Source organism: Hemitrygon akajei, unplaced genomic scaffold (genome assembly GCF_048418815.1).
Source record: "Hemitrygon akajei unplaced genomic scaffold, sHemAka1.3 Scf000047, whole genome shotgun sequence".
NCBI classification, from domain to species: domain Eukaryota; kingdom Metazoa; phylum Chordata; class Chondrichthyes; order Myliobatiformes; family Dasyatidae; genus Hemitrygon; species Hemitrygon akajei.
The window spans coordinates 3,220,892-3,344,146 of record NW_027331933.1 but is presented as its reverse complement, the minus strand read 5'-3'; the positions used below and the strand labels follow the sequence as shown (position 1 = coordinate 3,344,146).

The 123,255-nt window shown below is 49.1% G+C and overlaps 1 protein-coding gene and 1 non-coding gene across 2 annotated transcripts; both read left to right on the top strand.

Annotated features, from left to right (window-relative positions):
• Nucleotides 1–7,826: 7,826 nt before the first annotated feature.
• Nucleotides 7,827–81,694, top strand: LOC140720814 (NACHT, LRR and PYD domains-containing protein 3-like). The gene is made up of 15 exons (XM_073035656.1): nucleotides 7,827–8,064; nucleotides 18,197–18,289; nucleotides 22,399–22,491; nucleotides 26,608–26,700; nucleotides 32,079–32,242; nucleotides 34,146–34,317; nucleotides 35,860–36,026; nucleotides 37,559–37,730; nucleotides 37,829–37,894; nucleotides 54,955–56,692; nucleotides 75,281–75,367; nucleotides 80,011–80,181; nucleotides 80,337–80,507; nucleotides 80,663–80,830; nucleotides 80,995–81,694. Exons 1-15 carry the CDS (start codon nucleotides 7,827–7,829, stop codon nucleotides 81,080–81,082), a joined length of 3,681 nt encoding a protein of 1,226 aa, XP_072891757.1. The 3' UTR covers nucleotides 81,083–81,694.
• A 22,518-nt stretch (nucleotides 81,695–104,212) lies between these two features.
• trnaa-agc (transfer RNA alanine (anticodon AGC)) lies at nucleotides 104,213–104,285 on the top strand. Its single transcript has one exon. It is a non-coding gene; the product is annotated as a tRNA-Ala (tRNA).
• The last annotated feature ends 18,970 nt before the right edge of the window (nucleotides 104,286–123,255 follow it).

Genomic DNA, 123,255 nt, shown 5'->3' with positions numbered 1-123,255 from the left:
ACCGACCTGATTGGCTGCTTCCCTTTGGATCAACTTGTGTGGGGAAACCAGCAGCAATGAATATTGGGGAATTTCGTTGTGTCTTTGAGGTAGATAGTCGGATTTACTTATTTAGCAATCTGTACTGCACTTGCCCTATAAATACAACACAACATTGTTTTATTTTTTCCGGATACAGCACCTTGATATACTTATGTATTGAATTGTCTGAACTGAATGGCACGCAAGAAAAGCATTTCACTGTGTCTAGATTGACGTCGCAGTAGGTTGTCAGTTCTGGGATGTAACTAATCAATTTGTCAAATGGATATTGAAGGGCAGACAGGGATCAATATTAAGGTACGGGCTGATTACCATATATGGGTGAGTAGGGCTGATATATTCGCAATGAGTGTCGGGGTTCTCGAGAGAGTTGATGTAGAGGAAAACAAGGAGATGGAAATTCAAACACCTGTTACGAACCCCGTAACAGGGTGTCTTACCAGCAAAGATAGGAGTATCCGTTGGAGTCTGGTGATACTATTTTAAACAGTATTTATTATTAAAAATACGCAAAAATAATATCAGTGCAAATGTACAGATAATATACGTCGTCAATCCTAAACCTAAAAGTGCGGGTATAATAATAATCAATAAGAGATAAGCTCTATCGTTGTCTAGGGGATAATGAATTGTCCGATGGAAATATAATGTTCAGTTCAGTTCATGCAGGCTGCGGTCGTTGTTGGTCGCTGTGTTGCAATTGTTGGAGAGAGAGAGAGAGAGAGAGAGAGAGAGAGAGAGAGAGAGAGAGAGAGAGAGAGAGAGAGAGAGAGAGAGAGAGAGAGAGAGAGAGAGAGAGAGAGAGAGAAGTAACAGCTATTGACTTGCCGACTTTGCTTTATGATCTTGATCCATCGATGCGTTGTTGTTGTGGCCATTCACGTATGACCCCTCCGTCCTTTAGTTAGACCGTTCCGTGGTGGACTCGTCACCCAGGCAAGAGTGGACCCATACACAAGCCCCCACCAGTCTCGTAGCGTCTCTTCTGGTGCGGCTGAGGGGTGTTGCCCCAGACCTTACTTTTATCCCCACTCACTGGGTCTAAGGTGTCAATCAGGTTGGGATGATGCAACCCATCAAACCCGCCCCCTCTGATTGCCCCCTGAGTTGTTTCAATGAATAGAACAGTACTCAATACGCAATCCTTCTCCAAGAGACAATAGCAGTAATCAGTGGTCCCTTCCGCTTTTGTTAGGAGGAGACATTCCACTTTGTGTATCTCTGCGTTGTCTCTCTCTCATTAACTGACATGAGCTGTTTATCAATAACAACTGCCTTTGCTGTTATCTCTCTCATTTCCTTGGTATCAGACCCGAAATAGTAGCGATTTTGCGATTCTCAAAAAAAGGGATGGGGCAACTTTGCACCCTTCTGCCCATCAGAGTTGCTCCTCATTCGTAACACACCAGTGAAGGTATACAAGCAGATTGATAACCTGTTGTTCGATACGTTCCGAATACCTCCCTTCACTGACGGGAAAGGTCATGATGCAATTGTATATAGCATTGGCCTGATTAGAGTATCATGCTGTTCCTGCTCCCCGTAAAATATGTATGTAATCTCAGTGGAGCCTATGGCCAGGGGTTTCACCAGTCAGTTGCCGAACGTGGGGCATTTCAGGTTATCAGCGGATAATCTGCCGAAAGCCTCCTTCAAGCAGAGGAGTGGGAGTTATTTCATTCAAACGTTATTAGAGACATACTTGTTTTCAGTAGTGGGAACCTATTCTCCATATCAGATGCATCTATAGCGAAAGGCAAAGGCAAAGGTTGAGTGGAAGTTCAGTTTTAGTGTAAGTTGGTGACTTTCCTCGTTTCAGTTTGATGTAAGGGATCGACCCAGCGATTTAGTTGCATAATTGTTGACCAAGACTACTGCAGCTTCAGTGTTCACAACGATGTCTCCACTACATTAGATAGAGAGAGAATAAAACAGCAGCAACCGTGTTTAGTTGCTCAGACTACGGGATACATCCTCACGGTCACGTGGTTGATTTGAGCTCCCTGTTTCATCGCATTGTCATGCTTACGGCACTGATATTCAGGCCGGTTTTCTCTGTCTGGGGCTTTCCCCGCTGCCATCGGGAGGTAGAACACAGAAGAGAGGAGCAACATCTGTTTTTCCAGTTGGACACCTTACAGCAATAGGGAATGAACTGTGATTTAATGTTTTCCAACACCGGCCATCTGTCCCTCATTGTTTTTATGGTGATGCCCATGTCCCTTTCTTGCCCCGGTACGATAAAAATCTAAAGAGTGGTCGATATGTCCCGCTACAGAGAGATAGAATAAAGCCCCATGTTCGAATTTATCTTTCACTGCCCCGCATCTCAGTGTTGGAAATTGGCAATATTTTATTTGTTTATTTCCACTGTGCTTGCCTGGTTCCAGTTTAATGACTTTTAGATTACAGTTCTTTTTGGGCAACATAACGATCTCCCTACCTCTCTTGGTGTCGATCCATCTATCTATCTGGCCATCCATCTGTCTATCTATCTGCCAATTAGACTTTCTGTCTGACTGTCCTCTACCTGCAGCGTTCCCTGCTTCTCTGTCAAACTATACATCTGCGGCCGTGCCAGATATTGCAAAATTGTTTGAACGGATGTCACAAGTTTGACAATAAGAAATTGTTTCAGTCGTGGAAATGCCTCTTTTCTCAGTTTCACTGAAGAGTGGGAAGGGGGCGGCGAACATCAGAGGAAGACGATGTTCGAGAGAAGAAAATGGGAGTCGGGCTGGTAAAGGAAAATGGTGGAGGGGTGTAATTATTGGAAGTTCGCGAAGGCGCTCTCTATTTATCTCCAAACCTGCACATCACCTCCCTCTGGTGCCTCTTCTTCCCTTTCTTCCAAGGCGTTCTGTCAGAATCCTATCAGATTCTCCCTTCTCCAGTCCTTTAACCAACCGCCCTCCAGCTCTTTGCTTCACCACTCCCCCCCTCCTGATTTCACCTGATTAATTCCATTTACCTCTTCCTCTCCTCCACCATTTCTAACGCTGACTTTTAATGTCTTCCAGTCCAGAAGACGGGTCTCGGCTCGAAACGTCGCCTATACTCAGGCAGTAGTGATAGGAGACTTTATAGTAGGGGTCAGACAGGTGATTCGGTGGACGCAGGAAGGAAACTCGGATGGTAGTTTGCCTCCCAGGTGCCAGGGTCCGGGATGTTTCAGATCGCGTCCAAGATATCCTGCCGTGGGAGGGAGGACAGCTAGAGGTCGTGGTACATATTGGCACCAATGACATAGGTGGGAAAAGGGAAAATGTCCTGAAAAAAGACTATAGGGAGTTGGGAAGCAAATTGAGAAGAAGGACACCAAAGGTATAATCTCGGGATTACTGTCTGTGCCACGTGACAGTGAGAATAGGAATAGAAAGAGGTGAAGGATAAATGCGTGGCTGAGGCATTGAAACAGGGGGCAGGGATTCAGATTTCTGGATCATTCGGACCTCTTTTGGGGCAGGTGTGACCTGTACAAAAAGGATGGGCGGCACTTGAATCCCAGGGGGACCAATATCCTGGCGGGGAGGTTTGCAAAGGCTACTGGGGAGAGTGTAAACTAGAATTGCTGGGGGTGGGAACGGAACTGAAGAGACTGGGGAAGAGGAGGTTGGCTCACAAATAGAGAAAGCTTGTAGATTGTGCGAGAGAGAGGATAGGCAGGTGATAGAGAAGGGACGCGCTAAGACCGACGCTTTGTGATGTGTCTATTTTAATGCAAGGAGTGTTGTGAACAAAGCGGATGAGCTTAGAGCGTGGATCAGTACCTGGAGATATGATGTGGTGGCCATTACAGACACTTGGCTGGCTCAGGCACAGGAATGGTTACTTCAAGTGCCAGGCTTTAGAAGTTTCAGAAAGGACAGGGAGGGAGGCAAAAGAGGTGGGGACGTGGCACTGTTGATCAGAGATAGTGTCACGGCTGCAGAAAAAGTGGACGCCATGGAGGGGTTGTCTACGGTGTCTCTGTGGATGGAAGTTAGGAACAGCAAGGGGTCAATAACTTTACTGGGTGTTTTTATAGGCCGCCCAATAGTAACAGGTATATGGAGGAGCAGTTAGGGAAACAGATCCTGGAAAGGTGTAATGATAACAGAAGCACGAGGAAATCGGCAGACGCTGCAAATTTAAGCAGGAGAAGGGGGTCGTCGTTGGGGGTGGGAGCAGCCTCCAACTGCGACTCCACACATGCTTCGATTGTGACTCCCGTCTCCCCTTCCACCACCAGCACTCTACAATCACCTCTCCCTCAGATCCCACCGTTAACCGCTGGAACCTCAGAGGCTCCGTCTTCCTCTCACCCCAACCCTTCCCTCTCCAATGACTCAACCAGCCTCCCTCCCCCCCTTTGATCCCGGCTCTCATCCGTGCCGGGTCTTTGCTATCCCCTCTGACATTCCACTCTCTGAGGCAGAACGAGCTGTCCTCAGTAAGGGCCTCACCTTTGTTCCCCTTCACCCACCCACCCACAAGTTCCGCGTACGCCATGACGCTGACCACTTCTTCCGCCGGCTCTGTCTCCAAGCTCACATTTTGGCAAGGTCTCTCCCACCCCCACCGATGCCCCTTTCTCCCGTCTTCAACCCCCCTCCTCTTCATAGACACCCCACTCTGGTCTTCTGCCTGCAATGGATCTCTTTATTGCTAACTGCTGACGGAACATCAACCGTCTCGACTTCACCACTTCACTACACCTTGTTCTAATTTCAACCTCACTCATTCCGAACACTCTGCTCTCCACTCCCTCCTCACCAATCCCAACCTCACTCTAAAACCCGCTGATAAGCGGGGCGCTGTTGTAGTCTGGTGTATTGACCTCTACCTGGCCGAGGCACAGCGGTAACTCGCTGATACCTCCTCTTATTTACCCCTCGGTCATGGCCCCACTAAGGAGCACAAGGCCACAGTCTCCCACACCATTACCAAACTTATCAGCTCTGGGGATCTCCCATCTACTGCCACCAACCTTATATGCCCCGCACTTCCCGTTTCTACCTCCTACCCAAGATCCACAAACCTGCCTGTCCAGGTAGACCTATTGTCTCAGCTTGCTCCTGCCCCACGGAACTCATTTCTGCGTACCTTAACACTGTCTTATCCCCCCTTGTTCAATCTCTTCCCACCTATGTTCGTGACACTTCTCACGCTTTGAATTTTTTCAATGATTTTAAGTTCCCTGGCCCCCACCGCCTTATTTTCACCATGTGCGTCCAGTCCATATATAACTCCATCCCTCACCCGGACGGTCTCGAAGCTCTTCGCTTCTTTTTGGATTCCAGACCTAACCAATTCCCCTCTACCACCACTCTCCTCTGTCTAATGGAACTAGGTCTTATTCTCAATAATTTCTCCTTTGGCTCCTCCCACTTCATCCAAACCAAGGGTGTAGCCATGGGCACCCGTATGGGTCCCAGTTATGCCACCCTTTTTGTTGGCTTTGTGGAACAGTCCATGTTCCAAGTCTATACGGGTTTCCGTGTCCCTCTTTTCCTTTGCCACATCGACGACTGCATTGGCTCTGCCTCCTGCACGCATGCTGAGCTCGTTGACTTCATTAACTTTGCCTCCAACTTTCACCCTGCCCTCAAATTTACCCGGTCCATTTCCCACACCTCGCTCCCCTTTTCTTGACCTCTCTGTCTCTATCTCTGGAGACAGATTGTGAATCTACTTCTATTATAAACCTCCTGATTCTCATGATAATCTCGACCATACCTCTTCCCAACCTATCATCTTTAAGATACTCTTCACTCTTCTCAGTTTTCTTGCATCTGCTGAACTTGATCCCATTATGGATGCTGTCCTCACCCGCATCACCCCTATTTCTAGTACGTCCGTGTACACCCCTTCCCACCGCCCTTCTAGTGATGGAGTTCCTCTTGTCCTTGTCTACCACGCCTTCAGCCCCTGCAACTTCCACCATCTCCAAGGAGATCTTACAACTAAACACCACCCCACTCTGTTCTTTCAACAGGGATCACTCCCTCCACAATTCCCTTGTTCATTCATCCCTCATCACTAATCTCCCTCCAGCCACTTAGCCCTGCAAGCGGACTAAGCGCTACACCTACCCGTACACCTCCTCCCTCACCTCCATTCAGACACAAAACTGTCCTTCCAGGAGAGCCAACACTTCACCTGCGTACCTGCTGGGGTCGTCTATTGTGTCCGGTGCTCCCGATGCGGCCTCCTTTACATTGGTGAGACCCGCCATAAATTGGGAGACCGTTTTGTCGTGCATCTCTGTATCATCTGCCACAAGGGGGACTCCGCAGTGGTCAGACATTTTAATTCGGATTCCCATTCAGAGGACTCGACCGATGGCCTTCTCTTGTGCCAGAATGAGACCACCCAGAGGGTGGAGGAGCAGCATATATTCCATCTGGGTACCCTCCAACCTGATTATATGAATATTGAATTCTCCTTCCAGTAAACAAATTCCGCCCCCCACCCACTTCTCTATTCCCCACTCTGAACTTTCATTTCCGCTCACCAGCTCTTTCCTTCCCCCGGGTCCCCTCCTTCCCTTTCTCCTATTGACAATGCTCCAATTCTTTATTTTCCAGCCCTTGACCCACCCAACACTTGACTTCACCTCCCAGCTTGCCTCTGTCTCTTCCCCGTGGGTCCCCTCCTTCCCTTTCTCCTATTGACAATGCTCCAATTCTATATTCTCCAGCCCTTGACCTGCCCAGCACTTGACTTCACCTATCACCTTCCAGCTCGCCTCTGTCTCTTCCCCGATCTTTTTATTCAGATCACTTCCCCGCCTCCTCGGGAATGAAAAAAGGCTGGTGGTCCAAAATGTCGACTGTTTACTCTTGTCCAAAGATACAGCCTGTTCTACTGAATTCCCCCAGCATTTTGTGTCTGTTGCTTTGGATTTCCAGCATCTGCAGGCTTTTTCATGTTTGAAGTAATTATTTGGGCTTTGTTGAGATTGTACCTGGAATATGGTGTAAAATCCTGCTCCCCATACTAACACGGGTTAGACAGACCAAAGAACAAACTGCCGGAGGATCTCAGTGGGTCGGGCAGCATCTGTGGAGGGAAATGGACCGTCAGCATTTCGGGCCGAGACCCTCCCTCTGGACTGAGAGTGGACGGGAAATAGTCAGAGGAAAGAGGTGAAGGGTGGGCATGGGCAAGAGCTGGGGAGTGAGAGGTGGATCCAGGTGAGGGGGGGGGGGAGGTGGGACGATGGAAATAGTGACAGGGGTGGGGGATGAGTGGTTGGGGTAACACGGGCTGCAGAAGATATTTAATTCCATGGAGGATTATCGAAGAGGTTAGAGAGTATTTGTTATAGAGATTGGCCAGACTGATTCCTGGAGGACGATGAAGTCTCAGGGATGGTCTTCACATAAATCAGAGGCCAGCGATGTGTGGAGATCGAAGGGATCGAGGAAATGAGGATCATGGAGAAACATGTGGCTGAGATGGGAAAGCAGCCGCCATCTCGTTGATGGTTTGAGGAGCTGAATGGCCTCCTCCTGCTGTTTCTTAATTGATGTTTCATTGTTCCTGTCCAGTGAGGCTCAGGAGGAATGTGAATAGAAATTAGTGTTTAGAAACATGGAAGTCGTTTCAATGAATCCTGCACATTTCCTCTTCGGGTGGGAATTGTGGATCGGACCGGGATGGGAATTGAACCCGTAACTCTGAGAACCAGGAGGTGGAGAGATGGGGACGGGGAAGATACAGAGGGAAAAATTAACAATGTAGCTGGTGTAAATATGAAATAATGTGTAAAATGCGGCAGGTAGGTCGGGCAGTGTGAGATGGGCGAGGAGCGGAGTCAGCGGTTCAGACGGGAGACCCTCCACCCATTGCCTGATCCACTTCTCCTTCCCATTTCAAACGCAGATCTGCAGCATCTGCGCTTTTCGCTTCCGAGGCCCCGCCCCCGCTCTCACAGTGGGCGGTGGTTTTCGTTCCGTTCTCTGTTGAAGCGGATCGTCGGCGGGGAGCCGGTGGACCGATCGCTGTCTGAAGGACAATTTGATCAAGTTCCCATCGGTGAGTATTGAGGCCGATCCCGGGGGAGGGAAACCTGATGTTGGGCTGAGAGTCCCATTAACTTCCTCGAACTGGCGGCCCCGTCCCGCTTCCTGGACACAACCTGTCATGGTCGGTCCGGGTTATGGAACCTTCACACCGAAACGACTGAGATGAGCCGCCGCTCAGCCCCTGGTGTTCTGGTCCCAGGAGCGGGAGGAGGTGGTGATGCCGAGACTGAACCCATCCATTAAGATGTACCTGGTGAACTTTACCTCCATCACCCGGCCCGGTATCGGATCCGAACTTCACCTGGATTGACGCCTGGGGTCGATAATTGTTTTACATATTTCCAGCACACTGGAAGCGGCCGTTCGGCCCGTTGTGTTCTTGCATACTGGAGGGTTAAACAGAGTAATCGCACCCTCGGAGACTCCTCCACGTGTATGAGTAGTTTCATCTTTCCCCGGTCAGACAGGACAGTGAGATCCAGATCTCTCATGTCCTCTCGGGGGACTGGGAAGGTTATTTCCATCTTCTTTCCATTGCTACGACTCACCGAAATGCTGACAGTATTTCCCGATATCTGGCCCTATTCATACGAGAGTTACAGTCTTGTTCATTTATCTGGGTTTCTCTGAATTTCTCGCTCCAGAATTTTCAAAGGAGCAACCCAGGCTGTCTAATATTTCCACGCAATTGGAACGGGGAATCTTTATTTTGTTTTCCATGTACAGAGGTTGAGTGAAAATCGTGTCTCCGGTATTCTCCACACAAATCAATACATTGCAGCAGTACATTGAGGTAAAACAAATCATTCTGGTTACAGAGAAAGTGCAGTGCAGGTAGATATGTGGTGCAAGGTCACATCGATTTAGACTGTGAGGTCAGGAGTCCACTCATCACGCTGTTCGCTTACAACAGCAGAATGGACACCGTCCTTGAGCCCGGTGGCATGTTTCTGTTCTATTTTAACTTCGCCCCTATGGAGCATTAGAAGTGAGAATGTTCAGGGTTGTGGGGATCTTTCATTATGTTGGCTGTTTTACTGAGGCAGTGGGAAGTGTAGACAGAGTCCATGGAGGGGAGGTTGGTTTCTATGATGTACTCAGTTGTGTCCACAGTTCTCTGCTATTTTATTCAATTAAAGGAAGAGCAGTAGCTATATGAAGATGTGAAGTATCGGGATGGGATACTTTGTGCGGTGAATTGATAGTGTGTCGAGTAGAAAATGACATATACCAAAATTCTTATTGTTTGTTCTGGTTTTGTTATATGGGAATCTGTTATCTACTCGTGCGTACTATTATTTCAGGGTCTGTGTATTGCGGGAGGAACATCAGAGATCGCCCTTCATCCCATTCTCCCATCTGGCTCCATCTGCTCATCCCTGCCGATCTGGTTCAACCTCTGTCCAGCCTCTGTCCCACCAACTCAGTGATATATATCAACCATCTTATCCAATCTCTGTCCAGCCTGTATCTCATCACCTCAGTGATATATATCAACCATCTTGTTCAACCTCTGTCCAGCCTGTATCTCATCACCTCAATTATGTATATGAAACATCTTGTTCAACCTTTGTCCAGTCTGTATCCCACCATCTCAATGATATATATCAACCATCTTGTTCAACCTCTGCCCAGACTGTTCCCATTGCTGCAATTATATATTTCAGCAATCTGTCTTTTAAACTTTGTCTTCATTGTGAAGTTTTGCCTTGCATCTTTTCCAGAATTGTTTTTTTTTTGACAGTTAGGACTGCCAGAGGTTTAATTGAACACAGCACGTGGCAGGGTAAAAGCAGCCATTTCAATTTTAGTTTCACCGTTACAAAATGGTTGCAGAGTTAACCTTTGCCAGAATGGAACCCATAGCATCTGAAGTTGAATTTGTTATTTAATTTTTTGTTTATTTTCGGTGAGCCATTTCCTCTGTTTCCAGGGTAACAGCCTGTCAGAGCTGCAGCAAGTGTTGCACTTTTTATCGCTCTGTGGTCACCGCCTCTTAGTGTAGAGACAGTGGCCTCAGGAGCAAATGTAACAGAGTGATAGTGGGAGGAAAGGATGCTGTGAGCATTGGCTGTATGGGGTGTGTTGCACCAGGGTCTGAATGAACACGGAACTAACAAATTAGTTGGGGTGGGTGTGGCATTTACAGTTTAGGGTGGCAATCAGTTACTATCTGTGCATTAAAATGAAGAGGGAGAAAATACAGTTGCAGGACATTTAAAGTAAGGAGGTGAAAATACTGGAAACGCTCAGCAGATCAGCAGCATCTTGGACATTCTCAGTTCTGGAACTGGGTCTTCCACCATTTCTCCTTTCAGAGATGTAGTCTGATGTACTGAGTTCCCGGCATTTTCTACTTTATAATTTTACATTTTGTTCCTGCTGCACTGCAGGAAACATGGCAGCCAGCTGTGCTGGGCAAGATCCCACACAGCAGGAAGATTGTGATCAAATGTGCTCGCTTTAGCTGCTGGGATCAGGCTGAAGTGTATCCGCATCCTCTATACAGACCGGGGAACCAGCCTGAGCACCGGCCCCGGCAGAGGGTCATTAGCTTCCAATTCCACTTTAGTTTGTGAATCGGAAATGGCAGGAACACCTCGGCAAATTGCCGGCACCAAAGCGTCTTTGTATGTGTGATGATATTGGGCTGGTGACTCTGAGGATATGGAACTGGCAGTATACGGGCTTCAGTCCAGGTCAGTAATTCGACAGCTGGGATCGAAATTTTCTCAGTCTGCAGTGAAGCTGAAGTCTCGGGATGTTGGACATTGGTTATGGGGAAATCACCGTCTACACTGCCCAATAGGACATCATATCAGTCAAGTATTTTGGAGATTATTTCAGAGTTAACCAGAGAGTTGGGTGAAAGTTGGGCAGTGATGTTGCATCTGAACTATGGTAAAGTCTGTAACAAGATCCCGTATGGCAGCTGATCGGGAAGGTTCGGTCACGTGGGATTCACGGGGAGCTGGCGAAGTGGATTCACACCGGGCTCGACAACAAGAAGCAGAGGGTGTTGACTGAAGATGAATTTAGCGAATGGAGGCCTGTGACAAGTGGGACGTGCGTATCAGTGTCGAGACCTCGTTAATTTGTTATTCGTGCCATTGATTTGTATATGAATGTACATGGCACGGTATCAAGTTTGATACTAAATTCGGGAGTCTGGTTGATATTGCAACAGGTTACAATATATTTCAAAGACATCTTGATTAGTTATGGAGATGGTCTGAGAAATGGCGAATGGTTTTCAACTCGAACAAGTGAGGGTTGGATCATTTGGACAGTCACCACGGTGGGACTGGTATAGTGAATGGGAGGGCACGGAGAGTTGTGGAACAGATTGAGCAACAAAAAAATCATTAATATGTAACACAGACTACAATGCAGATAGAGAACAATACCTGACTCCTACACAGAACTCAGCTCTGATACCGGGTCCTCCACCTGAAATAGTAACATACTCTCTGTCTTAGATAGATAGATAGATAGATAGATAGATAGATAGATAGATAGATAGATAGATAGATAGATAGATAAATAGATAGATACTTTATTCATCCCCATGGGGAAATTCAACATTTTTTCCAATGTCCCATACACTTGTTGTAGCAAAACTAATTACATACAATACTTAACTCAGTAAAAATATGATATGCATCTAAATCACTATCTCAAAAAGCATTAATAATAGCTTTTAAAAGTTCTTAAGTCCTGGCGGTTGAATTGTAAAGCCTAATGGCATTGGGGAGTATTGACCTCTTCATCCTGTCTGAGGAGCATTGCATCGATAGTAACCTGTCGCTGAAACTGCTTCTCTGTCTCTGGATGGTGCTATGTAGAGGATGTTCAGAGTTTTCCATAATTGACCGTAGCCTACTCAGCGCCCTTCGCTCAGCTACCGATGTTAAACTCTCCAGTCTTGTTGAATAACTCCAGCATTTTTGTTTATTAATGTTAAAGATGTTTGCCAACTTGCTGCTTTGTATGTATGGCATGTCTACATTGTGTTTAACAAAGGTGCGATGTTACAAGCTGCTAATAGCCAGGTAAACACACAGGAACAGGTACAAACAGGCCGGATGAACTCAGCGGCTCGAGCAGCCTCCGGTGAAAGGAACAGTCAACGTTTCGGGCCGAGACCCTTCGTCAGGACTGAAGAGGGAAGGGGCAGGGGCCCCATAAAGAAGGTGGGCGGAGGGTGGGAAGGAGAAGACTGATAGGTGCCAGGTGAAAAACCAATCGGGGGAAAGATCAAGGGGTTGGGGAGGGGAAGCAGGGAGGGGATAGGCAGGAAAGGTGAAGAAGGAATGTAAAGGGAAAGCACTATGGGTAGTGGAAGAAGGCAGAATCATGAGAGAGGTATATGAGGTGTATGGGATCCTGTTGAAGGTGGCGGAAGTTGCGGAGGGTAATATACTGGATCCGGAGGCTGACGGGGTCGTAGGTGAGGACAAGGGGAACACGGTCCCTGTTGTGGTGATGGGAGGATGGGGTGAGGACCGAAGTGCGGGAAATGGAGGAGATGCGGGTGAGGGCATCACCCCACCACTAAGGACATTTTTCCCTCTCTACCCTCTCTACGAAAATCTCTGCTTTTCGCAGGGATCATTCCCTCCATAATTGCCTGGTCCAAACGTCCCTCCCCACAGATCTCCCACCGGGTACTTATCCCTGCAAGCGTAAGTGCTACACCTGTCCCTACACCTCCTCTCTTACCACCATTCAGGGCCCCAAACAGTCCTTCCAGGTGAGGCAACACTGCACTTCTGAGTCTGTTGGGGTAATCTATTGCATCCGGTGCTCCCGGTGCGGCCTCCCCTACATCGGTGAGACCAGACGCAGATTGGGAGGACCGCTTCGTCGAGCACCACCGCTCCGTCTGCCACAACAGACAGGATCTCCCGGTTGCCACCCACTTCAACTCTCCTTCACACTCCCATTTGGATATGTCCATATATGGCCTCCTCTACTGCCATGATGAAGCCAAACTCAGGTTGGAGGAGCAACACCTCATATACCGTCTGGGTAGTCTCCAGCCCCTTGGTATGAACATCGGATTCACCTCTCTCATGATTCTGCCTTCTTCTGCTACCCATAGTGCTTTCCCCTTACATTCCTTCTTCACCTTTCCTGCCTATCACCTTCCTGCTTCCCCTCCCCCACCTCTTGATCTTTCCTCTAATTGGCTTTTCACCTGCACCTTCCCCCTCCCCCCACCTTCTTTATAGGACCCCTGCCCCCTCCTTCCTCAGTCCTGACGAAGGGTCTCGGCCCGAAATGTTGACTGCTCATTTCAACAGATGCTTCCCGACCTGCTGAGATCATCCAGCTTGTTTGTACGTGTTGATTTCACCACAGCATCTGCAGTGTATTTGTCTTTAAATACTCAATAACATGTTGACCGGAGTTTAGGAGATAATAATGATCTTACAATCCTTCCGGACAAAATGTAGTGGTTCTGGACAAGATGTCACAATGGTATGGGTGATTTGGCATTGTTTGAGATGTCTGAGTGATTCTACATAGACTCAAACCATATATTGCCATAGGTGTCAATGCAAGGGGATGTCAAAATGAAAGGAGACAGTGAGAATCAGGTCTGACTGAGAAGTCTGTATAATCCAGTGAAGAGAGGAACAGAAGTCTCATCGTCAGCAGCAATATTTCAACCCACACTGCTGTTAACTGTCATCCATTACTCACCAGAGCGCCACTGGTGGTAGGAGGACCAAAGCAGTGGGAGCTGTCTGCTCAGCCTGCTTTGTCTTTACATTGATACATCACTCCCGGTCCAGGGTACAAGATTGGTTCCTAAAAGGGAATTGCCTGCGATATAGGAAGTAGATACCCTAGAGAATCCTGGCCCAGTGCACAATACATGGAGAGCGGAAATGGGCATTGTGTAACTGTGGGTGGATGGGTGCAGGTGGATCCGGCCATGTCACGTGTTCAGTGGATAGGCCCAAGATGTTTGGAAGTGTTTGTCTCCGTTAACAAACAAAACCGAGTTTTTCAATTAATGTTTGACCCTCCGGTTATTTTTTTTTTGTTACCTCTGCTGATTCTATGTCTGGGTTTAATTCAACATCAGCAATTCACAAAATGATTGTGAAAACTGACCAGAGCGATTAGAGAGAGAGTTGACATCTCTGGGGAAACACAGTCACACGTGGAAGGGGTACATTTACCGTCTGCTCCTGCTCCTCTAACAGATTATGATGCACATTAAAATAACGAGTTACTCCAGAAGACAAGACATTCTCCGGATGATGAAAGTTTTAAGCAACACAAAGACACACAAAATATTAGCTGAACTCAGCAGGTCAGGCAGCATCCATGGAGAGGAATAAACATATGATGTTTTGGATCAGGACGACGGGGAACAGAAAGTAATGTAACAATATCTAGAATTTCTGTCCCCTCATTTCCAGTCCAATGAAGGGCCTTGGCCCAAAACATTGATTGTTTATTCTCCTCCATAGATGCTGCCTGACATGCTGAGTACCTCCAGCATTTTGTGAGAAATCCCAGAGATTTGCTGAGGAAGGGGTTGACCAGGCAGGCAGACAGTAACCCAGAGCAAAGCGGTGGTGATGGGCAGTACCAGGAGAGTGATGGTGATGGTTACTATTTTCCCAGGAATTAGCAAAGTCTTTTGCAAACAGAGAAGTATATTCATGGGGACAAGAAAGAGCAGCCTTCAACAGACGGTTGAGCTTTACCGGCTAAGGTAACAATTCCCTGAATCACCCACCCCACCCCACAGTCTACAGAGGAGTTACACTCTTCCCATTGGTGCAAAGCGATGTCAGTCACTGGTTACACCCAATAGCAGAGATGGGCCAGCCGAGAGGGCATTACCCCCGCTGAGGACATCTCACACTCATGCCACGTCAAAGCGGAACAAATCCCAAAGTAAATGCCCCGCTTTTTGAATTATTTCAATATCCCTCCGAGGGAAGCTGGGGGTGTTTAAGAAGCTTCTCCTTCGGTCGGTGTCTGATGAATTGCTGAGAGGTAGGAGGAGACCACTCGGCCCACTGGATTGCTGCCATCTCCCTGGGGAGGGAGGGAACCCAGCAGGAGGAGGAGGGAGGGTGAATTAATTGAGTGGATAAATATGGTGTGAGGGGTTGAATCGGATAGGGTCTGCGAAGTTGTTTGCCCCGGTGGGGAATCCAGGAGCAGGATTGGGGAAGGAGCCCATTGACAGCGGGAAAAAGAAATGAGGGGCTCGTCTATGGAAACGTCTGAGTCCACAGTGGTGGTGAGCAGAGATATTCACCTCTTCGGTGGGCAAACAGTGGGAGACTGTATGCTCATATTGTTAGTGACACAGAATCGTATAATTACTGTTCCGTGTGTTATCTGAATGTACTTGCCTGTGATGCTGCCACAAGTCAGTGTTTCTCTGTCCCTGTACCTTCCCGTACTTGTGAACTTGGCAATAAATTCAACAGGACCTGAGAAATCTCAGTGAGATTTGATTAGTGATGATCAGTTTGGCACCTCGGTAGGTAAAATGTAAAGAAGATAGAACATAGAAATCTAAATCACATTACAGGCCATTCATCTCACAATATTGTGTCAATCGAGTAACCTACTCCAGAGGTTGACTACAATTTCCTTGCAGAATAGACCTTTATTTTTATAAGCTCCATGTACCAATCTAAGAGTCTCTTAAAAGCCCGCAATGGATCCACCTCTACCACCATTGCTGCCAGTGCATTCCACTCATCCACCCCTCTCTGTGAGAAAAATGTAACCCTGTCATCCCCCTTGTACCTACTTCCAAGCACCTGAATACTATGCTCCCACTTCTTAGTCAGTTCAATCCTGAGAAAAAGCCTCTGGCTATCGACACAAGCAAAGCCTCTCATCTTATACACCTCTGTCATGTCACATCTCATCCGCCATTGCTTCAAGGAGAAAAGGCCAAGTTTACTCAACTTATTCTCATCAGGCATGCTCCCCAATCCAGGCAACATCCTTGTAAATCTCCTGTGTACTCTCTCTATAGCATCCATATCGATTCCTGTAGTGAGGTGACCAGAACTGAACACAGTGCTCCCAAGCAGAGTCTGATCAAGGTCTTAGAACAGATCCCAACGGAACAATATTAGTCACGATCATCCATGCAGAATACGAACCATCTACAATCGACCTTTGCTTTCTGTGGGCATGCCAGTTCTGGATTCACAAAGAAATGTCTCCTTGGATCCCGTACCTCATTATTTTTTGAATGAGCTTTCCATGGAGAACCTTAGCAAACCTCTTACTGAAATCCATATACAGTACTTCCACTGCTCTACCTTCATCAATGTGTTTTGTTACATCCTCAAAGAATTCAATCAGGTTCATAAGGCGTGACCTGCCCTCGGCAAAGCCATGCTGACTATCCCTAATCAGACCATGTCTCTCCAAATGCTCATAAACCCTGCCTCTCAGGATCTTCTCCAAAAGTTGCCCACAACTGAAGTAACACTAACTGGTCTGTAATTTCCTGAGTTATCTCTACTCCATTTCTTGAACAAGAGAGCAACATTTGCAACCTTCCAATCCTCTGGTACTTCTCCTCACCTAATTGATGATGCAACGATCATCGTCAGAGGCTTAGCAATCTCCTCCCTCGATTCCAACAGTAGCATGGGGTATATCTCGTTCAGTCCCAGTGACTTATCTAACTGAATACCTCTCAAAAGATCCAGCACATGCTCTTTCTTATAGTTCATACACTCATGTGTTTCAGTCTGCGGTAAGTCATCCCCACAATTGCCAAGGTCCTTTTCACTGTGAATACTGAAGCAAAATACTCAGTATCTCAGAATATTCAAATCATCGGCAGGTTGAGAAACATTTGTTGAGAATCTAGCATTGAGATTTAACCAAGCTAATTTGCCATTGCTGGCGACTCCCCGTGGATTTGCTGTACTTGCATGATGCACCCTCAACTCCAATAATGATTGTTACAAAAGTCGGTGATATGTATTCCATCTTTTATTAGCAATCAGTAAACATACAATCTTGAAGTGATAAAACTGATCTGTACCCAAACATAAATTCATCGTATTTGACTTAATAATAACAAAATATATGACATCGGTCAGTCCCCAGCTGTGTACTGCATGGAACAAAGCAAACTATGTAACTGATCCCCTTTGCATTTACCACACCCCCACTGATGCGACTTATTACCACAAAAAAGCATCATAAATACACAACGCAGAATACAATGCTGATAGAGAACAGATACGTGGCTCCTGCACACAGGCTCAGCTCTGATACAGGGTCCTCCACCTGAAATATTAACATATTCTCTGTCTTGTTGAATAACTCCATCATTCTGCTTTAATTATATTGACAATTTTTCCGAACTGACTGTTTTGGATGTATGGCGTGTCGACATTGTGTTTAACAAGGTGTCATATAACTAACTATCTGATAATAGCCAGGTGATGTGCTCAAAGGAATCTTAACCAAGTTTTCGTGCTAATAATAGTTTTAAAGTCCTGCTGGAAAAACTATAGTGTTTCAGGACATGATGTCATGGTGCTATGTGTGAGATTGCATTGTTCAGGTTGTCAGAGTGTTTCTGTATAGACACAAATCATATATTGCCATTGGTGTCAATGACAGGCGATGTTCACCTGAAAGGAGACGGTGAGAATCAGGTGTGACTGAGAAATCTGTAAAATCCAGTGACGAGAGGAAAAGAAGTCTCATCGTCAGGAGAAATGTTTCACCCCACAATGCTGTAACACTTGTCCATTACTCACCACAGCGCCACCAGTGGTAGGAGGACCAAAGCAGTGGGCTCTATCTGCTCAACCTGGCTTGCATTCCGTAGACTATCACTCCCGGTCCAAGACACAAGATTGGTTCCTAAAAGGGAATTGCCTGCAAATCAGCGAGTAGATACCCTGGAGAATCCTGGCCCAGTGTACAATGCATGGAGAGCGGAAATGGACATTGTGTGACTGTGGGTGGATGGGTGCAGGTGGATCCGGCCATGTCACGTGTTCAGTGGATCGGCCCAAGATGTTTGGAAGTGTTCACCTCAGTTTAAAAACAAAACAGTGTTCTGCTTTAAACCCCAATTAATGTTTGACCCTCCTGTTAATTTTTTTTTGTTACAGAGCAGCAAAAACTGAAAACTCCTGTCCACAAAATGCGTCAAGGTTGGAGCAGAGGAGGAGCTCCAGTGACGTCAACATCGAGTAAGGACATGGGTATGTTGGCGAAGTATTTTAATTTATAAATACTCTGCTGATTCTCCGTTTGGGTTTAATTCAATAATGGCAATTCACAAAATGTGAAAACTGAGCAGAGAGATGAGAGAGTTAACATTTCAGGGGGAAACACAGTCACACGTGGAAGGAGTACAGTTACCGTCTGCTCCTGCTCCTCTAACAGATTGTGATGCACATTAAAATAGGGAGTTACTCCAGAAGACAAGACATTCTGCAGATGCTGAAAGTTTTCGGCAACACAAAGACACACAAAATATTGACTGAACTCAGCAGGTCAGGCAGCATCCATGGAGAAGAATAAACATATGATGTTTTGGATCAGGACCATGGGGAACAAAAAGTAATGTAACAATATCTAGAATTTCTGTCCCCTCATTTCCAGTCCGATGAAGGGCCTTGGCCTGAAACACTGATTGTTTATTCTCCTCCATAGATGCTGCCTGACATGCTGAGTACCTCCAGCATTTTGTGAGAAATCCCAGAGATTTGCTGAGGAAGGGGTTGACCAGCCAGGCAGACAGTAACCCAGAGCAAAGCGGTGGTGATGGGCAGTACCAGGAGAGTGATGGTGATGGTTACTATATTCCCAGGAATTAGCAAAGTCTTTTGCAAACAGAGAGGTATATTCATGTGGACAAGAAAGAGCAGCCTTCAACAGACAGTTGAGCTTTACCGGCTAAGGTAACAATTCACTGAATCACCCACCCCACCCCACAGTCTACAGAGGAGTTACACTCTTCCCATTGGTGCAAAGCGATGTCAGTCACTGGTTACACCCAATAGCAGAGATGGGCCAGCTGAGAGGGCATTACCCCCGCTGAGGACATCTCACACTCCCGCCACGTCAAAGCGGAATAAATCCCAAAGTAAATGCCCCACTTTTTGAACTATTTCAATATCCCTCCGAGGGAAGCTGGGGGTGTTTAAGAAGCTTCTCCTGCGGTCGGTGTCTGATGTATCGCTGAGAGGTAGGTGGAGACCACTCGGCCCACTGGGTTGATGCCATCTCCCTGGGGAGGGAGAGAACCCAGCAGGAGGAGGAAGGAGGGTGAATTAATTGAGAGGATAAATATGGTGTGAGGGGTTGAATAGGATAGGGTCTGCGAAGTTGTTTGCCCCGGTGGGGGATCCAGGAGCAGGATTGGGGAAGGAGCCCATTGACAGCGGGAAAAAGAAATGAGGGGCTCGTCTATGGAAACATTTGAGCCCACAGTGGTGCTGAGCAGAGATATTCACCTCTTCGGTGGGCAAACAGTGGGAGACTGTATGCTCATATTGTTAGTGACACAGAATCGTATAATTTGTGTTCCGTGTGTTAACTGAATGTACTTGCCTGTGATGCTGCCACAAGTCAGTGTTTCTCTGTCCCTGTACTTTCCCGTACTTGTGCACTTGGCAATAAATTCAACAGGACCTGAGAAATCTCAGTGAGATTTGATTAGTGATGATCAGTTTGGCACCTCGGTAGGTAAAATGTAAAGAAGATAGAACATAGAAATCTAAATCACATTACAGGCCATTCATCTCACAATATTGTGTCAATCGAGTAACCTACTCCAGAGGTTGACTACAATTTCCTTGCAGCATAGACCTTTATTTTTATAAGCTCCATGTACCAATCTAAGAGTCTCTTAAAAGACCGCAATGGATCCACCTCTACCACCATTGCTGCCAGTGCATTCCACATACCCACTCCTCTCTGTGAGAAAAATGTAACCTTGACATCCCCCTTGTACCTACTTCCAAGCACCTGAATACTATGCTCCCTATTCTTAGTCAGTTCAATCCTGAGAAAAAGCCTCTGGCTATCGACACAAGCAAAGCCTCTCATCTTATACACCTCTGTCAGGTCACATCTCATCCTCCATTGCTTCAAGGAGAAAAGGCCAAGTTTACTCAACTTATTCTCATCAGGCATGCTCCCCAATCCAGCCAACATCCTTGTAAATCTCCTGTGCACTCTCTCTATAGCATCCATATCGATTCCTGTAGTGAGTTGACCAGAACTGAACACAGTGCTCCCAAGTGGGGTCTGATCAAGGTCTTAGAACAGATCCCAACGGAACAATATTAGTCACGATCATCCATGCAGAATACGAACCATCTACAATCGACCTTTGCCTTCTGTGGGCATGCCAGTTCGGGACTCACAAAGAAATGTCTCCTTGGATCCCATACCTCATTATTTTTTGAATGAGCTTTCCATGGAGAACCTTAGCAAACCTCTTACTGAAATCCAAACACAGTACTTCCACTGCTCTACCCTCATCAATGTGTTTTGTTACATCCTCAAAGAATTCAATCAGGTTCATAAGGCGTGACCTGCCCTCAGCAAAGCCATGCTGACTATCCCTAATCAGACCACGTCTCTCCAAATGCTCATAAACCCTGCCTCTCAGGATCTTCTCCAAAACTTGCCCATCACTGAATTAAGACTCACTGGTCTGTAATTTCCTGAGTTACCTCTACTCCCTTTCTCGAACAAAAGAGCAACATTTGCAACCTTCCAATCCTCTGGTACTTCTCCTCACCTCATTGATGATGCAACGATCATCGTCAGAGGCTTAGCAATCTCCTCCCTCGATTCCAACAGTAGCATGGGGTATATCTCGTTCAGTCCCAGTGACTTATCTAACTGAATACCTCTCAAAAGATCCAGCACATGCTCTTTCTTATAGTTCATACACTCATGTGTTTCAGTCTGCGGTAAGTCATCCCCACAATTGCCAAGGTCCTTTTCACTGTGAATACTGAAGCAAAATACTCAGTATCTCAGAATATTCAAATCATCGGCAGGTTGAGAAACATTTGTTGAGAATCTAGCATTGAGATTTAACCAAGCTAATTTGCCATTGCTGGCGACTCCCCGTGGATTTGCTGTACTTGCATGATGCACCCTCAACTCCAATAATGATTGTTACAAAAGTCGGTGATATGTATTCCATCTTTTATTAGCAATCAGTAAACATACAATCTTGAAGTGATAAAACTGATCTGTACCCAAACATAAATTCATCGTATTTGACTTAATAATAACAAAATATATGACATCGGTCAGTCCCCAGCTGTGTACTGCATGGAACAAAGCAAACTATGTAACTGATCCCCTTTGCATTTACCACACCCCCACTGATGCGACTTATTACCACAAAAAAGCATCATAAATACACATCGCAGAAATACAATGCTGATAGAGAACAGATACGTGGCTCCTGCACACAGGCTCAGCTCTGATACAGGGTCCTCCACCTGAAATATTAACATATTCTCTGTCTTGTTGAATAACTCCATCATTCTGCTTTAATTATATTGACAATTTTTCCGAACTGACTGTTTTGGATGTATGGCGTGTCGACATTGTGTTTAACAAGGTGTCATATAAGTAACTATCTGATAATAGCCAGGTGATGTGCTCAAAGGAATCTTAACCAAGTTTTGGTGCTAATAATAGTTTTAAAGTCCTGCTGGAAAAACTATAGTGTTTCAGGACATGATGTCATGGTGCTATGTGTGAGATTGCATTGTTCAGGTTGTCAGAGTGTTTCTGTATAGACACAAATCATATATTGCCATTGGTGTCAATGACAGGCGATGTTCACCTGAAAGGAGACGGTGAGAATCAGGTGTGACTGAGAAATCTGTATAATCCAGTGACGAGAGGAAAAGAAGTCTCATCGTCAGGAGAAATGTTTCACCCCACAATGCTGTAACACTTGTCCATTACTCACCACAGCGCCACCAGTGGTAGGAGGACCAAAGCAGTGGGCTCTATCTGCTCAACCTGGCTTGCATTCCGTAGACTATCACTCCCGGTCCAAGACACAAGATTGGTTCCTAAAAGGGAATTGCCTGCAAATCAGCGAGTAGATACCCTGGAGAATCCTGGCCCAGTGTACAATGCATGGAGAGCGGAAATGGACATTGTGTGACTGTGGGTGGATGGGTGCAGGTGGATCCGGCCATGTCACGTGTTCAGTGGATCGGCCCAAGATGTTTGGAAGTGTTCACCTCAGTTTAAAAACAAAACAGTGTTCTGCTTTAAACCCCAATTAATGTTTGACCCTCCTGTTAATTTTTTTTTGTTACAGAGCAGCAAAAACTGAAAACTCCTGTCCACAAAATGCGTCAAGGTTGGAGCAGAGGAGGAGCTCCAGTGACGTCAACATCGAGTAAGGACATGGGTATGTTGGCGAAGTATTTTAATTTATAAATACTCTGCTGATTCTCCGTTTGGGTTTAATTCAATAATGGCAATTCACAAAATGTGAAAACTGAGCAGAGAGATGAGAGAGTTAACATTTCAGGGGGAAACACAGTCACACGTGGAAGGAGTACAGTTACCGTCTGCTCCTGCTCCTCTAACAGATTGTGATGCACATTAAAATAGGGAGTTACTCCAGAAGACAAGACATTCTGCAGATGCTGAAAGTTTTCGGCAACACAAAGACACACAAAATATTGACTGAACTCAGCAGGTCAGGCAGCATCCATGGAGAAGAATAAACATATGATGTTTTGGATCAGGACCATGGGGAACAAAAAGTAATGTAACAATATCTAGAATTTCTGTCCCCTCATTTCCAGTCCGATGAAGGGCCTTGGCCTGAAACACTGATTGTTTATTCTCCTCCATAGATGCTGCCTGGCATGCTGAGTACCTCCAGCATTTTGTGAGAAATCCCAGAGATTTGCTGAGGAAGGGGTTGACCAGCCAGGCAGACAGTAACCCAGAGCAAAGCGGTGGTGATGGGCAGTACCAGGAGAGTGATGGTGATGGTTACTATATTCCCAGGAATTAGCAAAGTCTTTTGCAAACAGAGAGGTATATTCATGTGGACAAGAAAGAGCAGCCTTCAACAGACAGTTGAGCTTTACCGGCTAAGGTAACAATTCACTGAATCACCCACCCCACCCCACAGTCTACAGAGGAGTTACACTCTTCCCATTGGTGCAAAGCGATGTCAGTCACTGGTTACACCCAATAGCAGAGATGGGCCAGCCGAGAGGGCATTACCCCCGCTGAGGACATCTCACACTCCCGCCACGTCAAAGCGGAATAAATCCCAAAGTAAATGCCCCACTTTTTGAACTATTTCAATATCCCTCCGAGGGAAGCTGGGGGTGTTTAAGAAGCTTCTCCTGCGGTCGGTGTCTGATGTATCGCTGAGAGGTAGGTGGAGACCACTCGGCCCACTGGGTTGATGCCATCTCCCTGGGGAGGGAGAGAACCCAGCAGGAGGAGGAAGGAGGGTGAATTAATTGAGAGGATAAATATGGTGTGAGGGGTTGAATAGGATAGGGTCTGCGAAGTTGTTTGCCCCGGTGGGGGATCCAGGAGCAGGATTGGGGAAGGAGCCCATTGACAGCGGGAAAAAGAAATGAGGGGCTCGTCTATGGAAACATTTGAGCCCACAGTGGTGCTGAGCAGAGATATTCACCTCTTCGGTGGGCAAACAGTGGGAGACTGTATGCTCATATTGTTAGTGACACAGAATCGTATAATTTGTGTTCCGTGTGTTAACTGAATGTACTTGCCTGTGATGCTGCCACAAGTCAGTGTTTCTCTGTCCCTGTACTTTCCCGTACTTGTGCACTTGGCAATAAATTCAACAGGACCTGAGAAATCTCAGTGAGATTTGATTAGTGATGATCAGTTTGGCACCTCGGTAGGTAAAATGTAAAGAAGATAGAACATAGAAATCTAAATCACATTACAGGCCATTCATCTCACAATATTGTGTCAATCGAGTAACCTACTCCAGAGGTTGACTACAATTTCCTTGCAGCATAGACCTTTATTTTTATAAGCTCCATGTACCAATCTAAGAGTCTCTTAAAAGACCGCAATGGATCCACCTCTACCACCATTGCTGCCAGTGCATTCCACACATCCACCCCTCTCTGTGAGAAAAATGTAACCTTGACATCCCCCTTGTACCTACTTCCAAGCACCTGAATACTATGCTCCCTATTCTTAGTCAGTTCAATCCTGAGAAAAAGCCTCTGGCTATCGACACAAGCAAAGCCTCTCATCTTATACACCTCTGTCAGGTCACATCTCATCCTCCATTGCTTCAAGGAGAAAAGGCCAAGTTTACTCAACTTATTCTCATCAGGCATGCTCCCCAATCCAGCCAACATCCTTGTAAATCTCCTGTGCACTCTCTCTATAGCATCCATATCGATTCCTGTAGTGAGTTGACCAGAACTGAACACAGTGCTCCCAAGTGGGGTCTGATCAAGGTCTTAGAACAGATCCCAACGGAACAATATTAGTCACGATCATCCATGCAGAATACGAACCATCTACAATCGACCTTTGCCTTCTGTGGGCATGCCAGTTCGGGACTCACAAAGAAATGTCTCCTTGGATCCCATACCTCATTATTTTTTGAATGAGCTTTCCATGGAGAACCTTAGCAAACCTCTTACTGAAATCCATACACAGTACTTCCACTGCTCTACCTTCATCAATGTGTTTTGTTACATCCTCAAAGAATTCAATCAGGTTCATAAGGCGTGACCTGCCCTCAGCAAAGCCATGCTGACTATCTCTAATCAGACCATGTCTCTCCAAATGCTCATAAACCCTGCCTCTCAGGATCTTCTCCAAAACTTGCCCATCACTGAATTAAGACTCACTGGTCTGTAATTTCCTGAGTTACCTCTACTCCCTTTCTCGAACAAAAGAGCAACATTTGCAACCTTCCAATCCTCTGGTACTTCTCCTCACCTCATTGATGATGCAACGATCATCGTCAGAGGCTTAGCAATCTCCTCCCTCGATTCCAACAGTAGCATGGGGTATATCTCGTTCAGTCCCAGTGACTTATCTAACTGAATACCTCTCAAAAGATCCAGCACATGCTCTTTCTTATAGTTCATACACTCATGTGTTTCAGTCTGCGGTAAGTCATCCCCACAATTGCCAAGGTCCTTTTCACTGTGAATACTGAAGCAAAATACTCAGTATCTCAGAATATTCAAATCATCGGCAGGTTGAGAAACATTTGTTGAGAATCTAGCATTGAGATTTAACCAAGCTAATTTGCCATTGCTGGCGACTCCCCGTGGATTTGCTGTACTTGCATGATGCACCCTCAACTCCAATAATGATTGTTACAAAAGTCGGTGATATGTATTCCATCTTTTATTAGCAATCAGTAAACATACAATCTTGAAGTGATAAAACTGATCTGTACCCAAACATAAATTCATCGTATTTGACTTAATAATAACAAAATATATGACATCGGTCAGTCCCCAGCTGTGTACTGCATGGAACAAAGCAAACTATGTAACTGATCCCCTTTGCATTTACCACACCCCCACTGATGCGACTTATTACCACAAAAAAGCATCATAAATACACAACGCAGAATACAATGCTGATAGAGAACAGATACGTGGCTCCTGCACACAGGCTCAGCTCTGATACAGGGTCCTCCACCTGAAATATTAACATATTCTCTGTCTTGTTGAATAACTCCATCATTCTGCTTTAATTATATTGACAATTTTTCCGAACTGACTGTTTTGGATGTATGGCGTGTCGACATTGTGTTTAACAAGGTGTCATATAAGTAACTATCTGATAATAGCCAGGTGATGTGCTCAAATAAATCTTAACCAAGTTTTGGTGCTAATAATAGTTTTAAAGTCCTGCCGGAAAAAAAAAAAAACTATAGCGGTTCAGGACAAGATGTCACGATGTTATAGGTGATATTGCATTGTTCAGGATGTCAGAGTGTCTCTCTATAGACTCAATTCCTATATCGCCGTAGGTGTCAATGCCAGGCGATGTTAAACTGAAAGGAGACGGTGGGAATCAGGTGTGACTGAGAAATCTGTATAATCCAGTGACGAGAGGAATAGAAGTCTCATCGTCAGGAGAAATGATTCAGCTCACACTGCTGTAACACTTGTCCATTACTCACCACAGCGCCACCAGTGGTAGGAGGACCAAAGCAGAGGGCTCTGTCTGCTCAACCTGGCTTGCATTCCGTAGACTATCACTCCCGGTCCAAGACACAAGATTGGTTCCTAAAAGGGAATTGCCTGCAATACAGAGAGTAGATACCCTGGAGAATCCTGGTCCAGTGTACAATGCATGGAGAGCGGAAATGGACATTGTGTGACTGTGGGTGAAAGGGTGCAGGTGGATCCGGCCATGTCACGTGTTCAGTGGATCGGCCCAAGATGTTTGGAAGTGTTCACCTCAGTTTAAAAACAAAACAGTGTTCTGCTTTAAACCCCAATTAATGTTTGACCCTCCTGTTAATTTTTTTTTGTTACAGAGCAGCAAAAACTGAAAACTCCTGTCCACAAAATGCGTCAAGGTTGGAGCAGAGGAGGAGCTCCAGTGACGTCAACATCGAGTAAGGACATGGGTATGTTGGCGAAGTATTTTAATTTATAAATACTCTGCTGATTCTCCGTCTGGGTTTAATTCAATAATGGCAATTCACAAAATGTGAAAACTGAGCAGAGAGATGAGAGAGTTAACATTTCAGGGGGAAACACAGTCACACGTGGAAGGAGTACAGTTACCGTCTGCTCCTGCTCCTCGGACAGATTGTGATGCACATTAAAATAGGGAGTTACTCCAGAAGACAAGACATTCTGCAGATGCTGAAAGTTTTGGGTGAAACAAAGACACACAAAATATTGGCAGTACTCAGCAGGTCAGGCAATCATCCATGGAGAGGAATAAACATTTAACGTTTCGGATCGGGACCACAAGGAATAGAAAGTAATGCAGCAATATCTAGAATTTCTGTCCCGTCATCACCAGTCCGATGAAGGGCCTTGGCTCGAAACATAGATTGTTTATTCTCCTTCATGGATACTGCCTGACCTGCTGAGTACCTCCAGCATTTTGTGAGATATCCCAGAAAGTTGCTGAGGAAGGGGTTGAATAGGCAGGCAGACAGTAACCCAGAGCAATGTGGTGGTCATGGGCAGTACCAGTAGAGTGATGCGGATGGGTTACTATATTCTCAGGAATTAGCAGAGTCCTTTCAAAACAGATGTGGCCAAAGCAGAGTTCATAAGGTTGAAACATGATCTCTGTTTCCATCAACGGTTGTAATTTGCGTCGGGCGGTTAAGTTGTTGAGCCACGAGCATCTGACCAGGTAAATAGAACACAGTGAGGCACAGGGAAACATCTTTGCTAGTGGGACAGCTTTCAAAGGACTTTTTGAGGAAAGAGGCAAAGAGCTGGCGAGTTTGGGGAAAGTGGTCACATCGCTCTGGGGCCTTCAACTACAGATCCCCACCGGAGTCTGAGTGGAGAAAGGGGCGATCTGGAGAATGGAAATAAAAAATTATATTTCTTCACACCAAAAAAGTCAAAACCTTCTCTTGTCAACCACTGCCCCCTCCTGAACAGCCTCATCCTTAACTATTTTCTAAACTCCCCCAGTTCCTGCAGATTATCTTTTCTTAGAGTTGGGCATCCACTGAAGTTCCAGTCACAGAATAGTAATAATAGCGTCACTTTAATTAGAAAAGCGGGTAACATCCCAACGGGTCTGTTCAACCACAGAGCAGCAGATGAACCCCACTGTGTTCACATCTGCACTCCGTAGTGCAAACACTGCTACAGTGTTAGAGAGGGTGAGATTGGGGGACATACTGCTCAGCTCAGTCCACAGAAGCTGAAATTCCTGTCTGCCGGTGTTGTGTGATGGACACCGTGGAAGGGTGAGAGACGGGAATCAGGAGAGGGAAACCGAGGGTTGTGGGATCGCGGCAAGGAAGGTGGAAAGGACTGAAAATATCTATAAATAATATTGCAATTAGTTAAATTGTGACCATGTGGATGAGAAGCTCACTACATCCATAAGCCCATCATGTCTGTGAAAATGGAGCCCGTGGCAGTGCATGGGCTGAAAGATTGCGAGGCTCCATCATCGCAGACTGAGTTGGATCACTCAACTGAACATTTAACAGACGAGAGAGTGTAGGAAAGACAAATATCACAAAACGTATTAATGTTGCATCAGACCAGGTTTTATCTGATTATTCAAAGCTCTTAACAGAAATATAGGGAATCTCGGCCAGAACCCTCGTTCAGTCTCTCTCACTTACAGGAACAAATCCCAAAGATGATAATTTAAATTTGGTACCTGAGATAGACCAATCAGGAAGTTTACAAACCACTCATGTCTCTGTCACCTCTGTTAATGCTGATCCAGTCCACATCCGGTCAATGAAACCCCTCGGTTTCCCTCCACCATGGGTTTGGTAAATCGCTGCAAGCTTGTTCGTCAATATTCCTCATGTTGTTTGCCGAGGGAACAAACACAACAGTGAAATTCCCACAACCATTTCTGAATATGAAACAGATACACTCCCTGATTATTGAAGAACATTATTTCTACCACTGTCACATTCTTTAACGTGAATATGTCCACAATCACTGTATTCCTACACTCCGTATCACAGCCGAATACATTGAATGGAGACCCCACACACCCCTGACAGGGTCCTGACACACTGTGAGACCCCACACACCCCTGACAGGATCCTGACACACTGTGAGACCCCACACACCACTGACAGGGTTCTGACACACTGTGAGACTCCACACACCCCTGACAGGGTCCTGACACACTGTGAGACACCACACGCCCCTGACAGGGTCCTGACACACTGTGAGACCCCACACACCCCTGACAGGGTCCTGACACACTGTGAGAACCCAAACACCCCTGACAGGGTCCTGATACACAGTGAGACTCCACACACCCCTGACAGGGTCCTGACACACTGTGAGACCCCACACATACCTGACATGGTCCTGACACACTGTGAGACCCCACACACCCCTGACAGGGTCCAAACGCACTGTGAGACACCACACACCCCTGACAGGATCATGACACACTGTGAGACACCACACACCCCTGACAGGATCCTGACACACTGTGAGACCCCACACACCCCTGACAGAGCCCTGACACACTGAGAGACCCACACACACCTGACAGGGTCATGACACACTCTGAGACCCCACACACCCCTGACAGGGTCCTGTCACACTGTGAGACCCCACACACCCCTGACAGGGTCCTGTCACACTGTGAGAACCCACACACACCTGACAGGGTCCAAACGCACTGTGAGACCCCACACACACCTGACAGGGTCCTGTCACACTGTGAGACCCCACACACCCTGACAGGGTCAAAACACACTGAGAGACCCCACACACCCCTGACAGGGTCCAGACATACTGTGAGACCCCACACACCCCTGACAGGGTCCAGTCACACTGTGAGACCCCACACACCCCTTACAGGGTCCTGACACACTGTGAGATCCCACACACCCCTGACAGGGTCCTGACACACTGTGAGACCCCACACACCCGACAGGGTCCTGACACACTGTGAGACCCCACACACCGCTGACAGGGTCCTGACACACTGTGACACCCCACACACTCCTGATCGGGTCCTGTCACACTGTGAGACCCCACACACCACTGGCAGGGTCCTGACACACTGTGAGACCCCACACACCCCTGGCAGGGTCCTGACATACTGTGAGACCACACACACCCCTGACAGGGTCCTGTCACACTGTGAGACCCCACACCCCCCTGACAGGGTCCAAACACACTGTGAGACCCCACACACCCCTGACAGGGTCCAAACACACTGTGAGACCACACACACCCCTGACAGGGTCCTGTCACACTGTGAGACCACACACACCCTTGACAGGACAATGACACACTGTGAGACCCCACACACACCTGACAGGGTCCTGTCACACTGTGAGAACCCACACACCCCTGACAGGGTCATGACACACTGTGAGACCCCACACACACCTGACAGGGTCCAGACATACTGTGAGACCCCACACACCCCTGACAGGGTCCAGTCACACTGTGAGACCCCACACACCCCTGACAGGGTCCTGACACACTGTGAGACCCCACACACCCCTGACAGGGTCCTGACACACTGTGAGACCCCACACACCCGACAGGGTCCTGACACACTGTGAGACCCCACACACCCCTGACAGGGTCCTGACACACTGTGACACCCCACACACTCCTGATAGGGTCCTGTCACACTGTGAGACCCCACACACCCCTGGCAGGGTCCTGACACACTGTGAGACCCCACACACCCCTGGCAGGGTCCTGACACACTGTGAGACCCCACACCCCCCTGACAGGGTCCAAACACACTGTGAGACCACACACACCCCTGACAGGGTCCTGTCACACTGTGAGACCACACACACCCTTGACAGGATCATGACACACTGTGAGACCCCACACACTCCTGACAGGGCCCTGACACACTGTGAGACCCCACACAGCCCTGACAGGGTCCGGACACACTGTGAGACCCCCACACACCCCTGACAGGTTCCTGACACACTGTGAGACACCACACATCCCTGACAGGGACCTGACACACTGTGAGACCCCACACATCCCTGACAGGGTCCAAACACACTGTGAGACCCCACACACCCCTGACAGGGTGCAAACACACTGTGAGACCACACACACCCCTGACAGGGTCCTGTCACACTGTGAGACCCCACACACTCCTGACAGGGCCCTGACACACTGTGAGACCCCACACACCCCTGACAGGGCCCTGACACACTGTGAGACCCCACACACCGCTGACAGGGTCCTGACACACTGTGAGACCCCACACACACCTGACAGTGTCCTGACACACTGTGAGACTCCACACACAGCTGACAGGGTCCTGACACACTGTGAGACTCCACACACAGCTGACAGGGTCCTGACACACTGTGAGTCTCCACACACCCCTGACAGGGTCCAAACACACTGTGAGACCACACACACCCCTGACAGGGTCCTGTCACACTGTGAGACCACACACACCCTTGACAGGATCATGACACACTGTGAGACCCCACACACTCCTGACAGGGCCCTGACACACTGTGAGACCCCACACACCCCTGACAGGGCCATGACACACTGTGAGACCCCACACACCGCTGACAGGGTCCTGACACACTGTGAGACCCCACACACACCTGACAGGGTCCTGACACAGTGTGAGACCCCACACACTCCTGACAGGGTCCTGACACACTGTGAGACTCCACACACAGCTGACAGGGTCCTGACACACTGTGAGACTCCACACACAGCTGACAGGGTCCTGACACACTGTGAGACCCCACACATCCCTGACAGGGTCCTGACACACTGTGAGACCCCACACACTCCTGACAGGGTCCTGACACACTGTGAGACGAGAAAATCTGTAGAATCGGGAATTCAAACCATCACACACAAAATGCTTGAGGAATTCAGCGGCCAGACATCAGCTATGGGAAAGAATAAAGAATCGACGTTTTGCGAAGGGTTTCGCCCCGTAACATCGACTGTATACACATGCCTGAACTGTTGAATTCTTACAGCAGCTTGTCTATGTCTCTACTCACTGTTGGATTTATAAAATCCAACGTATCAAATATTTCTGTACACACCTAACTCGACGTGACACCACGTTCAATCAATTAAATTCCTTGGGGTCGTATCCACGTTCCTCAGTGCACTACTCACTGCCCTGTCTTTCGCTGTGAAATTCCTTCTCTGATCTGTCCTTCCAAATTGTAACACATTAGTGTGTCTATTTCGGATTCTGTTTGGTCACCTGCTGCACAGAAACCCCGTCTTTAGGCCCCAGTTTGCTGTCCAATAGGTGTTCGATAATGTCTTTAATTTTCCCCATTTTCCTTCACAGATCTGAGAGTGATCACCGAGCTCCTGGCAATCTGTGATGATTTCCAGCTGCTGCAGTTGACGGACTTCTACCGGGACAGGCTGGAGCAGGCGATGGAAGGAGCGGTGCACGGAGTGAGCCTGGCGTTAACGGCCAAGAATCAGTTCAGCGGAGAGGAACATCGGGTGAGTGGGAGAGAGAATGGGTTTGAATTTTCACACATCACAGGACTGACAGGAGTCGGAACTCTGATTCATCGGGATATCAAAACATAAAAACAAATCACCATAAAGTATATATGATTCTTAAATATGTGAATCTCAACCAATGATGAAAGTGTTGTAAATACTCATGCTGGCGGCTCAATTTTCAGAGGGAGGGGAGTAGGCAACAGTTCTATGATGTTGCAATAAAGGAGTTTAAATGGAAATACAGCAGGAATCTTTATTTCGGTAAGCCTGTACAGTGTGAAAGCAGGATGACAGTGAGAACTGTAGCATTATCAATGGATGCCACAGGAGGTTTAGTGTGTTCTGTTCTGGGTGAAGATAATTGTGTTACAATCTGTAATTGCAAGGCTTATTCAGAAAGTAAGGAGGCATGGGATCCAGGGGAATATTGCTTTGTGGATTCAGAACTGGCTTGCCTACCGAAGGCAAAGAGTGGTTGTAGACGGGTCATATTCTGCATGGAGGTCGGTGACCAGTGCAGTGCCTCAGAGATCTCTTCTGGGACCGTTCTCTTCGTGATTTTTATAATGACCTGGATGAGGAAGTGGAAGGATGGGTTAGTAAGTTTGTGGATGACCAAAGGTTGGAGGTGTTATGGGTAATGTGGACCGCTGTCAGAGGTTACAGCGGGACATTGATAGAATGCAGAAAACTGGGCAGAAAAGTGGCAGATGGAGTTCAAACAGATAAGTGTGAAGTGGTTCATTTTGGGAGGTCAAATATGATGGCAGAATATAGTATTGATGATAAGACTCTTGGCATTGTGGAGGATCAGAGGGATCTTGGGGACCGAGACCAGAGGACACTCAAAGCAGCTGCGTGGGTTGACTCTGTAGTTAACAAGGCGTACGGTGTATTGGCCTTTCATCAATCGAAGAATTGAATTTAGGAGCCGAGAGGTAATGTTGCAGCTTTATAGGGCCCTGGTCAGACTCCACTTGGAGTACTGTTCTCATTTCTGGTCGTCTCACTACAGGAAGGATGTGGAAGCCATAGAAAGGGTGCAGAGGAGATTTACAAGGATGTTGCCTGAATTGGGGAGCATGCCTTATGAGAATAGTTTGAGTGAACTCGGCCTTTTCTCCTTGGAGCAACGGAGGATGAGAGGTGACCTGATAGAGGTGTATAAGATGATGAGAGGCATTGATCGTGTGGATAATCAGGAGCTTTTTCGCAGGGCTGAAGTCGTTGCCACAAGAGGACACAGGTTTAAGGTGCTGGAAGGTAGGTTCAGAGGATATGTCAGGAGTGTTTTTCACTCAGAGAGTGGCGAGTGCGTGAATGTGTTGCCGGCAAGGAAGGTGGAGGCGGGTACGATAGGGTCTTTTAAGAGACTTTTGGATAGGTACATGGAACTTAGAAAAATAGAGGGCTATAGGTAAGCCTAGTAATTTCTAAGGTAGGGACATGTTCAGCACAACTTAGTGGACCGAAGGGACTGTATTGTGTTGTCGGTTTTCTATCTTTCAATGAAAACAGTGTGGATCGGGGAATACTGCCGTGTTGTAAAGTGTAATCACTGAATAATCCTCCACTGGAAAAGGCAAAGGAAAGGCATCAGGTGTCAGCCGGTGTTCCGCTGTCATGCTGGACACTGGCGGACGGAGGAGATGAATCACATCATCTTTTCTGCAACTTCTCCGAGACTGTTCACTCTGTTATAAAACCCTCTTGACCAGGTTCACACTGAATGTCCCTCCGTCTGCTCTGCACTCAGAATGTACAGTCCATGTCCAGACAGGATCAGCACCCGTCCGGGTGACTGCTCAGTGTGATCCCGTTACAGAGCACATCATTTACTTCTCATTCTCTGTGTGAATCTGTCAGTCCCCAATATGTTCACCGTTACTCTTCACAGAAAATCTCTGATCTCGCTGATAAGGGAGAGCGGGCGGACAGTTCTAAACTCCTCCTGAGCCTGGTGATGGAGAAAGGCTCCCGCGCCCCGAGGGTGATGTGGGAAACCTTCGTGAAAATGCGGATTGGTGTCCCAACGTTGGACAAAGTACTGAAGGAAATCCAGATGTATGGTGAGATAATATCAGAGATTAATTTAAATTTGAATCACATCACAGCACACTTCAAAATATTACAAAAATGATTTCCTCAATTTGTTTAAATTCAAACAAGTTGTGAACCTTCCCATCCACTAATTCGTGCTCAACTTTTACTAAAGTTTCCCAGTGAGCTGAAAGGTAAGTGAACGTTCATTGAACATTGAAGAGTATAACACAGGAATAAGCCATTAGGTATATAATATTGTGCCGAAACGGATATGAAATAGATCAAACATGCCCAAACTCTAACCTCTCCTTCCTACACCATGTCCACATGCCCCCATCTTCCTTACATCCATGTGCGTATCAAAATGTCTCTTAAAAGCTTCTACCACCTTACCAGACAGTACCTTCCAGGCAGCCACGATTCTGTCATTTATAAAAACAGCTGTCCCTCACATCCCCTTTCACTCTATACCCCCTCACTTTCAATATATTCCCTCCGGTAATAGATACTTAAACTGTGGGAAATCGATTCTCTCTGTCCACACTATCTATGCCTCTCAGAATCCTGTCAGCCTGTCAGAGCCCCCCTCCGCCTCCGATGATCCAGAGAAACAATCTAATTTCATCCAGCCTCTCATGATAGCACATGCCCTCTAAACCAGGCAGCATCCTGGTAAATATCTTCTGCTCCCTCTCTAAAGCCTCAACATCCCTCCGGTAGTGGGGCAATTGGAACGGTACGCAGTGGCCCAGATGAGGCAGAATCAGAGTTCATAACGTTGAAACTTGTCCTCCGTTTCCACCAACGGTTGTAATTTGACTAAGGTAATGTTAGGTATCTCACAACATTCAATCTGTCTCGGTTTATCGCTGCCTGTCAGGTTTCTGAGGCACCATTTGCCCGTTGAAGGCAAGTTTCTGAAGTAGGTAAACGCAGGTGTAATTACTGAGAACTGAATGCTTCCAAAGCTGATCCAAGTTGGAACTGCACGCAATACTCTGAATTAGATCTCGCGAACGACCCATACGACTCCAACATGACATGCCAATTTCTCTGCTCAACAGAGACGAGAAAATCTGCAGATTCCGGTAATCTAAGCAATGCACACAAAATGCTGGAGGATCTCAGCAGGTCAGTCAGCAGCTATGGGAATCAATGTTTCTGGAAGCGTCCCGGCCTAAAACTTCGGCTGTATAAACATCTCCTTAATTGCTGACTGCCTGCAGAATTTCTCCAGCATTGTGTGTGCCTATCCTCAACAGTTAGATTTATAACATCCTTTGCATCAAAGCTTTCTTTACAACCCTATCTTCACGTGACACTACTTTCAATTCATTAAATTCCTTTGGGTTGTATCTGCTTTCTCAGTGCACTCTGCACTGTCCTGTCTTTCACTGTGTAATTCCTTCCCTGACTTGTCCTTTCAAATTGTAACACATTAGTGCGTCTATTTCGGATTGTGTTCCGTCACCTGCTGCACAGAATCCCCATCTTTAGGCTCCAGAGAGAAATTTACTGACCTATAGGTGTTCGGTATTGTCTTAAATTTTCTCCATTTTCTGTCACAGGTCCAGGCTCAGTGATCACCGAGCTCCTGGCAAGCTGGGAGGATTGCCAGCTGCTGCAGTTGACGGATATCTACCGGGACAGGCTGGAGCAGGCGATGGAAAGAGGGGTGCACGGAGTGAGCCTGGCGTTAACGGCCGAGAATCAGTTCAGCGGAGAGGAACATCGGGTGAGTGGAAGGGAGAATGGGTTTGAATTTTCACACATCACAGGACTGATGGGTGTCGGAACTCTCACTCATCGGATAGTAAAGCATAAAAATATTTCACAAATAAATGTATATAATTCTTAAAACTGTGAATCAGAAGCAATGATTGAAAGAGGTGTAAATACCCCCAGTGGCAGCCGAATGTTCAGAGCAAGAGGAGCGGGTAACAATTAAATGAGGTTGCAATAAATGAGTTTAAATAGGTATAGAAACATACAAAAACCATTGCCGGCAGCCCATTCCACGCACTCACCACCCTCTTGTGCCAGCCTTTTCAGCCCTGGGAAAAAGCCTCTGACTATCCACACGATCGATGCCTCTCATCATCTTATACACCTCTATCAGGTCACCTCTCATACTCTGTCGCTTTGAGGAGTAAAGGCCCAGTTCACTCAACCTATTCTCATAAGACGTGCTCACCAATCCATGCATCATCCTTGTAAATCTCCTCTCCACCCTTTCTATGGCTTCCACATCCTTCCTGTAGTGAGGCGACTAGAAATGAGCACAGTACTCCGAGTGGGGTCTGACCAGGGTCCGATATAGCTGCAACATTACCTCTCGGCTCTTAAATTCAATTCCATGATTGATGAAGGCCAATACACCGTACGTCTTCTTATACACAGAGTCAACCTGCCCAGCTGCTTTGAGTGTCCTATGGACTCGGACCACAAGATCCCTCTGATCCTCCACACTTATCATTATATTATATTTATATTTAAACACCATCTGCCACTTCTCAGCCCAGTTTTGAATCCTATCAGTGTCCCGCTGTACCTCTGACAGCCCTCTACACTATCCACAACACCTCCAACCTTGGTGTCATCAAATACGGTAGGAAATTTTATTTTGGGAAGACCGTGCAGCGTGACGGCAGGATGGCCGTGAGAACCAGGGCATCATCTGTGTATGCCACAGGAGCATTAGTGTGTTCTGTTCTGGGTGGAGATGACTGTGTTTCAATCTGGAATTGCAAACAGTGTGAATCGGTCAATACTGCCATGTTGTAATATGTAATCTCTAAATAAATCTCCATTGGAAAAGGCAAAGGAAAGGCATCAGGTGTCAGCCGGTAATCCGCTGTCATGTTGGACACTGGCGAAATGAGGAGATGAATCACATCATCTTTTCTGCAAACTTCTCTGAGACTGCTCACGCTGATACAATAACCTTCCTGATTTCTTTCATCTGTGATGGTTAATTTCTGATTTCTGTTTTGCTCCGTCAAATCCAGTGAGGAATTATTTATGGATTTGGAGCCACGTCAATGAAGCGGTCACAGACCAGCCAGGATCTCATTGACTGGTGGACCAGGTTCACGGTGAATGTCCCTCCGTGTGCTCTGCACTCAGAATGTACAGTCCATGTCCAGACAGGATCAGCACCCGTCCGGGTGACTGCTCAGTGTGATCCCGTTACAGAGCACGTCATTTACTTCTCATTCTCTGTGTGAATCTGTCAGTCCCCAATATGTTCACTGTTACTCTTCACAGAAAATCTCTGATCTCGCTGATAAGGGAGAGCGGGCGGACAGTTCTAAACTCCTCCTGAGCCTGGTGATGGGGAAAGGCTCCCGCGCCCCGAGGGTGATGTGGGAAACCTTTGTCAAAATGCGGATTGGTGTCCCAACGTTGGACAAAATACTGAAGGAAATACAGATATATGGTGAGATTATATCAGAGATTAATTCAAATTTGGATTGAATACAGCACACTTTAAAACTTTACAAAAATGATTTCCTCAATTTGTTTAAATTCAAACAGGTTGTGATCTTTCCCATCGACCAATTCCCGCTCAACTTTTACTAAAGCTTCTCAGTGAGCTGAAAGGTAAGTGAACATTCATTGAACATTGCAGAGTATAACACAGGAATAAGCCATTAGGCAAGTAATATTGTGCCGAAACAGCTAAGAAATAAATCAAACAACCCTGAAGTCTAATCTCTCCTTCCTTCACCATGTCCACATGCCTCCATCTTCCTTACATCCATGTGCCTGTCCAAACGTCCCTTAAAAGCTTCTAATAATTTGCCTCGACCACCTTACCAGGCAGTGTGTTCCAGGCAGCCACGACTCTCTGATTTAAAAAATAAGCTGTCCTTCACATCCCCCTTCATTCTACACCCTCTCACCTTCAATATATTCCCTCCGGTAATAGACATTTCAACCGCGGGAAACCGATTATCTCTGTCCACTCTATCTATGCCTCTCGTAATCTTGTCATCCTGTGTCAGAGCTCCCTTCGGCCTCCGATGATCCAGAGCAAACAATCTAATTTCATCCAGCCTCTCATGATAGCACATACCCTCTAAACCAGGCAGCATCCTGGTAAACCTCTTCTGCTCCCTCTCTAAAGCCTCAACATCCCTCCCGGTAGTGGGGCGATCGGAACGGTACGCAATGGCCCAGATGTGGCTGAAGCGGAGTTCAAAAGGTTGAAACTTGACCTCTGTTTCCATCAACGGTTGTAATTTGTGTCGAGCGGTTCAGTTGTTGAGACACGAGGATCTGACCAGGTAAATACTGGCACTGTGACAGAGAACACAGTGAGACACAGGGAAACGTGTTTGCTAGAGGGAGAGTTTTCACAGGACATTTTGAGGAAAGAGGCAGAGAGCTGGCGAGTTTGAGGAAAGTGGTCACACCGCTCTGGGGCCTGCAACTACAGATCCCCACCGGAATCTGAGTGGAGAAGGGGGCGATCTGGAGAATGGAAAAAAAACTTATATTTCTTAACAGCAAATAGTCAAAACCTTCTCTTGCCAACCACTGCCCCCTCCTGAACAGCCTGATCGTTAACCATTTTCTAAACTTCCCCAGGTCCCGCAGATTATCTTTTCTTAGAGTTGGTCGTCCACTGAAGTTCCAGTCACAGAATAGTAATAATAACATCACTTTAATTAGAAAAGCAGGTAACATCCCAACTGGTCTGTTCAACCACAGAACAGCTCTCACCAGAAATACAAGGAATCTCGGCCAGAACCCTGGTTCAGTCTCTCTCATTTACAACAACAAATCCCAAAGATGATAATTTAAATATGGGACCAGAGATAGACGAATCTGGAAGTTTACAAACTACTCACGTTTCTGGGACCTCTGTAAATATTGCTCCAGTCCACACCCGGTCAATGAAACCCCTCAGTGTCCCTGAACACGGGTTTAGTAAATCGCTACAAGCTTGTTCATCATTATCCTTCATCCTGTTTGCAGAGGGAACAGACACGACAGTGACATTCCCACACTCATTTCTGAATATGAAACAGATACAGTCCCTGATTATTGAAGAACATCATTTCTGCCACTGTCACATTCTCTAAAGGAAATATGTCCAGGATCAGTGTTTTCCTAATCTCCCTATCACAGCCGAACACATTGAATAGAGACCCCGCACACCCCTGACGGGATCCTGTCGCACTGTGAGACACCACACAACTCGGGCAGGGTCCTGACAAACAGTGAGACACCATAAAACACTGACAGTGTCCTGACACACTGTGAGACGCCAGACATGCCTGGCAGTGTCCTGACACACCATGAGACCACACACAAATCTGAGAGGCTCCTGAAACACGTTGAGACCCCACACACCCCTGACAGGGTCCTGACACTCTGTGAGACCCCACACACCCATGACAGGGTCCTGATAGACTGTGAGATCCCACACATCATTGACAGCATCCTGACACACTGTGAGATCCCAGACACCCCTGACAGGGTAAGATATACTGTAAGACCCCACACACTCTGACACGGGGTTGACACACTGTGAAACCACTCACACCACGGCAGCTTCCTAACGCACAGGGAGACGCCACACAATGCTGGCAGGGTCCCGACACACTGTCAACCCCCACACACTGAGAGATCCCACACGTCCATGACAGAGTCCTGACACAATGTGAGATACCACACGTCCATGACAGGGTCCTGACACACTGTGAGAACCCACACACCCCTGACAGGGACCTGATACACTGTGAGAACCCAAACACACCTGACAGGGTCCTGATACACTGGGAGAGGGCACACATCCCTGACATGGTCCTGACACACTGTGACACTCCACACACCCCTGACAGGGTCCTGACAAACAGTGAGACCCCACACACCCCTGACAGGGTCCTGACACACTGTGAGATCCCAGACACCCCTGACAGGGTAAGGTATACTGTAAGACCCCACACAACGCTGGCAGGGTCCCGACACACTGTCAACCCCCACACACTGTGAGATCCCACACGTCCATGACAGGGTCCTGACACAATGTGAGACCCCACACACTCCTGACAGGGTCCTGACACAATGTGAGATCCCACACACCCCTGACAGGGTCCAGACACACTGTGAGACACGACACACCCCTGACTGGGTCCTGGCACTCTGTGAGACACCACACACTCCTGACAGGGTCCTGACACACTGTGAGACACCACACACTCCTGACAGGGTCCAGACACACTGTGAGATCCCACACACCGCTGACAGGGTCCTGACACACAGTGAGACCCCACACATCCCTGACATGGGTCCTGACACACTGTGAGTCCCCACACACACCTGACATGGGTCCTGACACACTGTGAGATCCCACACACCCCTGACAGGGCCCTGACACACAGTGAGACCCCACACACTCCTGACAGGTTCCTGACACACAGTGAGACCCCACACACCCCTGACAGAGTCCTGACACACTGTGAAACCCCACACACCCCTGACAGGGTCCTGACACACTGTGAGACCCCACACACCCGTGACAGGGTCTGATACACTGTGAGACACGACACACGCCTGACAGGGTCCTGACACACTGTGAGACCCCACACACCCCTGACAGGGTCCTGACACACTGTGAGATCGCACACACCCCTGACAATGTCCTGACACACTGTGAGACCCCACAAATCCCTGACAGGGTCCTGACTCACTGTGACACCCCACACACCACTGACAGGGTCCTGACACACTGTGAGACCCCACACACCCCTGACAGGGTCCTGACTCACTGTGACAGCCCACACACTCCTGACAGGGTCCTGACACACTGTGAGATCCCACACACCCCTGACAGGGTCCTGACTCACTGTGACACCCCACACACCCCTGACAGGGTCCTGACTCACTGTGACAGCCCACACACTCCTGACAGGGTCCTGACACACTGTGAGATCCCACACACGGCTGACAGGGTCCTGACACACTGTGAGATCCCACACACCGCTGACAGGATCCTGACACACTGTGAGATCCCACACACTCCTGACAGGGTCCTGACACACTGTGAGACCCCACACACCGCTGACAGGGTCCTGACACACTGTGAGATCCCACACACCGCTGACAGGGTCCTGACACACTGTGAGATCCCACACACCGCTGACAGGGTCCTGACACACTGTGAGACCTCACACACTCCTGACAGGGTCCTGACACACTGTGAGACCTCACACACTCCTGACAGGGTCCTGACACACTGTGACATCCCACACACCCCTGACAGGGTCCTGACACACTGTGAGATCCCACACACCGCTGACAGGGTCCTGACACACTGTGAGATCCCACACACCGCTGACAGGGTCCTGACACACTGTGAGATCCCACACACTCCTGACAGGGTCCTGACACACTGTGAGTCCCCACACACTCCTGACAGGGTCCTGACACACTGTGAGACCCCACACACCCCTGACAGGGTCCTGACACACTGTGAGATCCCACACACCCCTGACAGGGTCCTGACACACTGTGAGACCCCACACACTCCTGACAGGGTCCTGACAAACTGTGAGACACCACACACTCCTGACAGGGTCCTGACACACTGTGAGATCCCACACACCCCTGACAGGGTCCTGACACACTGTGAGACCCCACACACTCCTGACAGGGTCCTGACACACTGTGAGACCCCACACACCCCTGACAGGGTCCTGACACACTGTGAGATCCCACACACCCCTGACAGGGTCCTGACACACTGTGAGACCCCACACACTCCTGACAGGGTCCTGACACACTGTGAGACCCCACACACTCCTGACAGGGTCCTGACACACTGTGAGACCCCACACACCACTGACAGGGACCTGACACACTGTGAGACCCCACACACCACTGACAGGTTCCTGACACACTGTGAGACCCCACACAACCCTGACAGGATCCTGACACACTGTGAGACACCACACACCCCTGACAGGGACCTGACACACTGTGAGATCCCAGACACCCCTGACAGGGTAAGATATACTGTAAGACCCCACACACTCTGACACGGGGTTGACACACTGTGAGACCACTCGCACCACGGCAGCTTCCTAACGCACAGGGAGACGCCACACAACGCTGGCAGAGTCCCGACACACTGTCAACCCCCACACACTGTGAGATCCCACACGTCCATGACAGAGTCCTGACACAATGTGAGATCCCACACGTCCATGACAGGGTCCTGACACACTGTGAGACCACACACACACCTGACAGGTTCCTGACACACTGTGAGACCCCATACACCCCTGACAGGGTCCTGACACACTGTGAGACACCACACATCCCTGACAGGGTCCTGACACACTGTGAGACCCCACACACCCCTGACAGGGACCTGACACACTGTGAGAACCCAAACACACCTGACAGGGTCCTGATACACTGGGAGAGGGCACACATCCCTGACATGGTCCTGACGCACAGTGTGACCCCACACACCCCTGACAGGGTCCTGACACACTGTGAGAATCCACACACCCCTGACAGGGTAAGATATACTGTAAGACCCCACACACTCTGACACGGGGTTGACACACTGTGAGACCACTCGCACCACGGCAGCTTCCTAACGCACAGGGAGACGCCACACAACGAGGGCAGGGTCCCGACACACTGTCAACCCCCACACACTGTGAGATCCCACACGTCCATGACAGAGTCCTGACACAATGTGAGATCCCACACGTCCATGACAGGGTCCTGACACACTGTGAGTCCCAACACACACCTGACATGGGTCCTGACACACTGTGAGATCCCACACACCCCTGACAGGGCCCTGACACACAGTGAGACCCTACACACTCCTGACAGGGTCCTGACACACAGTGAGACCCCACACACCCCTGACAGAGTCCTGACACACTGTGAAACCCCACACACCCCTGACAGGGTCCTGACACACTGTGAGACCCCAGACACCCGTGACAGGGTCTGATACACTGTGAGACACGACACACGCCTGACAGGGTCCTGAATCACTGTGAGACCCCACACACCCCGGACAGGGTCCTGACACACTGTGAGATCCCACACACCCCTGACAATGTCCTGACACACTGTGAGACCCCACAAACCCCTGACAGGGTCCTGACTCACTGTGACACCCCACACACCCCTGACAGTGTCCTGACACACTGTGAGACCCCACACACCCCTGACAGGGTCCTGACTCACTGTGACACCCCACACACTCCTGACAGGGTCCTGACACACAGTGAGATCCCACACACCCCTGACAGGGTCCTGACTCACAGTGACACCCCACACACCCCTGACAGGGTCCTGACACACTGTGAGACCCCACACACCCCTGACAGGGTCCTGACACACTGTGAGACCCCACACACTCCTGACAGGGTCCTGACACACTGTGAGACTCCACACAACCCTGACAGGTTCCTGACACACTGTGATGCCCCACAAACTCATTTTAGGTTCCTGACACTCGGTGAGACGCCACACACACCTGACAGGGTCCTGACACACTGCGAGACTCTACACACCCATGGCAGGAGCCTGACACACTGTGAGACCCCACAAACTCATTTTATGTTCCTGAGACAAAGTGAGACCCCACACACACCTGACAGGGTCCTGACACACTGTGAGACCCCACACATCCCTGACAGGATCCTGACCCACTGTGAGACCCAACACACCCCTGACAGGGTCCTGACCCACTGTGAGTCTCCACACACCCCGGACAGGGTCCTGACACACTGTGAGACACCACACACACTTGACAGGGTCCTGACACACTGTGAGCCCCACATTCCCCTGACAGGGTCCTGACACACTGTGATGCCCCACAAACTCATTTTAGGTTCCTGACACACTGCGAGACCCCACACACCCCTGACAGGTTCCTGACACACTGTGAGTCCCCAGACACCCCTGACAGGGTCCTGACACACTGTCAGACCAAACACACTCCTGACAGGGTCCTGACACACTGTGAGACCCGTCACACCTCTGACAGGGTCCTGACCCACTGTGAGACCCCACACACACCTGACAGGGTCCTGACACACTGTTAGAACTCAAACACACCTGACAGGGTCCTGATACACTGGGAGAGGGCACACATCCCTGACATGGTCCTGACGCACAGTGTGACCCCACACACCCCTGACAGGGTCCTGACACACTGTGAGATCCCAGACACCCCTGACAGGGTAAGATATACCGTAAGACCCCACACAACGCAGGCAGGGTCCCGACACACTGTCAACCCCCACACACTGTGAGATCCCACACGTCCATGACAGAGTCCTGACACAATGTGAGATCCCACACGTCCATGACAGGGTCCTGACACAATGTGAGAACCCACACACTCCTGACAGGGTCCTGACACAATGTGAGAACCCATACAGCCCTGACAGGTTCCGGACACACTGCGAGACACCACACACCCCTGACAGGGCCCTGACACACTGTGAAACCCCACACACCCCTGACAGGGTCCAGACACACTGTGAGATCCCACACACCGCTGACAGGGTCCTGACACACAGTGAGTCCCCACACAGCCCTGACAGGGTCCGGACACACTGTGAGACACGACACACCCCTGACAGGGTCCTGACACACTGTGAGACTCCACACAACCCTGACAGGTTCCTGACACACTGTGATGCCCCACAAACTCATTTTAGGTTCCTGACACTCTGTGAGACGCCACACACACCTGACAGGGTCCTGACACACTGCGAGACTCTACACACCCATGGCAGGAGCCTGACACACTGTGAGACCCCACAAACTCATTTTATGTTCCTGAGACAAAGTGAGACCCCACACAAACCTGAGAGGGTCCTGACACACTGTGAGACCCCACACATCCCTGACAGGATCCTGACCCACTGTGAGACCCAACACACCCCTGACAGGGTCCTGACACACTGTGAGTCTCCACACACCATTGACAGGGTCCTGACACACTGTGAGACACCACACACCCCTGACCGGGTCCTGACACACTGTGAGACACCACACAGCCCTGACAGGGTCCTGACACACTGTGAGACCCCACACACCCCTGACAGGGTCCTGACACACTGTGATGCCCCACAAACTCATTTTAGGTTCCTGACACAGTGTCAGACCCCACACACACCTGACAGGGTCCTGACGCACTACGAGACTCTACACACCCATGGCAGGAGCCTGACACACTGTGAGACCCCACAAACTCATTTTATGTTCCTGAGACAAAGTGAGACCCCACACAAACCTGACAGGGTCCTGACACACTGTGAGACCCAACACATCCCTGACAGGATCCTGACCCACTGTGAGACCCAACACACGCCTGACAGGGTCCTGACGCACTGTGAGTCTCCACACACCCCTGACAGGGTCCTGACACACTGTGAGACCCCGCACATCCCTGACAGGGTCCTGACACACTGTGAGACACCACACACACTTGACAGGGTCCTGACACACTGTGAGCCCCACATACCCCTGACAGGGTCCTGACACACTGTGATGCCCCACATACGCCTGACAGGGTCCTGACACACTGTGATGCCCCACAAACTCATTTTAGGTTCCTGACACACTGCGAGACACCACACACCCCTGACAGGTTCCTGACACACTCTCAGACCCCACACACCACTGACAGGGTCCTGACACACTGTCAGACCCCACACACTCCTGACAGGGTCCTGACACACTGTGAGACCCCACACAACCCTGACAGGGTCCTGACACACTGTCAGACCCCACACACCCCTGTCTGGGTCCTGACACACTGTGAGATCCCACACACCCCTGACAGGGTCCTGACGCACTCTGAGACTCTACACACCCATGTCAGGAGCCTGACACACTGTGAGACCCCACAAACTCATTTTATGTTCCTGAGACACAGTGAGACCCCACACACACTTGACAGGGACCTGACACACTGTGAGACCCCACACATCCTTGACAGGGTCCAGACGGACTGAGAGACGCCACAAACAGCTGACAGGATCCTGACAGAATGTGAGAACACACACACACCTGACAGGGTCCTGATACACTGTGAGAGGGCACACATACCTGACATGGTCCTGACACACAGTGTGACCCCACACACCCCTGACAGCGTCCTGATACACTGTGAAACCCCACACACCGTGGACAGGGTCCTGACACACTGTGAGATCCCACACACCCCTGACAGGGTCCTGACACACAGTGAAACCCCACACACTCCTGACAGGGTCCTGACACACTGTGAAACCCCACACCGACTGTGAGACTCCACACACACCTGACAGGGTCCCGACCGACTGAGAGACGCCACACCCCTTACATGACATGGCCCTAACACACCGAGAGACACACACACTCCTGACAGGGTCTTGACACACTGAGAGACGCCACACCCCTTACATGGCCGTAACACACCGAGAGACCCACACACTCCTGACAGGGTCCAGACACACTGTGAGATCCCACACACCGCTGACAGGGTCCTGACACACAGTGAGACCCCACACATCCCTGACATGGGTCCTGACACACTGTGAGTCCCCACACACACCTGACATGGGTCCTGACACACTGTGAGATCCCACACACCCCTGACAGGGCCCTGACACACAGTGAGACCCCACACACCCCTGACAGAGTCCTGACACACTGTGAAACCCCACACACCCCTGACAGGGTCCTGACACACTGTGAGACCCCACACACCCGTGACAGGGTCTGATACACTGTGAGACACGACACACGCCTGACAGGGTCCTGACACACTGTGAGACCCCACACACCCCTGACAGGGTCCTGACACACTGTGAGATCGCACACACCCCTGACAATGTCCTGACACACTGTGAGACCCCACAACTCCCTGACAGGGTCCTGACTCACTGTGACACCCCACACACCACTGACAGGGTCCTGACACACTGTGAGACCCCACACACCCCTGACAGGGTCCTGACTCACTGTGACAGCCCACACACTCCTGACAGGGTCCTGACACACTGTGAGATCCCACACACCCCTGACAGGGTCCTGACTCACTGTGACACCCCACACACCCCTGACAGGGTCCTGACTCACTGTGACAGCCCACACACTCCTGACAGGGTCCTGACACACTGTGAGATCCCACACACCGCTGACAGGGTCCTGACACACTGTGAGATCCCACACACTCCTGACAGGGTCCTGACACACTTTGAGACCCCACACACCCCTGACAGGGTCCTGACACACTGTGAGACCCCACACACCGCTGACAGGGTCCTGACACACTGTGAGATCCCACACACCGCTGACAGGGTCCTGACACACTGTGAGATCCCACACACCTGACAGGGTCCTGACACACTGTGAGATCCCACACACCGCTGACAGGGTCCTGACACACTGTGAGATCCCACACACCGCTGACAGGATCCTGACACACTGTGAGATCCCACACACCTGACAGGGTCCTGACACACTGTGAGATCCCACACACCCCTGACACGGTCCTGACACACTGTGAGATCCCACACACTCCTGACAGGGTCCTGACACACTGTGAGTCCCCACACACTCCTGACAGGGTCCTGACACACTGTGAGACCCCACACACCCCTGACAGGGTCCTGACACACTGTGAGATCCCACACACCCCTGACAGGGTCCTGACACACTGTGAGACCCCACACACTCCTGACAGGGTCCTGACAAACTGTGAGACACCACACACTCCTGACAGGGTCCTGACACACTGTGAGATCCCACACACCCCTGACAGGGTCCTGACACACTGTGAGACCCCACACACTCCTGACAGGGTCCTGACACACTGTCAGACCCCACACACCCCTGACAGGGTCCTGACACACTGTGAGATCCCACACACCCCTGACAGGGTCCTGACACACTGTTAGACCCCACACACTCCTGACAGGGTCCTGACACACTGTGAGACCCCACACACTCCTGACAGGGTCCTGACACACTGTGAGACCCCACACACCACTGACAGGGACCTGACACACTGTGAGACCCCACACACCACTGACAGGTTCCTGACACACTGTGAGACCCCACACAACCCTGACAGGGTCCTGACACACTGTGAGACACCACACACCCCTGACAGGGACCTGACACACTGTGAGATCCCAGACACCCCTGACAGGGTAAGATATACTGTAAGACCCCACACACTCTGACACGGGGTTGACACACTGTGAGACCACTCGCACCACGGCAGCTTCCTAACGCACAGGGAGACGCCACACAACGCTGGCAGGGTCCCGACACACTGTCAACCCCCACACACTGTGAGATCCCACACGTCCATGACAGAGTCCTGACACAATGTGAGATCCCACACGTCCATGACAGGGTCCTGAAACACTGTGAGACCACACACACACCTGACAGGTTCCTGACACACTGTGAGACCCCATACACCCCTGACAGGGTCCTGACACACTGTGAGACACCACACATCCCTGACAGGGTCCTGACACACTGTGAGACCCCACACACCCCTGACAGGGACCTGACACACTGTGAGAACCCAAACACACCTGACAGGGTCCTGATACACTGGGAGAGGGCACACATCCCTGACATGGTCCTGACGCACAGTGTGACCCCACACACCCCTGACAGGGTCCTGACACACTGTGAGAATCCACACACCCCTGACAGGGTAAGATATACTGTAAGACCCCACACACTCTGACACGGGGTTGACACACTGTGAGACCACTCGCACCACGGCAGCTTCCTAACGCACAGGGAGACGCCACACAACGAGGGCAGGGTCCCGACACACTGTCAACCCCCACACACTGTGAGATCCCACACGTCCATGACAGAGTCCTGACACAATGTGAGATCCCACACGTCCATGACAGGGTCCTGACACACTGTGAGACCCCACACACCCCTGACAGGATCCTGACACACTGTGAGACTCCACACACTCCTGACAGGGTCCTGACACACTGTGAGACTCCACACACCCCTGACAGGGTCCTGACACACTGTGGGACCCCACACACCCCTGACAGGATTCTGACACACTGTGAGACCCCACACACCCCTGACAGGGTCCTGACACACTGTGAGACTCCACACACCCCTGACAGGTTCCGGACACATTGTGAGACTCCACACATCCCTGACAGGATTCTGACACACTGTGAGACCCCTCACACCCCTGACAGGATCCTGACACACTGTGAGACACCACACACCCCTGACAGGGTCCTGACACACTGTGAGTCCCCACACACCCCTGACAGGGTCCTGACACACTGTGAGTCCCCACACACCCCTGACAGGGTCCAGACACACTGGCAGACCCCACACAGCACTGACACGGTCCTGACACACTGTCAGAACCCACACACCACTGACAGGTTCCTGACACACTGTGAGACCCCACACACTCCTGACAGGGTCCTGACACACTGTGAGTCCCCACACACCCCTGACAGGGTCCAGACACACTGTCAGACCCCACACAGCACTGACACGGTCCTGACACACTGTCAGAACCCACACACCACTGACAGGTTCCTGACACACTGTGAGACCCCACACACTCCTGACAGGTTCCTGACACACTGTGAGACCCCACACACCCCTGACAGGGTCCTGACACACTGTGAGATCCCACATACCCCTGACATGGGTCCTGACACACTGTGAGTCCCCACACACCCCTGACAGGGTCCAGACACACTGTCAGACCCAACACAGCACTGACACGGTCCTGACACACTGTCAGAACCCACACACCACTGACAGGGTCCTGACACACTGTCAGAACCCACACACCACTGACAGGTTCCTGACACACTGTGAGACGCCACACACCCCTTACAGGGTCCTGACACACTGTGAGACCCCACACACTCCTGACAGGGTCCTGACACACTGCGAGACGCCACACACCACGGACAGGATCCTGACTCACTGTGAGACCCCACACACCCCTGACACGGTCCTGAAACACTGTCAGACCCCACACACCCCTGACAGGGTCCTGACACACTGTGAGACCCCACTCAACCCTGACAGGGTCCTGACACACTGTCAGACCCCACACACCACTGACAGGGTCCTGACACACTGCGAGATCCCACACACCCCTGACAGGGTCCTGACGCACTGTGAGACTCTACACACCCCTGACAGGGTCCTGACACACTGTGAGATCCCACACACCCCTGACAGGGTCCTGACACACTGTGAGACTCTACACACCCATGTCAGGAGCCTGACACACTGTGAGACCCCACAAACTCATTTTATGTTCCTGAGACACAGTGAGACCCCTCACACCCCTGACAGGGTCCTGACACAGTGTGAGACCCCACACACTCCTGACAGGTTCCTGACACACTGTGAGACCCCACACACTCCTGACAGGGTCCAGACACACTGTGAGACTCCACACATTCCTGACAGGATCCTGACACACTGTGAGACTGCACACATCCCTGACAGGGTCCTGACACACTGTGAGACCCCACACACCCCTGACAGGGTCCTGACACACTGTGAGACCCCACACACCCCTGACAGGATCCTGACACACTGTGAGACTCCACACACTCCTGACAGGGTCCTGACACACTGTGAGACTCCACACACCCCTGACAGGGTCCTGACACACTGTGGGACCCCACACACCCCTGACAGGATTCTGACACACTGTGAGACCCCACACACCCCTGACAGGGTCCTGACACACGGTGAGACTCCACACACCCCTGACAGGTTCCGGACACATTGTGAGACTCCACACATCCCTGACAGGATGCTTACACACTGTGAGACCCCACACACCCCTGACAGGATCCTGACACACTGTGAGACACCACACACACCTGACAGGGTCCTGACACACTGTGAGTCCCTACACACCCCTGACAGGGTCCTGACACACTGTGAGTCCCCACACACCCCTGACAGGGTCCAGACACACTGTCAGACCCCACACAGCACTGACACGGTCCTGACACACTGTCAGAACCCACACACCACTGACAGGTTCCTGACACACTGTGAACCCCACACACTCCTGACAGGGTCCTGACACACTGTGAGACCCCACACACCCCTGACAGGGTCCTGACACACTGTGAGTCCCCACACACCCCTGACAGGGGCCTGACACACTGTGAGACCCCACACACCCCTGACAGGGTCCTGACACACTGTGAGTCCCCACACACCCCTGACAGGGTCCAGACACACTGTCAGACCCCACACAGCACTGACACGGTCCTGACACACTGTCAGAACCCACACACCACTGACAGGTTCCTGACACACTGTGAGACCCCACACACTCCTGACAGGGTCCTGACACACTGTGAGACTCCACACATCCCTGACAGGATCCTGACACACTGTGAGACCCCACACACCACTGACAGGGTCCTGACACACTGTGAGACTCCACACATCCCTGACAGGATCCTGACACACTGTGAGACCCCACACACCCCTGACATGGTCCTGACCCACTGTGAGACACCACACATCCCTGACAGGGTATTGACACACTGTGAGACCCCACACACTCCTGACAGGGTCCTGACACACTGTGAGACCCCACACACCCCTGACAGGGTCCTGACACACTGTGAGACCCCACACACCCCTGACAGGGTCCTGACTCACTGTGACACCCCACACACCCCTGACAGGGTCCTGACCCACTGTGAGACACCACACATCCCTGACCGGATATTGACACACTGTGAGACCCCACACACTCCTGACAGGGTCCTGACACACAGTGAGACCCCACAAACTCATTTTATGTTCCTGAGACACAGTGAGACCCCACAGACACCTGACAGGGTCCTAACACACTGTGAGACCCCACACATCCTTGACAGGGTCCCGACCGACTGAGAGACGCCACACATTCCTGACAGGATCCTGACACACTGTGAGACCCCACACACCCCTGACAGGGTCCTGACACACTGTGAGGCCCCACACACCCCTGACAGGATCCTGACACACTGTGAGACTCCACACACCCCTGACAGGGTCCTGACACACTGTGAGACTCCACACACCCCTGACAGGGTCCTGAAACACTGTGAGACCCCACACACCCCTGACAGGATTCTGACACACTGTGAGACCCCACACACCCCTGACAGGGTCCTGACACACTGTGAGACTCCACACACCCCTGACAGGTTCCGGACACATTGTGAGACTCCACACATCCCTGACAGGATTCTGACACACTGTTAGACCCCACACACCCCTGACAGGATCCTGACACACTGTGAGACACCACACACCCCTGACAGGGTCCTGACACACTGTGAGACTCCACACATCCCTGACAGGATCCTGACACACTGTGAGACCCCACACACCCCTGACAGGGTCCTGACCCACTGTGAGTCCCCACACATCCCTGACAGGGTCCCGACACACTGTGAGACCCCACACATCCCTGACAGGGTCCCGACCCACTGTGAGTCCCCACACATCCCTGACAGGGTCCCCACACACTGTGAGATCCCAGACACCCCTCACAGGGTCAGATACACTGTGAGACCCACCACGCTCCTGACAATGTCCTGACACACTGCGAGGCCCCACACACCCCTGACAGGTTCCTGACACACTTTGAGACCAAACACACTCCTGTTAGGTTCCTGACACACAGTGAGACGCCACCCACCACTGACAGGGTCCTGACACACTGTGAGACCCCACACATCCTTGACTGGGTCCCGACCGACTGTGAAACCCCACACCCCTGACAGGGTCCTTACACACTTTGAGACGCCATACACCCGTGGCAGGTTCACGACACACGTTAAGATGCCGCACTCCCCTGACAGGGTCCAGACACACTGTGAGGCCCCACACACCCCTGACAGTGTCCTGACACACTGCGAGACCCCACACACCCCTGACAGTGTCCTGACACACTGTGAGACCCCACACACCCCTGACAGGGTCCTGACACACTGTGATGGCCCACAAACTCATTTTAGGTTCCTGACACACTGTGACACCCCACACACACCTGACAGGGTCCTGACACAGTGTGAGACCCCACACAACCCCGACAGGGTCCTGACACACTGTGAGACTCCACACACGCTGACAGGGTCCTGACACAGTGTGAGACCCCACACAACCCCGACAGGGTCCTGACACACTGTGAGACTCCACACACGCTGACAGGGTCCTGACACACTGTGAGACTCCACACACCCCTGACAGGGTCCTGACACACTGTGAGAACCCACACAACCCCGACAGGGTCCTGACACACTGTGAGACCCCACACAACCCCGACAGGGTCCTGACACACTGTGAGACCCCACACAACCCCGACAGGGTCCTGACACACTGTGAGACTCCACACACGCTTACAGGGTCCTGACACACTGTGAGACTCCACACACCCCTGACAGGATCCTGACACACTGTGAGACCCCACACACCCCTGACAGGGTCCTGACACACTGTGAGACCCCACACACCCCTGACAGGGTCCTGACACACTGTGAGACCACACACACATCGGCCAGGTTCCTGACACACTGTGAGACCCCACACACCCCTGACAGGGTCCTGACACACTGTGAGACCACACACACATTGGCCAGGGTCCTGACACACTTTGAGGCCCAACACACACCTGTTAGGTTCCTGACACACTGTGAGACACCAGACATATCTGCCAGGGTCCAGACACACTGTGAGACCCTACACCACTTACATGGTCCTAACACACAGAGAGACACCACACAGTCCTGACAGGATCCTGACACACTGTGAGACACCACACACCCCTGACAGGATCCTGACACACTGTGAGACCCCACACACCCCTGACAGGGTCCAGACACACTGTGAGCCTCCACACACCCCTGACAGGATCCTGACACACTGTGAGACCCCACACACCCCTGACAGGGTCCAGACACACTGTGAGACCCTACACCACTTACATGGTCCTAACACACAGAGAGACACCACACAGTCCTGACAGGATCCTGACACACTGTGAGACACCACACACCCCTGACAGGATCCTGACACACTGTGAGACCCCACACACCCCTGACAGGGTCCAGACACACTGTGAGCCTCCACACACCCCTGACAGGATCCTGACACACTGTGAGACCCCACACACCCCTGACAGGGTCCAGACACACTGTGAGACCCCACACCACTTACATGGTCCTAACACACAGAGAGACACCACACACCCCTGACAGGATCCTGACACACTGTGAGACACCACACACCCCTGACAGGATCCGATTAAAAGTTTATTCCACAGAAGAAAATGACAGTTATGACAGTCGTGGGAGATTATTCGGTACAGGACAGTCGTCGGACAGTAAACTACAAGGGAAATAGTGACCTTCACAGCACAGTTAATGTGGAAATGTGATGATCGGATTTTTATCTAGACCAGGCCTCCCTGTCCATTTTGGGGTCTGTTAATCAAATTTATTTTACTGTAGGAACATCCATTGACGAATCCGTTAATGCAATAGCTTTGAGCTAACTCTTGTGTGCTTAAATACTGAGTTCTGAGTTGAGGCATCTAACAGTTTGTCCACTGTCTGTTCCCATGGAAGATGTTCAACAGAAACACAAGGAGACTCTGCGGGCACAAACTGAAACACTGACAGTGAACACGATCCTGATGACGGAGAAGGTGAAGGTTTTCCAGCTGATTGATCGATACGCTGAGCTCACGGTCATTTCTACTGTTCGAGATCGGAAACTGGTGGAACATGAGCTGCTGGCAAGAGGCAGAGACCACGAGGAGTGGAGAGAGAAACATCTCCAAGGAGAGATGGAAAAAATCCGGACTGATCAGTTGTTCCAGAGCAGGTTTTCCCAAAGTTACTCCATATCTGGGAGTTCAGCAGCAATGGCCGGAGTCCCGGGGATCGGGAAAACAACAATGGTACAAAAGATTGTTTATGACTGGGCCACGGGGAAAATATACCAACAGTTCCAGTTTGTCTTCAGTTTCAAATTCCGGGATTTAAACTCCATTAACAACAGAATAAACCTGAGGGAACTGATTCTGGATCAGTATCCTTACTTTGGGAATTTACTGAGAGAGGTCTGGAAGAACCCAGAGGGATTGCTGCTTATATTCGATGGTTTGGATGAATTCAAGCACACAATAAATTTTGCTGACAGTCGGAGAGATACAGAACCCAAGCACCAGTGCCCAGATCCCGAGTGGTGGTGTGAAGTGTCTGACATTGTGTACAGTTTAATCCAGGGCAAGCTGCTCCCAGGGTGTTCAGTGCTGGTGACCACCCGTCCCACTGCGTTACATTTATTGGAAAACGCTCAGATCGGTATCCAGGCTGAAATCCTGGGATTTTCTGGTGAGGAACGGAAGAAATACTTCATCAGGCATTTTGAAGATCAGACAGTGGCGGAAGCTGTTTTCAAACATGTGAAGGAGAACGAGATCCTCTACACCATGAGCTACAACCCCTCCTACTGCTGGATCCTCGCTCTGGCACTGGGCCCCTTCTTCACACAAAGAGTCAGGGACCCGCAGCGAGTTCCCAAGACCATCACCCAACTGTACTCCTACTATATTTACAACATCCTGAAAAACCACGGCCGTGAGATTGAGAACCCCCGTGATGTGTTACTCAGGGTTGGTCAGATGGCCTTCAGAGGAGTGTCCGAGAGGAAGATTGTGTTTACAGATAGAGATTTGATCAACTACAATCTGCAGCCTTCCCAGTTCCTGTCCGGGTTCCTGATGGAGCTTTTGGAGAGAGAGGATTCTGCCCGGTGTGTGGTGTACACATTCCCACACCTCACCATCCAAGAGTTTGTAGCTGCAGTCGCACAATTCCTGAATCCACATCCCGGGGATATCCTGAAATTCCTCTTCAAAGCCCACAGCACGACAGATGGGCGATTTGAGGTATTTCTCCGTTTTGTTGCTGGTCTCTCCAACCCAATGACAGCTCGGGGCCTGGAGGAGTTTCTGGGTCCATTTCCTCATCAAACAACCTGCCGGGTGATTGACTGGGTGAAGGAGGAGGTTAAACACCAGAGTAGAAACACAGAGAGTGAAGCTGGTAAAAGGAGCCTCCTGAACACATTGCACTACCTGTTTGAGTCTCAGAATCGTGGACTGGCTCAGGCCGCACTTGGATCTGTGGAAAAACTTTCATTCAGTGGAATGACACTGACCCCGATTGACTGCGCGGTCCTGTCTCATGTCATCGGACTCTGTGATACAATAAAACACCTCAACCTGGAGAACTGCCACATTCAGTGTGAAGGAATCCAGCGGCTGGGACCCGGGCTGCACAAGTGCCAGGAGTTGAGGTAACTTGCTTTATCTCTCACTCTGAACTGTGAAACTGTCTCATTGTTTTGTTTCAATGTAAAGGAATTTTGGTGAAACTGTAGTAAATCAGATTGTGATGAATTGTGACAAATGCCCAGGGGATCGGTCAGTAATTCCCCAAGGACGGAAGGATTCTGTGGTTCCTTGTGAAGGGATGTTGGAGATTTCATCAGATCAGTGAACAACGGCCATTGGTTTAATGGTAGTAAATCACATTAATGGCTGTGCTTCTCACTGCCTGTAACACGTCCATTGACAATGTTCCTTCTCACTCAGACCGACTCTGACTGCAGCAGGTGGGTCAGAGATTCACAACCCCTTCCCGGTGAGGGACAAGAGACTGTCAGCAGACTGTCCCAGTGAGAAGGAAAGAAATACCATTGTGAGATTGTCCTCCCCTGCCCTTCCCCGTGTGTGACTTTGCTCAATTCCAGATACGCAAAGAGCGAGGGCGCATCTCCCCTGGGCCTCTGTTCAGACCCAACACACACGTACAAAAAATTTCTGCATCCTCTCGTCTTGTAGGATTATCATTTACCCTTGGAATCCACCTGTGGGAGATCTCATCCCAATCTCCCTTCCATTCTTTGGAATCTCGCCCCCATCCCCATTCCTCCTGTGGGCTCTCTATTACTCTCTCCTCATCCTCCTGTGGGATGTCTTTTCCACACAACACCCCCCCCTTCCCATGAGATCTTTCCTCCCCATCCCTCTTCCCCCTGTGAGATCTCTCTTCACCATCCCCCTTCCTCTTGTGGGATCTCACTTCCCCATCCCCCTTCCTCCTGTGGGATATCTCTTCCCCATCCCTCTTCCCCCTGTGAGATCTCTCTTCACCATCCCCCTTCCTCTTGTGGGATCTCACTTCCCCATCCCCCTTCCTCCTGTGTGATCTCTCTTCCCCATCCCCCTTCCTCCTGTGTGATCTCTCTTCCCCATCCCCCTTCCTCCTGTGGGATCTCTCTACCCCATCCCCCTTCCTCCTGTGGGATCTCACTTCCCCATCCCCCTTCCTCCTGTGTGATCTCTCTTCCCCATCCCCCTTCCTCCTGTGTGATCTCTCTTCCCCATTCCCCTTCTTCCTGTGGGATCTCTCTCCCCCATCCCTCTTCCTCCTGTGCGTTCTCTCTTCCCCATCCCCTTCCTCCTGTGGGTTCTCTCTTCCAAATCCCGCTTCCTCCTGTGATATTTCTCTTCCCAATCCCACATCCTCCTGTGGGATCTCTCTTCCACATCTCTCCTCCTCCTGGCTGATCTCTCAACCTCTTCCCCCTTCATCCTGTGGTATCTCTCTTCCCCATCCCCCTTCCTCCTGTGGGATCTCTCTTCCCCATCCCCCTTCCTCCTGTGGGATCTCTCTTCCCCATCCCCCTTCCTTCTGTGGGATCTCTCTTCCCTATCCCACTTCCTCCTGTGGGATCTCTCATCCCCAGCCTCCTTCCTCCTGTGGGATCTCACTTCCCCATCCCCCTTCCTCCTGTGGGATCTCTCTTCCCCATCCCCCTTCCTCCTGTGGGATCTCGCTTCCCCATCCCGCTTCGTCCTGTGGGATCTCTCATCCCCATCCCCTTTCCTCCTGTGGGATCTCTCATCCACATCCCCCTTCCTCCTGTGGGATCTCTCTTCCCTAAACCCTTCCCCCTGTGGGATCTCTCTTCCCTAAACCCTTCCCCCTGTGGGATCTCTCTTCCCCATCCCCCTTCCTCCTGTGGGATCTCGCTTCCCCATCCCGCTTCGCCCTGTGGGATCTCTCATCCCCATCCCCCTTCCTCCTGTGGGATCTCGCTTCCCCATCCCGCTTCGCCCTGTGGGATCTCTCATCCCCATCCCCCTTCCTCCTGTGGGATCTCTCCTCCCCATCCCCCTTCCTCCTGTAGGATATCTCTTCCCCATTTCCTTCCTCCTGTGTGATCTCTCTTCCCCATCCCCCTTCCTCCTGTGTGATCTCTCTTCCCCATTCCCCTTCTTCCTGTGGGATCTCTCTCCCCCATTCCTCTTCCTCCTGTGCGTTCTCTCTTCCCCATCCCCTTCCTCCTGTGGTATCTCTCTTCCCCATCCCCCTTCCTCCTGTGGGATTTCGCTTCCACATCACCCTTCCTCCCGTGGGATCTCTCTTCCCCATCCCCCTTCCTCCTGTGGGATCTCTCTTCCCCATCCCCCTTCCTTCTGTGGGATCTCTCTTCCCCATCCCCCTTCCTCCTGTGGGATCTCTCTTCCCCATCCCCCTTCCTCCTGTGGGATCTCGCTTCCCCATCCCGCTTCGTCCTGTGGGATCTCTCATCCCCATCCCCTTTCCTCCTGTGGGATCTCTCATCCACATCCCCCTTCCTCCTGTGGGATCTCTCTTCCCTAAACCCTTCCCCCTGTGGGATCTCTCTTCCCCATCCCCCTTCCTCCTGTGGGATCTCGCTTCCCCATCCCGCTTCGCCCTGTGGGATCTCTCATCCCCATCCCCCATCCTCCTGTGGGATCTCTCCTCCCCATCCCCCTTCCTCCTGTAGGATATCTCTTCCCCATCTCCCTTCCTCCTGTGGGATCTCTCTTCCACATACCGCTTTCTCCGGTGGTATCTCTCTCTGCCATCCCCTTTCCTTCTGTGGGATCTCTCTTCCCCATCCCCCTTCCTCCTGTGGGATCTCTCTTCCCTAAACCCTTCCTCCTGTGGGATCTCTCTTCCCCATCCCCCTTCCTCCTGTGGGATCTCGCTTCCCCATCCCGCTTCGCCCTGTGGGATCTCTCATCCCCATCCCCCTTCCTCCTGTGGGATCTCTCCTCCCCATCCCCCTTCCTCCTGTAGGATATCTCTTCCCCATCTCCCTTCCTCCTGTGGGATCTCTCTTCCACATACCGCTTTCTCCGGTGGTATCTCTCTCTGCCATCCCCTTTCCTTCTGTGGGATCTCTCTTCCCCATCCCCCTTCCTCCTGTGGGATCTCTCTTCCCTAAACCCTTCCTCCTGTGGGATCTCGCTTCCCCGTCCCGCTTCCTCCTGTGGGATCTCGCTTCCCCATCCCGCTTCGCCCTGTGGGATCTCTCATCCCCATCCCCCTTCCTCCTGTGGGATCTCTCCTCCCCATCCCCCTTCCTCCTGTGGGATCTCTCTTCCCTAAACCCTTCCTCCTGTGGGATCTCGCTTCCCCGTCCCGCTTCACCCTGTGGGATCTCTCATCCCCATCCCCCTTCCTCCTGTGGGATCTCTCTTCCACATACCCCTTCCTCCGGTGGTATCTCTCTCTGCCATCCCCCTCCGTCCTGTGGGATCTCTCCTCCCCATCCCCCTTCCACCTGTGGGATCTCTCTGCCCTAAACCCTTCCTCCTGTGGGATCTCGCTTCCCCATCCCGCTTCGCCCTGTGGGATCTCTCATCCCCATCCCCCTTCCTCCTGTGGGATCTCTCTTCCCCATCACCCTTCCTCCTGTGGGATCTCTCTTCCCCATCCCCCTTCCTCCTGTGGGATCTCGCTTCCCCATCCCGCTTCGCCCTGTGGGATCTCTCATCCCCATCCCCCTTCCTCCTGTGGGATCTCTCCTCCCCATCCCCCTTCCTCCTGTGGGATCTCTCTTCCCTAAACCCTTCCTCCTGTGGGATCTCTCTTCCCCATCCCCGTTCCTCCTGTGGGATCTCGCTTCCCCATCCCGCTTCACCCTGTGGGATCTCTCATCCCCATCCCCCTTCCTTCTGTGGGATCTCTCTTCCACATACCCCTTCCTCCGGTGGTATCTCTCTCTGCCATCCCCCTCCGTCCTGTGGGATCTCTCCTCCCCATCCCCCTTCCTCCTGTGGGATCTCTCTGCCCTAAACCCTTCCTCCTGTGGGATCTCGCTTCCCCATCCCGCTTCGCCCTGTGGGATCTCTCATCCCCATCCCCCTTCCTCCTGTGGGATCTCTCCTCCCCATCCCCCTTCCTCCTGTGGGATATCTCTTCCCCATCTCCCTTCCTCCTGTGGGATCTCTCTTCCACATACCCCTTCCTTCGGTGGTATCTCTCTCTGCCATCCCGCTCCGTCCTGTGGGATCTCTCATCCCCATCCCCCTTCCTCCTGTGGGATCTCTCTCCCCCATCCCCATCCCCCTTTCGCCTGTGGGAACTCTCCTCCACATAGAATCATAAAATCATAGAACACTACAGCACAGAAAACAAGCCATTCGGTCCTTCTAGTCTGTACCAAAACCTTATTCCGCTAGTCCCATTGACCTGCACCCAGTCCATAACCCTCCAGTCCTCTCCCATCCATGTATCTATCCAATTTATTCTTAAAGCTTAAGAGTGAGTCCACATTTTCCACATCAGATGACAGCTCGTTCCACACTCTCACCACCCTCTGAGTGAAGAAGTTCCTCCTAATGCTCCCCCTAAACCTTTCCCCTTTCACACTGAAGCCACGTCTTCTCATTTTTGTCTCTCCTAATCTATGCCTATTCGCATTTACCCTGTCTATACCCTCATAATTTTGTAAACCTCTATCAAATCTCCCCTCATTCTTCTATGCTCCAAGGAATAAAGTCCTAACCTGTTCAATCTTTCCTTGTAACTCAACTCCTGAACACCCAGCAACATCCTAGTAAATCTTCTCTGCACTTTTTCAAACTTACTGATATCCTTCCTACAGTTCGGTGATCAGAACTGTACACAATACTCCAAATTTGGCCTCACCAATGCCTTATACAACCTCACCATAATATTCCAACTCCTATACTCAGTACTTTGATTTATGAATGCCAGGATGCCAAGAACCTTTTTTACAACCCTGTCCACCTGTGACGCCACTTTCAGGGGCTTATGTATCTGAACCCCCAGATCCCTCTGTTCCTCCGCACTCCTCAGTGCCCTACCGTTATTGTGTATGTCGTACCTTGATTTGTCCTTCCAAAATGGAACACCTCACACTTGTCTGCATTAAATTCCATCTGCCATTTTCTGGCCCATTTTTCCAGTTGGTCCAGATCCCTCTGCAAGCTTTGAAAGCTTTCCTCGCTGTCCACAACGCCTCTATCTTAGTGTCATCCACAAACCTGCTGATCCAATTTATCAAATTATCATCTAAATCATTGATATAGACAACAAACAACAATGGTCCCAGCACAGATCCCTGAGACACACCACTAGTCACAGGTCTCCAGTCTGAGAAGCAATCATCCACTACCACTCTCTGTCTTCTCCCACACAGCCAATTCGAATCCAGTTTACAACCTCTCCATGGATACCTAGTGTCTGAACCTTCTGAACTAACCTCTTACGTGGGACCTTGTCAAAGGCCTTACTAAAGTTCATGCAGACAACATCCACAGCCTTTCCTTCACATGCATTCTTGGTAACCTCCTCGAAAAACACTACAAGATTCATTAAACATGATCTACCACACACAAAGCCATGTTGACTATCTTTAATCAGCCCTTGGTTGTCCAAATCCTTGTATATCCGATCTCTCAGAACACCTTCTGATAATTTACCTACTACTGATGTCAGGCTCACTGGCCTGTAATTACCTGGTGTACTTTTGGAGCCTTTTTCAAACAACGGAACTACATGAACTACCCTCCAATCCTCCGGCACCGCACCCGTGGCTGAGGACATTTTAAATATTTCTGCCAGGGTCCCTGCAATTTCTACACTAGTCTCTCTCGAGGTCAGAGAAAATATCATGTCAGGCCCGGGGGATTTATCTACCTTTATAAGGCAGCAAGGAGCTCCTCCTCTTTAATCTCTATATGTTCCATGACAGTACTGTTTGTTCGCCTTAATTCCATATCCGCTATGCCAGTTTCCTGTGTAAACACTGATGCAAAAAACCTGTTTAAGTTCTCCCCCATCTCGTGAGGCTCCACACATAGACGACCACTCTGATCTTCTAGGGGACCAATTTTGTCCTTTACTATCCTTTTACTCTTAATATACTTGTAGAAACCCTTCTGGTTTACCTTCACATTATCTGCCAAAGCAACCTCATGTCTTCTTTTTGCCTTCCTGATTTCCTTCTTTAGTATTCGCTTACATTTTCTATACTCTTCAAGTACCTCAATTGTTCCTTGTTGCCTATTTCTGCTAAACACCTACTTAACCAGATCACCAATATCCCTTGTAAACCAAGGTTCCCCATGCCTGTTGACTTTGCCTTTAATCCTGGCAGGAACATGCAAACTCTGCACTCTCAAAATTTCACCCTTGAAGGTGTTCCACTTACTAAACACATCCCTGCCAGAAAACAACTTAACCCAATCCACTCTTCCCATATCCTCTCTCATTTCCACAAAATTGGTCCTTCTCCAATTCAGAACCTTAACTGGTGGATGAGTCCTATCCTTATCCATAACTATCTTGAAATTAATGACATTATGGTCACTGGACCCAAAATGTTTGCTTACACATACTTCTGTCACCTGACCTGTCTGGTTCCCTAATAGGGGATCAGGTACTGCACCCTCTCTCATTGGTACCTCAATATATTGATTTAGAAAACTTTCCTGAACACATTTGACAAACTCCACGCCATCTAACCCTTTCTCAGAGTGGGAGTCCCCGTCAATATGTGGAAATTTAAAATCCTCTACGATTACAACTTTCTGTTTCTTACATCGGTCTGCTAACTCTCTACAGATTTGCTCCTCCAATTCTCTGTGACTATTGGACAGTCTATAATACAACCCTATTCGTGTGGTCACACCTTTCCCGTTCCTCAGCTCCACCCATATGGCCTCTGTAGACGAACCCTGTGGGCATTCCCGTCTACACACAGCTGTGATATTCTCCCTGACTGGTAATGCCACTCCTCCCCCTCTCATCCCTCCGCCCTATGACCTCTGAAACAACAGAAACCCAGAACATGAAGCTGCCAGTCCTGCCCCTCTTGCAAACCAAGTCTTACTAATAGCAATAATGTCGATATCATTATCATGCCAATCCATGCCCTAAACTCATCTGCCTTACCTACAATACTCCTTGCATCAAAATTGATGCACCTGAGAACATTTCTATCACGGACAAACCTTTGATATCTGTCTATACAAGCAGTCCTCGCATGACCCTTATCCTCCTCCACCTCACTATCTGCTCTAACACTCTGGTTCCCCTGCCCCTGCAATCTAGTTTAAAACCCCCGGAGCAGAACTTAATAACCTACCGGCTAGGATGTTAGTCCCCTCCAGTTCAGGTGCAAACTGCCCAATTCGAACTGGCCCCACCTCCCCTGGAAGAAAGCCCAATTGTCCAGAAACATGAACCCCTCCCTCATGCACCATCCCCTCAGCCACGTATTTAGCTGCATTATCTTCCTATTTCTAGCCTCACTAGCACGTGGCACGGGTAGCAATCCACCTGTGAGACCTCACTTTCCCATCCCCCTTCGTCCTCTGGGCTCTCTGTTCCCACTCCCCCTTCCTTCCAACTGTTGGATCTCTCCTCAGCATCCACCTTCCTCCTGTGGGATCTCTCATCCCCATCCCCCTTCCTTCTATGGGATCTCTCATCCCCATCCCCCTTCCTGCCGTGGGATCCCTCATCCCCATCCCCCTTCCTTCTGTGGGATCTCCCTTCCCCATCCACCTTCCTCCTGTGGGATCTCCCTTCCCATTCCGTCCTGCTGTGGGATCTCTCATCCCCATCCCCCTTCCTGCCGTGGGATCTCTCTTCTCCATACACCTTCCTCCTGTGGGATCTCTCTCCCCCATCGACTCCTTCCTGTCGGATCTCTCTTTGGCATGCCCCATTGTCCTGTGGAATTTCTCTGCCCCAACCCCCTTCCTCCTGTGAGATTTCTCTTCCCAATCCCACATCCTCCTGTGGGAACTCTCTTCCACATCCCTCCTCCTCCTGGCCAATCTCTCAACCCCTTCCTGCTTCATCCTGTTTAATCTCTCTCTATATCCCCTTCCTCCTGTGGGATCTCTCTACCCATCTCCCTTCCTCCTGTGGGCTCTCTGTTCCCTATACACCTTCCTCCTGTGGGATCTCTCATCACCAGCTCCCTTCCTCCTGATGAATCGCTCTTCCCCATCCCCATTCCTACAGTGGAATCTCTCTTCTCCACCTCCCATGCTCCTGTGGGATCTCTCTTCCGCATCCCCTTTCACCCTCTGGGGCCTCTGTTCCCATCCCACTTCCATCTGTTGGATCTGTCTTCCCCAACTCCCTTCCTCCTGTGGGATTTAAACTCCCCACCCCTTTCTTCCTGTGGGATCTCTCTTCAATATCCCATTTCCTACAGTGGGATCTCTCTTCCCCATCCACCTGACCCCCGTGGGGGCTCTGTTTCCATCCCTCCACTTCTTACGGGATCTTGCTTCGCCATTTCCCTTCCTCCTGTACATCTCTCTTCCCCATTCCCCATCCTCTTGTGGGATCTCTCTTCCCCATCCCCCTTCATTCTGTGGGATCTCTCTTCCCAATCCCCTACATCGGATGGGATCTCTCTTCCCCGTCCCCCTTCCTCCCGTGGCATTTATTTTCCCCATCACTCTTCCTCCTATGGGATCTCTCCTACTCATCCCCCAACCTCCTGTATGATCTCGCTTCCCCACCCACTTCCTCCTGTCTCATCTCTCGTCCCCATGCCTGATCATCCTATGGGATCTGTATTCCCCATTCCCATTCCTTCTGTGGGATCTATTGTCACCACCCCCCTTCCTTCCGAGGGATTGCTCTTCCCCATTCCACTTCCTCCTGTGGGATCTCTTTTCCCCATCCCCTTACTCCTGCAGGGCCTTGTTTCGAAAACCTGCCACATCCTGTCAGATCGCTCTTTGGCATGCCCCATTGTCCTGTGTAATTTCTCTTCCCCATCCCCCTTCCTCCTGTGAGATTTCTCTTCCCAATCCCACATCCTCCTGTGGGAACTGTCTTCCACATCCCTCCTCCTCCTGGCCGATCTCTCAACCCCATCCCCCTTCATCCTGGTTAATCCCTCTCTCTCCTTCCCCCTTCCTCCCATGGGATCTCTCTTCCCCGTCCCCCTTCCTCCTGTGGGATCTCTCTTCGCCATCCCATTCCTCCTGTGGGATCTCTCTTCCCCATCCCCATTCCTCCTGTGGGATCTCTCTTCCCCATCCCCCTTCCTCCTGTGGTTTCCCCAATCCCCATCCCCCTTCATCTTGTGGGATCTCTCTTTCACACCCCCCTCCTCCTGCGGGACATCTCTTCCACATCCCTCCTCCTGGCCGATCTCTCAACCCCTTCCCCCTTCATCCTGTTTAATCCCTCTCTCTTCTCTCCCCTTCCTCCCATGGGACCTCCCTTCACCATCCACTTCTTCCAGTGGGATCTCTCTTCGCCATCCCCCTTCCTCCTGTGGGATCTCTCTTCCCCTTCCCACATCCTCCTGTGGGACAACCCTTCCCCATCTCCCTCCTGTGAGATCTCTCTTCCTCATCCCGCTTACTCCTGTGGGGTCTCTCTTCCCCATCCCCTTTCCTCCGGTGGGGTCTCTCTTCCCATCCCCCTTCCTCCTGTGGGATCTCTCTTCCCCATCCCCCTTCCTCCGGTGGGATCGCTTTTCCCCATCCCCCTTCCTCCTGTGGGGTCTCTCTTCCCCATCCCGCTTCCTCCTGTGGGATCTCTCTTCCCCATCCCCCTTCCTCCGGTGGGATCGCTTTTCCCCATCCCCCTTCCTCCTGTGGGGTCTCTCTTCCCCATCTCCCTTCCTCCTGTGGGGTCTCTCTTCCCCATCCCCCTTCCTCCTGTGGGATCTCTCTTCCCCATCCCCCTTCCTCCTGTGGGATCTCTCCCCCCATCCCCCTTCCTCCTGTGGCATCTCTCTTCCCCATCTCCTTTCACCCTGCGAGTTCTCTCTTCCCCTTCCCACATCCTCCTGTGGGACATCCCTTCCCCATCTCCCTCCTGTGAGATCTCTCTTCCTCATCCCCCTTACTCCTGTGGGGTCTCTCTTCCCCATCCCCTTTCCTCCGGTGGGGTCTCTCTTCCCCATCCCCCTTCCTCCTGTGGGATCTCTCTTCCCCATCCCCCTTCCTCCGGTGGGATCGCTTTTCCCCATCCCCCTTCCTCCTGTGGGGTCTCTCTTCCCCATCCCCCTTCCTCCTGTGGGATCTCTCTTCCCCATCCCCCTTCCTGCGGTGGGATCACTTTTCCCCATCCCCCTTCCTCCTGTGTGGTCTCTCTTCCCCATCCCCCTTCGTCCTGTGAGGTCTCTCTTCCCCATCCCCCTTCCTCCTGTGGGATCTCTCTTCCCCATCCCCTTCCTCCTGTGGGATATCTCTTCCCCATCCCCCTTCCTCCTGTGGGATCTCTCTTCCCCATCCCCCTTCCTCCTCATGGATCTCTCTTCCCCACTCCTATTCCTCCTGTGGTTCCTCTGTTCCATGTCCCCACTTCCTGAGGTATCTCTCCTACTCATCCGCTATCCTCCTGTATGATCTCTCTTCCACGTCCCCCCCCCCCTTCCTATCAGATCTCTCTTCCCCATGCTCCTTCCTCCTGTGAGATTTATCTTCCCCTCTCCCTTTCTTCCTGTGGGATCTCTTTTCCCCATCCCCCTTCCTGCTATGTAATGTCTCTTCCCTGTCAGATTTATCTTCCCCACCAGCTTTGTTCCTCTGGGTACACTCTTTCCCATCCTCTTCCTTCTGTTGGACATCTTTTCCACATTCTGCTTCCTCCTCTGGGCTTTCTTCAGCAACAACTTCCTGCTGTTGGATCTCCCTTCCCCATCACCTTCCTTCTGTGGGATCTCTATTCCCCTTCCCCCTTCCTCCTGTGGGATCTCTCTTCCCCATCACCTTCCTCCTGTGGGATCTCTATTCCCCTTCCCCCTTCCTCCTGTTGGATCTCCCTTCCCCATCACCTTCCTCCTGTGGGATCTCTATTCCCCTTCCCCCATCCTCCAGTGGGATCTCTCTTCCCCATCCCCCTTCCTCCTGTAGGATCTCTCTTCCCCATCCCCCATCCTCCAGTGGGATCTCCCTTCCCCATCCCCCGTCCTCCTGTGTGATCTCCCTTCCCCATCACATTCCTCCTGTGGGATCTCTCTTCCCCATCCCCCTTCCTCCTGTGGGATCTCCCTTCCCCATCCCCCATCCTCCTGTGGGATCTCCCTTCCCCATCCCCCTTCCTCCTGTGGGATCTCCCTTCCCCATCCCCCATCCTCCTATGGGATCTCCCTTCCCCATCACCTTCCTCCTGTGGGATATCTATTCTTCTTCCCCCATCCTCCAGTGGGATCTCTCTTCCCCATCCACCTTCCTCCTGTGGGATCTCTATTCCCCTTCCCCCATCCTCCAGTGGGATCTCCCTTCCCCATCCCCTTCCTCCTGTGGGATCTCTCTTCCCCATCCCCTTCCTCCTGTGGGATCTCTCTTCCCCATCTCCCTTCCTCCTATGCGATCTCTCTACCCCATCCCCCTTCCCCCTGCGAGTTCTCTCTTCCCCTTCCCACATCCTCCTGTGGGACATCCCTTCCCCATCTCCCTCCTGTGAGATCTCTCTTCCCCATCCCCCTTACTCCTGTGGGATCTCTCTTCCCCATCCCCCTTCCCCCTGCGAGTTCTCTCTTCCCCTTCCCACATCCTCCTGTGGGATATCCCTTCCCCATCTCTCTCGTGCGAGTTCTCTCTTCCCCATCCCCCTTCCTCCGGTGGGATCGCTTTTCCCCTTCCCCTTTCCTCCTGTGGGATCTCTCTTCCCCTTCCCACATCCTCCTGTGGGGTCTCTCTTCCCCATTTCCCTTCCTCCTGTGGGAGCTCTCTTCCCATTCGCCCTTACGACTGAGTGAACTCTCCTCCCCACAGCCCTTCATAGAATCATAAAACACCAGCACACAGAAAACAAGCCATCTGGCCCTTCTGCTCTGTGCCGAAACTTTATTCCACTTGTCCCAGTGACCTGTACCCAGTCCATAACCCTCCAGACCTCCCCCATCCATGTATCTATCCAATTTATTCTTAAAGCTTAAGAGTGAGTCCACATTTTCTACATCAAATGGCAGCTCGTTCCACACTCTCACCACTCTCTCAGTGAAGAATTTCCCCCGAAACCTTTCCCCTTTCACCCTGAAGCCAAGTCCTCCTGTAATTTATCTCTCCTAATGTATGTGGAAAGAGCCTATTCTCATTTACCCTGTCTATACCCCTCAGAGTTTTGTCAACCTCTTTGAAATCCCCCCGCATTCTTCTGCGCTCCAAGGAATAAAGTCGTAATCTGTTCAATCTTTCCCTGTAACTCAACTCCTGAAGACCCGGCAACATCCTAGTAAATCTTCTCTGCATTCTTTCAACCATACTGATATCCTTCCTATAGTTCAGTGACCAGAACTGCACACAATACTCCAAATTTGACCTCACCAATGTCCTTTACAACCTCACCATAATATTCCAACTCCTATACTCAGTACTTTGATTTATGAATGTCAGGATGCCAAAAGCCTTCTTTACAACTCTGTCTACCTGTGATGCCACTTTCAGGGAATTATGTACCTGAACTCCCAGATCCCTTTGTTCCTCCACACTCCTCAGTGCCCTACCATTTACTGTGTATGTCCTACCTTGATCTGTCTTTCCAAAATGCAACACCTCACACTTGTCTGCATTAAAGTGGTGACTAGTGGTGTGCCTCAGGGATCTGTACTGGGTCCAATGTTGTTTGTCATATGCATTAATGATCTGGATGATGGAATGGTAAATTGGATTAGTAAGTATGCAGATAGTACTAAGATAGGTGACGTTGTGGATAATGAAGGTTTCAAAGCTTGTTGTTCAAAGATTTAGGCCAGTTAAAAGAGTGGGCTGAAAGATAGCAGATGGTGTTTAATGTTGATATGTGTGAGGTGATACATTTTGGTAGGAATAATCCAAAAAGGACATACATGGTAAATGGTAGGGCATTGAGGAATGCAGCAGAACAGAGTGATCTAAGAATAATGGTGCATAGTTCCCTGAAGGTGGAATCTCATGTGGATAGGGTGGTGAAGAAAGCTTTTGGTATACTGGCCATTATAAATCAGAGCATTGAGTATAGGAGTTGGGATGTAATGTTAAAATTGTACAAGGCATTGTTAAGGCCAAATTTGGAGTATTGTGTACAGTTCTGGTGACCGAATTATAGGAAAGATGTCAACAAAATAGAGAGAGTACTAAGTAAATTTACTAGAATACTACCTGGGTTTCAGCACCTAATGAACAAGTTAGGTCTTTATTCTTTGGAGCGTAGAAGGTTGAGGGGGGACTTGATAGAGGTATTTAAAATTATGAGGGGGATAGATAGAGTTGACATGGATAGTCTTTTTTCCATTCAGAGTAGGAGAGATTCGAACAAGAGGGAATGAGTTGAGAGTGAAAGGACAAAAGTTTAGGGGTATCACAAGGGAGATCTTCTTTACTCAGAGAGTGGTAGCTGTGTGGAACGAGCTTCCAGTAGAAGTGGTAGAGGCAGGTTCAATGTTGTCATTTAAAAAAAATTGGATAGTAATATGGACAGCAAAGGAATGGAATGGGGGGTTATGGGCTGAGTGCAGGTAGGTGGGACTAGGTGAGACTAAGTGAGAGTAAGCATTCGGCACAGACTAGAAAGGCCGAGATGGCCTGTTTCCGTGCTGTAATTGTTATATGGTTATATGTCATACGTTCTAAATTCCATCTGTCATTTTCTGGCCCATTTTTCCAGATGGTCCAGATCCCTCTGCAAGCTATCAAAGCCTTCCTCACTGTCCACAACGCCTCCATCTTAGTGTCATCAGCAAACCTGCTGATCCAATTTATCACATTATCATCTAGATCATTGATATAGACAACAAACAACAATGGTCCCAGCACAGATCCCTGAGACCCACCACTAGTCACAGGCCTCCAGTCTGAGAAGCAATCATCCACTACCACTCTCTGTCTTCACCCACAGAGCCAATTTGAATCCAGTGTACAACCTCTCCATGGATACCTACTGTCTGAACCTTCTGAACTGACCTTTTATGTGTGGGATCTTGTCAAAGACCTTACTAAAGTTCATGCAGACAACATCCACAGCCTTTCCTTCATATGCATTCTTGGTAACCTCCTCGAAAAACACTACAAGATTCATTAAACATGATCTACCACACACAAAGCCATGTTGACTATCTTTAATCAGCCCTTGGCTGTCCAAATCCTTGTATATCCAATCTCTCAGAACACCTTCTGATAATTTACCTACTACTGATGTCAGGCACACTGGCCTGTAATTACCTGGTGTACTTTTGGAGCCTTTTTCAAACAACGGAACTACATGAACTACCCTCCAATCCTCTGGCACCGCACCCGTGGCTGAGGACATTTTAAATATTTCTGCCAGGGCCCCTGCAATTTCTACACTAGTCTCTCTCAAGGTCCGAGGAAATATGTCAGGCCCCGGGGGACTTATCTACCTGTATTCACTGTAAGGCAGCAAGCAGCTCCTCCTCTTTAATCTCTATATGTTCCATGACACTACTGTTTGTTTGCCTTAATTCCATATCCGCTATGCCAGTTTCCTGTGTAAACACTGATGCAAAAAACCTGTTTAAGATCTCCCCCATCTCGTGAGGCTCCACACATAGACGACCACTCTGATCTTCTAGGCGACCAATTTTGTCCTTTACTATCCTTTTACTCTCAATATACTTGTAGGAACCCTTCTGGTTTACCTTCACATTACCTGCCAAAGCAACCTCATGTCATCTTTTTGCCTTCCTGATTTCCTCCTTTAGTATTCCCTTACATTTTCTATACTCTTCAAGTATCTAATTTCTTCTTTGTTGCCTACACCTGCTAAACACCTACTTAACCAGATCGCCAATATCCCTCGAAAACCAAGGTTCCCTAGGCCTGTTAACTTTGCCTTTAATCCTGGCAGGAACATGCAAACTCTGCAGTCTCAAAATTTCACCCTTGAAGGTGTTCCACTTACTGAACACATCCTTGCCAGAAAACAACTTATCCCAATCCACTTTTCCCAGATCCTCTCTCATTTCCACAAAATTGGCCCTTACCAATTCAGAACCTTAACTGGTGGACCAGTCCTATCCTTATCCATAATTATCTTGAACCTAATGACATTATGGTCACTGGACCCAAAATGTTTGCTTACACATACTTCTGTCACCTGACCTGTCTGGTTCCCTAATAGGGGATCAGGTACTGCACCCTCTCTCATTGGTACCTCAATATATTGATTTAGAAAACTTTCCTGAACACATTTGACAAACTCCACGCCATCTAACCCTTTCTCAGAGTGGGAGTCCCCGTCAATATGTGGAAATTTAAAATCCTCTACGATTACAACTTTCTGTTTCTTACATCGGTCTGCTAACTCTCTACAGATTTGCTCCTCCAATTCTCTCTGACTATTGGACAGTCTATAATACAACCCTATTCGTGTGGTCACACCTTTCCCGTTCCTCAGCTCCACCCATATGGCCTCTGTAGACGAACCCTCCGGGCTGCCCCGTCTGCGCACAGCTGTGTGATTCCCCTGACTGGTAATGCCACTCCTCCCACTTTCATCCTTCACCCCTGTCACGTCTGAAACAACGGAACGCCGGAACATGAAGCTGGCGCTTTTAAGGAATATAAAAGTGGATAAATCTCCGGATCCTGACAGGATATTCTCTCGGACCATGAGGGACGTTAGTGTAGAAATAGCAGGGGCTCTGACAGAAATATTTCAAATGTTATTAGAAACGGGGATGGTGCCGAAGGATTGGCGTATTGCTCATGTGGTTCCATTGTTTAAAAAGGGTTCCCAGAGTAAACCTAGCAATTATAGGCCTGTCAGTTTGACGTCAGTGGTGGGTAAATTAATGGAAGGTATTCTTAGAGATGGTATATATAATTATCTGGATAGACAGGGTCTGATTAGGAACAGTCATCATGGATTTGTGCGTGAAAGGTCATGTTTGACATACCTTATTGAATTTTTTGAAGAGGTTACAAGTAAAGTTGACGAGGGTAAAGCAGTGGATGTTGTCTATATGGACTTCATTAAGGCCCTTGACAAGGTTCCGCACAGAAGGTTAATTAGGAAGATTTGATCGTTAGGTATTAATACTGAAGCAGTAAAATGGATTCAACAGTGTCTGGATGGGAGATGCCAGAGAGTAGTGGTGGATAACTGTCAGGTTGGAGGCTGGTGACTCGTGGTGGGCCTCAGGGATCTGTACTGGGTCTAATGTTGTTTGTCATATACATTAATGATCTGGATGATGGGGTGGTAAATTGGATTGGTAAGTATGCAGATGATACTAAGGTAGGTGGCGTTGTGGATAATGAAGTAGGTTTTAAAAGTTTGCAGAGAGATTTAGAACAGTTAGAGGAGTGGGCTGAACAATGGCAGATGGAGTTTAATGCTGATAAGTGTGAGGTACTGCATTTTAGTAGGAATAATCCAAATAGGACATACATGGTAAATTGTAGGGCATTGAAGAATGCAGTAGAACAGGGTGATCTAGGAATAATGGTGCATAGTTCCCTGAAGGTGGAATCTCATGTGGATAGTGTGGTGAAGAAAGCTTTTGGTATGTTGGCCTTTATAAATCAGAGCATTGAGTATAGGAGTTGGGATGTAATGTTAAAATTGTACAAGGCATTGGTAAGGCCAAATTTGGAGTATTGTGTACAGTTCTGGTCACCGAATTATAGGAAAGATGTCAATAAAATAGAGAGAGTACCGAGGAGATTTACTAGAATGTTACCTGGGTTTCAGCACCTAAGTTACACAGAAAGATTGAACAAGTTAGGTCTTTATTCTTTGGAGCATAGAAGGTTGAGGGGGGACGATAGAGGTATTTAAACTTATGAGGGGGATAGATAGAGTTGACGTGGATAGGCTTTTTCCATTGAGAATAGTGGAGATTCAAACAAGAGGACATCAGTTGAGAGTTAGGGGGCAAACGTTTAAGGGTAATATGATGGGTAATTTCTTTACTCAGAGAGTGGTCGCTGTGTGGAATGAGCTTCCAGTAGAAGTGGTAGAGGCAGGTTCGGTATTGTCATTTAAAGTAAAATTGGATAGGTATATGGACAGGAAAGGAATGGAGGGTTATGGGCTGAGTACGGGTCAGTGGGACTAGGTGAGTGTAAGCATTCGGCACGGACTAGAAGGGCCGAAATGGCCTGTTTCCGTGCTGTAATTGTTATATGTTTATATAGTTATTAGTCCTGCCCCTCCTGCAACCAAGTCTTACTAATAGCAATGATGTTGATATCATCATGTGCCAATCCACGACCTAAACTCATCTGCCTTACCTACAATACTCCTCGTATGGAAATAGATGTACCTGAGAACATTTCTATCACGTACAAACCTTTGATATCTGTCTATACAAGCAGTCCTCACATGACCCGTATCCTCCTCCACATCACTATCAGCTCTAACACACTGCACCCTCCGCTTACAATCTGGTTTAAAACCCCCTGAGCAGAACTTGCCTAACCTACCGGCAAGGATGTTAGTCCCCTCCAGTTCAGGTGCAAACTGTCCAATTCGAACTGGTCGCACCTCTCCTGGAAGAAAGCCCAATTGTCCAGAAACATGAACCCCACCCTCATGCACCATCCCCTCAGCCACGTATTTAGCTGCATTATCTTCCTATTTCTAGCCACACTAGCACATAGCACGGGGAGCAATCCACCTGTGGGATCTCCCTTCCCCTTCCCCCTTCCTCCTGTGCGATGTCCCTTCCCCATCCCCCTTCCTCCTGTGGGATGTCCCGTCCCCGTCCCCCTTCCACCTGTGGGATCTCACTTCCCCATCCCCCCTCCTCCTGTGGGATCTCTCTTCCCCATCCCCCCTCCTCCTGTGGGATCTCTCTTCCCCTTCCCCCTTCCTCCTGTGGGATCTCTCTTCCCGATCCCCCTTCCTCCTGTGGGATCTCACTTCCCCATCCCCCCTCCTCCTGTGGGATCTCTCTTCCCCTTCCCCCTTCCTCCTGTGGGATCTCTATTCCCCATCCACCTTTCTTCTGTGGGGCTTCTGTTGTCATACCCCACCCTTCTTGTGGGTCTCCCTTCCACATCTTCCTTCCTCTTCAGGGATCTATCACTTCCCCTTCCCCCTTCCACCTGTGGGATCTCTCTACCACATCCCCCTTCCTCCTGTGGTATCTCTCTTCCCCATCCCCCTTCCTACTTTCAGATCTCTCGTCCAACGAACTCCTGTGGGATCTCTCTTCCCCCTCCCCCTTCCTCCTTTGGGATCTCTCTTCCCCATCCCCCTTCCTCCTGAGGGATCTCTCTTCCCCATCCCCCTTTCTTGTGTGGGGCCTCTGTTCCCATCCCCCACTCTTCCTGTGGGATCTCTCGTCCCCATCCCTTTGGCTCGGTTGGGTCTATTTCACTGTGTCCCAATGACATTTCTGCATTTCGGTCAGGAACATTTTGTTTAGCCATCGGGGAATGGGACAGAATATGTGGAGTTTACAGGGTCACACCGACAGACTAAATTACCGACATTTGGTGAATACGCTGGAGCTGGTCAGTGAGGGACATTGGCAGTGATGGGAACTCCGATCAGCGATTTACTGAAGGGTTTAATGTTTCCTGAAATATCCGAGAGACAGAAATTCCCTCAGACCCACGGTTTGAATCACTTTGTTCATCATCTGTCTGTTTGTGTTTAGACTTGAGAGGAATGACCTGGGAGATTCAGGAGTGAAACTGGTGTCTGCGACTCTGAGGAACCCTGAGTGTAAAATACAGAAACTGGGGTAAGTACCAGACTGTGGGAGATTGTGTTTACAGTCACTGGGTGTCTGACACTGAACATTAATGTGATCAGTAGAAACAAAGAAACATAGAAAACCTACAGCACAATACAGGCCCTTCGGCCCACAACGCTGTGCCGAACATGTTTCTACTTTAGAATTACCTCGGTTTTACCCATAGCCGTCCATATTTCTAAGCTCCATGTAGCCATCCTGGAGGTTAAAGATCCGATCGTTTCCGCCTCCACCACCGCCGCCAGCAGCCCGTTCCACGCACTCACCACTCTCTGTATAAAAAAACTTATCCCTGACATCTCCTCTGTACCTACTTCCAAGCACCTTAAAACTATGCCCTCTCGTGCTAGCCATTTCAGCCCTAGGGAAAAGCCTCTGACTATCCACATGATCAATACTTCTCATTATCTTGTACACCTCTATCAAATCACCTCTCAATCTCCGTCACTCCAAGAGAAAAGGCCGAGTTCACTCAACCTATTCTCGTAAGGCATGCTCCCCAATCCAGGCAACATCCTTGGAAATCTCCTCTGAACCCTTTCTATGGTTTCCACGTCCTTCCTATAGTGAGGCGACCAGAATTGAGCACAGTATTCCAAGTAGGGTCTGACCAGGGTCCTGTATAGCTGCAACATATAACCATATAACAATTACAGCACGGAAACAGGCCATCTTGGCCCTCCTAGTCCGTGCCGAACGCTTACTCTCACCTAGTCCCACTGACCGGCACTCAGCCCATAACCCTCCATTCCTTTCCTGTCCATATACCTATCCAATTTTACTTTAAATGACAATACCGAACCTGCCTCTACCACTTCTACTGGAAGCTCGCTCCACACAGCTACCACTCTCTGAGTAAAGAAATTCCCCCTCGTGTTACCCTTAAACTTTTGCCCCCTAACTCTCAAATCATGTCCTTTTGTTTGAATCTCCCCTACTCTCAATGGAAAAAGTCTATCCACGTCAACTCGATCTATCCCCCCTCATAATCTCTCAACTGTTAAACATTACCTCTCGATTCTTAAACTCAATCCCACGACTGATGAAGGCCAATACACTGTACGCCCTTTTAACTACAGAGTCAACCTGCATAGCATCTTTGAGTGTCCTATGTACTCAGACCCCAAGATCCCTCTGATCCTCCACACTGCTAAGAGTCTTACCATTAATACTATATTCTGCCATCATATTTGACCTACCAAAGTAAACCACTTCACACTTATTTGGGTTGAACTCCATCTGCCACTTCTCAGCCCAGTTTTGCATCCTACAATGTCCCATTGTAAACTCTGACAGCCCTCCACACTATCCACAACACCCCCAAGCTTTGTGTCATCATCATATTTACTAACCCTACCCTCCACTTCCTCGTCCAGGTCATTTATAAAAATCACAAAGACTTGGGGTCCCAGAACAGATCCCTGAGGCACTCCACTGGTCACCGGCCTCCATGCAGAATATGACCCGTCTACAACCACTCTTTGCCTTCTGTGGGCAAGCCAGTTCTGGATCCACAAAGCAATGTCCCCTTGGATCCCATGCCTCCTTACTTTCTCAATAAGTCTTGCATGGTGTACCTTATCAAATGCCTTGCTGAAATCAATATACACTGCATCTTCTTCCTTCCTTCATCAATGTGTTTAGTCACATCCTCAACAAAAGCATTCAGACTCGTAAGGCACAACCTGCCTTTGACAAAGCCATGCTGACTATTCCTATTCATATTTTGCCTCTCCAGATGTTCATAAATCCTACCTCTCAGGATCTTCTCCATCAACTTACCAACCACTGAAGTAAGACTCACTGGTCTATAATTTCCTGGGCTAACCCTACTCCCTTTCTTGAATAAGTGAACGAGATTCGCAACCCTCCAATCCTCCGGAACCTCTCATGTCCTCATTGATGATGCAAAGATCATCGCCAGAGGCTCAGCAATCTCTTCCCTCGCTTCCAACAGTCGCCTGGTGTACACCTTTTCCGGTCGCGGTGACTTATCCAACTTTATGCTTTCCAAAAGCTCCACCACATATTTCTTAATATCTACATTCTCAAGCTTTTCAGTCCACTGCAAGTCATCCCTACAATTGCCAAGATCCTTTTCCGACATGAATACTGAAGCAAATGGTTCATTAAATATCTCTGCTATTTCCTCCGGTTCAATACGCTCTTTTCCATTGTCACACTTGATTCGTCCTATTCTGTCACGTCTTATCCTCTTGCTCTTCACATACTTGCAGAATGCTTTAGGGTTTTCCTTAATCCTGTCCGCCAAGGCCTTCTCATGGCCCCTTCCAGCTCTCCTGATTTCATTCTTAAGCTCCTTCCTGCTAGCCTTATAATCTTCCAGATTCATATCACTACCTCGTTTTTGAACCTTTTGTAAGCTCTTCTTTTCTTCTTGACTAGATTTACAACAGCCTTTGTACATCACAGATCTTGTCCCCTACCATCCTTTCCATGTCTCATTGGAACGCACCTTCTCAGAACCCCATGTAAATATCCCTTGAACATTTTCTACATTGCTTCGGTACTATTCTCTGACAACATCTGTTTCCAATTCATGCTTACAAGTTCCAACCTGATAGCCCCATAGTTCCCCTTTCTCCAATTAAAGGTTTCCCTAACTTAACTGACCCATACCTCTCCAAAGGTGTGGTAAAAGAGACAAAATTGTGATCACTATCTCCAAAATGCTCTCCCACTGAGAGACCTGACACCTGACCAGGTTCATTTCCCAATAGCAGATCAAGTACAACCTCTCCTCTTGTAGGCTTATCTACATATTGTGTCAGAAAACCTTCCTGAACACACCTAACAAACTCCACTCCATCTAAACTCCTCACTCTAGGGAGATACCAATCAATATTTGGCAAGTTCGAATCTCACACCTCACCAACCCTGTTATTAAAACTCCTTTCCAGAATCTGTCTCCCTATCTGCTCCTCGATGTCCCTGTTACTGTTGGGTGGTCTATACAAAACACCCAGTAGTGTTATTGACCCCTTCCTGTTCCTAACTTCCACCCAGAGATGCCGTAGTGTCCTCCTTTTCTGTAGCCGTGACACTATCTCTGATCAACAGTGCCACGTCCCCACCTCTTTTGCCTCCCTCCCTGTCCTTTCTGAAACAATTAAATCCTGGCACGTGAAGTAGCCATTCCTGCCCCTGCACCATCCTAGTCTCTGTAATGGCCACCACATCATATCTCTGAGAGCTGATCCACGCTCTGAGCTCATCCGTTTTATTCATCATACTCCTTGCATTAAAATAGACACATCTCAAACCATCGGACTGAGTGCCTCCCTTCTCTATCACCTGCGTATCCTCCCTTTCACACTGTCTCCAAGTTCTCTCTATTTGTGAGCCAACCTCCCTCTCCTCCATCACATCAATTTGGATCCCTCCCCCCAGCAATTCTAGTTTAAACTCTCCCCAGTAGCCTTAGTAAACCTCCCTGCCAGGATATTGGTCCTCCAGGGATTCAAATGCAACCCATCCTTTTTGTACAGGTCACTCCTGCCCCCAAAGAGGTCCCAATGATCCAGAAATCTGAATCCCTGCCTCCTGCTCCAATCCCTCAGTCAATGCGTTTATCCTCCACCTCATCCTAATCTTATTCTCACTGTCACGTGGCACAGGCAGTAATTCCAAGATCACTACCTCTGAGGTCCTGCTTCTCAACTTCCTTCCTAACTCCCTGTAGTCTACTTTCAGGACCTCTTCCCTTTTCCTACCTATGTCACTGGTACCAATATGTACCACAACCTCTGGCTGTTCTCTCTCTCACCGCAGGATATCTTGGACGTGATCAGAAACATCCCAGACCTTGGCACCTATGAGGCAAACTACCATCCGAGTTTCCTTCCTGCCACCACAGAATCGTCTGTCTGACCCCCTGACTATAGTCCCCTATCTCTGCTGCCTTCCTCTTCCTTTCCCTGCCCTCCTGAGCCACAGGGCCAGACTCTGTGCCAGAGGCACTGACACTGATGCTCCCCAACCCATAGGCCACCCCCCTCCGGCAGTTCTCGAACAGGGGTACTTATCGTCAAGGGGAATAGCCACAGGGGTACTCTCTAGTACCTGCCTCTTGCCCTTCCCTCTCCTCACTGTGACCCATTTCTTCAGTCTCCCATGGCCCCGGTGTGACCACCTGCCTGTGACTCCTCTCTATCACCTCCTCGCTCTCCCTGATCAGACGAAGGTCATCGAGCTGCATCTCCAGTTCCCTAACTCGGTCCCTAAGGAGCAGCAGCTCGACACACCGGGTGCAGATGTTGCCGTCCAGGAGGCTGGGAGTCTCCAGGATCTCCCACATCTGACACCGAGCACAGAAAACCAGCCTCACACACATACTCTCTGTCTGTATTGTCAACAGATAAACTACCTCGCCTCGACCCTTTATCGCCGAAGCCCCGTTGAGCCAAAGCCTTCCTACTCTGTCTCCCGCTCCTCTGACGCTCGCTCTGTAAATCTGTCTTCCTTTTAAACTGTTCTCGCTGTTCTCACTGGCCGACTTGTGCAGTCGTGCTGAGGAAAAAAATCAGTAATTGTGTTACTGATAAACACTGGGGATTTGTACCATCGCCTGTCTCTCTCTGTCCTTCACCCTCACTCTCTCTCATCTCCAGGCTGGGGGGTGTCGGTCTCACAGATTCTGGTGCTGAGGATCTCGTCTCCGCTCTCAGTACAAACCCATCACTGACGGAGCTGGACCTGGGTGGTAATGAACTGGGAGATTCAGGAGTGAAACTGGTGTCTGCGGCTCTGAGGAACCCGGGGTGTAAAATACAGAAACTGGGGTAAGTACCAGACTGTGGGAGATTGTGTTTACAGTCACTGGGTGTCTGACACTGAACATTAATGTGATCAGTAATGGTGTTACTGATAAACACTGGGGATTTGTACCGTCTCCTGTCTCTCTGTGTCCTTCACCCTCACTCTCTCTCATCTCCAGGCTGAACAATGTCGGTCTCACAGATTCTGGTGCCGAGGATCTCGTCTCCGCTCTCAGTACAAACCCATCACTGACGGAGCTGGACCTGAGTTATAATAAACTGGGGGATTCAGGAGTGAAACTGGTGTCTGCGGCTCTGAGGAACCCGGAGTGTAAAATACAGAAACTGGGGTAAGTACCAGACTGTGGGAGATTGTGTTTACAGTCACTGGGTGTCTGACACTGAACATTAATGTGATCAGTAATTGTGTTACTGATAAACACTGGGGATTTGTACCGTCTCCTGTCTCTCTGTGTCCTTCACCCTTACTCTCTCTCATCTCCAGACTGTTCCGTGTCGGTCTCACAGATTCTGGTGCCGAGGATCTCGTCTCCGCTCTCAGTACAAACCCATCACTGACGAGGCTGGACCTGACATCAAACTCTCTGACAGACGGATCTGTCTCCGCTCTCCACCGCCTCATACTGACCCTCCCGAGTCTGGAGTGGATCCAGTGAGTGTTTGTGTTAATGTTCAATGTGATAAAATATCAGCGGATCCGCGGGTTTTCTGCTGATATTTGTCTGTGAGTGTTGTTGAAACATTAACCCCGGTCCCCTGTTACTGACACTGTTGTGTAATCTGTTTATTTCATCTTTATTCTCGCATCTGTTTCAGGCTGTTGGGGAATCGGTTCAGTGAGACCGGGAGGAAGGAACTGAGATCTCTGCAGGAACTCAGACTCGGACTGACAGTGTGCGTGTGAACATCCCCGCCCGCGGGACGGGGACATTTGGCCGACTACCCGCCCTCCCCTTTAACTCCCGCCCTTACCTTTAACGGCCGCGCGCCGGGGCTGATTCCCAACGGTTTTAACGGAACCGGCTCGGGCCCCGCGCTGTGTGCGTCGCTCGCAGCGGTCCGCAGTGACGTGTTTCCGCCTGCTGTCCGGCGGGGAAGCTTCCGCCGGATGTGCGTGTTCGAGACTCCCACGTGACACCCCGGGGAATTACCCAGACAGGAAGAGCCCGGGGTCCGGGGCTCAGTCTGGGACATCGGTGTCCCGGGGTGGGGGGGATTATCCCGGGAGAGAATCCTTTTGCTCCCTTTGCTGAGGGCGGTGCATTCGGCAGTCTGGCCGATATAATGATGTTAAATTGACAAATACCTCGGCAGTGACCCTGGATCTGCAGCGATCCCGGACACGGCCCTGAAGTGTGATTTTCTAATCATCGGTTCCCCGATGCAGAGTGACGGTCAGAAACGGGACTGATTATTCAACCGGTCACTCGTTGTCGCTGGTCGGTTAATTGTGTGTGACTGTGAGAGAGTCGATTTACATTTGTCATGATTATATCAATAAACCGCTGTAACTTAGTGTCTTGGTGTCTGACTTTGGTCTCATTATAGGAGAATCAGTGACATGGGGTTACTGCTGCCCCCAGCACCCGATGAACTGAAATGGTAGGGCATTGAGGAATGCAGTAGAACAGAGTGATCTCGGAATAATGGTGCATAGTTCCCTGAAGGTGGAATCTCATGTGAATAGGGTGCTGAAGAAACCTTTTGGTATGCTGGCCTTTATAAATCAGAGCATTCAGTCGAGGAGTTGGGATGTACAATTGGAAAAGGCATTGATCAGGCCGAATTTGGAGTATTGTGTACAGTTCTGGTCACCGAATTATAGGAAAGATGTCACCAAAACAGAGAGAGTACAGAGAAGATTAACTAGAATGTTACCTGGGTTTCAGCACCTAAGTAACAGGGAAAGGTTGAACAAGTTAGGTCTTTATTCTTCGGAGCGTAGAAGGTTGAAGGGGGGGGTCTTAATAGAGGTATTTAAAATTATGAGGGGGATAGATAGAGTTGATGTAGAAAAGATTTTTCCATTGAAAGTAGGGGAGATTCAAACAAGAGAACATGAGTTGAGAGTCAGGGGGCAAAAGTTTAGGGGTAACAGGAGGGAGAACTTCTTTACTCAGAGAGTGGTAGCTGTATGGAACGAGCTTCCAGTAGAAGTGGCAGAGTCGGGTTTAATTTTGTCATTTAAAAAAAAATTGGATAGGTATATGGACAGGAGAGGAATGGATGGTTATGGGGTGAGTGCAGGTCAGTGGGACATGGTAGAGAGTGAGTGTTTAGCACGGAAGAGAAGGGCCAAGATGGCCTGTCCCATCACACACACCCGGGTTCAGACACAGACTGAATGTCCCTCCACACTGTCCCATCACACACTCCCGGGGACAGACACAGAGTGAATCTCCCTCCACACCGTCCCATCACACAATCCCGGGGTCAGACACAGAGTGAATCTCCCTCCACACTGTCCCATCACACACTCCCGGGGTCAGAGACAGAGTGAATCTCCCTCAACACCGTCCCATCACACACTCCCAGGGTGAGACACAGAGTGAATCTCCCTCTGCATTGTACCAGCACACACTCCTGGGGTCAGACATAGAATGAAGCTCCCTCGACACCATCCATCAGACACTCCCCCGGCACAGTCACAGAGTGAAGCTACCCCCACATCGTCCCGTCACACACACCCGGGTTTAGACACAGACTGAATGTCCCTCCACACTGTCCCATCACACACTCCCAGGGTGAGACACAGAGTGAATCTCCATCTGCATCGTACCATCACATACTTCCGGGGTCAGACACAGAGTGAATCTCCCTCCACACCGTCCCATCACACAATTCCGGGGTCAGACACAGAGTGAATCTCCCTCCACACCGTCCCATCACACACTCCCGGGGTCAGACACAGAGTGAATCTCCCTCCACACCGTCCCATCACACACTCCCGGGGACAGAAACAGAGACAATCACCCTCCACACCGTCCCATCACACACACGCGGGATCAGACACAGAGTGAATCTCCCTCCACACCGTCCCATCACACACTTCCGGGGTCAGACACAGAGTGAATCTCCCACCACACCGTCCCATCACACACTTCCGGTGTCAGACAAAGAGTGAATCTCCCTCCACACGGTCCCATCACACACTCCCGGGGTCAGACACAGAGTGAATCTCCCAACACACCGTCCCATCACACACTCCCGGGTCAGACACAGAGACAATCTCCCTCCACACCGTCCCATCACACACTCACGGGATCAGACACTGAGTGAATTTCCCTCCACACCGTCCCATCACCCACTCCTGGGGTCAGCCACAGAGTGAATCTCCCTCCACACCGTCGCATCACACACTTCCGGGGTCAGACACAGAGTGAATCTCCCTCCACACCGTCCCATCACACAATTCCGGGGTCAGACACAGAGTGAATCTCCCTCCACACCGTCCCATCACACACTCCCGGGGTCAGACACAGAGTGAATCTCCCTCCACACCGTCCCATCACACACTCCCGGGGACAGAAACAGAGACAATCACCCTCCACACCGTCCCATCACACACACGCGGGATCAGACACAGAGTGAATCTCCCTCCACACCGTCCCATCACACACTTCCGGGGTCAGACACAGAGTGAATCTCCCACCACACCGTCCCATCACACACTTCCGGTGTCAGACAAAGAGTGAATCTCCCTCCACACGGTCCCATCACACACTCCCGGGGTCAGACACAGAGTGAATCTCCCAACACACCGTCCCATCACACACTCCCGGGTCAGACACAGAGACAATCTCCCTCCACACCGTCCCATCACACACTCACGGGATCAGACACTGAGTGAATCTCCCTCCACACCGTCCCATCACACACTCCCGGGGTCAGACACCGAGGCAATCTCCCTCCACACCGTCCCGTCACACACACACCCGGGGTCAGGCACAGAGTGAATCTCCCTCCACACCGTCACGTCACACACACTCCCGGGGTCAGACACAGAGTGAATCTCCCTCCACACCGTCACGTCACACACACTCCCGGGGTCAGACACAGAGTGAATCTCCCTCAACACCGTCCCATCACACACTCCCGGGGTCAGACACAGAGACAATCTCCCTCCGCACCGTCCCATCACAATCTCCCGGGGTCAGACTCAGAGTGAATCTCCCTCCAGACCGTCACGTCACACACACTCCCGGGGTCAGACACAGAGTGAATCTCCCTCCACACCGTCACGTCACACACACTCCCGGGGTCAGACACAGAGTGAATCTCCCTCCACACCGTCCCATCACACATTTCCGGGGTCAGACACAGAGTGAATCTCCCTCCACACCGTCCCATCACACACTCCCGGGGTCAGACACAGAGTGAATCTCCCTCCACACCGTCCCATCACACACTCCCGGGGACAGAAACAGAGACAATCTCCCTCCACACCGTCCCATCACACACACGCGGGATCAGACACAGAGTGAATCTCCCTCCACACCGTCCCATCACACACTTCCGGGGTCAGACACAGAGTGAATCTCCCACCACACCGTCCCATCACACACTTCCGGGGTCAGACACAGAGTGAATCTCCCTCCACACCGTCCCATCACACACTTCCGGTGTCAGACAAAGAATGAATCTCCCTCCACACCGTCCCATCACACACTCCCGGGGTCAGACACAGAGTGAATCTCCCAACACACCGTCCCATCACACACTCCCGGGTCAGACACAGAGACAATCTCCCTCCACACCGTCCCATCACACACTCACGGGATCAGACACAGAGTGAATCTCCCTCCACACCGTCCCATCACACACTCCCGGGGTCAGACACCGAGGCAATCTCCCTCCACACCGTCCCGTCACACACACACCCGGGGTCAGGCACAGAGTGAATCTCCCTCCACACTGTCACGTCACACACACTCCCGGGGTCAGACACAGAGTGAATCTCCCTCCACACCGTCACGTCACACACACTCCCGGGGTCAGACACAGAGTGAATCTCCCTCAACACCGTCCCATCACACACTCCCGGGGTCAGACACAGAGTGAATCTCCCTCCACACCGTCCCATCACACACTCCCGGGGTTAGACACAGAATGATTCTCCCTCCGCACCGTCCCAACACACACTCCCGGGGTCAGACACAGGGTGAAGCTCCCTCAGCACCGTCCCATCACACACTCCCGGGGTCAGACACAGAGTGAAGCTCCCTCAGCGCCGTCCCATGACACACTCCCGGGGTCAGACAGAAAGTGAATCTCCCTCCGCACCGTCCCATCACACACTCCCGGGGTCAGACACAGAGTGAATCTCCCTCCGCATTGTCCCATCACACGCTCCCCGGGTCAGACACAGAGTGAATCTACCTCCACACCGCCGCATCACATACCCCCCGGTCATGCACAGATTGAATCTCCGTCCGCACCGTCCCATCACACTCTCCCGGGTCAGAGACACAGTGAATCTCCCACCGCACCGTCCCATCACACTCTCCCGGGGTCAGACTCAGAGTGAATCTCCCTCCACACCGTCACGTCACACACACTCCCGGGGTCAGACACAGAGTGAATCTCCCTCCACACTGCCCCATCACACACTCCCGGGGTCAGACACATTGTGAATCTCCCTCCACATCGTCCCATCACACACTCCCGGGGTCAGACACAGAGACAATCTCCCTCCACACCGTCCCATCACACACTCCCGGGGTCAGGCACAGAGTGAATCTCCCTCCACACTGTCCCATCACACACTCCCGGGGTCAGACACAGTGTGAATCTCCCTCCACATCGTCCCATCACACACTCCCGGGGTCAGACACAGAGACAATCTCCCTCCACACCGTCCCATCACACACTCCCAGGGTCAGACACAGGGTGAAGCTCCCTCCACACCGTCACGTCACACACACTCCCGGGTTCAGACACAGACTGAATCTCACTCTGCATTGTACCAGCACACACTCCTGGGGTCAGACATAGAAGGAAGCTCCCTCCACACCGTCCATCAGACACTCCCCCGGCACAGTCACAGAGTGAAGCTACCCCCACATCGTCCCATCACACACACCCGGGTTCAGACACAGACTGAATGTTGCTATACACTGTCCCATCACACACTCCCAGGGTGAGGCACAGAGTGAATCTCCATCTGCATCGTACCATCACATACTCCTGGTGTCGGACTCAGTGAAGCTCCCTCAAAACGATCCCATCACAAACTCCCGGGGAAGACTCAGAGTGAATTTCCCTCCACACCGTCCCATCACACACTCCTGGGGTCAGCCACAGAGTGAATCTCCCTCCGCACCGTCCTATCACACACTCCCGGGGGCAGACACAGGGTGAAGCTCCCTCCACACCGCCACGTCACACACACTCCCGGGGTCAGACACAGAGTGAATCTCCCTCCACACTGTCCCATCACACACTCCCGAGGACAGACACAGAGTGAATCTCCCTCCACACCGACCCATCACACAATTCCGGGGTCAGACACGGAGTGAATCTCCCAACACAACGTCCCATCACACACTCCCGGGTTCAGACACAGAGGCAATCTCCCTCCACACCGTCCCATCACACACTCCTGGGGTCAGACACAGAGGCAATCTCCCTCCATACCGTCCCATCACACACTCCCGGGGTCAGACACAGAGGCAATCTCCCTCCACACCGTCCCGTCACACACACACCCAGGGTCAGACACAGAGTGAATCTCCCTCCACACCGTCACGTCACACACACTCCCGGGGTCAGACACAGAGTGAATCTCCCTCCACACCGTCACGTCACACACACTCCCGGGGTCAGACACAGAGTGAATCTCCCTCAACACCGTCACGTCACACACACTCCCGGGGTCAGACACAGAGACAATCTCCCTCCGCACCGTCCCATCACACTCTCCCGGGGTCAGACTCAGAGTGAATCTCCCTCCAGACCGTCATGTCACACACACTCCCGGGGTCAGACACAGAGTGAATCTCCCTCCACACCGTCACGTCACACACACTCCCGGGGTCAGACACAGAGTGAATCTCCATCCACACCGTCCCATCACACACTCCCGGGGTTAGACACAGAATGATTCTCCCTCCGCACCGTCGCATCACACACTCCCCGGTCATGCACAGATTGAATCTCCGTCCGCACCGTCCTATCACACACTCCCGGGGTCAGACACACAGTGAATCTCCCACCGCACCGTCCCATCACACACTCCCCGGGTCAGACACTGAGTGAATCTACCTCCACACCGTCGCATCACACACTCCCGGGGTCAGACACCGAGGGAATCTCCCTCCACACCGTCCCGTCACACACACACCCGGCGTCAGGCACAGAGTGAATCTCCCTCCACACCGTCACATCACACACACTCCCGGGGTCAGACACAGAGTGAATCTCCCTCCACAACGTCACGTCACACACACTCCCGGGGTCAGACACAGAGTGAATCTCCCTCAACACCGTCCCATCACACACTCCCGGGCTCAGACACAGAGACAATCTCCCTCCGCACCGTCCCATCACACTCTCCCGGGGTCAGACTCAGAGTGAATCTCCCTCCAGACCGTCACGTCACACACATTTCCGGGGTCAGACACAGAGTGAATCTCCCTCCACACCGTCCCATCACACACTCCCGGGGTCAGACACAGAGTGAATCTCCCTCCACACCGTCCCATCACACATTCCCGGGGACAGAAACAGAGACAATCTCCCTCCACACCGTCCCATCACACACATGCAGGATCAGACACAGAGTGAATCTCCCACCACACCGTCCCATCACACACTTCCGGGGTCAGAAAAAGAGTGAATCTCCCTCCACACCGTCCCATCACACACTCCCGGGGTCAGACACACAGTGAATCTCCCACCGCACCGTCCCATCACACTCTCCCGGGGTCAGACACAGAGTGAATCTCCCTCCACACCGTCACGTCACACACACTCCCGGGGTCAGACAGAGAGTGAATCTCCCTCCACACCGTCCTATCACACACTTCCGGGGTCAGACACAGAGTGAATCTACCTCCACACCGTCGCATCACACACTCCCGGGGTCAGACACCGAGGGAATCTCCCTCCACACCGTCCCGTCACACACACACCCGGGGTCAGGCACAGAGTGAATCTCCCTCCACACCGTCACATCACACACACTCCCGGGGTCAGACACAGAGTGAATCTCCCTCCGCACCGTCACGTCACACACACTCCCGGGGTCAGACACAGAGTGAATCTCCCTCAACACCGTCCCATCACACACTCCCGGGCTCAGACACAGAGACAATCTCCCTCCGCACCGTCCCATCACACTCTCCCGGGGTCAGACTCAGAGTGAATCTCCCTCCAGACCGTCACGTCACACACATTTCCGGGGTCAGACACAGAGTGAATCTCCCTCCACACCGTCCCATCACACACTCCCGGGGTCAGACACAGAGTGAATCTCCCTCCATACCGTCCCATCACACATTCCCGGGGACAGAAACAGAGACAATCTCCCTCCACACCGTCCCATCACACACATGCAGGATCAGACACAGAGTGAATCTCCCACCACACCGTCCCATCACACACTTCCGGGGTCACACAAAGAGTGAATCTCCCTCCACACCGTCCCATCACACACTTCCGGGGTCAGACACAGAGACAATCTCCCTCCACACCGTCCCATCACACACTCCCGGGGTCAGACACCGAGGCAATCTCCCTCCACACCGTCCCGTCACACACACACCCGGGGTCAGGCACAGAGTGAATGTCCCTCCGCACCGTCCCATCACACTCTCCCGGGGTCAGACACAGGGTGAAGCTCCCTCCACACCGTCACGTCACACACCCTCCCGGGTTCAGACACAGAGTGAATCTCACTCTGCATTGTACCAGCACACACTCCTGGGGTCAGACATAGAAGGAAGCTCCCTCCACACCGTCCATCAGACACTCCCCCGGCACAGTCACAGAGTGAAGCTACCCCCACATCGTCCCATCACACACACCCGGGTTCAGACACAGACTGAATGTTGCTATACACTGTCCCATCACACACTCCCAGGGTGAGAAACAGAGTGAATCTCCATCTGCATCGTACCATCACATACTCCTGGTGTCGGACTCAGAGTGAAGCTCCCTCAAAACGATCCCATCACAAACTCCCGGGGAAGACTCAGAGTGAATTTCCCTCCACACCGTCCCATCACACACTCCTGGGGTCAGCCACAGAGTGAATCTCCCTCCGCACCGTCCTATCACACACTCCCGGGGGCAGACACAGGGTGAAGCTCCCTCCACACCGCCACGTCACACACACTCCCGGGGTCAGACACAGAGTGAATCTCCCTCCACACTGTCCCATCACACACTCCCGAGGACAGACACAGAGTGAATCTCCCTCCACACCGACCCATCACACAATTCCGGGGTCAGACACGGAGTGAATCTCCCAACACAACGTCCCATCACACACTCCCGGGTTCAGACACAGAGGCAATCTCCCTCCACACCGTCCCATCACACACTCCCGGGGTCAGACACAGAGGCAATCTCCCTCCATACCGTCCCATCACACACTCCCGGGGTCAGACACAGAGGCAATCTCCCTCCACACCGTCCCGTCACACACACACCCAGGGTCAGACACAGAGTGAATCTCCCTCCACACCGTCACGTCACACACACTCCCGGGGTCAGACACAGAGTCAATCTCCCTCCGCACCGTCCCATCACACTCTCCCGGGGTCAGACTCAGAGTGAATCTCCCTCCAGACCGTCATGTCACACACACTCCCGGGGTCAGACACAGAGTGAATCTCCCTCCACACCGTCACGTCACACACACTCCCGGGGTCAGACACAGAGTGAATCTCCATCCACACCGTCCCATCACACACTCCCGGGGTTAGACACAGAATGATTCTCCCTCCGCACCGTCGCATCACACACTCCCCGGTCATGCACAGATTGAATCTCCGTCCGCACCGTCCTATCACACACTCCCGGGGTCAGACACACAGTGAATCTCCCACCGCACCGTCCCATCACACACTCCCCGGGTCAGACACAGAGTGAATCTACCTCCACACCGTCGCATCACACACTCCCGGGGTCAGACACCGAGGGAATCTCCCTCCACACCGTCCCGTCACACACACACCCGGGGTCAGGCACAGAGTGAATCTCCCTCCACACCGTCACATCACACACACTCCCGGGGTCAGACACAGAGTGAATCTCCCTCCATACCGTCACGTCACACACACTCCCGGGGTCAGACACAGAGTGAATCTCCCTCAACACCGTCCCATCACACACTCCCGGGCTCAGACACAGAGACAATCTCCCTCCGCACCGTCCCATCACACTCTCCCGGGGTCAGACTCAGAGTGAATCTCCCTCCAGACCGTCACGTCACACACATTTCCGGGGTCAGACACAGAGTGAATCTCCCTCCACACCGTCCCATCACACACTCCCGGGGTCAGACACAGAGTGAATCTCCCTCCACACCGTCCCATCACACATTCCCGGGGACAGAAACAGAGACAATCTCCCTCCACACCGTCCCATCACACACATGCAGGATCAGACACAGAGTGAATCTCCCACCACACCGTCCCATCACACACTTCCGGGGTCAGACAAAGAGTGAATCTCCCTCCACACCGTCCCATCACACACTCCCGGGGTCAGACACACAGTGAATCTCCCACCGCACCGTCCCATCACACTCTCCCGGGGTCAGACACAGAGTGAATCTCCCTCCACACCGTCCTATCACACACTTCCGGGGTCAGACACAGAGTGAATCTACCTCCACACCGTCGCATCACACACTCCCGGGGTCAGACACCGAGGGAATCTCCCTCCACACCGTCCCGTCACACACACACCCGGGGTCAGGCACAGAGTGAATCTCCCTCCACACCGTCACATCACACACACTCCCGGGGTCAGACACAGAGTGAATCTCCCTCCGCACCGTCACGTCACACACACTCCCGGGGTCAGACACAGAGTGAATCTCCCTCAACACCGTCCCATCACACACTCCCGGGCTCAGACACAGAGACAATCTCCCTCCGCACCGTCCCATCACACTCTCCCGGGGTCAGACTCAGAGTGAATCTCCCTCCAGACCGTCACGTCACACACATTTCCGGGGTCAGACACAGAGTGAATCTCCCTCCACACCGTCCCATCACACACTCCCGGGGTCAGACACAGAGTGAATCTCCCTCCATACCGTCCCATCACACATTCCCGGGGACAGAAACAGAGACAATCTCCCTCCACACCGTCCCATCACACACATGCAGGATCAGACACAGAGTGAATCTCCCACCACACCGTCGCATCACACACTTCCGGGGTCACACAAAGAGTGAATCTCCCTCCACACCGTCCCATCACACACTTCCGGTGTCAGACAAAGAATGAATCTCCCTCCACACCGTCCCATCACACACTCCCGGGGTCAGACACAGAGACAATCTCCCTCCACACCGTCCCATCACACACTCCCGGGGTCAGACACCGAGGCAATCTCCCTCCACACCGTCCCGTCACACACACACCCGGGGTCAGGCACAGAGTGAATGTCCCTCCACACCGTCACGTCACACACACTCCTGGGTTCAGACACAGAGTGAATCTCACTCTGCATTGTACCAGCACACACTCCTGGGGTCAGACATAGAAGGAAGCTCCCTCCACACCGTCCATCAGACACTCCCCCGGCACAGTCACAGAGTGAAGCTACCCCCACATCGTCCCATCACACACACCCGGGTTCAGACACAGACTGAATGTTGCTATACACTGTCCCATCACACACTCCCAGGGTGAGACACAGAGTGAATCTCCATCTGCATCGTACCATCACATACTCCTGGTGTCGGACTCAGAGTGAAGCTCCCTCAAAACGATCCCATCACAAACTCCCGGGGAAGACTCAGAGTGAATTTCCCTCCACACCGTCCCATCACACACTCCTGGGGTCAGCCACAGAGTGAATCTCCCTCCGCACCGTCCTATCACACACTCCCGGGGGCAGACACAGGGTGAAGCTCCCTCCACACCGCCACGTCACACACACTCCCGGGGTCAGACACAGAGTGAATCTCCCTCCACACTGTCCCATCACACACTCCCGAGGACAGACACAGAGTGAATCTCCCTCCACACCGACCCATCACACAATTCCGGGGTCAGACACGGAGTGAATCTCCCAACACAACGTCCCATCACACACTCCCGGGTTCAGACACAGAGGCAATCTCCCTCCACACCGTCCCATCACACACTCCTGGGGTCAGACACAGAGGCAATCTCCCTCCATACCGTCCCATCACACACTCCCGGGGTCAGACACAGAGGCAATCTCCCTCCACACCGTCCCGTCACACACACACCCAGGGTCAGACACAGAGTGAATCTCCTTCCACACCGTCACGTCACACACACTCCCGGGGTCAGACACAGAGTGAATCTCCCTCAACACCGTCACGTCACACACACTCCCGGGGTCAGACACAGAGACAATCTCCCTCCGCACCGTCCCATCACACTCTCCCGGGGTCAGACTCAGAGTGAATCTCCCTCCAGACCGTCATGTCACACACACTCCCGGGGTCAGACACAGAGTGAATCTCCCTCCACACCGTCACGTCACACACACTCCCGGGGTCAGACACAGAGTGAATCTCCATCCACACCGTCCCATCACACACTCCCGGGGTTAGACACAGAATGATTCTCCCTCCGCACCGTCGCATCACACACTCCCCGGTCATGCACAGATTGAATCTCCGTCCGCACCGTCCTATCACACACTCCCGGGGTCAGACACACAGTGAATCTCCCACCGCACCGTCCCATCACACACTCCCCGGGTCAGACACAGAGTGAATCTACCTCCACACCGTCGCATCACACACTCCCGGGGTCAGACACCGAGGGAATCTCCCTCCACACCGTCCCGTCACACACACACACCCGGGGTCAGGCACAGAGTGAATCTCCCTCCACACCGTCACATCACACACACTCCCGGGGTCAGACACAGAGTGAATCTCCCTCCACACCGTCACGTCACACACACTCCCGGGGTCAGACACAGAGTGAATCTCCCTCAACACCGTCCCATCACACACTCCCGGGCTCAGACACAGAGACAATCTCCCTCCGCACCGTCCCATCACACTCTCCCGGGGTCAGACTCAGAGTGAATCTCCCTCCAGACCGTCACGTCACACACATTTCCGGGGTCAGACACAGAGTGAATCTCCCTCCACACCGTCCCATCACACACTCCCGGGGTCAGACACAGAGTGAATCTCCCTCCACACCGTCCCATCACACATTCCCGGGGACAGAAACAGAGACAATCTCCCTCCACACCGTCCCATCACACACATGCAGGATCAGACACAGAGTGAATCTCCCACCACACCGTCCCATCACACACTTCCGGGGTCAGACAAAGACCACTGTAAAATGATGCTGGAGAGGTAGTAATGTGGTGGGGGTGCATGGGAATGGCAGATGAACTGAATAAGTATTGTACATCACTCTTATCACTCTGCCAGGAATACGGAAGTCCCAGATGTCAGTGGTCAGAATGTGTAAAGTAACGTTACTCAGGGGAAGGTTTTTGGGAAACACAAAGGTCTGAAGTTAAATAGTTCACCAGGACCGGATGGTGTACACTCCAGAGATCTGAAAGAGGTGGCTGAGGAGATGTGGAGGTATTAGCAATGAACTTTTGAGAATCGTTAAGGAAATTATATCCTGAGAAGATTCTTCCTTCATTACTCCCATTCTCCCAGTTTCACCTGTCATCTACCACTTCTTCCATCCCTCTCACCCCCACACTTCTTCCTCTGACGTCTCATCTTTTTTTTCCCAGTCCTGATGAAGGGTCTCGGCCCGAAACGTCGACTGTTTACTATTTCCCATATACGCTGCCTGGCCTCTTAGGTTCCTCCAGCATTTTGTGTTTGTGTTGCTTGGATTTCCAGCATCCACAGATTTTCTCCTGTTTTTGATAAAACAAAAGCAGAATCACGTAATATTGCAAGAAAAAAGTGGGAAGTTAGAGGATTGGAAATTACATAACCAACAGGAGACAACGGAAAAAAGACACACAGGAGAGACAAGATGAAAAATTAAAGTAAGTGAGCCAATAATATCAGTTATCAAGAGCTGTTCATACATACAAATAGTAAAAGAGGGCGAGTTGATATTGTACCGCTGGAAGATGGTGCTGCCGATCGAGCAAAGAAATAGCGGCCGAACGTAGCAAGTATTTTGTGTCATTCTTCACTGTATAAGACCATACGACATAGGAGCAGAAATTAGGCCATTCAGCCCGTCAAGCCTGCTCTGCCATTCTATCATGGCTGATCTCGGTTCTCACTCAACCCCATGCACCTACCTCCTCGGCATATCCTGTAATGCCCTGACTGATCAGCAAGTTTCTGGATTCTGCCTTAAATGTACCCACAGATGTGGCCCTCACCGCCGTCTGTGTCAGAGAATTCCACAGATTCACTGCTCTCTGACTGAATAAGATTCTTTATAACTAATCTGAAAGGTCGCTCCTCAGTTTTGAGGCTGTGTCCTCTGTTATGGCTATCCCCAACATACGAAAAGACCAGTCCTCATCCACCCTTTCTAGACTTTTCCCACATTCGGTGGGTTTCAGTGAGATTTGCCACCCCACCACCCGCATTCATTAAACTTAAGTCAGTGCAGGAGTACAGGGCCAAGGCTGGCAAACGCTCCTCATAACTTAACCCCTTCATTCCCGGAATCATCATCCTGAACATCCTCTGGACTCTCTGCAACGACAGCACACGTTTTCCGAGATATGGGTCCCAAATGATTTAAGTGTGGCCTAATAAGGTCTTATAAACTGCCAGCATTATCTCCTTGCTTATATCTTCCACTTTACTCTAAATAAATGCCAGCGTTACATTTGCCTTCTTTACACAAGCTCATCCTGTAAATTAACCTTCTGGGAGTCTTGCCCGAGGACTCATATTTTCTTCTGTACTTCTGTTGCTTGAACCTTCTCCCCAATCAGATAATAGTTCACTATTGTTTCTTTTGCCAAAAAGCAGCATCGTACATTTCCCAATATTGTATTCCATCTGCCACATTTTTGCCCATTCTTCACATTTGCCTGTGTCCTGCTGCAATCACATTGCTTCCTCAGCCCTACCAACGCCTCCACCTATCTTTCACAAATTTGTCCCATAGCCCGAACACCTATCCACGTCCGGATTACTTGGTTGTGTCAATCATAATTTTTCAACAGTGCTAACCAGGATCTAATTCTAACTTCGCTTATGTTTTTGTTTCTCTGATTGGTCCAACCACAAAAGTTACCGGTAAAAGGAATCACCTATCTAGTATATCCACTTTCCAACCAGACCTGATCAGCCGGGGAGACTGAGGGCACCAGCGGATCTCCCAAGAATTTCTTCACTTATTCAATCTTCTGGTTTTTAATGTGGAATCCTGCCGGACAGATCTTCTGAAAATTGTTAAAGAAGTTACACGCAGGTTAGATTCAGGAGAATCGTTGGATTTGTGTACTTGGATTTTCAGAAGGCCTTTGAGATGGTTCCGCTCATGAGGCTGTTTAACCAGTTAATATTCAATGACATCAGACCATAATTGTAGGAGTGGAATTAAACCATTTGTTACACCGAGTGTGCTTCGCCATTCCATCATGGCTGATCCAATTTTCCTTTCAGCTCCAGTCTTCTGTCTTCCACCCACATCCACTCATGTCCTGAACAATCAGGAATCTGTCACACTGTGCATTAAATATACAGAAACACATTTGTCTGCACTGATGACAGTGGTAAAGAATTCCACTGATTCACCACTCTCTGGCTGAAGGAATTCTTCCTCATCTCTATTTTAAAAGGATTGCCTTCCATAACATCCTCTCCACACCCACTCTATCAAGGCCTTTCACTATTCCATAGTTTTCAATGAGGCTACTCCTAATTTTTCTGAATTCCAGTGAATACAGACCCAAAGCCATCAAACATTTTTCAGACGGCACGCCATCCAATCTTGCAATCACTTTCGTGAAACTGATCTGAGCCATCTCCAGTCAAACAAGGGGCCGGAAAAAGCTCATTACCCTCCAGGTGAGACCCCACCAGTTCTTTATAAAGTGTCCGCATTATCTTCTTGCTTTTATATTCTGGTTCTCTGGAAATCCACGCTGACATTGCACGCCTTCTTCACCGCAGACTCAACCTGCAAATTCCCCTTTATGGACTGCTACACAGGACCTCCCGTGTCCCTTTCCCCCTGAGTTTCTGTTTGTATTTTCCCTCCGTTTAGAAAAGAATCAATGCTTTCATTTCCCCTACCAATGTGCATGACCAGAGACGGTACTAACTTCCATCTGCCATTTCTTTACCCATTCTCTTAATTTATGTCGGTGCTTCTGTAGCCTCTCTACTTACACAAAGCTCCCTGCCCATCCACCTTTCTTCATATCGCCTGCAAACATTGCAAATAAAAGCGATAAATTCCATCATTGAAATCATTGGCATAAAACGTAAGAAGAATCGGTCCCAACATGGAGCCCTGTGGAACCCCACTCTTCACCAGCAACCATCTTTTCGATTATTTGACACTTGTCCCAGGTTTATGGAAACTTAGTCGGCTGTGTACGTTCACGTGCTGATTTAGCTCAGACAATAAAGGCACGTATCAATAAATACAAACTCCTTCTGTACCTAAATGATCATTATTGCTGATGGATAATCCTTGTAACACATTCTTTCAATTGTGACAGCTACATCTGACATCATCCGAAAGTCAGCACGTAGTAGCATTAAACAATGAGGCCGACACAGCAATACTGATGTCAGTCTCCAGAACGCCATGATAATTCACACGAATAGAGTGGCTGGAAAGTTCACACGAATTGAGAAGTAGGTGTGTGAGGTTTGCTCGTGCCTCAGGGTTTAGCAGCCGGAGCTGAGAGCAAAAGGAAAAAAAACATGCAGCAGCAATAATACCATTGATAATAATTTACCTGTTTACAAACAGGATATAAAATTGTAGCATCATGCATCCCATAGCTATTCGACACTCACTGAGATAATCACAATATAATTTCAGAAGAGCAGAAAGTATGCCGTGAGGGTGTCAAAATATGTAAAGATAACTGATAATAGATTCTGTAATTCTAAATCAAGCCCGAATGAATATGTGAAAGCTTTCATGTGGTTATGTTGACTATAAAAATCATTCAATTCTGCCCCACACTAGAGAAACATGTCATTTGGACTGGACAACCACAGAACATTATACATAATGAAAGGTGCAATAGAGCGAGTAGAGCAGCAAGGTCCGATACTCCCGATGGATGGAAATGAAACAGATAAACACCTGGGATATCAAAATGCAAACGAATTGGATCACAGTGTGATGAATGGAAATAAATCACTTCAGGGCTTAAGAAAATGTGCCAGAAAGAGCTCAATAGTGAAAATATTACAAAGGCAACACACAGTTTGGCTGCAAATACATTATATTTGTTTGTCAAAACCTATCTGGAAAACTGATAAAGAAAAATTACAACTGAAATGAAAATTTTAGAAAACACTACATGCACTTGAGAGCAGGTACCTCGGACAGAGGCGGAAGAGAATTAACAGACGTAATAAGTTTACACACTACCCAGATGAAACTTGAAAGGTAACTTTTCATCAAGGAAGACAAGCTTTAGTAATCAACGCGAACATGTGGAATTCTGATATGGAGACCACACCATTAAACTTAAATGAAAGTACAATATGATAGATAGATAGATAGATAGATAGATAGATAGATAGATAGATAGATAGATAGATAGATAGATAGATAGATAGATAGATAGATAGATAGATAGATAGATAGATAGATAGATAGATAGATACTTTATTCATCCCCATGTGGAAATTCAACCTTTTTTCCAATGTCCCATACACTTGTTGTAGCAAAAGCTAATTACATACAATACTTAACTCAGTAAGAATATGATATGCATCTAAATCACTGACTCAAAAAGCATTAGTAATAGCTTTAAAAAGTTCTTAAATCCTGGCAGTTGAATTGTAAAGCCTTATGGCATTGGGGAGTATTGACGTCTTCATCCTGTCTGAGGAGCATTGCATCGATAGTAACCTGTCGCTGAAACTGCTTCTCTGTCTCTGGATGGTGCTATGTAGAGGATGTTCAGGGTTTTCCATAATTGACCGTAGCCTACTCAGCGCCCTTCGCTCAGCTACCGATGTTAAACTCTCCAGTACTTTGCCCACGACAGAGCCCGCCTTCCTTACCAGCTTATTAAGACGTGAGGCGTCCCTCTTCTTAATGCTTCCTCCCCAACACGCCACTACAAAGAAGAGGGCGCTCTCCACAACTGACCTATAGAACATCTTCAGCATCTCACTGCAGAGACTGAATGACGCCAACCTTCTAAGGAAGTACAGTCGACTCTGTGCCTTCCTGCACAAGGCATCTGTGTTGGCAGTCCAGTCTAGCTTCTCGTCTAACTGTACTCCCAGATACTTGTATCTGGGAATATAGGGAAAATAATAAAATTGTCACTTCAGAACTGAAAGTTATCCGATGGAAGAACATGACCTTCCACGGAGGACATCCCCAAGATCTGAACAGAGTCGATGTCGACAAGGAAACGTCGAAGGTTTGGCTCAGAGTTGGAGTCCTTTTCCCAGGAACGGGGCAACACAAGGTGGTGAACTCTGAACCAATATAAAATACAGAAGAAAAGAACAACAAGTTCCAGCCGACAATGTCACGAGAAAGCAGAAACAATCGATCGCAGCACAGGATCCTGCAGCAGATTAACTCAGTTTGATTACTGATACAGGTGAAATCAGGTGGCAAGCGTCATTCACCAAATTCTTGCTTTAAAATGCTAACTCCTAAAAGGCAGCGTACGTTACTACAAATAAAACCTAATCCAGTTTTAGAGTCGGAGTCCTACAATTACATTAAGGCTGGTCCATTATTACAAATGGGGCCAATACATGACGCCCGTCCGTCAATCACCCCTCGTACCTCATCCTCAGCACGAACACTCCGGTTCCCACCCCCGCCAAATTAGTTTAAACCCTCCCGAACAGCTCTAGCATACATTGTCTAGTATACATTGTCCCAATAGTAATATTCACAACTGGTCTCATCCCAAACACACTATACAGTATTTTTAAACAGTTAGGCCTTCACAGCAATATTTATGTAAGTCTCGAGAAAGCCACAATAATAAACAACTCTAGAATGCTCCTAAAACTCCCCGCAATTAAGAAAATAAGTGCCCTCGGCTGTGGACATGCCGCAAGTTTGACCAGCTTGAGCTGAGAAAAAAAAACTTAAATAGTAATCAGAATGAAAAGCTTCATTATGCGTGTGATAGACGGGGTTGGTAATGCTGATTAACTCCCACTACACAAAACATCTCTCAATGGCGTGTTTCTCACACAACCTCTGAGTTGTCTAGCGCGTCTGAACAAGCCCAACTCCTGACCTTCACATGAGGTTTAACTACTAAGCCCGGCGGAACAATTTCTATGGACAGGATGAGGAGCAAAGGCGGCTCACCATGGCTTCGGACGGATGGGGCTTGTCAGCCGGGGTTGGCACTCATCATGTGATGGAAAATTCTGTACTCAAACCTACGACAAAACCCAGTCCTGGGGAAAGCTTCGGTAGCAAACTACGGGGAAATGTTGGGAACAAACAACTACGTGGCAACAACGTGCTCTGCGTGTCCTGTTGCAATGGCTTTGCATATTGGCATGTGTATCAGGGAGACAACTCGGTCGCATCAGCCATGGTCAACACTGGCCAACGGAGTGAATCATGAACAATGAAAATCAGTAAATAAATAAATAAATAAATAAATAAATAACTATAAGTAGATAGGGAGTCAGATATACAGGGAAATAGATAACTTGATAGATGAATACATCACATCAATATTACGAGAACATGACTTTCAGGACCATTGAAAGTGTGTCCATGGTTGTGGAATCTGTTCAGTTTTGCGGTGAGTGAAGTAATCCGCGTTGTTTCAGGTGCCTGATGGTCGGAGTGAAGAATTGTTCCAAAACTTGGTCTTGTGTCTCTTTCCGATGGCAGCCGGGATAAAAGAGAATCACCTGGAAGGTGGGCGCTCCTGATTACGCCATCTGCTTCCTTGTGACGTCACACGTTGTAGATGTGTCGCTAGTTTCCTGTGTTTTCACCTGTCGGGTGTGTGGGGCTTTTCCTGTGATGGGATGGGATGCATCCACTACCTTGTGCAGGTGTTTCCGTTCTGCGGCATTGGAGTTCCCACACCGGGCCGCCATGCAACCGGATCAATACTGCACTCAGTGCGGAGATTTATAGCGCAGTACAAGCCCAGATTAGCAAACCGATGGCAAACGGCTCCTTATTCTATAACTCAAAATCAAATTTCAACATGCCTTCATTTTCACAATCTTCTGGCGTGTTGGTTCCACCGCATTTGGGTCTGTCGCGGTCTGTTACGGGTCGGGTGCCTGAGAACTGGATGGTTGCTAATGAATTCTGTTACCTGAGAAAGATTCTGGGACTAAGTCCTTGAACATGACGTCAGAAGTGGGAACATTATTAGCAGATTAGCTAAGGGATCGAATATGTAAATATTTGGTTACACCGGGTCTGATTAGGTCTGTGCGTGTTACGTAGTGCCTCACCAATCTTACAAAGTTTTTCGGGGAGGTGACCAGGAAAGCTGATGAAGGAATTGCAGTGGCTCATGTCCGCCTGGACTTTAGAAAAAGCCTTTGTCAATGTCGGGCCTGAGAGGTTGGTCCGGAGTGTTCCGTGTTTTGTCACTGTGAATGCGGTAGTAAATTGGATGCAACATTGGCTTACAGCAGTGGTTCCCTTCCTTGTATCCACGGACCCCTCGGTTAATCGTAGGGCTCCATGCAATAAAAATATTGGAAACCCTGTCCTAGAGGCAGAATCCAGAGGGTGGTAGTAGGTAGTGGCCTCTCTAACTGGAGGCCTGTAGTTACTGGTGTACCGCAGGTGTTGCACTGGGTCCATTGTTGTTTGTTAAAGATATCATTGATCTGACTGAAAATCTGATAAATACACTCTGCAGATTTGCGAATGATACGGATATTGGATGAGTGGTAGACAGCGAGAGTGGCTGATGGTCTTGAATACAGGTCAGTGTGTGGTGTATCTCTTAGGGAGGACAAACCGTGGTAGGACTTACAGTGTAAAAGGTGGGGGGGGGGGGGATTGAGTACTGCAGTATAACGGGGGACCTGGGAAGACTGATCCATAATCCCTTGAAGGTGGCGTCGCAGGCAGATAGGGTTGTAAAGAGAACTATAGGCACATCGGCCTTCAGACATCGAAGCGACGAGGACAGGGGCTGTGATGCTATGCTGAAGTTGTATAAGTCGTTGGTAATGCCTAATATCGAGTATTGTATGTGTTCTGGTGTCCAACCTGCATGAAGGATATCAATAATAACTTTGACGGAGTACATAGAAAAATTAGAAGGATGCTGCCGGGACATGAGGAGGGGAGTTGGAGGGAAGGTTTGAGTAGGTTAGGAAGAGGTTCGGGTTCCCTCAAGCGTTGGAGTGAGAGGGAAGGTTTTTAAGAGATGTTCCAATTTATGAAGGGTGTAGATAGCGTAGATACAAGCAGGCGTATTTCACTGAGGTTTGACGAGAGTAGTGAGCTACGGGTGAAAGGTGAAATATATCCGGGCAATATGCGGCGAGACATCTTCTTGAGGCAGCGAGAGTGTGGAACGGGCCTCCAACGGAAATGGCGGATGCAGGACCGATTTCAACATTGAAGAGGAAATTGGATCCGACATGAATGGGAGGGTTATGGACGGCATGGTCCAGGTGCAATGTCCACGGGACTAGGGAGAGGATCAGTTCGGCGCTGGCGGATGAGCAGAAGAGTCTGTTTCAGTGCCGTACTGCTCGATGACTCTGTGACCAAATGCCACTGCGGGATGTTCCCCAGCGGGGTAAGGGTACTCCCGTCAGGGTGGGTGTGGCGAGGCATCAATATGGGACCACTGACCATTTCTCTCATAGTCTGCTGTAGGTAGAAATAATTACCGCACTTTTGTGCAATTCTAGTCAGTCAGTTGAGCAACGATTTGGCAAAACAGCATATTATATTATATTATATTATATTATATTATAAGACTACTGCACAGAGTCTTGCCATCTTCAGAAGTTTTCTGATGACTCTGCCATAGTTGGATGCATCAGCAAGGGAGATGAGGCTGAGTACAGGGCTACGGTGGGAAACTTTGTCACATGGTGTGAACACAATCATCTGCAGCTTAATGTGAAAATGACTCAGGAGCTGGTGGTGGAGCTGAGGAGGGCTAAAGCACCGGTGACCCCTGTTTCCATCCAAGGATTACAAATACCTGGGGATACGAATTGACAATAAACTGGACTGATCAAAGAACACTGAGGCTGTCTACAAGAAGGGTCAGAACAGTCTCTAGTTCCTGAGGAGACTGAGGTCCTTTAACATCTGCCGGACGATGCTGAGGACGTTCTATGAGTCTGTGGTGGCCAGTGCTATCATGTTTGCTGTTGTGTGCTGGGGCAGCAGGCTGAGGGTAGCAGACGGCAACAGAATCAACAAACTTATTCATAAGGCCAGTGATGTTGTAGGGGTTGAACTGATAGCTCGGTTTAATTATCCTGATGCTTTACTGTGTCCGTGTATTTATGCCCCATTACGCAGTTCATCTCTGTTTAGCAGCTTTATACGCACTTTTTCTCTAAATCAATTTCTTTCTGAAATCCAGCTTCGAAAATCATCTAGTAACTCTGTATCATATTTAATATCGTTACTACTACTTATTTGCATAAAAAACTGATGTCGATACAATATTTTCTGTTTTTCTCTGTCTTGTACAGCAGCGGACCATGTCGGTAATGCTGGGGTCATTGGTTTGCATTTCGCGCCGCATACTCGCCAACATCTGTGTTTGCGACTGACTCCGGTAACAGTGCAAACAGTGAGGGTTTGCGCCAGAAATCATTCATGTTAATGTCCAGTAAAAAATAAATCCCCGCAAGCAAAGTGACAGTGAATCGCATGAAAGGTGCGTCATCACGGAGAAGTGACAAGACAGAGACTCCACTCGCAATGTGAGAGTGGAATCAGCGCTGATGAGGTGGACTCACCCACAGGATTACAGACTCCTGTCGTCACCAGCGATGCGCAGATAATGTCCTGTCATTACACGGAGTAGTTTGACAACATCGCATCTGGTGTTGTGATCCCAGCATCGGCCGTCACTTGAGGCTTCATGACAGGTGTTGCGTTCAGTTCAATGAAATCAGGCGTGTTATTTCCCCACTGGCATTACGGTACGTCAGAGCAGAGATATTTTTGCTAGCTAGCGGTAATTAGCACCAGTCACTATACAAGTTTTTTTCATTATTGGTGACCGATTTTTCTATAAAAGTACGTCATTCTGAGCTTCAGCTACATTGAGGACGGAAACATCCAGACGCGGTGGACTCTCAACAACGTGTGATCCGTGAAGAGTTTTACCCAGTAGGCGCGAAAGAAATTTGCTCTCTGGGCTTTGTTATAACTGTTTGAGTTTATTTACTGGCTATTTACAACTTTTATGACATTTAGAAATTGACAAAATTCCAAGAACAGCCTTGGATTAACAATGTTTCCAGACAGGGCTATTTGTTACACAGTCATTGTAATTGTCGGTATCCCGGGTAAGTACCTTTCGATTACTTATACGGAAGCAGAGACCTCACGCCGCTCTCAGCTACTGATGAGTGAGTGAGTGAGTGAGTGAGTGAGTGTGTGTGCCTGTCTGTGAGCTGCTGATTGTGCATCGGTGAACAGTGGCAGGCATGCACTGATGTTTGCCAACGGAGCAAATTATAGGAGCTTATCGCGACGTGCTGGGGAATTAGCTCAAATGGTAGAGCGCTCGCTTAGCATGCGAGAGGTAGCGAGATCGATGCTCGCATTCTCCATTGACATTTTGTGTTCAGAGGATTCGTCGCACCAAATGCCTGAACTTGGAATGCACAAAAGATGCGGTTGGCGCAGAGCGAGCGGGAAGTGTCTCAGTCAAAGGGCCGGGAGAAAATGTCGTAGGTTTGCTGCGTTGAAAGCAGATAGGAGGAAAAGCTGGCTGGCAGCTGGTGTTTCAGTAATGCATGAGCTGCAGGCGACGATTCAGGCAGAAATCAGGTGAGTGGTTAGAAGGACATTGCCCTGGTTACTGGGTGAAAAGAGAAAGCTGAGTAACCTTTGATTTGAACGGGCGAGGACGATCAAAGAGCTGTGTTGGAATCGTAGTGTCCCTAGAATTGTCAGAAGCGCGGTGATAGGCGTCATCCCGTGGCCTGTGGCCCCCAGTGCTGGAAGGACGAGATAGTTGCCATAGGCAGGCTTTTGCCATCGGTCGACAGATGCCAGGCTGAAATCTGCATAATGATTGTCGGTAGGAGCCAACGTGGAGAAACTTGGTGTCGCTTTTCCTTCGATAGCTCAGTTGGTAGAGCGGAGGACTGTAGAGGAAATGGAGTCATCCTTAGGTCGCTGGTTCGATTCCGGCTCCAAGGATCAGGACTTCTTTTACTGCGCCGTCATCAATTCCATACCACAGCCTCGCCATGATTGCAATTCCCCCGCGAACATAGCATTTGTGGAAAAGCAGCTGGAATTTCTTTTATACCATGTTAACATCATTTTGAAATTATGCTAAAATCTTTCGAAGTCTTTGGTAATATAATGATGAATTTAACTGTATTAATGAATATAATCCACAAATGGCTAAACGCTAAACTAAGCACATTTACATTGAAACATTTTAGCTTCAGCGTACGTGCACTGTCATTGTTTCAAGTTACAACACTGTCACAAATGGTCACAATGAAGACAGAATGGAAGTCGGTCGCTCACTGTTCAGAAACCAGCATCGCCGTCCCGTCAGAACATTTCACTGTTGCATCCTCCCTGTCAATTGTGACTGTCTGACAGTGTTTATGTGTGTTGTGTGTTATGTTTTGTCATCGTTTGACTTGCATATTACAGATTTTAAAAAAAACATTACAAATGCACTTTTAAGACCGGGTAACAATGTTCTGCTCAGAGCAATGGTTTGTCCCCGAAGCAGTAAAATAAAACAGAGGGAAGTTTGCTGCGGTGCAAGATCTTGTTTTCAGAATCTGACCTTGCAATCGAATAGTAACTCGGACTTTCGGAAAGAAGCGCAGATGCGCACTTCAATTACACTCCCCCTCTCCTTGGAGATACCGCGCTTGGAGTTCTGTGAACAGTCTTGGTCGCCCTGTTATAGGAAAGGCAGAAGTCCGCTGAAAAGAGTGCAGACAGTATTCACAAAGATGCTGCAGGGACTCTCGGGGTTGAGTTACAGGGAGAGGTTCGGCCGAGGGGCATTTTATTGAGGGCAGAAATGTAGCTGGATTCCCAGCGACGTTTCCTCACATAGAAGTTGCTCTGTGTATTGAACAGCCTGAGAAAGGAAATGGGAGCAACAGAGTCGTTAACAATATTTAAAGTACACATGGACAGTTTGACGAATCTGACCCAATCACGGACAACGGTACCAGATGACCATGTCGGTCAGCATGGAGATATTGGGCCGAAGGACTCGTTTCTGTGCTCTATCATTCCTGGACTTCGCTCATCGCTGCTGCACCGGTGAACGTGAAGAGATTAACGTGAGCATGCGCTCCTGTAAAACGCTTTATGCTGCGGTCAGGTGCTCAAACAAACAAAGTATCTTTTTACTTCCACTGATAATGTCCAGCAGAGATTTAATTTCAAGAGACCAATTGACGGCTGTGTTTCTACAAAGAATACGTTTGCATTTCTTTATTCTTATTTTTGGTCTTTTTTGTCTCACTGTAGTTAACCTTGTGGCAATCATGATTCTCAGCCGAGGAAACTGCGGTCTCTCCAAATGTGTCACACGTTCCCTGGTGGCGATGGCTGCGGCGGATCTAATGGTGGTGATTATCGAAGTCCTGTTCTACCAAATGGGTCAAGCAAACAGACTTCACAGATTCCTGGACAACGCTCCGTTCTGCCTTGCCCACTACGTCCTGTGTCACGTGGCCGTTGACTGTTCCGTGTTGTTTACTGTCGCTTTCAATTTCGATCGCTTTGTGGCCATTTGCTCCGCTCAATATAAAACAAATTACTGCATCCCCAAAATTGCGGGTATAGTGATTGGCGCAATATCGATCGGTTTCTTTTTAAAGAACATACCATTTTATGTCATATACATGGAAGGCGTTGTTGGTGAGGGGTATCTGGGTATGTTTCGGTAGGTCCGCACTTCTTTTCTCGGGATCGTTTGAGTGGTTTTATTGGGTGGACCGTCTGTTGAATCTGCTACTTCCTTTCTTCCTCATTTTGACCCTCAATACTCTGACCGTCAGACAGATACTGGCGGCGAGCAGAGTCCGAAGGGCGCTGAAGGGACGGGGAAATTGCGGGAAACAGCGAGATCTGGAGATGGAGAGTCGGAGACAATCCATCATTCTGCTCTTCAGCCTGTCGGCGAGTTTCCTTCTCTGTTGGGCGACAACCACTCTGGTCTTCATTCTCATGCGATGCCTCCACACCGACCTGGAAGTGTCAATCCGGCTTTTTCAGGCACAGTTTTGGGGTTCTGTGATTCAGAATTTCAGCAGCTGCACAAATACATTTATCTACGGAGTGACCCAGACCAGATTCAGAGAGCAGGTGAAAGCTCTTCTGCTCTCCCCCATTACCTCAGCTTTGAATTTTTTTAGAAGTCTGTACCGCTCAGATGAACGCGTCAAATAATGTTCCAATATCGGAAGTAATCCCACACCTGATCCACAGGGATGGTAATAAATTGAACTCCGTGATATCGTTATTCTCAGTGATTACATTTCTTCCCAGCAGGACTGCATCGCCTTTCATTCAGACTCTCCTTTCCCGTTATTGATAACGGCGTTTGATTACATCCCTCCCGTAGCAATGTATTTTACCTTGCAGATTAAATCACCCGGGTATCTAATATTGAAAACACATATATCCATTCTCGAGGTGTGTATTACCTGAACGTTTGCAGAGTGCTGGTCGTGGCTGCCGAACCGGACACCCAACGTTCATTCTCTCTCTCTCTTGTTCGGTGTTTTCGCTGAATTTATTTCTGCAGGGTGATTGTTTTTTTCCTTTCTCTGTCTGGCTGAAGCTCTCTAGTTTCGGCACAAGTCCAAGCCCACAGTATGAATGAGAAATCATTTTGCTTCGGCCCAACTTCGCTCTAATTTGACAACACATCGGGACACATTTCCCATTGGCCTGACAGTATTTCCACACAGTAAATACAGGCTGTCCTTGCTACAGCAGGTTTGCAGCACCGGCCCTTCACAGTAATGATGTCCAACATGGGGAACGATCAGAAACAAGTTTAAAGACCTTACGCTTTGTTCCTTACACTGATTCTAAAATGTATACATTCACATTGAGTTCGAGCCATTACTGTCCCGATCATTCAAGCTAATGTCCTGCTTTATATATTCCGGGTTTCTTTGTTTACTAGGGATGTTGGACTGTGATGGTATTGAACTGTGACCCCCTTTGCAGTGTCACGTGTCGCACGCAACTGGGTTGTAAACAATTGCTGTGAATTGACGGCTCCGAGTCTGTATTCGCGGGGATTCAGAAGAATGAGGGGGGATCTGATTGAAACATCTCGAATGTTGCAATGCCTCGATAGAGTGGAGTTGAAAGGGCATTTTCCAGTAGTGGGGGAGATTAGGAGGGGAGGACACAGAATTGGGAGACGTCAATTTAGAACACAGATGAAAAGTTTTTCCTTTAGCCACGCACACAGATCTGTGAATCGATTGGCACAGTCGGCGGTGCAGGACAAGACACTGGATGGGTTTAAGCCGGAGTTTTATAGATTCTTAGTTAATCAGGGCGTCAAAGGTTAGGGGCGCGAAGGCAGAAAAATAACTATAAATCAACCATAATGGAATGACGGAGCGCATTCGACTGGCCAAATGGCCTAATTCTTTTCAAGTGTTTTATGGTCTTATTACATTTATTCTGATTCAGAGACACATCGCACCGGTTTCTCAAGCTTTCAACGCCTGTTCTTAGATTTTAAAATGTAAGTTCAAAGTCAGAATCATCTGGCGACTTTCTGTCCGGGTTTCCTGCTGGACTGAATATATTCGTCATCATTCTCCAATTTCAAAAGAGCGCGATACGTCTGGAAATTCAGACGTCTGTCCTTGTCCCACTAACACGTTGACAGCCGGTATATTAAAATAAGCACGAACACTACAGATCATCTAATTAAGAGCGTTCAATTAACTATGTTTGACTCTACCTACCCAGGATTAACTCAATATAAAGCTGACGTGCTGATTTTGATCTCTGCCCGGTTTGCAGCATTTAAAGACACTTTCCGGAGAAACGTCCCAATCAGCGGAGCGACGTCATATACCGATCGAGTCCCCATCATTGAAATTGCTCCTTCGTCTAATTCGGGATTTCTGGAAACATACTGCGCAATCCGAAGTGGTGTATCACTGATAAAGCGTTAAGTCAATGAGAAGTCGTTTTTAATCACTGAAACATCAGAATTGTCTCGAAATTCCTGCACCTGTCGTGCCTCTTTGTTTCCGTTACTTTTTCCTAGGGAAAGTTGCAGAAAGGGTGGGGCTGCCGTGTGTTTCAGTTTAGTGATCCCCATTTGAATGTTTTAAACTTAATATGCAGCAAAATCCTGAATTCACTTCCACTTGCAGGAACCGGCAGAGTCTGATTACTGATTTAAAATTCAGGCCGATTCCTTTGCGTATTTCGTTCCTGACGTGAGTAATCTGTCTCTGACTGACAAAGTCGTGTCCCTTGTTTGTATTGCTTAGGAAAATAATTTTGAAATGCCGAAGCTACTGGAAGATGCTGGGTCTCCCGCTGCGCCTTTTCTAATTCTACCTGCATGATCCGACGGTAAAATGAGCCGGACACAATCGATTATGGTGCTGTGTTACGGCCCAGTGGGGTTAAATGTCTTTTAGTGAAGAAAGCGCATTCAATGTTACACAATTAGAGCAAAGGATCGTTCAGTGGTGATGCAGCCCCGCTCTGTGAGTTTATCCGTAGGTGTAGTGTTTGGAATTAGGGAGTGTCAGTGCGATTCCAATAAATGTAAACTCATTTCATTTCAGTGTTTTCCGAGATTAAAACGGACGAAAGATAAAACCTGAAGAATGTAGAAGAATAATTAATAGCAATGGAGATCTGACGTCATAACCGGCATTGTGGACAGAGGAAATGAGTTAAATCCAAATTTTCCGGAGTTGCTCGCTCTCCTGCAGTTCCGTTTCCAGCCCCTCGCTCTCCAAAGCCATCGTTTAACCCCTTCACACATTTCCCCTATCGCGTGGTGCAGGGTCGCTGACACAGTCGGCAACAACCACAAATATCAATTGTAAATGAACGGAATAAATTGCTTGTACATGTCAGTCGGCAGTGAGAGCGGTCTCGTTGTTTTTGCTCAGGAACAGGCCGGACGCTAACGTTCTTAGGCTATGAATGCATTCCCCATGCTCAATGCTGACTATATGACGGGAAATCATTTCCACCAGATTTCACGAATACCGCGGTCAATGGCGATTTCTCGATGTTTATATTCCGTGCAGGGAAGGTTTTAGAAGGAAGTTCGTGCAGCTGATGCACTTCTTGTCAAATTACAGGTTCCACACACAGAATTCTGGAGGAACTCAGCAGGCCAGACAGCATCTATGGGAAAGAGTAGAGTCGACGTTCCGGGCCGGAAGCTCTTGCTGGTCTACTGAGGAATAAGACATGAAATGAACTGGACAAAAGGGCATGCGTTACTCCAACCATTCCTGAAGGGGGCAGTAACGAGTCATTTATTGTTATGAAGCTGCCTGTTTTTCACCATTGACATTATCTTCAGTCGGACTAATGTGTGTCCGGCCATTTTGCTTTAGTAAGGTCAATCACAGTATTTTTTTTATTATTTATATTGTCTTCTTATCGTGACAATCAAGCGATAAACTTGCAACATAATTGCTAAGAGTGTTTGCTATCAGTGATACGGGTGATTTGCAGAGAGGGGTGAGATTATCCTTGGAAGACGGGAGGTTGTGATGGAATCTGCCAGGATGATATTGAGGTTTGAAGAGCAGTCAAATGCTAAGTACGTGGGCTTTCAGTTATATGGACGATTTGGAGAGTAGAGCTGACAATAAATTATCCTTGGAAGAAAGAAGATGTGGGGCATCTGCCGGGATGATATGAGAATTTGGAAGGCAGAGTCAGAGCCGGTGTAAGGACTGTGGACGGTGGGTACCGGAAGAATACAGTGAATGTGTCTCGAAGAATCTAACCGGGAATCAAAACACATTCCACACAGAGGATGGAGATGCAGGGAAGGGGCTCAATTTGCATTCACGCGGACAATTGAGATATATGTTAGAACGAAGTTGTTAAAAATAATCGCTTCTTAGTAACACGGAAGAACCCTTCAGTGAAGCAGAAGATGCGCAAGCTAATGCAACGGGGCAGTTACTGACTCCCAAAAGCTGCTGGATAATCGGGTTGCCATGGAGATTTGATAACGTGCAATAACGGGGAGCGCGACTCCGCAGAATCAAGCCCTGAAATGTTGCTGTTTCTCCGGACCGGTGAAGGATTCACACCGGACTTCCTCAGATGTCAGTAGCATTTGCAAATTTTTATAATCACTAATGGAGAGCGGGAAAACTTTGAGAGAACATAACCGTGATATAGACTAGGAAGGTTAATGGGAAATATAGCAGATGAAATAAAATACTGAAGATCGTGACTCCCGATAATGAAACACGCCTCTTCCACGACACTCGCTCACTGACTATGCGTCTCTCCAAGTAGCTACAGATACTGACCATCGGGATCGCTTAGCCCCCACAGACACCATAACTCCTCCTCTAACCTATTCCAATCACCCAGCGCCTTCTGTACAGGCTGTACCCACATCCCTCCACCAGAGACCATTCCCCCTCAGCTCGCCTGCTCATTAAACACACCTCCCAATAAACACACGTCTCCCCCAATAACCTGTCCGAATGAGCCCAGTCCTCCTACACAGAAACCCCCCGAGTCCATTCCATCAGCACAGGCCCTTCACATTGAAATCACCGACACCCACCGCACACGTTTTACACACATCCAAAGACCACACACCACCTCACTGAACCCTCCCTCTGAATCTTCCTCTTCGCCACCGACACTCGGCAATGTCTCTGATCCTCCCCATCAGCTTGTGCCAGTGGGTGTCCACCCTCAGACTAATGGGCAGGCTGAGAGGACGGACCCGGACCTGGAGCGAGCCCTTCTCTGCCTTCTGTCCGGGAATCTGTCCTCTTGGAGTGACCATTTAATCCGGGCCGAGTCCGCCCACAATACCCTTCAGCATTCACCGCTGGCTATGACCCTATTCGAATGTCAAATTGAGTTTCTGCCCGCTCAGTCTCCTGATCAGGAATTAGATGTCGGGGTCCCCTCCGCCGAGTAATTTGTTCAAAGGTGTCTCAAGGACAGAGAGTCGGAAAGGAAGTTTAGCCGGGCTGCAGGTCAAGGCCAACAGACACAGGCGGCTTGGCCCCTCTTTCAATATTGACAAGCGGGTCTCTGTTCAAGTAAAGATCGTCCACTCAAAGTGGAATGGCGGAAACTAGCCCCTCGCTTTATCCGTCTCTCTAAAGTCATGAGGGAAACTGCCCCGGCAACATACACATCACATGTTCCCCGTTCTCTAAAAATTCATCCCGCCTTACATGTATGGGGATTTAAACTTTTACGTTGTCCCTACTTGGCCCCGAATTGGAAGCCACACATGCCTCTCCCTCCGCCCCTCACCACCGAGGATCATTTCACTAGTATGGGAGGGATGTGGTCCGGAGGAACCAGGGATATTTTGGATCCTGTCCTTTATTCAGAATTCCAGTGGACATTCCGGGCAGGACTGGGCCGTCAGATGCCGGCCATGGTGGTACGGGATTTGCCGCACCCTCGGGTCGGCGGCAGAGTATTCTCAGCTCTCTGTTTTTCCCTTTGCTGTTTTTGTAATCCTCTGCTTAGTTGCTGCCTGAACTGCAGAGTTCCTCCACCATTGTGTGTGTGTGTGTGTGTGACTCTGTATTTCCAGCAACTGCAGAATCTCCTGTGTTTTATATCTGCCTTTGTGGATTGGACTTGGGCATTAGATACACTTTGATAGTGAGTATATTGTTTATGGGAGCCGCTTTCTGCGTTAAAACAGCTCCTGAGTTTTCTATATACAAAAAAAAACTGAGGTTTGGAGATGGAACCGGAGCTTGCAGAAACTTTTAACGGCACCTTGATTACCGATAATGCCCTGCATTAAAAATTTCGCCGGCGCTGAAGCATCGATCACATGCGCAGGCGTCAAGATTGATGACGTTTGCGAATATCACGCATGCGCGCAGTTCACGAAAGGCCTCAGGAGCACGGCTTCTGGATCGGACTCAGTTAAGTGATTATCTCCGGGCGACTGTCCTAAACACCGACTGAGGGACAATTGCTGTGACCTTCCGACACCGCACCCCGCAATCCCGGGACAGTCCTGCTCACCTCCCTGTCTCTCAGCCCCACGATCCGTACACCGACTGTTGAGGGAATGGGACCCGATGGATCTCTCAGACAGAGCTGAGCTCCAGCTATCTAAATACAAGTATTAGGAACTCGGAGAAAGGGAACAAATTCGGGTCTTTTACATAACCAGTTGAGAAAATCACCAGAAACTCAGCATTCGTACACTTTTCCCTAGATGCTGCCTGGCCTGCTGAATTCCTCCGGCATTTTGTGTGTGTTGCTTGAGCTAACTCCGTTTGTTCTGGACTTTTCTGCCCGTGACGACATGTTTTGACCCATTCTGTCTGGGAAGATAATGACATCAAAAACCTTTGTCCTTGGGCAACAAGTAGCTTTCACATCGCAAATGTGCCAGACTCCAATGAGACAAACTACTGCCATTCCCTTCATATTCATTGGCATTGCCATCACTGAGTTCACCACTGTCAGTCACCTGGGGGAGGCTTCAGGGGAAATATATATGTACAATACAGAAACTGATGTGTGTATTGTGGCGATGCAAAAGTTGCTGGAGAATTTACAAGTGGGAAGAAGTGGAGTGATATTTGGAAATCTGTCTTTTTAAAGTGTAATTTAGCAGGCAAACCACATATAGGAAATGTCCAAATCCTTCATTACCCATTACAGGCCTGCTACATAGGTTCTGTGAGAGTGCAGATGAACTCGATCGAACCCAAAGGAGATCCAAGTTCCTACCTCTCCAGATAAAATTCACTGTGCACATGTTGTCACTGGGTGAAAGAATGCACATTACATGATTTATGTGCACAATGGTCATTAGAAATTTGAGGGGACACTGGTGGGAGGGTGGGGAGACATCCAGTGTCTCTGATGCCCTCACCTACAAGATGTGTGTCCAGCTGCAATTTAAGGAGTTGGAGCTAGAAATGGATGAATTCTGGATCATCCAGGAGTTGGAGGGTGTGATAGATATGACATGAAGAGAGGTGAGTTACACCCAAGGTGCAGGACACAGGAAACGGGATGAGAGTCAGGAAGGGTAATGAGGTTAAATAGCCATCGCCGAGTACTCTTGTGGCCATCCGCAACAACAACAGGTGGACCACTTTAGAAACTGTTGGGGAGGGAGGGATTCCCTGGCAGAGGAAAGTCAAAGGGGTGATAGGGGATTCGTTAGTTAGTGGAACAGAACAAGAGGGGACGAATATCCTAGTGGTAATGGTTGCTAATGGTAGGGTGGGGGGTGAGGGTAATGTGGTTAAAATAAGTTGTAGGGGGAATGGGAGCCGGAATGACAGAACCGATAGTGGAGAGGGTGAATTGAATTGACTTTATTACATCGATCCTCCCTATACATTACGTCTCCGTCTAAATGTGCAATCTGTAATATATAGTAATTTATGATAAATAGTTTGTACATAGAACAGTTAATATAACATACAAATGCAAGTGTATCAGCAGGAATTAATCAGTCTGATGGCCTGGTAGAAGATGATGTCCTGGAGCCTGTTGGTCCTTTTGCTGTGGTACCGTTTCCTGGATGGTAGCAGCAGGAACAGTTTGTGGGTGTGGTGGAATTGGTCCCCGATATCCTTTGGGCCCTTTTTACACACCTGTCTCTGTAAATGTCCTGAATAGTGGGAAGTTCACATCTACAGATGTGCTGGGCTGTCCACACCACTCTCTGCAGGTTCCTGCAATTAAAGGAAGTACATTTCCCATACCAGGCAGTGATGCAGCCAGTCAGGATGCTCTCAATTACATTCCTGTAGAAAGTTCTTAGTATTTGGGACCCCATCCCAAACTTCTTCAGCTGTCTGTGGTGAAAGAAGTGCTGTTGTGCTTTTTTCACAACACAGCCGGTACATACACACGAGGAAATCTGCAGACGCTGGAAATTCAAGCAACGCACACAAAATGCTGGTGGAACACAGCAGGCCAGGCAGCATCTATAGGGAGAAGCACTGTCGACGTTTCTGGCCGAGACCCTTCGTCAGGGCACCATGTGATATCCTCGGTGGTGTTTATGCCAAGGAGCTTAAAGCTCGTCACCTTCTTAACCACAGATTGATTAATGTCTATAGGGGTAAGCCTGTCTCCATTCCTCCTGTAGTCCACAATCAGCTCCTTTGTTTTTATGACAATGTGGGAGAGTTTGTTTTCTTGACACCAGTCAGATGTTGTTCAGACCTCAGACAGAGTCAGCAATCAAATGGTTGAGCATGGTGCGATGAATGTGCTGAGCTGTGTATATCACAATGCAAGAAGCATCGTAGGAAAGCCCGATGAGCTCAGGACAGGGGATTAAGATATTGTAGCCATTATTGGGACTTGTTTACACCCAACAGTCTGAGGGATTTAGAGAAACAAATTTGTAGAGAGATTGTAGACCATGTCAATAAACTTAGGTTTATTCAGTAAGTGGTTTTAACTTTACATATATTGACTGGGACACCCATACTGTAAAAGGACTAGATGGGGTAAAGTTTGTCAAATGTGCCTTTAATCAGTACGTAAAATTCCCGACGTAGAAGTGTGCAATAAGCTGTTAGGAAATGATCCAAGGCTGGTGACAGAATTTAGTGATCATAATGCCATGAGTTTCAAAATAAAGATGGAAAAAGAGAGGTCTGGACCACAGGATGAGATGCTAAATTGGAGAAAGGTCAATTTTGATGGTATGAGAAAGGATCTAACAAGTGTGGTTTGGGACAGGCTGTCCCCTGGCAACAGAGTACTTGTAAGTGGAAGGGCTTCAGAAGTGAAATTTTGAGGGTGTAGAGTTTGTATGTGCCTGCCAAAATAAAAGTTGAGTGATAACTGGTGCAGGGAACCTTGGTTTTCAGAGATATCGAGGCCCCAGATATTTTGTTCCTCTAATACCCTCAGACTGTTGGGTGTTACCAAGACCCATTAATGACTACAATATCAGGATTCCACGCACTGAGCTCATCTGAGTTTTTTTAGTTGTCTGCCGTTGGTTGCTAAAAGTTTTTGCTCTATTATGTGCCCTCTATGTTGGCTTTATGTTGGCTTTGGCTTCTCATTTTAGCCACGGTTGTGTCCTCCTGTCTTTCTAATATTTCCACTTCTGTGGAATCACTCAGCTCCCGAATTACTCCCAGAAACTCCAGCCATTGTTGCTCCGTTGTCACTCCTACCTTTCCCTTCCAAACAAGTTTGGCCAGTTTCTCTGTCATAGAAACATGGAGAAGTTCAGTACGGAAATGGGCTATTTGGCCCACCTAGTCAATGCTGAAAAAAACATTTAAGCTGTCTAATGCAACTACCTGCACTGGGACCATCGCCCTTCATACCCCTACCATCCAGGCTCCCATCCAAAATTCTTTTAAATGGTAAAACCGAGCTCCTATTCACCACTTGTGCTGGCATCTCATTCCACACTTTCACAACCATTTCAGTAAAGAGCTTTTCCACATGTTCCTATTAAATATTCACCTTCCCCACTTACCCCTGACCTGTGGTTGTAGTCCCACCGAACCTCCATGGAAAAAGCTGCTTGCATTTAGCCTATCTATACTCCCATAATTTTCTATACTTATAACAAATCTCCAATCCAATGTATAATTTCCTTATTTATGTTTAGAGCCTTTTTTAGGTGTATAAGATGATGAGAGGCATTGATCTTGTGGATAGCCAGAGATTTTTTCTCAGGGTTGAAATGGCTAACACGAGGGGGCATAGTTTTAAGGTGCTTGGAAATAGATACTGAAGGATGTCATGGGTAAGATTTTTACACGTGTGTGAAATGCACTGCCAGCAGCGGTGTTCCAGGCAGATACAATGGGGTCTTTTAACAGCCTCTTAGAAAAGCTTAGAAAAACAGAGGGCTGTGTGCTAGGGAAATTCTAGGCAGTTACTAGAGTAGGTTACATGGTTGGCACAACATTTTCGGCTGAATGGCCTGGAATATGCTGTAGATTTCTATCTTCTATTTTGAACAGTGAAGTAACTACTCTTCTTTAATCTGTACAGGGTCCACGATTTTAATGCCAGTTTTCCACACTCCCATGGACTCTTTGTCCATCTCCTGAGTAAACAGAGATGGAAAAATATTTAAGAATTAAGATCTCCCCCATCTGCTTTGGTTCCACTCGTGGATTGCCATTCCGGTCTTCCAGAGGACCAACTTTGTGCCTTGCAATCCTTTTACTATTAATCTATCACTAGAATCCCTGAGGATTATTCTTCACCTTTTCTGTGAGGGCAACCTTATTCGTTCTTTTAGCCATACTGGTTTATTTCTTATGTGTTCTCTTGCATTTCTTATACTCCATAAGATTCTGCCTGCCTATACCTTTGCCATAAAGCAGACTGTCCCAATCCACAGTTGCTAGATCCTAGTATATTAATTCCAGGTGTTGATCCATACCCTCAACACATCCACCTTTCCTACAATGCTCGTTGTATTGAAATATACAGGGCTCAGCATATTTACTGCATCATGCTCAACTTTTTCATTCCTGACTTTGAGGACTGAACAACAACTATCTCCACAAACACTCCACTCTCTGTTCAGTTATTCGGGCTCCCATGCCCCCTGCAGCTTTCTTTTAACCACCCCCCCCCCCTTAGCCCCACCTCCCAGCATGCAGCTCTATCATCCCTTTGGCTTTCCTCTCCCAGATCAATAAAAAGGAGGTGCATACCAGGTACAGGCAGATAGGAACAAATGGGGTCCTTATGAAATACAGGAAATTCAAGTGAAAACTTATGAAAGAAAGAAAAGAAGGCATGAGGTTGCCCCTGCAGACAAGGTGAAGGAGAATCCTCAGGGAATCTGCAGCTATGTTAAGAGCAAAAAATATTACATGGGAAAAAATTAATCCTCTGCAAGATCAGAATGGTAATCCATATGAGGAAACAAAATAGATGGGGAGGTCAAGGCAGTGGATGTTCTCTACATGGACTTTAGCAAGGCACATGACAAACTCCCTAAGGGAGTTTGGTCAAGAAGGTTCAGTCACTCAGCATTCAAAATGAGATAGTAAATTGGATGATCAAACCTTGGCAACTCAAGTAATCTCATTTGAAATGTTGTCCTACACCCATTGATGTACTTTGTAAATCTTTTTACATGTTAAAAATGAGATGGAATTTGTCTCCAGGGATCTCAAACACGGCATGCCAGTTTTGCTGTCTCTGTCTAGAAGTCTAAAAAGTGGAGCAAGGGATTCAATCGACCATCCTTCCTGCTCAGACTGTGGGGAGGGAATCACTCGGGCATTTGACCAACTGGCATGCCCGTCATTTTACACAGGAAAAAGGCCGTTCACCTGCTCAGACAGTGTGAATGGATTCAATCGGTCATCTCAACTGAAGGTAAGTTCACACTGGGCAAGGCCATTCACCTGTTCTGTGTGTGAGAAATGATTCAGTCAGTCTTCCCACCTGTGGACACTCCAGTCAGTACACACCGGGCAGAGGTTGTCATCTGCTGAATTTCTGGGAAAGAATGCACTGAGTCATCTGACCTAATGGCACACCAGTGAGTTCACAGTGGGGAAAAGCCGTTCACTTGCTCAATCTGTGGGAAAGGATTCACTCCGTCATCCAATCTGCAGAGTCATCAGCGAATTCACACTGGAGAGAGGCCATTCAGCTGCTCAGTCTGCAGGAAGTTATTCACTAATTCATCTCACCTACAGAGTTACCAGCGAGTTCACACTGGGGAGAAGCCATTCACATGCTCAGTCTGTGGGAAGGGATTCACACAGTCATCCACACTACAGAGTCATCAGCGAGTTCACACTGGAGAGAGGCCTTCACCTGCTCAGTCTGGGGGAAGACATTCACTCAGTCATCCCATCTACAGAGACATCAGCAAGTACACACTGGAGAGAGCCCATTCACCTGCTCAGAATGTGGGAAAGGATTCACTCAGTCACCCCAATTACTGGCACACCAGTCAGTTCGCATTGGGGACGGGCCGTTGTTATGATTCCCTAGGTTTTGTTTGCCGTGGACTGTCATTTTAAGAGAGAGAGAGAGATTAAGAATGTGAATCAGTCTGCCCTGCAGCTTGTTTACATCGCTCGCAGCTTGTTTAGTTTTAACCGAGGACACAGACACTCAGAGTCAGACTGAAATGAAGGATGGAAAATAGGATCAAAACCAGGGAACTAGTGGCCAAGGGTCACTGATTGCAACTTTCCTATGCCCACAAGGGTGGGTTAATTATCGATTCAGCATACATCGAATGCGTGGATGTCACCTCATTTGAACCATAGGAGTGGATCTCATTTGGGGTAACCTGTGAAGACCACTGATGTGTTAACCCTTGCCTGAGTGTGGTGTGGCAATTCACTTGAAGACGATACCCTTTGTGACAAGTCACTTTCGGTGATAATTCATATGTGTATTTGGAACGAAGACAGATAAAATCTACAGCAACTGTTGTCTCGTTTTACCACCATGAAACCTGTGGTATTAAACACAATTGCCTTCTCTCAACATTTACGCTGGATTACAAATATCTCTCTCATCACCTATTCCATGGTTGAACTGAACTTTCATACTTTGCCATCTCAAGATTCCAAGTCTTGTTTCTCCCGAGCTCAATAATTTTGGAGTTATATTTACACACACACATAACAATATATATATATATATATATATATATATATATATATACACACATAACAATGTTCACTTTTGTTTATCTTGCTTGTTACTATGTTATAAGTATATTCTAATAAAGATTGTTTTAACTTCAAAAACAGACTCCAGGTGTAGTCTATTGCTGCTGGTACATTTCTAAAGCATTATGATTCATAACAAAATTGGGCCTGCGTCCGAGATATTAACAGTTTTGGGGGCATTGTCATTAATTATCAATTTCATTGAGGAAGTCCATTTGATTTATTTGTGTGTGGAAAATCAGCAGCAATGGATGTTGATAGATGTCAGGAAGCGCCAACCTCTGAGGAATTAGGGTTGAGTTGTTGAGTCTTGCTAGAAGGTTAAAACTTGCTAAGGTGAAATTGACAATGAGGAGGGCACAGATGCAGAGGATAATAGCTGAACATTATGTATCTGAGGGAGTGTTTAAAGTGGAGGAGTTGGAGGTGTTTCCTGAAAGTAAACCTCATGAGCTTGTGCTGCAGCACGTTAGAAAAATTAAAGATGGAGGCTGCGGAAGGCAGAGGCAGTTTGAGGGTAGGGAGGCAGAAAAACAGGGAGGAAGCAGAAAGACAGCGGCTGTTTGAGCTGGAAAAGATAGAGAGATTGCAGCAAAGGGGTCTAGAGTTAGACTCTAGTGTTAAGTTTAAGGCCAGTCAGGAAGTTAAATCGGTACCTCCATTTGACGAGGCAGAGGTTGATATATACTTTCAGCATTTTGAGAAGGTTGCTCAAAGTTTAAAGTGGCCAAAAGAGGGTTGGCCCTTTCTCTTACGAAGTGTAATTAAGGGGAAGGCTCAGCAAGCCTATTCTGCTTTGATAGTTGATGAAGCAGCTGATTATGACCTAGTGAAATAGTCTGTGCTCAAAGCTTACGAGTTGGTCCCAGAATCATACAGGCAAAAGTTTGGAAATTTGAGGGAATCTGTGAAACAGATTTATATGGAACTTGCTTATGAGAACTTTGTGTGTTTTGACCGCCGGTGCACATGTAAAAATATAAATGATGATTGTAACAGCTTGAAAGTGTTGCTTTTAATTGAAGAATTCAAAGGGTGCATTCGTGATGACATAAAGACCTATTTAGATGAAAAGGATGCTGCCAATTTGCAGGAGTCTGATAGAATAGCAGGTGAGTTTGTTTCTACTCATAAGGTTAAGATTATCCCGAATAAGAGATTCCAAAAGAGTAGCAGGGATCACCAGGGTAAACCAGAAATTAAAGCTGGACTTGTGACAATAGTAAGGATGAAGGGAAGCAGTTGAAGGAGAAATATTCTGGTCTCACTTGTTGCTATTGTAAGAAAGCTGGTTATATGATGGCTAATTGTTCCATCCTGAAGAAGAAAAAGGAAAAGGAGTCAGTCCCGAATGCCTGTGTTCAGTATGTTGAAGCACCTATCAACCCACAGGGTTCTGAACATTCTGTTTCAGGCTCAGTTAAGGTCTGAGAGGTCTGACCGAGTTAAGAAGGGATTCGATCATTTTATGTCAGATGGGTTTGTATTAGTAAAGGAAGGGTCATCCCCGGTACCAGTGAAAATTCTTTGAGTTACTGGGGCTTCTCAGTCACTTATATCAGACAGCGTTCTAAAGTTTGGTGATGAGACTCACACTGGTGAGGTAAACCTTATTAAATTCATTGAGGGCGACATGTTTTCGGTGCCATTGGGGGCGGTGTGGTTTCTGTTCCATTGTACAAGGTAACTTTACAGTCAGGGTTGGTTTCGGGACCTGTTAAGATCGGAGTATGCTCCAGTTTACCAGAGGAAGATGTTACTTTGCTGTTAGTGAATGACCTGGCAGATGGTAAAGTTGTTCCTGCAGTGCAGTTAACAACTAACCCAAACACTGATGACCCACAGATGGATTTTAACATTTATCCTTCCTGCGCAGGAACTCGAAGTATGGCTAAAATGTCTGCCGACGCAGACGAGTTTATCACAGAACAGAACCAAGACCCTGAGTTTGAAGCTTTAAAAGAAACAGCTTTCCCAGATGATGAGATTAAGAAAGTGCCAGTAGGGTATTATCACAAGGATGGAGCGATAATGAGGACATGGAGGCCACCTGCTATACCAGCGAGTGAGGAATGGGCAATTGTTCACCAAGCTGTAGTTCGTAAAGTTTATAGGACTGAAATTTTAACTTTGGCCGACATTCTGCCCTCAGGTGGCCATTTTGGAGTGAATAAAACTGTAAACAGGATCATGAAATAATTTTACTGGCCTAATCTGAGGAAAGATGTTGTGACCTTTTGCAGAACCTGTCACATTGGTCAAGTTGTTCGTAAACCTAATCAGATCTCCACAGTGCCATACTGCAGTCTATATATAACTGAATTTGGTGAACCCTTTTCAAAATTTATAGTGGATTGTGTTGGCCCATTGCCAAAGACTAAATCTGGCCATCAGTATCTGCTAACTATTATGTGTACTGCATCCAGATTCCCAGAGGCAATACCTCTCAGAAATATTAAAGCTAAAACTGTAGCGAAGGCTCTTACCGAGTTTTTTTTTACTTTATTTGGTTTGCCTAAAAAATCCAGTCTGACATGAAGTAATTTTACATCTGGATTATTCCAGCAGGTAGTTGATGAACTGGGTGCTAAACAAATTACATTGTCTGCGTACCATCCAGAATTACGATGGGTTCTAGAAAGATTACATTCTGCCCTCAAAACAATGATTAAGACACAATGTGTTCCACACTGTCTCTCTCTCTCGCTCCGTGCCTTGTAAAGGCTTGAAGAAGCATCATCGGACGCACGCATGCACATGCCAAAAAAAGACATACTGTGTTGAAAACGGAAAGGACTGACATGAAGGAATATATTTGCTTTTGTTCGCAGTAAGAGAGTTGGTACAGGAATCACTGGGCTTTAGTCCATTTGAATTTATATTTGGTCATAGAGTGAGGGGACCTTTGACCTTGTTAAAGGAGCAGTGATTTGATGGGGATGTGCATGTTAACTTGTTAGACTAAGTTTTGAAGTACAACAATGAACTACTCCAGGCCTGTTGTCTAGCGAGACAAAACTTAAAGATTTCTCAAAACAAAATAAGTGTTTGTTTGATAAGCGGGCTTGCGAAATAAAATACCAGGTGGGGGATAAGTTGCTTACCTTATCTCCAATGTTGACGAATCCACATCAGGCGAAACTCAATGGACCGTATGAAATAGTCGTTCAAATTAATATTGTGAATTATGTTATCAAAACACCCGACCGATGTAAACTAACACAGGTGGTACAGGTAAATATAATAAAGCCTTATTTTGACAAGCAGGCACCATCTGTGTGTGTTGTTGTCAAAACATATGAATCTGGCAACCCTGAGAATGAAACAATTGACTCGTCTGAGAATTTTCACAAGCAAAACATGGTCCCATTAAGCTAATGAACTCGGTTGTTCCAGAAAATATTGATAACAGGTTGGCTCATCTGCAGCCAGAGCAACAACAACAGCTGAAGAAATTAATTCTGAAGGTTAAAGATTTATTTCCCGATGTTCCCAAGCAAACCACGGTCGCAATACATGATGTAGATATTGGTCAAGCCAAACCGATTAAACAACACCAATATTGCATGAACGTAGAAAAGTGTAAATAAGTTGAGCAAGGAATTGAATATATGCTGGGAAATGGTATTATTAGTCCTTCAGCATCAGATTGGAGCTCACCCTGCATCATTATTGT

Bases quoted from the DNA above. Each gene is read 5' to 3' on its own strand.
- LOC140720814 (XM_073035656.1), top strand. From the start codon at position 7,827: ATGGGCGAGGAGCGGAGTCAGCGGTTCAGACGGGAGACCCTCCACCCA. The intron at 32,243-34,145 runs GTGAGTGGGAGA...TACTCTTCACAG, and splicing joins TCAGCGGAGAGGAACATCGG to AAAATCTCTGATCTCGCTGA. The intron at 36,027-37,558 runs GTGAGTGGAAGG...TACTCTTCACAG, and splicing joins TCAGCGGAGAGGAACATCGG to AAAATCTCTGATCTCGCTGA.